The sequence below is a fragment of the Papio anubis genome, chromosome 10 (assembly GCF_008728515.1).
Source record: "Papio anubis isolate 15944 chromosome 10, Panubis1.0, whole genome shotgun sequence".
Taxonomy (NCBI): Eukaryota; Metazoa; Chordata; class Mammalia; order Primates; family Cercopithecidae; genus Papio; species Papio anubis.
In genome coordinates this window covers 59,951,115-60,095,293 of record NC_044985.1, presented here as the reverse complement: position 1 = coordinate 60,095,293, position 144,179 = coordinate 59,951,115, and the positions used below count along the sequence as shown (strand labels likewise).

The 144,179-nt window shown below is 36.8% G+C and overlaps 1 protein-coding gene and 1 pseudogene across 1 annotated transcript; both read right to left on the bottom strand.

Annotated features, from left to right (window-relative positions):
• Positions 1-44,534: 44,534 nt before the first annotated feature.
• MTX2 (metaxin 2) lies at positions 44,535-113,883 on the bottom strand. Its single transcript, XM_003907658.4, has 10 exons — positions 113,629-113,883; positions 88,122-88,169; positions 87,131-87,177; positions 61,599-61,671; positions 58,181-58,257; positions 56,690-56,782; positions 56,158-56,196; positions 55,645-55,770; positions 54,510-54,586; positions 44,535-44,982 (listed from the first exon to the last, which is right to left on the bottom strand). The coding sequence occupies exons 1-10, from the start codon at positions 113,666-113,668 to the stop codon at positions 44,811-44,813; spliced, it is 792 nt and encodes a 263-aa protein (XP_003907707.1). The 5' UTR covers positions 113,669-113,883; the 3' UTR covers positions 44,535-44,810.
• Positions 113,884-139,887: 26,004 nt separating this feature from the next.
• LOC101020382 lies at positions 139,888-140,970 on the bottom strand (annotated as a pseudogene).
• Positions 140,971-144,179: the final 3,209 nt, after the last annotated feature.

The window sequence follows — 144,179 nt, the reverse complement described above, 5'->3', positions numbered from 1 at the left end:
TGGATTTGTTTCAGAAATTCCTGGGCCAGTTGTTTGGAACATGGGAATGTTTTTCCTTCTCCTCTCCCATCCCAGGAGAAAGGTTTTAGATGATTACTCATCACAGAGTTCTAGATGATTACCTCCTCAGGGGGTGGAGCCAGGGTGAAAGAATGAGAGGAACCGTAAATTAGGTGTAGGTTATTTTTTAAATCTGAGCGTTCCTGCTGAATGGTGGGTTCATCACTATATATTACTTCATAAAATTATATTAATAAACAAGTAAACAAAAAAACTATGAGAGTGTGTCATAAACCAAAAATTATCGATCCATTTCTATGTACCTGAAGCCAATGGAGAAAAAAACAGCTCAGAATCCTATTTATCTGATGATACAACAGATGTTACATGTGCCTTTATATTCAGTAATTGCATGCAATAAATGTATATATATTTTTTTGAGACAGAGACTCACTCTGTGGCCCAGGCTCAAGTGCAGTGGCATGATCTCAGTTCACTGCAAGCTCCACCTCCTGGGTCCACGCCATTCTCCTGCCTCAGCCTCCTGAGTAGCTGGTACTACAGGCACGCACCACCACACCCAGCTACTGTTTTTATATTTTTGGTAGAGTCAGGGTTTCGCCGTGTTAGCCAGTATGGTCTCGATCTCCTGACCTCGTGATCTGCCTGCCTTGGCCTCCCAAAGTGTTGGGATTACAAGCGTGAGCCACCACGCCCGGCCTGCAATAAATATTTATTAAGCCTCTCCTAGAGTAAGGCACTGAGCAAGTTCTATAGTTACAGTAATTAAGAGAAACAAGGTCCAAGATCTGTGGCTATTGGAAAATCATCTTGGTCTTTCAGAATTCAGAAATTTTATTTAAGTATATGGGCCATCTCAAAATGTTTTAAAAACATATACACAGTAGTTTTCTCACGCATCCCATAACTAGTCACCAAACAAAAGTGACAGACGACAGTAAGATGGATTAGGAATAGCATACTTATTTGATCTTCATTGTTGGCACTTGTAAAGAACAGATTTAATTAGGAACATGAAGAGTTCCAAGAAGAGTCTGAGCAGGCTCTGTAAGGGATTCTGGGACACTGCAGAGCCCTGTAGGAGCTCGTGGTGCTGGCCCTTCTGTCTCATTGACACACACATCTTTAAGGACTGCTTTAAGCTTATTAGTCAAGATAGGGAAATGTTTGGGTCACAAATATAGTAAGTATGTGTTGCTAATACTGAGAAGGTTAACTAAGGTCTCTAAATTTCCTTCAAAACCAATTTTCCCTTTATTTATTGAGTGTTCCTGTCTTTCACAGATCTTGTTTTCCAGTTTCTCTCTAGTTCCCTTGAGTTGCTCTCTCTCATTCTAAAAATATCTCTGTCTTGAATACAAAATGTTTTATCCCAGAGAGATTCCAGTTTACCACCATACCCCACACCTCACAGACCATGCACAGGCACTCAGCCCCCACACACCTCATAGCTCCCATAGTCAGCAGGGCCCTATGCTCGGTAGACCTAGACCCAAAGTTCACAGTGAGACTTCAGGGCCAAGGCTTTACAGGGGCTCATGGAGGGAAAATGTACTAATCCTGCAGTCACACCTTTGCCAGGGGCTGGGAACTGCAGGCAGCTGATGCTTATTTCCTGGCAAGGCATTTGAAGGGGAGAGATTTCTCATTATTTCAGTAACATTTACAGGGCAGTTACTCTACCTGGCCTGTTCTAAGTGCTTTATAACTATTAAGAGACTGAACCCTCACTGCAAACCTGTGAGGTAGACACCATATTCCCATTGAAAGATGAAAAAGTGGAGGCCATAGAGGTCAAGTAACTTATCTAACATCACACAGCTAAAAGCAATGGAGTTGGGATTTGACCTAAGTAGTCTTGTCCCAGGGTCTGTGGTTTTAATTATGACTCAGACAACCTCCTTAAAGCCTGAGATAAGAAGGCTCCTCTCCAGCCTTCTAACCCCCAAAATTAGTAAGCTGTTGTTCCTATCAGAAAGTATGGAGAGTGTGGGTGGGAAAGTGCTGGGGATAAACCCAGACGTTACCTTTCCAGTGAAGCAGAGGGGCTGAAGCTGGAACACAGGAGTCAGGGAAGGCGGGTCCCCGGGAAGAATGACTTCAGACAGTGAAAATCAGGTACTTCCTGACCAGGACACAGATGGGGACAGAAAATGCTGGTGTCCATAGAAGGGACGCCAGGTCCAGAGGCCACTCAAAAATAGGAAATAAGCCAGAAATGTAGGTTGCAGGCTGCCTGGACTGGTAGGAGCACACGCTGGTTATCTGTGGATATAGCACTTTGGAAAATGAAGCCAAATAGCTTGTCAGGGAAGCATATAAATAGCATTTGCAGACCTTGGCTGCCTTTCCTATTCCCCTCAGTTACTGTTCACCAAAGATACGCTATGAGAAAAGAGTAGCATGCCACTGAGTGAAGTCAGGAAACAAGATGGACTTTTCTCATCCCTACAAAGTCATTCCATTTAACTTGGTTGTAGGCTTGGTACACTTGAGACGTTTGGTGGCGACCTCAGCACCAAGGGCCCCTTGAGGGCATCTGATGGCACTGTCTGCAAGACCGAAAGCAGCAGGGCCTCTCGGAGGCACCACCAGTGGGAGCATAAATAAATAAATGAGGAGAAAACAGAAGAGTTTAGCCAAGATAAAAGAAATCCACAGGAGGAAGTTCAGCCACTCTAAGAATAACTGTCCTGCAAAACAAAACCAGGCCAAATATAACATCTCCTACCTCAACCAAAATCATCCTCCTTTTGAAGTCAGTGTTATGTTCCAGTCTTTTTTTCTCTTCTTTATTCCCTATAGGTTCCTCTAAGGTAGGCCATTTTCTGTGAGAGGATATATGTGAGCAAGGTTTCATTTGACATCTGTTTTGGAACTATTACTTTTGAGATGGTTATTTTTAGAACACATGATAGTTTAAGAAATAATTAGGTGTCTGTGATGCAGGCTAGATGGTAGCCAATGTTCTAATGATTATGTCTAAAAAATTCAAACTGACTAAAAAGTAGGGAAAAATCACATAGATTTAAAGTTCATTAAAAGGATCTTTTTTTTTTTTTTTTTTTTTTTGAGACGGAGTCTCGCTCTGTCGCCCAGGCTGGAGTGCAGTGGCGGGATCTCGGCTCACTGCAAGCTCCGCCTCCCGGGTTTACGCCATTCTCCTGCCTCAGCCTCCCGAGTAGCTGGGACTACAGGCGCCCGCCACCTCGCCCGGCTAGTTTTTTGTATTTTTTAGTAGAGACGGGGTTCCACCGGGTTAGCCACATTAAAAGGATCTTTAAAACAAAAATCCAGGAATATAATGTACCCGTACCTCAGTTTCCTCATTTGCATACCATGCTGTTGTTTGCAAATATTACTCCCTGGACCCCTCCCAGCCCTCAGTCTGTGAGGCTGGCATAATCGTTGGGTTTCCAGTAGTGGTGATGGATTTCCTCTAATCCACCCTCACCCTTTCACCCGTTTCCGCTTGTGATGAATGGACACCATTACAAAATGGTGACAGGGTGAGGAGTGCAGCCTGGGGGAGCTCACCCCCACAAAGGGATCCAACGCCGGACTGTGGCCTCTTCTGTGTGATGCTTTAACCTGCTGAACTAATAAGCCACAGTGAAATAAGGATGCTTGTCACCGATTTGCCAAATAGAAGTGCTGTGAGAATATGTTGGGTTTTTTTTAAGAAAAAAAAAAGGAAGAGAAAGATTTTAGAAGCTTTGCTTCCACAGTAAGACAGCTATTTAAATACCAACTAATATTATTATAAGTCAGGAACAGAAGCAGTAGCAATAAAACTGTTTCTCTAAGTCAACAACTGACTAGAGACTACATGTGATTATAAAATGAGTTTCATAAGACTGTGCTTATTTTAGAAACATCAATACTAAAACAGCAGTAACAGAAAGTGTTTTTCTCCTTAGTTTAAGCACTGCTTAGATATGCATTATATTCAGCCAAGTAATAACTGAACAAATTCCTCTCTTAAATTTCCCCAAGTTCAAGTATATGGCTTTGAGCATGCCACAGCTTTATGAAACAGCCTAGCTGTAAGTATGCAATAATCGCTCATTTCCTGGCCATTAATTCAGACATCACGCAATCACCCAAAGGCATCCATTTTCCTTTGCTGCTATTTTGGGGACTGCTGTCCTATTGTCATCCCTGCCTCAGACCTCTGACTTAGGCGTCTTTTAATTAGAGCCAGTGAGAACGACAGGCAGTCAGCCCGCTGAGGGTGATCCATCACACAGCTCTCTTTGCTCCCTGGCCTCTTAGATGACTGTTTATAAGCAGGACATCTTGGATATCAAGATAGCTGCTTAATGAAACAGAAGAATAAATGGTGACCATCTTGTAAGCTACTTTCCTGAGATTATAAACTCTAGTCTAGGGCTGTATTTACTAACACGGTATGTAGGTTAAATACCCAAATAAACTTTTCCAGTGATAATTCTTTGGAAGATGTTTCATATCTGAGCTTGCCCTCAAATGAACTGATGCCATAATCTAAGAGTTGCCCAAGGTATTAACTGATACACTTACAATTTAACAGTCGGGACTATTTTTAATAGACCAGCATATTTTAGCTAAATCCTTTCCCAGTTCTGGAAAAGACAAAAAAATCAACTCAACCTTGGTAGGCTTGTTTCATTGTCATTACTGAAAGCACTGCAGAGTATTTACTATTTGCTATTATTTTTCTGGTCAAACTAAAGGACTGATTTATGTCTGCTGAGATCTAAACCTATTATCTCAGGGAGAAGATGTATAAGATCCAAAGTTCTATTAGACTGTAACTCAAATCTAAAACTACATGGTAAGCTGGCACATGTGCAGGTGCAGGAGTTACAGACACTAGCCCCTGCCCTGAGATGTGTAGGAGATGGAGGGAGTGGTGCTGGTGAGACTGATGGGCACAGCACCGTGCAAGCAGGGGCAGTAGGCACAGTTTGGACAATGCTAAGGCAGAGCAGTTGGCTGAGATTTGACCCTCAGCTCCTTCACCACCAGCAGTGTGGCCTTGGGCAGTTCGCTCTGCATCTCTGTTTCATTTTTATTTCAGCTTGTTTCTTTCCATTTCTTTCCAATCCTCCACAATAAAGTTGAAATCATTTTTTTGCATATTTATATCGTATTTATACACTTCGTACCTCAGAAGCATTTTCTCATAGTAAGATTATTTTTTCATGACGGTATAAGGCTATAATGTATGGATATATATTAGCTTATTAAATCTTAATCGTTGGACACCTGTATTATTTCCACTTTTCACCATAATAAATTGTGATGAATATTTTCCTTATCTCATAAAAGATCTTAATAACACTGAAATGAAATAGTCCATGAAAAACTTTGAAATCTCAATAGCAAAATTGCCTGGAACTCAATAGTTTAGGAGGTAATTATTCTGTAACTTTTTACTTTTCCTTAAGTACAATTTCATTTTTGTAATAATACAGATTTTACAAATACTATATGATAGAAATTAAATTCAATATTGAATGACAAATATTCATTGATCTCGTAGTCTGTTGCCAGGTACTGGACTAAGTCTTGAAGATACAGAGTGAACAAGACAGACAAGCCTCAGCCTTTCTGGAGTTTACCTTCAAGTAGGGGAGACAGACAAAACAATCACAAATACATGGAACGTACCTCAGAAGGTGATGACTGCTTTAGAGAAAAATAAAGCCCGAGAGGGAGCTAGTGCCAGACAGGATGGGGGAAGGGGGTTTTATATAGCGTATCCAAAGGAAAACCCACTGAGAAGGTGATATTTCAGCAGAGATTGAAGGAAAACAGGTGGGAAAATTATTCAGGCTGAGTGAACAAGAAAGCACAGAGGCTCTTTTGGCTGGAGCCAAGTGGGCAAGAGGAATTTGGTGGGAGATGGGTTCAGAGAAGTAGCAAGGGTCAGACCACATAGGACCTAATAGGCCTTTAGAAGGACTTTGAGGCCGGGTGCGGTGGCTCAAGCCTGTAATCCCAGCACTTTGGGAGGCCGAGACGGGCGGATCACGAGGTCAGGAGATCGAGACCATCCTGGCTAACACAGTGAAACCCCGTCTCTACTAAAAAAAATACAAAAAACTAGCCGGGCGAGGTGGCGGGCGCCTGTAGTCCCAGCTACTCGGGAGGCTGAGGCAGGAGAATGGTGTGAACCCGGGAGGCGGAGCTTGCAGTGAGCTGAGATCCGGCCACTGCACTCCCGCCTGGGCGACAGAGCGAGACTCCGTCTCAAAAAAAAAAAAAAAAAAAAAAAAAAGGACTTTGAGTTGAGTTGGCTGACATGTATTCTTAATAGACATTTTCATGCACATTGTGAAAGTATCCATTTCTTTTTAAAATATGGTTCTCGGCTGGGTGCAGTGACTCATGCCTGTAATCCCAGCACTGTGGGAGGCTGAGGCAGGTGGATCACTTGAGGCCAGGAGTTAGAAACCAACCTGGCCAACATGGTGAAACCCTGTCTCTACTAAGAAATACAAAAATTAGCGGGGCATCGTGGTACATGCCTGTAATTCCAGCTACTCAGGAGGCTGAGGCATGAGAATCACTTGAACCTCGGAGGCAGACGTTGCAGGGAGCCAAAATCATGCCACTGCACTCCAGCCTGGGCGACAGAGCGAGACTCTGTCTCAATAAATACATTTAATTAATTAATGTAATTAAAATAAAATAAAATATGGTTCCCAAAATAATGTTATTTGGTATGAGTCCCAGTCCGTATATTTTTATAGACTTTTCTCCCATTCCAATCCGACAAAATATGTCCTATTTGTAACCATTCATATCCAAATGGCTCTTAATGAATTTCAGGGTTCTATTCTTAAAAGCCTGTTGTTTTATCAAAGAAAGAGAAGTATAAGAGCTAAAAACAAAAAGAAAATAGAAATAAACATCTTTCTTGGTTAAAAAAAAAAAAAAAAAAAAGTGAGTTTCCATAGAGATCAGAATTGGGGCCATCTGATGTTTCGTAAGTATTCTACAAGAGAACAGAGAGAAAGCTCCCAGAATACATGATGCCAAGACACCAACTATGTGAAGCACTGAAAGGGACAGAACAGGGGAAAGGTATCTCACAACTGTGATTTGATATAAGTTGGAAGATGAGTGTCAACATTTAGGAGAGGCCATACAAAATGTTCTTGTGAAACTGCAGGATCTGGGCTTTCAGCTGTGCTGGACTTCAAGGACTTTTTTTGAAGACATTACCCCTGCCATGTTCCTGCAAACAAAGAAGCACATGAATGTTGGATGACATCAGAAAATGTAACAAATAAACATTCATTCTTTCAACAAATGTGTACTGAGCACACATGTGCCATGCACTATGCTTGCTGTTGGAAATACAAAGCTTATAGTTTAACAAGGTGACAAATAAATTGATGGAATGCGACAAATTCTCTTCTAGACATAACCACATGATGCCATATGGAAAAAGAACACATATCCAGATGATTGGGCTCAAGTAAGCTAAAAGAAGTGGTGGGATGGCCAAGTGCAATGACTCACACCTGTAGTCCCAGAAATTTAGGAGGCCGAGGTGGGCAGATCACTTGAAGTCAGGAGTTCAAGACCAGCCTGGCCAACATGGTGAAACCCCATCTCTACTAAAAATACAAAAATTAGCTGGATGTGGTGATGTGTGCCTGTAGTTGCAGCTAGTCAGGAAACTGAGGTAGGAGAATCGCTTGAACCCAGGAGGCCAAGGTTGAAGTGAGCAAAGATCACACCACTGCACCCCAGCCTGGGAGAAAAAGCAAGACTCCATCTCAAAAACAAAAACATACAACAAAAAAAGTGGTGGGAGTTTGGTAGATGTAGATAGGTTGAAAGGATTTGATGTTGCACAAAGGAAGAAAAAAAGACCTGTGGGCAGCCCATGGAGTGCTAAGGAGGCTGTTCCATGTGCTTGGAATGCAGAGATGAAGAGATGCAGTCTGGAAGTGGTGAAGGGAGAGAGGTGAAAACTTGTTCTTACCCTCCTGAACACAATGGTAAGTAATACATCAACATCTGAAAAACTGCATGCAATTCTGGTCCTCACACTCAATATCCAGATATGGCTGGAGACATGTGGGTGAAGCAGTTTTCACAGGAAGAAAGACTTAAAAGATTTGGACTCCCACCTAATAAGGGCTAAAAGGGAAATGTACCAAAGTCTATCACATTAAGAAAAACAATAAACAAAGTAACGTAATGTACTTATTCTTTGAATCCTAGACATCAAATTCTGGGCAAAATCCAGCCAACCAGGGCATTTTATACATTAATCCCATCTAAAGTAATTGTCTCCTAAATTTGATGATCATAAAGATCTCCGGGTGAGGTGCTTGTTAAAAATACAGATCCTCAGACCTCATCCCACCACTCGCCACCCTGCCTCACTCTCCTACCAACCTTCTGAATCAGAATCTCCAAGAGACAGGCCTGCGAATTTATATGTTAACAAATGACTCAGATGGTTCTTATGCTTTGGAAAAAATTTTGGAAACATTGTTCTAAAAGGATAGGTTGAAACTCCTGTAGTCGATGGTATTCTTACAAAAAGGTGCACCTAGCCAACAGTGGGTCTTGCACATACCTATTATCAGTTCCCCAGATAGCTTGGATCCCTTTTAAGGGTGATGTGGATAAAAACTACAGAAGATGTTCAATCAATTGGGATGTCCCATGATGGCCAGGGCTATTTGTAAGTTACATTACTCATCTCAGACCACTGGTGTCACCAGCCTGTGGAGAGTTTAAAAGAGTTTAAGTAACATTATGTATACGTATATATATACACACACACACACACACGTATATATGTGTGTGTGTATATATGTGGCCAGCTCAGTATTCCAAGGGCTTATGCAAAACTGCAGCCTCCTTCAAATTGTCCCCTGCTGTATATATGTGTATATACATATGTGTGTATACACACACACACACACACACACACAGAGTCTTGCTCCATTGCCCAGGCTGGAGTGCAGTGGTACAATCACGGTTCACTGTAACCTCCACCTCCCGGGCTCAAGCGATTTTCCCACTTCAGCCTCCCGGGTAGCTGGGATCACAGCCACATGCCATCACGCCTGGCTAATGTTTGTATTTTTTGTAGAGATGGGGCTTTGCCGTGCTGCCCAGGCTGGTCTCAAATGCCTGGGCTCAAGTGATCCTCCCACCTCGCCCTCCCAAATTGCTGGGATTACAGGTGTGAGCCACCATGTCCAGCCAGCATTACTATTTGATTGTGGCCAGCTCAGTATTCCAAGGGCCTATGCAAAACTGCAGCCTCCTTCAAATTGTCCCCTGCTGTCTCCTCAGTTTCTGCCACTAGAAACAAGTTTGTTCAAGGTCTTTCACTCAAGAATCATGCCAGAAGCTGGCAACTAGCAGCCATTCAAGAGAGTCACCACATGGTGGCTGCAGCTCCTGCTGTCCCCCTGCGTCCTCTTCCTGTCTCCCTCCAAATCCCCTTCTCTAAAGCCTCTTCCTTCCTTCAGCCCTCACGACCATAAATAGCTAGAGGAAGGGATGGAAACTTGCACTGCATTCCCATTCCTGTCTTTAACTTACCCAGGACTTTGCTGATACAAGACAACCCCCCTAAAAAGGCATGGTCTTCGCCTGCTTGCCTCAGAAATTGATTCTCACATTCCTGACTCTCATTTTAGATAGCATCCCAAGCACATCAAACAGAGAGTTTTAAAAAATTTGTCTAGAATAGAAATTGTTTTGCCAAAATTCAACTTGATGGCATTTGAAATACTTAACATCAGAATCAATAAAATTATGGGACTTCAGCATCCTAGGAACCACTACAAGTTCTGGGAAGGAGAATGCCTTCCCTGGATTTGCATAAGTCACTGGCATGTGGAAGACACATGCAGCTTAATAAATATAGTACACAGATGCTTCTAAAATGCGCTTGCATTTCAATAGTGTGTAATAAGTGAAACCATTCCAAGTAAGAGCTCAATTAACTAGATTCATAAATACAACTGTTTCACAACCCCAATCCAAACTCCAGAGGCTTAGGACAAGGGTAAGATTTTTATTAGTCTGAGTCAAATTTGATCCCGTGCTTTTTGGTCATTTTGCTGCTTGCTAAAACCTTCAACAAAAGGCAGAGAAAAGATCACAAATCAATCAATAACAGATGTTGATTCCCTATGTAGTCCACTGTCTGAAACATCTGGATGTGGAAGGACCTCTTTCTGGATGATATAGAAGACTAAGAGAATGTTCTTCTGGACAAAAATTTTTCATATGCTAAACAAGGGCGACAATTGTAGAAATTATGTTTGCAATTCAGTAAAGGTGACCAGCAGTTTGGTCAAGACCAAAATCAGCCTACTATAGCCAAGTGACCTCTTAGAATAATTATATGAATTTCACAGACCGGTATGAAGCCGCCACTAAGCAGAGGCACTCCTGTGCACAACTCGCCACTTTAAAAACACATATTGCCTTCATGTGATAAGTGTGTAGGCCTTTGACAATGGTAATTCTCCTACTCAGATGCTGGCCCAAGAATGGGATATGTTCACTCTATCATTTCTGTTTCCTCATGTTATTAAGGACTGACCACTTGTAGATGTGGACCCTTATTTGGAAAAAGGGATCGTGCTCTAGAGGACATGTCAGACTTATTTATAGATATCAACCTCTTTACGTTATTTAACATTTTGTATTCCAAGCCTCTTTTCTTTTTTTCTTTTTTTCAAGCCTCTTTTCAAAATAAATTATAAGCTAACATACTTGTTCATTGGGCATGTTTGTAGACCCTAGACACACATCAGTATTAGTTTCTTACTTCCCCTTCAATTCACTGGATAATAGATCTTAGTGCTGAAATGCTTCTTTCAATTAAACTTGCAGTAGATCTAAAGATTCGGATTGTAAGCTCATTACAATGGGAGCAACATAGGAGAACAATACCATTGCTGGTGGCCCTGGATGCCCAGACTTAAGGGGGAGAATTCCTCACAAGTTTCAGATTGAATCTTTGTGTGAGTGGATTTAACTCTTATGGAAGAGACAGAATCAGACATCAATATTCAATAAAAGGAAACTCTGGGCGTGAAAAATCAGTAGTTATAAAATGTTTAACAAAAGCCAAATATTGAACTTGGACTTACAACTTTGTTCCTATTGTGACCTGTTGGAGGTGAAATGGAAACACCCAGTCTCATGCTGCGCCAGACAACAGAAAGTGGCCCTGTAATCCAGCTCAGAGTGACTGACTCCCTATGGACTGGGGGCGACAGAAAGGAAAGCAGCCTGGGGGTGTTTTCATTCCCAGAATAGTTTCTCTTATTTCATTATTCCAAAGGTTCTAATGCTGAACAGGTACGATGTACCAAGGCCTCTAGTCAGGGTTTACCTATTGATGTCCTAAAACACTTGTCCTAAAACAAACACACAGGTTAGTACAGATTAGACATACTTCTGTACTAAACATCATAGGTATGTACAAACGTTGTGACAATGTTCTCTTTCCAAGAAGTCAAACAACTAGGGTTGCTAGATTTAGGAAATAAAATTATAGAACATCTTCAGTTAGACAGGAGAAATGAGGGTTTTTTTTTTTTGAGGTCTATTTCACAGCATGACTACAGTTATTAATTGTTTGTTGTATATCTCAAAATTAATAAGAAAGTAAATGTCAAATGTTCTCACCACAAAAAATGATAAGTATTTAAGGCAATGGGTATGTTAATTAGCTTGATTTAATTATTCCACTTTTTATGCGTATATCGTAATATCACTTTTACCCCATAAATATATATGGTCATAACTTGTCAATTTATAATACAGTTTTTAATTTATAATTTACAATACAATTTAATTACAAAATAATTAAATTGTAATATAATTTACAATATAATTTTACAATATAATTTACAATATAATTTTTTATAATTATATTTTAGCTTACAATTTACAATATAATTTTTTTAGTTAGTTACAATAAAAAATACAGAACATCAGTTACATTTGAATTTCAGATAAAGAGTGAAGTTTTTTAGTATAAGTATGCCTCATGCAATACTTGGGATATACTTATACTAAAAATATATTCATCCTTTATCTAAAATTCAAATTTAACTGCGCATCTTATATTTTATCTGTTAACTCTACCAGCTCACATCATAAAAGGAGACCACAACTGAATCTACAGATGTAAAAACTAAATTTGAAATAATTCATCTGTTCAATGTCACGGAGACCACTAGTGCTTAGGTAGACAGCAGTAGATCTGATACAGTGGGAAAAGCACAATGATAATCTTGCTCTTGCCTAAAGTAGAAAGACATTGCATGTGAATTGATGTTTTTATTTTTGTTAAATTCCCGAGTCAATATAATGCAAAACGATGATACTTCACATTTTGTAGTAACTTGTGTGAACCAGGAAGGAAGTCACCTTTATGGGAATCTAGATGCATTTCTAACAAGACTACAATGACCAGGGGCTAAGTACACACCTTACTTATATTTAACATAGGGAAAGAAGAGATTGTCAATAAGGCTCTTATGCTTAGAGATGGAAAATTTTGAGTGGATTTATTTGCTGTGTGGTGTTTGGTGTTAGGTGTTTCTGTTAACATGTATGTTTGAGGGTTTTACTCCTCACAATAGAGTAAATCTCAGAAAGGCACGGAATATTGCACTGATCTGAACAAATTATTTTTAAAGCCATCAATTAAAATAATAAAATTATAAATAATTGGGGGAATGCAGAATATGTATATATCTTTTTATACATCGTTACCTCTGAAGGGCACAGAACACCTCTGGTTAAGCATTTCTTTAAATTAAGAAATTAATTTATAGTAAAAATGCCAAGAGGAATTAATAAAAAATTATCATGTATAATTCATTTCCAAATCATGGAATATCTTTACAGATAAGGAAATTATTTGGTTATCTACTATATTTCTTGGACATTCTGAGGGTTTTTAGTATACCTTGAATCCTATTATTTCCCATTATGCATCAGGAAATCAGAAACTGATTTCAAAATAAAATTGAGATTTAACTTCTAGTCTCCCCCTAATTATCTAGAAATCACATAACCACAAGAACTTCACTGGAATTGGTTTTTATATCCCTACAGTCTGGCAGTGCCTGACTCACACAATAGGTACTCAGAAAGCTGTGTTAAATTTGCCGGGCATGGTGGCGGGTGCCTGTAGTCCCAGTTACTTCGGAGGCTGAGGCAGAAGAATTGCTTGAACCCAGGAGGCGGAGGTTGCAGTGAGCTGAGATTGTGCCACTGCACTCCAGCCTGGGCAACAGAGTGAGACTGCATCTCAAAAAAAAAAAAAGACACTCCAAGACCACATCTGTGATTCCTGGATGTGTCAATTGGCATTAAAGACCAAAGAAAAATAGATAACAATGAGAGAAGAGAGAATACTACTGTTTATGTTACACTTAACCAGCTCAGCACCTCTGAGATAAACATTAGTATGTTCTTTATACAAACGAGGAAATTGACTTCCCCAAGTCATATGAGTAGGAAGTAGTGGTGCTGAGATTTGAGCCCAGAACTGATTAATTTCAAAGGCTGAGCTTTTGCTAAGGCATTGTGATCCACCTCCATCCCCTGCCCCACCCACTACACCAAAGGCAGATGGCTTACAGCAGGCCATCACTGCCAGTGGCTACTCAGTCCAGTGCACATATCTGACTAAGACTGGATCAAGTGGGTCTTTTCCTGTATGAAAGGGCATCAGACAATCCTGTCCTTTTATGTGATAGGAAATGCCAAAGTTAGGAAAAATCAACTCTAAAAATTGCAATGGGGCACATAAAATCAGGTTAACACAAAAAGAATAAGATATATTATTATTTCTTTCCTTGTTATTTTTGGATTTCTGTTCTCCGTGTTTTTTCTAAGTAGTTTCCTAAAACATCAATGTCTCTGTCTGGTTCCAACTTCCCAAATGACTTTATCCCAATGACTCCTCCCTGCCACACCTGCTTCAGAAAACTTAATCTTCAAAATGCTCCTGAAATGGAACTTTCTCTATAGACTTTTACCCTCTGAATAATGAGTATCTCCCACTCATCCTCCACTCCTTTCTGGAGTTAAGCAAGTTGATTATAAAGTTCATTTTGAGAGAACAAATAAACCAAAATACCCAGGAAATCAAAGAGCAACAGTGAGGAGTCTAGTCCTGCCTGGTATAACACATACCATAGAGCCTCAGCTACCACAACAGTGCTTAATACACAGAACAATCAAACAAAATGTAAAACCCTGGAGCAGACCCAATTGCATATGGAAACCTAGTATATGATAAAGGCAGCATGTCAAGTCTGTGAAGAAAAAGATGGACTTTTTAGCAAGTAGCATTGGAATAACTAGGGAGTTATATATAAAAAGATAAATGTGGGTGAAGTGGATGGATGTATTCCTCATGCTACGCATCAGAACAGTTTCCAGGTAAATAGATTGTACATGTAAGAATTGAAGCTACCCAAGTACTAGAGGAAAACATGGATGAATTCCTCCATAATGTGGATGGGTTTGATTGGTAAAATTTTATTTTATATAAATGTATATATATTTGAACAAATATTTTCATGTTTGTTCACATGGCAAGCAATACCATACAAAAATAAAGATACAAATGACAAAGTGGAAAAAAGTAGAGAGACAGAAATGTTCAAAAACATAATTTTAAATGGGCTAGTTAAAAAAAACACCAAAAAGCAAATTACCCTTAACCATATGAAAAAGTATCAAATCTCACTAATAATAAAAGAAATAAAAATTAAAAGTACAATAAGGGAAGGACTTCTTGCTCCTGATCATAAGAGATGAATTGGTACCAGATGTGTCTTCCCACTATAAACAACTAGAAAACTGAATAAAATATATGAAACTACTGTTTTCAGACATCAGCCAACAAGCAGCACATGAATGTGATCATAGATAGAAGGGAGATAATAAGATAAGCCCTACAATCACAGTGTTTTGCCTGAGGGCACCTAGTGGACCATATTATAGGGAGGGGGAAGCCAAGCAAAGCAGATTGGTCTCACCAGGTTAAAACAAAAACTGAAGATCAGAAAGGATAAGGTGGCAAAAATTTGTGGTGTATAGTGCTACGAAGGAGAGAACTCTGCAGAGAAGGTTTCAAAATTTGCACAAGGGTTCCCTTGAATCTTTGGCTATATGCTAAGTACACATGAGGAGGGTAAAATATCCAAGCAAAAAACTAATAGAAAACTGTAAGCTAGATACGTGCTAGAATTTCAAAAGGGCTAAGAGATTCAAAATCTGACCAACAGAATTTAAAACCTTGTTGAAATTTCAGGTTGTTCAGTAAAAACTCCAAAGGATCACGCTTTAAGAGTAAGTCTAAACTAGCCATAGAGTAAAGACTATCTCTAGAACTACCCTAAGAAAGTTTAAAAACAAGACTCAAAGGATCAAGCTGATCTTGAAGTAACTTAGCTAACTGCAAAATCAAATTTTAATACTCCTTAAAGGTAGACAACAAAATCCAGACACTTAGTAATGTAATATTCAAAACATTCAACATTTTATCAAAATTTTAAGGAGGTGGAAAGAATCAGGAAAATCTGACCCATAACCAAAAGAAAAGTCAGCCACTAGAAATAGATCATTAAATAACAGAAATGGTGGAATTAGTAAAAAAAAAAAAAAAAACTTTAAAGCACCTCTTATAAATATCACAAAAATTTAAAGAAAGCCATTAAAATAATGAGGAAGAAAATAAAAAACTTTTTTTTAAAAAAGAGCCAGGTAAATGTCTAAAGCTTAAAAATATAATACCTGAAGTGAAAAATTAATTCGTAAGATGGGATAATTAGGAAATTAAACACTGAAAACATCAATGAACTTAAAGACGTGGCAATAGAAGCTATCCAAATTGAAGTATGGAAAGAAAAAAATGATTAAATAAAAGTTTAACACAGGGTCTTGCTGACATCTGGGACAATAACAAGCAATCCAGCATACATGTATTTGTATTTCCAGGGATAAAAGAGGGGAAAAACAGAAAATAGTATTTGAAGAAAAACAATGCCTACAAATTTTCCAAACTTGAAAAAAACTATAACTCCAGAGATTCCAGAAGTTTAACAAACCTAGCAAGAATAAGAACACATACACATGTGCACACATGCACACACATGCACACACACACACACACACAAAACACAATCCACAACAAGGCACATTATGAGCAAATTGCTGAAAACTAGGAAAAAAATAGAAAATCTTATACAACCAGAGAAAAAAAAGACATTACAAAAATAGAAACAACAACAACAAAAGAATGAGCACAGATTTCACATCCAAAACCATATAACACGATGGTAAAACAGTATCCTTAAAATGTTTAAAGAAAGAATTGCCAAGTTAAAATTCTATACCTAAGAAAATATTGTTTAAAATGATAGCATACAGATACTTTTAGGGACAAATAAAAGCTAACATAATTTGTCATCAATACACCTGCCCTCCAAGAAGGGTTTAATGGAAGTTCCTCAGACTGAAATCATGAAAAACCTGAAATAAAAAATATGTGGATATATATGAAAGATTTTTTTGCTCATTTATTAATTTTATTAAAAGATAAATGACTCTTCAATGCAAAAATAATAACAGCATATTGTGAGGTTTATAATATATGTATCAATAAAATGAATGACAATAAGAGCCAAAAGACTGGATGGGGAAAGGGAAAATATACCATTGTAAGGTCCTTACATTAATCAGGAAGTGGTATATTATTATTTAAAGTTAGATTGTGACAAGATAAAGATGCTTATTGCAAAGCCTATATCAACCACTAAAAATATAACAATAATAAGAGACACTTAACTAAAAAGCCAATAGTAATATTCAATTGAAATACGAAAAAAATTCACTTAATCCCAAATGAGGAAGGGATAAAGGAAAAAGGAGCAAAGAACAGATATGATTAATATAAAACAAAAAGGAATATGGTAGACTTAAACCCAAACACATCAATGATTACATTAAATGTAAATGGAATAAAGACTCCAATTAAAAGTTAGAGACTTTCACATTGAATTATTTAAAAAGTAATATCCAACTATATGCTATTTAAATAAATATGCATTAAGTTAAAAAGTAAAAGGATGAGGACAATATACCATGCAAACTGTAATTATAAGAAAACTGTAATGGCTACATTAATATCAGACATCAGAACAAGGAGTATAACCAAGAGTCAAGAGAAACTTTCTTTTTTTCTTTTTTCTTTTTTTTTTTTAGACAGAGTCTTACTCTGTCACCCAGGCTGGAGTACAGTGGCACGATCTCAGCTCACTGCAACCTCCGCCCCCTGGGTTCAAGCAATTCTTCTGCCTCAGCCTCCCAAGTATTTTTAGTAGAGACAGCATTTCACCATCTTGGCCAGGCTGGTCTTGAACTCCTGACCTCATGATCCACCCGCCTCAGCCTCCCAAAGTGCTGGGATTACAGGTGTGAGCCACCATGCCTGGCCTAAGAGAAACATTTTATAATGACAAAATGAAAAAGGTGAATGTATCAAGAAAATTTAACAATTTTAAATGTGCATTCACTTACTAATAAAGCTTCAAAATACAGAAAGCAAGAATTAGCAGATGTGAAAGGTGAATACGCAATCTATAATTATGGTTGGAGATTTTTGGAGATTTTAACGCTCATCTCCTAGTAATCGATAGAATGATTAGATAGAAAATCATTAAGAATATTAAAGACTTGAACAACATTGTAACCAACTTGACCTGACACTTACAGAACACTCCAGACAGGAACAGTAGAATGCACATTTTTTCAAGGGCACACTCAACATTCACCAAGATAGACCTCATGCTAGACAATAAACAAGTCCTGATAAATGTAAAAGTAATAAAATAACACGGAGCATGTTCTCCGACTGTAATGGACTTAAATTAGAACCAGTAACAAAAACATATGTAGAAAATCCTCAAGTATTTTAAAATAATACACTTCTAAATAACACATTGATAAGAAGAAATTGCAGAGGAAATTATAAGATATTTTGAACTGAAGGCTACAGAAAAGATAACATAAAGATAAAAGCAGTGTCACAAAAGAAATTCAGTGCTTAGTATTTTTATATTGGCAAAAAGATGCCTAAAAGTATCTGTGCTTGCACCTTAAGGAGGTAAAAAAAATAAGAATAAATTAAACCGGCCGGGCGCGGTGGCTCAAGCCTGTAATCCCAGCACTTTGGGAGGCCGAGACGGGCGGATCACAAGGTCAGGAGATCGAGACCATCCTGGCTAACACGGTGAAACCCCGTCTCTACTAAAAAAATACAAAAAAACTAGCCGGGCGCAGTGGCGGGCGCCTGTAGTCCCAGCTACTCGGGAGGCTGAGGCAGGAGAATGGCGTGAACCCGGGAGGCGGAGCTTGCAGTGAGCTGAGATCCGGCCACAGCACTCCAGCCTGGGCGGCAGAGCGAGACTCCGTCTCAAAAAAAAAAAAAAAAAAAAAAAAAAAAAAAAAAAAAAAATTAAACCTGAAGCGAGTAAAGGGAAGGAAATAATAAAGATGACTATGGAGACTATCTTGGAATAATGTATAAAAGAGCTACTGGTACTTATAAATGAACTTAGCAAAGTTGTAATAAACAAACACAACATATAAAACAATTAAATTTCTGTACACTAATAATGAATAATTGGAAAATAAAATTTTAAAACAATACCAATTACAATAGTATCAAAAACATGGAATACTTAGGGATTAAATTTAACAAATTACGTGAAAGAACTGTATTGCCAACAAAAGCCTTACTGAGGTTAGCAATAAGATAATATTTGATAAGACCTGTTTGGTAAGAAATAAATGAATAAATAAATAATAGGAATATAAGAAGACCAGGAGGTCCCTGGAGCAGGAAGAAGAAAGCAGCTCATGGGCCATGAGGAAACATGTACCCAGCTAGAGCAGAGGGCAAAAACAGGAGGCCTCAGTCTGGAGGGAACAATAAGCAAGATGTAAGAGAAGAATGTTGACAGTCTGAAACTAGGGAAATAGCAACAGAATGAAGATGAGGAGATGAATTCTAGAGATGACTTGAGAACTTGAGAACAATTGACAGTACATGATGAAATGCGGATGAAGAGGAAAAGAGAGCCAAAGATGATTCAATTTAATTCACCAGAAATTTACTGAGCATCTGTGTGCCTACAAAGTCTCAAAGACTCAACAGTTTCTTTGCAGAGATAAATAATTAAAACAATTAACTACAATGTATGCAAGTTTTTTATTACAGAAATTAGCATGAAAGTTGTAGGGGAATACAAAGGAGCAACTGATTAGATGGTGATTTTAACAGAGTTGGGGAAACTACTGGAGGAGAAGTAGTTTAGAAAAGACTGGTAGAGTTTGAGGTACTTCTGAGACATCCAGTTAAACAGATTCCATAGGAGGTTAGACATAGAGGTATAGAGCTCATATCGGCAAGTAGGCAACAACTCCCAAAATAAAATGACTAGTTAAGTTTGTTGGAAGACAGTAAAGAATGATTGCCTTTTTTTTTTTTTTTTTTTTTTTGAGATGGAGTCTCGCTCTGTCGCCCAGGCTGGAGTGCAGTGGCCGGATCTCAGCTCACTGCAAGCCCCGCCTCCCGGGTTTACGCCATTCTCCTGCCTCAGCCTCCCGAGTAGCTGGGACTACAGGCGCCCGCCACCTCGCCCGGCTAGTTTTTTGTATTTTTTAGTAGAGACGGGATTTCACCGTATTAGCCAGGATGGTCTCGATCTCCTGACCTCGTGATCCACCCGTCTCGGCCTCCCAAAGTGCTGGGATTACAGGCTTGAGCCACCGCGCCCAGCCAGAATGATTGCCATTTTTACACGTTAGTCCTATAAATACAATATTTGATTTTATCAGTATCTTCATCAAATTTAAATTTTTATTTATTTAATTTTTTCCTTGGTGCTAAGTAAAGAATATCTTTATTTAATGCTACTATAAGGATTTTCTTGAAATCCTCTGCACCTAATATGCACCTAATGTGAAATCATCTGCAATGCCAAATCTCTGATGTACCATTTAAGTGCATCACGTAAGATTAAAACAATCTATTTGTAAATGCTTGCCTCACTGCACTTATCAGTATAGATATAAAATAGCATAGTGATAATGGTCACCTTCAGTGAGAAAAGATGTTATTTCAAAGATGGAAATGTAATAAATCTTTGTTTTAAGGACTACATAATGATAGAAGGCAGATGCAGCTCTATTAATAGAACTCAATGGAAGTAACTTTTTCAAATGAAAACAGATCATATTTCTCTTTTGAAATTTTTGTACTCAATTTCTAAATGCCCTATTTTAGAATTTATTGTTTTCTTAGAAACTGGGAAATTGAGAAACTGTCTCTAAAGTCCATTTATCAATTGGTCCAAATATACGTGATATAGCAATGACTCAGAAGCATTTACAGCATTTGCTATGTATGGTTAAACTGTAAAACACAGCTTTCAACATCATTTGGCATCAAGAGCTCAATAAGTAAAATATGCCATATGGCATTAAGTTCATACACTAGAAGCAGGGACAACACCATCTGCTATTTAATCACCATTTACAGTCATTTTCTGGGGGAATTGAGAAAGAAATCCAATAATACCATATATAAATTTTAAAAGTGTCTATATCATTGAACATTGCACATTAACTTCTTAAATTAGAAAATATACTTAAGAAAAATCCTTATCATAGATCATTTTCATCTTCTACACATTCTATATGGCTTTATAATGAGAAAGCAAACTTAAGATTCTCAGAAATGACCTCACTAACTTGAAAAGGGAACTGAGTTGAGTGATGGTATAGATGGGGAATTTTGTTTATCACCTCACAAAGATATGTAATGGAAGACTGCCTCAAGATCTTCCACCCCATGGAATGTACTTTTTTATTTTTATCTAAGCAATGTGCATGATAGAGTATATGACTAAACATAATCCAATTTGTGTTGCAGCAGTTCTCCAATGAACAAATCTGTAAAATTACAACATGTGAAAGCTTAACACAGTGATATAAAATGGCAGTGGCACGGTTCATATCTTAAACTGACAGACTGATGGTGATTATTGCAAGGACAATGCCCTGCGTATGTCAAACGATTTGCAAATAATTTATGTCACCTTCTCCTCCATTATTGTTTTTGCAGAGGACATAAACTGTGTCACCAATATTAAACTATCTGCAAAAAGAGCCGAGCTCAGCTTTCTCCTCTCTGAGAACGCAGAGCCATCTGCAGCCAGACAAACATGCATATGGCCATCATTTGTCCAACATCTTACACAGTGTGAAGGTTTTTTACTTGAAATGCCAACCTGTGTGGCAGATGATGTATGTGTTTCCTCAGCCCCGTGATTACCAGGCCGGCGCCACTGTGCTGCGCTCTCACCTCATCAGTTCCACAAGCCGCACTCCAAGGTGTGTGAAGCATTTGCAGCAATATGGCTTCTGACACGCAGGGAGGTGGAGGCGTTCCGGTGTGAATATCTGACTCCAGATTTTGTTCCAATCAGGGTCAAAGTCTGACCCACAGAAATTAGTGTGGGTAGAGATTTAGGACTCAAAAACAGCAATTTGAAAACTGGAATGAATATATTTTGATAAAGGGGAAAGCAAAGGGCACCCTTGCTGTCCCTGGTTGACTGCTGTGCCAAATGCCTTAGAAATGACCTGCATTTTATTCCTTTGGAAGAGAATGTAGTGTAAGGCATATTTGTCGTCACCAGTTGCAAACAGAAAAGGTTACACCTGCAACTAGGTATAATTAGTTTTAGGGATTTGCCATTAATACAGACCAGGGAACTGTGATCCCTGCAAAATCACATTATGAGGCAGCTCTTCTCTAGATCTGAAGTTTTAGGAATACTTAAATTGGATTTTTCTTATATATATCTATGCACACATAGATATATACATATATAGAGATATATGCGTGCACACACATGCATACACACTCATAGGAGAGAAGAGGGAGATTCTAAAACATCATTTCTAAACTATTGAGATACCATTTGTTTGTTGGTTGTTTTTAAGAGCTCTACAAAATCTAGACATTTGGTTCAAGCAGAGTACATTATAATGCACTCTTATTATTAAAGGAGAGGGAGCAATTGAGGATGATAACTACATTTAAAGATTTTCCCAAAGGGATCTTTTTAGACATCAAATAGCTTCTATAAAGCCCTACATTTTGATGAGTTAAGTGTAAATTCATCAGAAACATATGGGTTTGTTTTCCTATAAAATCCACATGGACATAAAAATATCTCCCCAATCTCCCTTTTTAAACTATGAGTGGGTTGGAGGCCTCAAAGAAAACATGTGATGTTGAGTTCTTGTCCTCTACCATTTGCCGTCTTCAGACAGAAACAAAACCTCTTCCAAACACAGACTTTGAAAATCTGACCAAAGCTACCTATTTTGAATAAAAAGCAATGTGTGAATTTTGAATAATTCCTCAAAATTACTTTAGAAAACTAAAGTGTATGAACTTACCAAAATGAAAATGTGTTCCATTTAGGCCCAGTTAATGCTTACGGGAATAAGCAAAACTGAACCTATCAAGCCCATCTTCGTAGTGACTCAACATGATTTCCAGAAATGGAATACCCTCAATTGAAAATAATAGGTAGTTAACAGAATTTCCATAAATATTCACCACTTCTGATTACCTGTAATTCTTTCTATTAATGAAAAGAGGAAAGAAAATGGAAATATACATATGTTAATAATAAAATTACAGAAAAACAAACATGATGGATTTTGTGAATTTATAGTTGGAGAGTTTTTAAGATGTGGCCAGCAGCCCCATAGGGGTTTATCCTGACAAGTTTAATTTACATGTTTTTAAATGAGCATTGTCAAAGTTGGTAGAGCTAAATTACACTCAGTTTATCCCTCCCCAATTTCCAGGCTTTTTGTTCTCTTATACCCTAAAAATACAACAACATGGTTATTAAAGATCTCTCTTATGTCACAGAAGATTATTTGGGAGATTTATTAAATTAGATTGTGAAAATTCATGCCTTTTAAAGCTGTCTACGGCAGAGGTCCCCAACCTTTTTGGCACCAGAGACTGGTTTCATGGAAGACAATTTTTCCATAGAGGGGGATGTGGGGGTGGTTAGAGAGGGATGGTTTGGGATGATTGAAGTGCATTACATTTATTGTGCACTTTATTTCTACTATTATTACATTAAAGATATAATGAAATAATTATACAACTTACCATAACGTAGAATCAGTAAGAGCCCTGAGCTTGTTTTCCTACAACTAGATGGTCCCTTCTGGGAGTGATGGGAGACAGTGACAGATCATCAGGCATTAGATTTTCATAAGAAGTACACAACCTAGATTCCTTGCATGTGCAGTTCACAATAGGGTTCATGCTCCTATGAGAATCTAATGCCACTGCTGATCTGACAGGAGGTGGAGATCAGATGGTAATATGAGCAATGGGGAGTGGCTGTAAATACAAATGAAGCTTCCATCACTTGTGTGCTGCTAACTTCCTGCTGTGCAGCCTGGTTCCGAATAGGCCACAGACCAGTACTGGATCTGTTGGGGACCCGTGGTCTAATGGACACTTCCATTTGGATGTCCAACTCAATATGTCCAAAACTGGCCTCCACACTGTCAACCCCTCATCAATTTCCTTTTCTTCCAACTATACCTTTCAGCTGTTGAGGCTCAAGATCTTGGACCCTACCTTTTCATTCACCACACCCAATCTGCTCTCATTCATTAGCTTTTCCTTACAAATTTTCTCAGATCTGCCCCTCTGTTTCCTCTTTGTGACCTTCCTAATCCAGATACTCATTACATAAACTTAAATTAATGAAATGACCTTCCATTTTTTACTCCTAGCTACAGGAGGCATACTACACATCACTTCCTGATCAATTGCTCAACGGCCAATTTAATCATATCACACTCTTCTCTCCAGTGAAAATAACACGTGGGGTTTGTGGAATGCTTCATAATCTACAAAGCACTTTCACATTAATTAACTTGTTTGATCTTCACAGCAAGCCTGTGAGGTGGGCAGAACAGGTACTAACATTTCCATTTTGTAAGTGAGGAAGCTCAGATTTGGAGAGGAGGTGACTTGCCTGAGACCATGTACACAGCCACAAACTGCAGTCAGGAGTCCAAGCCCAGAGCAGTTTTCATTGCACATTCCATCTATGATAACTGCATGTTGCCTAAATGTCCAAATTACTGATAAGCCCTCAAGGCCCCTTGTAATCTAGTTCAGATTTGTATTTAAAACTTTATCTTTCATGGCCATTCTACAGAAACCTTCTGATCCAATCACATTGATTTACCTACTGTCCATTAACTTGCTAGGCAATTTTAACTCATAGAGTGACCTCTAAAAGCCTTTCCCTGTTCAGACTACCTATCTACCTTTTAAATGCAGTTGTTTACCTTCTCCATGAAGATTTCTACAACCATTTCATTAAATGTCAGTAATTTTTCACATGTTTAAACTCAGCATCATTTTTTATATGGCGTATGTTCCTTCTTGAATTGTTTTATTGAACTCTAATTTAAATATTTACATATTTTTGGGTATCTACCCATTATATATTGTGACTTCTTGAGAGTAGAGGCTTTATCTATCTTTGCATGCCTTTCAGAATCTAAGAAATGCAGTATAAAAGATATTCAGTAAATATTTGTTTGCAATGAATTCATTTTGATTGAGTTTTGTTAGTGGATGGCTTTTATATTTGAAATTGTCATTCTGGCCTTATAATAGAAGACCATATACAAATATCCTGACTACCCTCAATTGGGTGCTCTCAATATAATTTGATATGTATTATTTAACAAATTTATAACTCTCTTTAAATACTATATATTATTAATTATTGTAAAGGATGAGTTTAAGTAACCTTTTCTCTTGGACTGTTTTAGAAGTCAAGTTTTCATTTGGCACATTATTTTCTGATTAGGTGTATACAGAGATGATGTTCACTAACTCCTGTTAGAAAACCACTTGAAGCAGAAATGTCTCATTAATCAATAGTAATTATTAAAGATATTATGAAGCTTTGACAGCATACTAAATGAAAAGAATATAGACCTACGCTTTGTTTTTTCCTTTATATATATACATATATAAATATAAATTACCTTAAGGTAATTTCTAACACAGCATAAATATAATATTCAGCATTTTTAATTCAGGATAATTCCCTTTTCCTATTTTTTGAAAATACAATGACAAATTTTTTCCCAAGCCTTTGTATACTTACTGAAATGCATCTTCTGAAAAGTTAATCATACTAATCCTGGCTTTTTTGCATTTATTCAGTCCTTAGCACACTTTCAAAGTTCCAGTAATATCAATATACCTAGAATAATTCTTTAGATAGCATTCCCTTGTCTACCTTCTTGAACATATGAAATATATTATATAATAGCTGTTTTAACATCTTTGTCTACTAATCTGTGTCATCTGTGTCATTTCTGGGTCTATTTCTACTGACTGATTTTTCTCTTCCTGCTTCTTTGCACACCTGATAATGTTGTCTTGGGTCCCAGACATTGTGAATTTTACATTAATGGGTGCTGGAGATTTTTGTGTTCCTTAACTATTTTAAGGTTTTTTTCTGGAAAGCAGTCTTGGAACTAATTCTATTGATTGATTGATTGATTGAGACAGAGTCTCACTCTGTTGCCCAGGCTGGAGTGCAGTGGCACCAGCCATCTTGGCTCACTGCAACCTCTCCCTCTGGTTTCAAGCGATTCTCCTGTCTCATCCTCCAGAGTAGCTGGGACTACATGCATGCACCACCATGCCGGGCTAATTTTTGTATTTTTAGTAGAGACAAGGTTTCACCATGTTGATTTTGATGCTTGCTTTTAAGCTTTGTTAGGTAGTTCTAGACAACCATTAGTCTAGGTCTAATTGGGCCCCAATACTGAGGGCATACCCTTCTGAGAACTTCCATACCACATGTGTTAGATGGTCTTCTCACTCTAAGGAGAATACAAACTATTTTCAGCCCTCTCTGAACTCTGCTTGCTCTTTTCCAATAGTTCTTTCCCAGCCTTAGTCAAGTTTCTTCATAAGCATGTGATGATCAACACTCAGTTGAAGACTAGAACCTTCTACAGATCTCCAGAGTTCTGTCTCTCTGTGCAGTTATCTTCTCTTCAGTAGTCTGCTTTGTGAATTCTACCTACTGTGGCCTTCTTGGCCTGGAACTCTTGTATTCTCAACTCAGGGAGACTGCCGGGCTCTGCTTGGGTTCTCCTCTTTCCTGTGAGGCAGCCTAGAAATGCCTTCTAAGCAGAAGCTGGGCAATTGAAGGGCTTATTTTGTTTCTTTTCATGCAGGCATCACTGTCCTAAACTAACTGTTGTTTCATGTTTTAAACCATTGTTTTATATATTTGGTCTGATTTCTATAATTATTGAAAGTAGGAGGATACATCCAGTCCTTGTTCCTCTCCATCATGACTAGAAGTAGAAGTTCTTGGATAGCATTATGAAAGACAAAAATTGCTCTAAGGGTCGGAGTGAAAATGAGTTTTTCTTATTCAGAATTGCCAAAGAAAAAAAAAATAGAAATGAAAATTTACCCTTTCTAAAACAAGCCCTTTGGCAATAGTATCCAATTCAAAATAGAAAAAGAAAAATACATTGACTCTTTAGAGTAAAAATTTTAATTTATATACATATGAGAAGGTAATTCAACAAATTAAAGGTAACCTACTTGTCCTATTTCAAAATTACTTTAAATTCTTAGAAGTCACTAAAAACATTGTTTCGATAGCCAGAAATATTTTCTGATGTAAAATATAAGGTATTTCTTCATTTCTATTTGGTAACAAAACAAAAAATTGTGTGACTGCAACACAAATCTGTGCAGTCAAAAAGAGAAAGAAAGAAAGAAAGGAATGAAATAAACAGAAAAATTGGCCTGAGCAAGCTGGGACTTTTCTTCTTACATGTCCCACTTTGTATCGGTAAGACCAGATAATGAGTAGCACTTTTTCTTTGTAATAATTCATTAATCAGAGAAATGATCCTTGCTAGTGTTTAGATGTTTTACTTAATTTGGTACCTCTGGCCTGCTGTCCCACTCATGCCAAAATTATTATTTCTCACCCAGCATGTGATAAATAACAACTTCAGTTGTGATTAATACCATGAATCCTTCAACCTGACGAATGCAAAAAAACTTGAGACCTACAGGACAAGTGGGTGATAATTGTTGTGAGAACTGTTGAAGCTCTGCTCAGCTTGTGAGGGAAGAAATCCACAGGAAATGAAGCATTTGCTAGCAGTCCAACTGATCCTAAGAGGCTTCATTAAGCCCATCTCAGCAACATTCACCATCTGAATACCAGTCCTAGCTTTTCTCCCTCCCAATACTAAGTTTCAAGTATCTTCAGAGAAAAGAAATCATGAACTCATTTTTGCATGCATTTAAATATTTATTGAATGTATGAATAAATGAATAATAAACGAGAAAACAGAATTTTCACCCAAGTACTAGACATTATAATGTGGGCCATTTGAGAGCTACATATGGTTATCTCTTGTCATTTCTCTAATAACGCAATTGTGCACAAGTGTAGTTTTGCTAAAATCCATAGCAAAATTAACATTCTCTGCTGGCAAAAAGAAAACTCTTAGCAATGGCCAGTAACTAAAGCCACATGGTGCCATCAGCTTGATCATTATTATTTAGCTCTAGATACCAACATAGTATACCAGTGGTCCTCAACTGGGCAAGGGACTGCGTGTTATTTGAAAAAGCTTCCCAAGATATTCCTTGCCTCCTCATTGAGAAAGTGCTTTAAATGGTGGTATATATTTTAAGTCACAAGTCAATGAATGCATAATGATGGTCAACAAGTTGAATACTGCCTACAGACATTTTGGTTTGGCAGGCAAGTTGTTTTAATTATTTTCCTTTAATGCCTTAAGGTAGAGGGATGCATTATACACTCTGGCACAGCCCCTACTATGCCTTTTGTCTAATACCTAGTCTGTCTCATTCTTTTCATTACATATCTGGCTTCTGAACTGAGTTTGTGATCCCTGGCTGAATGGAGAGGTACTAAACAATAACAACCAAAAAAAACAAAAAAGTAAAAAAAAACTTGGCTTACAATGTTTATCTTATATAAATTTCAGGGAACAGAAGAAAGTGTCACCCAATTCATTTCTCTAAATCAACTTTATTATAATTATATACAATAAAATGCAGTTTGGTGAGTTTTGACAAATATGTACATCTTATAAACATCAAAACCAATATATAGAATTCTTCCATTACCTCCCAAAGTGCCTTATACATTCAATACAAAAGGAAAAACAAAAACAAAAATCTGACCTCAGATAACCCTTGATCTGCTGTCATTATAGATTAACTTTGTGTATTGTAAAATTTATATATGCATAGAGTATGTACTTCCATGTCTGCCCTCTTACCCGCAGCATATGTAATGGTTTAGGGATTCACCCAGATTGTTACAAGTAATAGTTGTTCGTTACTTTTTTTATTGAGTAGTATTCTATTGTTTAAAGGTACCATAATTTATCTGTTCACCTACAAATGGACTTTTGGACTTTCTTCTAATTGTGGGATACTATGAATTAAGCTACTGTGAACACCCAGGCATTAATCCGTGTATGGACATGGCTTCATTCCTCTGGGGTACTTAGCTGTAGAATTACTGAATCATATAGTAAATATATGTTTAAGAAACAGGGAGTTTCCTAAAGTGCTTGCACCAATTTGCACTCCCACTAGCAGTGAATGAGAATTTCAATTGTTTCATGTCCTTCTCAACACATATTATCAAACTTTTCGATTTTAGTCATTTCAATAGGTGTGTGATGACATTTCATTGTGATTTAATTTACATTTCCCTGATGACTAATATCATTAAGCTTTTTAAAATGTATTTATTGGTCATTCATGCTTTTTTTTTTTTTTTGGTAAAATGCGTAAGTCTTTTGCTTATCTTTTAACCTTGTATTTTTAGTTGGCTTTTTATTAATTTCTGAGTTCTTTGTTGTTCTGGATACAAGACCTTTATCAGCTATATTATTGCAAAACTTTTCCCCTATGGTAAGCCTTTTTAAATTTATTGTCTTTGGAAGAGCAAAAGTTTTAAATTTTGATTAAGTCCAATTTTCAAAGTTTTTCATAAATATTTCTGTATCCTACATAGAAAACCTTTTCCTACTCCAAGGTCATAAAAAGTTTCTTCCCAATATTTTACTTTCTTCCTTTTCTTCCTTTCTTTTCCTCTTCTTTCTTTCTTTCCTTTCCTTTCCTTCCTTTTTTCTTTTCTTTTTCTTTTTTTTTTGAGATGGAGTTTCACTCTTGCCCAGTGCAATGGCACATTCTCAACTCACCGCAACCTCCGCCTCCCAGGTTCAAACAATTCTCCTGCCTCAGCCTCAGGAGTAGCTGGGATTACAGGCAGGTACCACCACACCCAGCTAATTTTGTATTTTTAGTAGAGATGGGGTTTCTCTATGTTGGTCAGGCTGGTCTCAAACTCCCAACCTCAGGTGATCCGCCTGCCTCAGCCTCCCAAAGTACTCGGATTACAGGGGTGAGCCACTGTGCCCAGCTCCAATGTTTTCTTTTAGAAGCTTTAGAGTTTTAACTTTTGCATTTAGATCTATAATACATTTTAATTTTTGTGTATAGCTAAGAGTTTTTTCCACAATGATGTTGTTCCATAACCACCTGCCTAAAAGCCTATTTATCTCCCACCATCCACTATCTTGGAATTATCTAGAGTTTTATGAATTTTCTCTATTGTGTCCCTCTTTTCTATGCCATTTGGGGTTTTATTTTCTCTCTTGCTTATCCACTTCCCGTTTTATTGATTTCCACTTTTTAATTATTTCCTTCATAGTACTTAGAGTTTAATTGCTCTTCTTTTTCCAGATTATAAAAGTAGAAGCTGAGATCATTGACTATAGACTGTTCTTTTCTAATATAAGCATTTAACACTGTAATTTTCTCTGTAGGTTTTGCTTTAGTTGAATCCCATAAATTTGGATATACAGTTGACCCTTGAACAACATGGGTTTGAACATCACAGGCCCACTTACTTATGGATTTTCTTCTGCCTCTGCCACCCTTGAGACACCAAAACCAAACCCTCATTTCCTTCCTCCTCAGCCTACTCAACATGAAGACAAGAATGAAGATCATTACGATGATCCACTTCCTCATAATGAATAGTAAATATATTTTTTCTTCCTTATGATTTTCTTAATACCATTTTCTTTTTCTTACTTTACTGTAAGAATAAAGTATGTAATACACATAACATGCAGGATACATGTTAATCTACTGTTTACATTATTGGCAAGGCCTCTAGTCAACAGCAGCCTATTAGTAGTTAAGTTTTGGGGGATTACAAAGTTATGTGTAGATTTTTGACTATACACTGAACAATCCCACACTGTTCAAGGTCAACTGTATGGTATTTTCACGACTTCTAAATTCAAAATATTTTCTAATTTATTTTGTGATTTTTGTCTTTGACCCTGGACTATTTTGAAGTGTGTTGTTTAATTTCACAATATTTGGGGATTTTTCCATGGCCTAAGTTCACTCATTAACTATTTGTCAAGCACTTACCATATGCTCAACAAGTAGGCTCCTGCAGCTACAGGGCAGTGAACTAGTCAGCAGTTGTTTATCCAGAGTACTTACCTGGCACAGTCCCTGGAAAATAAATGGTGTTTATTGAATGAATGAAAATAAGCACTTTGGAGAATGTAAACATGAAACCTGATTAGAACTTAACTGTCAAGTGTATTATTCTAGTGATGAAATAAGAATATGATACTGCGAAATAAAGACTATATGGGTATTGAACAACTTGCTAAAATAATGCTTCCTATGCTGTCCAATGAAAATGCAGCACTTCTAAATTCTCCAAGGGAACAAATAATGGAAACCTACTCAGTTAGAAAAAACTATTAACATCATGTCAAATGAATGATTCAGTGGACTTACATTATATGAATATGCGTTAGTGTTTACACAATGATGGCCTTTTATTCTAGAATATATCATAGGCTGTTAACTAATTTTCCAGTCTATTGAAAACATCAACTATTTATCATGATAAACATCTAGACAGAGTAATTTTTTCCATTTAAAAGCCTATATGTTTAAAAAATGCATTAATTGCCTAAATTTCACTAACTTTCACTTTGAGATTACATGTGTGGTCAATAAAGAGATTCTCTCATATGTTTTTTCTAGATGGCATTTCCATCTTGTCTTTCAGATTCTCTGTTTGTTGTACAAGATCCCAATAGCATCCTTAAGTACATCATTTACTTGTTCAATAGAAACAAGTAAATAGGACCAGGAGTTCAAACTAAATGTGTATAACAAAAAGTAAGAAACAAAAACAAAACAACAACAAAAAACACCTCAATGTCTTATGTTTAATTATCTCTAGTTTTATAGGAGTGAAACATTGCACTGATGAAAGTGTATTACATTAAACTTGGTAAGCCAACATTTCTGAATTAAAGAAAAAAATCAAAATTAGTTTTCTGGTTTAACTTATATTGAGGTGTTTTTTTTAACATATTATTTTTAAAACAACTTTTGTTAAGTTTAGTTTTAAACCTTAGGTAATGAGAAAACAATAAGGAGTTAATCCTCCAGAAACAACTGTGAATGGTATTTTCTTTGAATGTATGATTAAACCAAAATAAAATTACATGTTCAACATTAACAAACTACACACGTTATTTGGGAGCAGAGAGATGTAAGTATGCTCTCCCCTCTGGAACCCACACATTTCTACTCAATAATCATTGAAATTTCACACATTAAATATGTGGGTGTGAAAACCAGAAAAGCACTGAATAATGTACTCAGGATATTACACCAGAGCAACTTAGGATATTGCTCTAAATATTTGTTATAAATTAATCCATCACCTAAATTAATATCTTAGTAATTTGACATATTTGGTAAAGTTTTCAAATTACTTAGTATATTCGAAGGTTTTGTTGGTTTCTTTTTGTTGTTGTTGTTTTTTTTTTTTAAGGTATTGTCTTTGACTATTCTTCACTAATGGGGAGTGAAGGTAGGACTCAGGGGGAAGAAACACTGTTTTTCAAAATGAAATCAATAATACTTTTTCCTCCAATACACTCTCATCAGTATGTATGTGAGAATAAAGTGAATATTATATATCTTTAGTGTTTAAATGGAATGTAAACAAATCAAATAAACTGTTTCAGAGCTTTACACATTAACATTTACATAATTATTTAAAGATATATATTCAAGAATGTTCATTATACCTTATACACACTGTACACCACTTAAATATTTTATTAATAATGGCTGGTTAATGAGTTAGAGTGTATCATCATATAATGAAACATTATATAATTGAACATGTGTCTACATCTCCTTATACCTATGTCAGAAAAGATAAACATGTTTGAAAGAGTATGTCCATAGTCACAATGGAAAACAAACCAAAAAAATTGCTAACAGAGGGGCAGAAATTGTGACAAACTCGATTTTAAAAAAGCACACAGATCTATATAGAAATAAGTTTGGAGGAAATCAAGTAGTAGCAGAAACTTATCATAAAAATGGCAATAGAGGCTGGGTGCGGTGGCTCACGACTATAATCCCAGTCCAGCACTTTGGGAGGCCAAGGCAGGCGGATCACGAGGTCAGGAGATAGAGACCACCCTGGCTAACACGGTGAAACCCCGTCTCTACTAAACATACAAAAAATTAGCCGGGCGTGGTGGCGGGCGCCTGTAGCCCCCACTACTCGGGAGGCTGAGACAGGAGAATGGCGTGAACCTGGGAGGCAGAGTTTGCAGTGAGCCGAGATGACACCACTGCACTCCAGCCTGGGCGACAGTGTGAGATTCTGTCTCAAAAAGGCAATAGAGTCCAACTCCAGAAGTCAGTGACATCGTATACAAAGTACATGAGGAGATCCCAGGCATTCAGGTGAAAATTAATTCAGAGCAGCCGGGCTGATGGGACATTTCCTCAATTCCCAGCTTTTGCTTAGGAGCAAGGGGCCAACATCAGTATTCGCTCTCAGGATGCTGTGGGGAGTGCCCAAGTAACAACTAACCTCAAGAAGGATGAGGAACATCACACCCAGAAGACAAACCGCCACCAAACTCTACTTAGATTCTCATCATAGACAATGAGAAGAAGCAGGGTAAGTAATGTAACTAGTATCCCCAGAGAAATGTATACTAATTCTCAAATGCAAAGAAACATAAGCAGACAACTAAGAACTGTCCAACATGTAAAGAAAACCCCACGCCCATGAGAGAAAGACCCCAAACTCAACAAATTATCATCAAAAAAAAGAGTCAATTATACAACCAAAAATAAATTTAAATAATATCTTCAGAGATTCCTGGGTATCCTGTACACATGAAACAGAAAATAAATAGAAATCTTAGAAACTTAAAATGTTATTGGAATTTCAGTTTCAGCTAAGATGGAGTCATAGAGACTGAGTATTTTTAGGTATTTCGGGTGACTAGATATTAGTATTCCATTAGTATTTAATTCTAGCCTACCTGAAATACCTAAAAATCCAGACAAAATACATGGAACAATGGTTTCAAGAAATGGAGGCTGAAAAGTCCCACTGCAGATATACTATCTGCAAACTAGATAACCAGGAAAGTCAGTATTGCAACTCAGCCTGAGTCTGAAGGCCTAGAGGGTTGAGATTGTCTCTGAGTTCGTCGACACTGAAGATTTGTTGTTGGTGGTGGTGTTCTCCCTTTCTTCTAGTCTTTCTTTCCTTTCATGCATATAGTTTGGATAGTTTTGGATAGGGACTAGTTAAGTGTCAGAGTCCAAAGGCCTGAGAACCTGGAACACTGATGTCTGAGGGCAGGAGAAAATAGATGCATCAGCTCCAGAAGGGAGACCTAATTTACCTTGTCCCTACCTTTTTGTTCTATCCAGGCCCTAGGTAGGTTGGATGATGCCCACCTACATGGGTGAGGGTGGATCTTCTTTGTTACTGAATCCAATACTAATATCTTCTGGCCATGCTGTCACAGACACACCCAGAAATAATGTCTTATCACCTATGTAGTATCCCTTAACTCAGTCAAATTGACACAAAAAGTTAACTAACATCACACCAGGAGAGGGCATAGGGGAAGGGAACCCAAGTAGGGCCTGGTAGACTCCCTCTAAGTTGAAGAAGTAGAGGGGAAAGTCCAGGGAGACAAAGGCAGCTAGAGTTTGCAGGGCAGAGTAGTGAGGATGAACTCCACAAATCGGCAGTTGGTGCCCCCTGGGAATCAGGACTATCAGTGCATGAATATGAGAAAACTATCTGAGGCCAGGAAAACGACACCTAAAAGGATTAAAGGGAGTAATACTGAGAGATCACACAAGGGCAAGAATGGTACTTGTTTGCACCAGTGAGATTGAGAAATTTCTTAATTCACAAGGTGTTAAATAGAATACAGAAGGTCCCATTTTACTATGGTTCAATTTAAGATTTTTCAACTTTAGGATGGTATGAAAGTGATACTCATTTGCTATACTCCTCAATTTAGGACAGGGTTACATGCCAATAACTACATCAAGAAGCATCTGTGTTTAAAAGGGTCTTGTCTCAAAAGAGAAATAAATTAGCTCTAGACTAAATATTATTCTGCTTCTAACACATTTTAAAAGACCCAAAAGGATTAAAGTGTTTTCTAGAAACTTAACTGCATTTCAACACAAAGTTAAATAATATTTGTAGGAATAGAAAAATATACAGCCCCCACAAGAAGAAAAAAAATCACAATATCTGGCATAAAATAAAAAATTATCAGGCATGCAAATAAGCAGGAAAAACTTGTAATAAGGAGAAAAATCAATCAACAGAAACCAATCCAGAACCAACACAAATGTTAGAATAAGCACACAAGGACAATAAAACTGTTGTTATAACTACATCCAAATGTTTAAAACGTGAGAGGAAAGAACATGTTAAATAGAGACACAAAAGTTCTTGACAAATTTCTAGATACAAAACTATAATGTCTGAGATGAAGAATATACAAAATGAGGTTAATGACAGATAAGACACTGCAGAAAAAAAGATAGGTGAACTTAATGACATAGCAATAGAAATTATCCAAACTAAACACAAAAGGGAAAAAGGACTAGAAGGAGGAGGAGGAAAACAGTAACAACAACAATACATTATCAATGAACTGTGAGGCAATTCCAAATGGTTTAATATATGTGTAATGTGAGTCTCTGAAGGAGGGAAGAGGAGATCAGAAAAAAATATTTAAAGAAATACTGGCTGAAATTTTTCCAAAATTAGTGAATAGTGTAAATCGAGAAATCCAAGATCAACAAACCCTAATCACAAGAGAAAAAATTCACTAAACAACATCACAATCATATTGCTCAAATCCGGGGATACAGAAAAAATTGTAAAAGCATCTAGAGGGGGAAAAATGTTACATACAGAGAAACCAAGATAAGGATGATGTTTTCTCATCACAAATAATGGAAGAGAAAAGGCAGTAGGGCAGATGGCTTAAACTGCTGAAAGGGGAAAAAGAAACTGTCAACCTAGAATTTGATACTTAAATATCTTTCAAAAGTGAAAGTGAAATACTTTTTCAAATATACAAAATACAAAAGTATTCATCACCAGTAAAGCCATACTACAAAAAAATGATTAAGAAAGTCCTTTCGACCGAAGAAAAATTTTACCAGATGGAAATATATATCTATACAAAGAAACAAAGGATATCTTTACAAAATAATTGACCATTTAAACAAAAATAGTAATGTATTGTGGAGGATATAACATAAGTAGGAGTAAAATAATAGCACAAAAACCGAAAGGAGAGAAATAAAAATAAACTTCTGTAAACCTCTTATATGTGAGATGGTATAATATCACTTGACGGTAGGACATTATAAGTCATAGATATATACTAGAAACGCTAAAACAGGGGTGTGCGATCTTTTGGCTTTCCTATGCCACACTGGAAGAGGAATTGTCGTGGGCCACACATAAAATACACTAACTATAGCTAATGAGCTAAACAAACAAAAAAAAAGTTGCAAAAAAAAATCATAATGTTTTAAGAAAGTTTACAAATTTATGTTGGGCCACATTCAAAGCCATCCTGGGCAATATGCGGTCCACGGGCAATGGGTTAGACAAGCTTGTCCTAAAACAATCACTAAATAACAAAATGAAGAGTTATAGTTAGTGAACCAACAAAAAATGCTGAGATAAAAAATAAACATTTAAAACAAAAGCAGGCAGAAAAACAGAAAAGGAAACAGAAACAGATGGGGCAAACAGAAAACATAGCAAGAGAGTATATTCAAATATCATTATATCAATAATCGCATTAGGTGTAAATGGTCTAAACACTCCAATAAAAAGGTAGATATTGTCAGATTATGACATAAGGAACTACTTGCTGCTTCCAAGAAACTCACTGTGAAATATAAAGACACAAATAGGTTACATGTAAAAAAATGGACAAAGATATATCATACTACTACTGATTCAAAGAAAGCTAGAGGATTTATGCTATCAAAGTACATTTCAGAACAAAGACTTTTATGGAAAAAAAAGTCATTTCATAATAATAAAGAGGTCAGCTAATCAAGAGGAAAGAACAATCCTAGATATCTATGCTCCTAATATGAGAGCTTTAAAATACATGAAGCAAAAACTGATAGAACAGCAAGGAGAAATAGACGAACCCACCAGTACAGCCAGATATTTTAATATCCCCGTGTCAATACTTGACAGAACATGTAGGCAGAAAAATCAGCTACATTATCAATCAACTTGATATCATCCAACACTTTCACTAATTGATACTGATAGAATACTCCATGCAACAACAGCAAAATAAACTTCCTTTTCTATTGCACATGGAACATTTAATAAGACTGACCATATTCTGGGCCACAAAAAAGTCTCAAATATAAAACTATTCATGTTATACTAAGACAATTCTTTGACAATGAAATTACATTACGAATCAGTAACAATCAGTTTACTTTCCCTTCAGCAAAAGAAACAATCAAGAGAATGAAGAGACAACCTGTAGATTGGAAAAAAATAATTTGCAAACTGTTCATCCAACAAGAGACTAATATCCAGAATATACAAGGAAATCAAAGCAAGTTAAAAAAAAAAAAAAAAAAAAAAAAAGAGAGAGAGAGAGAAATCTCCAAATATGTGGAAACTAAAGCATACACTTCTGAATAACATGGGGTTCAAAGAAGAAATCAAAAGGGAAATTAGAAAGCATTTTGAACTTAATGAAATATACCTGAAACACAATATACCAAACTGAAACACAATATACAAAAATGTGTGGGATATTGCTAAAGCTGTACTTACAGAAAATTACTTACAGCACTAAATGTCTGTATTACAAAAGTAGAAAGGGTGAACATTTCCCCCATAAGATTAGTAACAAGGGAAGGATGTACTCTCTCACCAGTTCTGTTGATGTTATACTAGAGGTTCTAGGGGAAAAATAAACAAATAAAATCAGTCAAATTGAAAATAAACAAGTAAAATTTTTTGTTTGCAGACATTATCATGTAGGTAGAAAATTTGACTGAATCTACAAAGAAGCTATAGTTATACAGTAACTGGTCTAGTTATACTAGAATAAGTTAGTTTACCAAAATGGCAGGATACAAGAGCTATAATATATAAAAATCATATTTCTATATACTAGCAACAAACAAATGGAAATTGAAATTTGTGACACCACCTATCTAAAATAGCATTAAAAATGTCAAATATTTAGGGATAACTCATCACTATATAGCCTATGTATGAGTTCTCACCCAGGTTTGTGCATTCTGGAGAAGATGCAGAAGAGGTGGTATGATGTTCAATACTTAATTTTTTAAATTTATCTATCTTATTGTGTTGTCTATGTCTTGAAAAGTTGTTGCAGTTATTTTTGATTGGTTCATTTAAAAAATTTTTTTATTTCAGTAGGTTTTTGGGGAACAGGTGGTGTTTGGTAACATGAGTAAGTTTCTTAGCGGTCATTCTGAGATTTTAGTGCACCCATCACCTGAGCAGTGTACACTGTACCCAATGTGTACTCTTTTATCCCTCTCCACTCCCCACTCTTTTCCCCAAGTCCCCAGAGTCAAGAACCCAAAAGTAAATGCAACAAAAACAAAGATAAATACATGGGACTTAATTAAACCACAAAGCTTCTGCACAGCAAAATAAATAATCAGCAGCATTAACAGACAACCCACAGAGTGGAAGAAAATCTTCACAATCTGTACATCCGACAAAGGATTAATAGCCTGAATCTACAAAGAACTCAAACAAATCTGCAAGAAAAAAGTATCCCATCAAAAAGTGGGCTAAGGACATCAACAGACAATTCTCAAAAGAAGATACACAAATGGCCAACAAGCATATGGAAAAATGCTCAACATCACTAATTATCAGGGAAATGCAAATCAAAACCACAATGCGATACCACCTCACTCCTGCAAGAATGGCCATAATCAAAAAATAATAGATGTTGGCGGGGATGCAGTGAAAAGGGAACACTTTTACACTGTGGGTAGGAATGTAAACTAGTACAACCACTATGGAAAACAGTGTTGAGATTCCTTAAAGAACTAAAAGCAGATCTATTGCTTGATCCAGCAATCCCACTACTAGGTATCTAACGAAAGGAAAATAAATCATTATATGAAAAAGATACTTGCACACCCAGGTTTATAGCAGCACAATTTGCAACTGCAAAAAGATGGAACCAGCCAAGTGTCCATCAATCAATGAGTGGATAAATAAAATGTGATATATATAAATACACACACACACACACACAAAACCACACACATACATACCATCAAATACTACTCAGTCATAAAAAGGAAAAAAAAATGGCATTTCCAGTGACCTGGATGGAATTGGAGACTATTATTCTAAGTGAAGTAACTCAGGAATGGAAAACCAAACATCACCTATTCTCACTCATAGCTCAGCTATGAGGATGCAAAGGCAATGCTTAATTTTTTATTGCTGGTGTGACAGGCTAGGTATTTGGGATAACTGGGGAAGGCACTTTTTAAACACGGCTTACACTCAGTTGGCTCAAGATTACATTGTCTTATTAATGCCTTTACACCCCTAATAAACAAGTTCCATCTACTGCTTACGAGTTATGTTTCACATAAGCATATTTAAAATTTTAGAGGTTTACATCTTCAGTACATAGCAGATGCTTATTTTTACAAATGAAGCATTCTTATCTTTAGATAGCCTATACTCACAAACATATGTATCAATTTTAATTAATAGCAACATGTTTATACAAAATATGGTTTAGGAAGCACACACAAACACACAGAAAGTAAACTGGTAGGATGAGGCATCCTCTACAAAGTTTTTCAAATAACACATTATCTTCTAGGAAATTGTGGATTATTCAAATAGATTCAAGAAGTAGAAAGCTTGCATGTACAATACCCAAAGGATGAAAAAGCCAACTAACTGCACCTAGAAAATAGCAAATCAGGCTTTCCAAAAAACTCTAAGAGTGGAAAAATAAGTTTTATGGACAAGTTCTATTGAACGTCAAAGAACAGGACTCTATATTCTGTAAGAACTGTTCCAGAGCATAGAAAAAGATGGACAGTTTCCTACCATTGCAAAACGCTCACAAAACTTGAGAGACAAAACTAGAGCAGACACACACACAAACTCTAAACTAAGCAGTCCATGAACAATATGCAAAAATCCAAAAATAACCAATTAAGAAGCTTCAGCAAAGGAAACAATCAACAGAGTAGAAGAGACAACCTACAGAATGGAAGAAAATATTTGCAAACTATTCATCCAGCAAGAGACTAATATTCAGAATATACAAGGAATTCAAAGCACTCAACAGCACAGGAGCAAAAAAACAAATAATCCAATTTAAGAACAGGTAAAGAACCTGAATAGACACTTCTCAAAAGACATGCAAATGGCCAAGTATATGAAAAAATGCTCAATGTCACTCATCACCAGGGAAATGTCCATCAAAACTACAATGTGGTATTGTCTCACCCCAGTTAGAATGGCTGTTATCAAAAAGACAAAAAATAACAAACGCTAAAGACACCAAGAAAAGAGAACTCTTATACATTGTTAGTGGAAATGTAAATTAGTACAACCATTAGGAAACACAGTATGGAGGTTTCTCAAGAAACTAAAAACAGAACGACCATATGATTCACCAATCGCACTATGAGTATTTATCCAAAGGAAAGGAAATCAGTATACCTATGAAATATCTATACCCCCATCTTTAATGCAACACTATTCACAATAGCCAAGATACAGAATTGACCTAAATGTTCATCAACAGATAAAGGGATGAAGAAAATGTGGTATATATACATAGTGAAATACTATTCAGCCACAAAAAGAATGAAACTCACAGCAACATGGATACAACTGGAGAACATTATGTTAAGTGAAATAAGTCAAACATTTCTATGTAGATAAATACCGCATGTTCTCACTCATAAGTAGGAGCTAAAAAAAAAAAAAACCCAGAGCTCATAGAAGTGAGGAGTAGAATTATAGTTATTAGAGGCTGTGAAGGACTGGGGAAAGGAAAATCAGGAAAGGTTGGTTAATGGATACAAAATTACAGCTAGATAGGAGAAATAAGTTCTATTGTTCTAAAGCACTGCTGGGTGATTATAGCTAACAATATTATATGCTTTTAAATAGCTAGAAGAGAGGGCTATGAATGTTTCCAGCACAAAGAAATGTAAAATGTTTGAGGTGATGGATATGCTAATTACTCTGAATTGATCATCACACACTGCATACATGAAGTATCACTCTGTACCCCATAAATATGTAAAATTATGTGTCAACTAAAAATAAAAACTCCCAATATTAAATTATTAAATAACAACTGACAATAATTAAAATAGTAAATAAAATAGGAGAATCTTTTAATCATCCATAAATACTCTAAAAGTATTTTTAAGTGTTTGATAGAATTTCATTTCCGTTCTTGACTTAAGCACACTGACACATAATATTCCAAAACAAAAACTTTACAATTAGAAGGAAATTTCCTTAATCTGATGAAAGGACGTTTACTCAAAACCTACTGATACACCATACTGAATGGTGAAATACCAGAAGCATTTCCATTATTACTGGGAACAGGATGTCTGCTATCGCTATCTTTCAATAGCGCACCAAGATCTCGCCCCTGCAGTAAAAGAAAAAAAAGAAGGAAAGAAAAAGGAAGAGAAGGAGAAGGGGAAGGAAGAGACATAACTTTGAAAGGAAAAAGACTTATTCCTCATTAGAAAATCCAAAAGTAACAAAAGCAAAATAATGAAAGCGATCAGTTAGGTGGCTTGATTAAAGACCAGCATGTAAAAACCAAAGCTTTCTGATTCACCAGCAATGATTAACTTAAAAATAAATGAAAAAAAAAAAAGATTTAATTGCTAATATTCCCTCAAAACCATAAAACAAGTAGGCAAAAAATTTAAAAAATGTTAAGATCTATATATAAGGCTTCAGTGAAGTACACAAAAAACTTAAACAAATTTACCATGTTTTAAGAGAAAAAAAAATTTTTTTTAATGTTGATTCCTATCTAAGAAAAGGATCTTAGGGAGGCTGAGGCAGGCAGATCACAAGGTCAGGAGTTCGAGACCAGCTTGGCCAATATTGTGAAACTCCATCTCTACTAAAAATACAAAAATTAGCCAGGTGCAGTGGTGTGTGCCTGTAGTCCCAGCTACTCAGGAGGCTGAGGCAGGAAAATCACTTGAACCCGGGTTGCAGTGAGCTGAGATCATGCCAATACACTCCAGCCTAGGTGACAGAGTGAGACACAGGAAAGAGGAGAGGAGAGGAGAGGGGAGGAAAGGGGAGGGGAGGGGAGGAAAGGGGAGAGGAGGGGAGGAGAGGGGAGGAAAGGGGAGCGGAGGGGAGGAGAGGCAAGAGAGGAGAAAAAGAAAGAAAGAGAAAATAAAGAAAAGGATCTTTCGTTTTTATTTAGCATTAACTTAGAAGTCCTACTAACCACAATAAGAAAACAAAAATTTTAAAGATTAAAAAGAAACAAAACTGCCATTATCTAGGGTTTATACCTTTTATCCATGGAAAACTACAAAGGATCCTTAGAAAGATCATTAGAATAAGAGAGCTCAAAAAGATTTTACTAGATGGATTCCACACATGAGAACATTTTTTACAGCAAAAATCTTAAATTTCAATTAAATATCATTTATAATAAATAGAAATGGAGAGAACAGGCACGCAGGAACATAATCAACAAAAGATGGTCAAGAGCTCCATGGAGATAATTATGAAACTTTAATGAAGGACATTAGAAAAAGCCTAAACATGGTAGCATGACACATTTATGGACATAAAGACTTAATTTTGTAAAAATAATGATTCTTTCTAAAACAACCCTGAAATTCAATGTAAATCCAGTATTAGCTCAGGAAAGCTACTAAGAGCACTACTGTCCAAAGACAGTACTCAAAGTTTACATGCGATTTAGACTAAGGCAAACTTAATAAATCCTTTACATGGTATAACTCTCTATCTTAAAATAAAAAAAAAAGCATGGTGATGAGAGGTCAAACTCAGCCAGGCACCATGGCTCATGCCTGTAATCCCAACATAGGCATGAGCCTTGGGAGGTCAAGGTGGGTGGATCACTTGAGCCCAGGAGTTCCACATGGTGCAATCCTGTTTCTACAAAAAAATACAAAAATTAGGCAAGGTGGCACACCTTGACTCCCAGCTACATGGAGGCTGAGGCAGGAGATCAACTGAGCCCAGGGGAAGCTCAAGGCTGCAATTAGTCATGAGCATGCCACTGCACACCAGCCTGGGTGACACACTGAGACCTTGTCTCAAAAAAAAAAAAAACCTTTTTTAAAAAAAAGCCAAACTGATGCCATGACTCATGGGTGTGAATTCCAACTCTACCATTTATTACTAACTTTATGACCCTGGACAAGGTATTTTTTGTGTCTCCATTTCCTCATCTGTAAACTGGGAATAATAACCTTCATGGTGTTTTGTCTTTGTTGTTAGGTTTTTATTTTATAATCATAAACTTAACCATTCAATCTAGCTACATGTAGAAGGGAATAAGGAAAATATGGAACCCAAAGTACTACAGTGAGAGCGAAAAGATTATGGGATACTACAAACAAGTGGAGTGGAAGGTTGCTCTCCTGAGCTACAGAAGGAATAGTCTAGTAGTTAACACAAAATTCAAATTTATTAGAGTTGTCCACAGTTGGCAATGGTGATCTTCTTGCTGATCTTGCCATTCTTGGACCCAAAGCACTCCATGGCTTCCATGACAGTCATACCCTCTCTCTCACCTTTCCTAAGACCACATGCCTACTATCTAAGCCTTCAGTCTTCGCACTACAGATAAAAAATTGGAAACCATTTGTGTTGGGTCCACCATTTGCCATAGGCAAGATGCCAGGACCTGCATGCTTCAGGATGAAGTTCTTATCAGATTTTTCCCCATAGATGGTCATGCCACCAGTGCCATTGTGGCATGAAGTCACCACTCTGCCATATAAACCCTGAAGTAATTCTGTGAAAGCTAGAACTCTTAAACCAAATCCTTTCTCTCCAGTGCTCAGGACACAAAAGTTTTCTGCTGTCTTTAGAACTTTGCCTGCAAACAGCCCAAAGGAGATGCGGAGCTCCTACTTGACAGCTATGTGGGAGAACATGGAGCTGATAATGGCTGACGGCAGGCGCCTCCAGATAGTAGCAGTGTCTGCAAAGCCATACTATTTTTATAAAGATTAAATGAGATAAAATTTCCTGGTACATAAAAATAAAGTATAAAAGTACTATTATTCTAGCCATTTTTAAGAAATCATTTTTTACATCTGTCTCTAGAGCATCCCTGGTTTTATACAACATAAACTATGAGAAAATTGGAAAAGGAAACAACATACAATCCTTAATGTTTATATAAAAATTCCTGTTAATACTTATGTGAAAACTATCTTCCCTTCCCCACAAAGGAATAAAAGAGCATTATTAAAATGTTCTTGTCTCAAAAAAATTAGGTTCCTCAACCTTTTTCTTTATCAAATGTAAATCACAGCTGCTCTGATGAAATGTTTTTAAATTAAGTCTCTATATAAAGAACGTTCTTAAATGTCAAATCTGCACCAAGATTTAATTACCTTAAAACCATCCATATCTTCTAAGTGCACGCTTGTTAAGAACGTTTATTCCCATTATCTGCTTCACCATGTATCTAGCAAGGGAATCTTGGGAGTATGTAACACAAATTACTTGCCTTAGAAAAGACACTGTTTATTCCACATGTGTAAACTTCAGTGAATGACTTTCAGAAAAATCAAAAGAAAGTAAATGTAATATCCATACAGTTGTTTAAGCTTTATTTTTATATGCATGCATGTTTCAAGGAAACAAAAATTTCAAGATACAGAATATGACATATCAGATGAAATAATTCAGATTTTAATGTATACACAAATAACAATATAAAGCACATATATAAGATACATTATATAATTTGTTTTGAGGTTTCAAAAAGCAGTAATTTGGTTTTAAAATTCTGACATCAATATCTAACATTCAAGTAAAACATCTTTCAAAAGTTAAGACTTCTGAGACTAACACATAACTCTATGACAGCCTGCCTTTACCACGATCTTCAAAATAGTGCTGTTCAATTCTCCTACAGAAAGCAAGGAGGTTGCTATAGTTTTTCACCTTCTCAGAAAGTTCATCATTTGTCAACTGTGTAGTAAGAATGGTGTACAGATGGCCAAATACCAGTGCATCAAGTTCAGTAGGCCTAAAAGTAGAAACAGGAGTAATGTGAGTAAGTAGCATTTAACTTTTACAATAGAAAACACAGTTGGCCCTCTTCACCCACAGGTCCCATATTCGCAGGTTCAACCAACCTCAGATCCAAAATATTTTAAACGATTAGAAATAACAACACAGGCCAAGCATGGTGGCTCATGCCTGTAATCCCAGCACTTTGGGAGGCTGAGGTGGGTGGACTGTTTGAACTCAGGAATTCACAACCAGCCTGAACAACATGGCAAAAACCTCATCTCTACAAAAAATACAAAACTTAGCCAGGCATGGTGGTGCTTGGCTATAGTCCTAGCTACTCAGGAGGCTGGGGTGGTAGGATGGCTTACGCCCAGGAGGTGGAGGTTGCAGTAAGCTGAGATCACACTACTGCATATCATTTAGATTGTGTGTATTGGGTACTATAAGTAATCTAGAGATGATTTAAAATATACGGGAGGATGTACATAGATTACAAGCAGACACTGTACCATTTTTTCTTTCTTTCTCAATACATTAAATTTACATAAGCAATTATGCCATTTTATATAAGAGACTTGAACTCTGCAGATTTTAGTATCTGTGGGGGTCCTGGAACAAATGTCCTGTAGATACACGAAAGACCCCCGTGGATATGTTTTTAAAAATCATTTTATTCATCAATTTAAAAGAAAAAAGCCACATAAGAAACAAATCCTACCACAACTTGACATAACTTTACTTGGAGTTTCTGCTATATGAAAAAAAATATGATTTGCTAGTTGTGTGACTTGCTTTCTTTAGTAACAACATTTAAGTGTGTTAAAATAATATAGATGTAATGATCATATTCATTTAATTCATTACTTTTGTCACTAAATAAATACAGCAGATCTCCAATGTGCCAGAAACTATACCAAATGTGAGGCATAAAAATAAGAAAAATACTCTACGACATGTACATGAAACATAAATTATAAAGTTGTTTTAATAAATACAATTTAAGTATTTTAATAGATGCATAAACAAAGTGCTGTCAAAGCACAAAGGATTTCGCTGTGATGACAGGACCAAAAAAATGATACCCAATCACAAATCAGTAACAAGATACAACTTTAATTTTACCACTTTTAATGTAACTTAGATTTCTGAAGGAGATAAAATCGTAAGGATGGCTTCAACATAAAAATTTCTAGGGTTTTTTTTCTCATTAATTATATATTACTAACAACAAAATGAAATCTATCCCACTACTAATGATCTATAAATGAGGCATCACCAATTTACATTATATTAAAATAATTACTAATGCAATATTACTAAAACAAGAAAATGTCATAATTATGAGCTAATTATTACTCTTGAGTCCCATAGTGATAAAGGTTTTGAGAAAACATGTGCTAGCCTACATAAACGTGTGTTGCGGGAAGTCAGGGACCCCAAACAGAGGGACTGGCTGAAGCCGCGGCAGAAGAACATAAATTGTGAAGATTTCATGGACATTTATGGGTTCCCTAAATTAATACTTCTATAATATCTTACGCCTGTGTTTACTGCAATCTCTGAACATAAATTGTGAAGACTCCATGGACACTTATCACTTCCCCAATCAATACCCTTGTGATTTCCTATGCCTGTCTTTACTTTAATCTCTTAATCCCATCATCTTCGTAAGCTGAGGAAGATGTATGTTGCCTCAGGACCCTGTGACGATTGCATTAACTGCACAAATTGTTTGCAGAGCATGTATGTTTGAACAATATGAAATCTAGGCACCTTGAAAAAAGAAGAAGATAACAGCAATGTTCAGGGAACAAGGGAGATAAAACTTTGGCCTCTGACTGCCAGTGAGCTAGATGGAACACAGCCACATTTCTCTTTTTTCAAAGGCAAATAGGAGAAATAATCGCTGAATTCTTTTTCTCAGCAAGGAACATCCCTGAGAAAGAGAATGCGCCCTGAGGGTAGGCCTATAAACGGCCCCCTGGGGGCGGCTGTCTTTTATGGTGGAAGCCGCAGGGATGAAATAAGCCCTGGTCTCCTGTAGCACTCCCAGGCTTATTAGGAAGAGGAAATTCGCGCCTAATAAATTTTGGTCAGACAGGTTGTCTGCTCTCAAACTCCTGATAAGATGTTATCAATGACAATGCATGCCGAAACTTCATTAGCAATTTTAATTTTGCCCCTTCCTGTGGTCCTGTGATCTGGCCCTGCCTCCATTTGCTTTATGGTATTTTATTACCTTGTGAAGCATGAGATCTCTGTGACCCACACCCTATTCGTGCACTCCCTCCCCTTTTGAAAATCACTAATAAAAACTTGCTGGTTTTACGGCTCAGGGAGCATCACGGAACCTGCCGACATGTGATATCTCCCCCGGACACTCAGCTTTAAAATTTCTCTCTCATACTCTTTCTGTTTATTTCTTAGACCAGCCGAGACACAGGGAAATAGAAAAGAACCCACGTTAAATATCAAGGGTGGGCTTTCCCCTGATAAATGTGAAAATATGTTGCAGTAATCTGGTTTGGCAGAATAAATTTGGGGGTTGGTAAAAATCTAAATTTGAACCCCAATACTGTCACTAGCTATGTGGCCTTGATTGCTATTGATAAGTAATATCCTAGAGATGCACAGCTTTAAATACCATCTTGATGCCACTGACTCCTAAATATTTATTTCTGGTCTTAATGTCTCCCCTGAGCTCTGGATTCATACATTCAAATGCCTACATAACGTCTCCACTTCAATGTGGAGTATCTGTGGAGCAGGATGTGGAGCCTCTTGACTAAGATGTGTGGGATATTTTATTTTCTCAATAGCAGTAATTTACAGTATCTCAAACCTGCTTGTCCCCCAAACTTCCCAAAATAAAGGCACCACTATCCAACCAGCTGTTCAGGCCAAAAATCTAGGGGCTACTCTTGAGTCCTTTCTTTCACCCTCCTATATCCATTAGCAAGTCTGGTGAGACACTACCTCCAAAATATGCCCTGAATACCACCACTTACTTATTCATTATGATCTCACAGTGTAACCTACCATCATCTGTCACCTAGGCCACTGAGATAGCCTCCTAAAGTGTCTTACTGCTTCTACTCATTCTCCATACCATAGTCAGAATGACTAATGTCAGCAGATCATACAAACTCCAAGCACAAAATATTCAAATGGATTTCTGTTCTACTTATATTAAAATGCCAAACTCCTTACACTAAGCACACAGAGCCTTGATAATCTGGCCTCTGCCTACCTCTTTAGCCTCATATCCTACCATTCATAGCACACAACCCAAACTGGCCCTGCTTCTTGCTTTTGAACGTAACAAACTCAAGCCAGTTAGGGAGCCTTGACTACAACTATTCCTGCTGCCTAAAATACTCTTCCTCTGACTTCACACTGGCTCCTTATTTTTTAGAATAAGGTTTAAATGGCACATCTTAAAGTCTCCTCAGACCACCCAAACTGAAGTAGACATATAGTCACTCCTTATTATGTGGTCCTTTTTTAATGCTACATTTGGTAATTAATACCATATAATTTTTTTTTTTTTTTCTTATTGTGCATCTCCTCTACCAGAAAGTCCTATAGAGAAAGGACCTCACCTACTTGGTTCCTGCTGTATCCCCAATACCTAGAACAATTCCTTGCACAAAGCAAGTTCTCAATAAATTTGTGTTGAATGAACCAATAAAAAGGTGACACACTTCTCATACCATATTATAACTGTGTTCCCTTAACTGTTTCCCTCACTACACTCCAAGCTATTTAAAGGCAATGATGCATGTATGTTTATATTCCCAGTTCTTAGCACAGTGTCTAAGGAACTGAAATAGCACTTGCTGAATAAATACATGGATTAAAAAAGAAAGCATCTTAAGATGTGTGGAATATTTTATTTTCTCAATAGCAGTGACTTGCATTCTTTGAAAGCCTTCCACTCTTTTGACACATTCATGAAGTGTTAATCAAAGTCAAATGTACAATCTGTGGCCATGTTTAAATGGGTAGCCAACAGTACAGTTTTTTAAAAAAAGTATCTCAAGGTCCTTAGACTCAACAGCACCATAATCTTACCAGCACAGGGATGAATCAATAATGAATAGATCCCTGCAAAAAACCAAGGATGCAGAGTGGATAAATGTGGAGCTGAGCTGAGGTACCTGGTGAGAATAATACAAACACCAACTCTTCCACATCCCTAAACATATTTCTTAGGAGGTACATCTTATCTTACCAATTTAGAACTTATTTTCCTAATCCTTGTTTACTGCCAGCTACCCTATGCTTCTTGTACTAGAGCCTAAAAAAGGTGAATATATTCCCTGATGCAACTTCCAGTAATATAGATGGGCACCCTTTATCAATAAATGAACGCTCTGAAAGAGTTCAACTATCAATGTATGCTCAAATGACAGTGCTCCAGAAGTACCCCTGAAGTGGCCAAAATGTTATTTGCTGCAAATATATATCCACGTAACTCCAGAGGTACTGAATTATATATGGGCATGAGCATATAAAAATTGATGTGATTTTACATAAAGATAGCAACTTTTTGGCAAGTTACTTTAGAAAATGGCCATACTGCCCAAGGTAATTTATAGATTCAATGCCATCCCCATCAAGCTACCAATGACTTTCTTCACAGAATTGGAAAAAACGGCTTTAAAGTTCATATGGAACCAAAAAAGATCCCACATTGCCAAGACAATCCTAAGCAAAAAGAACAAAGCTGGAGGCATCACGCTACCTGACTTCAAACTATACTACAAGACTACAGTAACCAAAACAGCATGGTACTGGTATCAAACAGAGATATAGACCAATGGAACAGAACAGAGGCCTCAGAAATAATACCACACATCTACAGCCATCTGATCTTTGACAAACCTGACAAAAACAAGAAATAGGGAAAGGATTCCCTATTTAATAAATGGTGCTGGGAAAATTGGCTAGCCATAAGTAGAAAGCTGAAACTGGATCCTTGCCTTACTCCTTATACGAAAATTAATTCAAGATGGATTAGAGACTTAAATGTTAGACCTAATACCATAAAAACCCTAGAAGAAAACCTAGGTAATACCATTCAGGACATAGGCATGGGCAAGGACTTCATGTCTAAAACACCAAAAGCAATGGCAACAAAAGTCAAAATTGACAAATGGGATCTAATTAAACTAAAGAGCTTCTGCACAGCAAAAGAAACTACCATCAACAGGCAACCTACAGAATGGGAGAAAATTTTTGCAATCTACTCATCTGACAAAGGGATAATAACTAGAACCTACAAAGAACTCAAACAAATTTACAAGAAAAAAACAAACAACCCCATCAAAAAGTGGGCAAAGGATATGAACAGATACTTCTCAAAAGAAGACATTCATACAGCCAACAGACACATGAAAAAATGCTCATCATCACTCGCCATCACAGAAATGCAAATCAACACCACAATGAGATACCATCTCACACCAGTTAGAATGGCAATCATTAAAAATCAGGAAATAACAGGTGCTGGAGAGGATGTGGAGAAATAGGAACACTTTTACACTGTTGGTGGGACTGTAAACTAGTTAACCATTGTGGAAAACAGTGTGGCGATTCCTCAAGGATCTAGAACTAGAAATACCATTTGACCCAGCCATCCCATTACTGGGGATATACCCAAAGGATTATAAGTCATGCTGCTATAAAGACATATGCACACATATTGTTTATCGTGGCACTATTCACAATAGCAAAGACTTGGAATCAACCCAAATGTCCATCAGTGACAGACTGGATTAAGAAAATGTGGCACATACACACCATGGAATACTATGCAGCCATAAAAAAGGATGAGTTCATGTCCTTTGTGGAGACATGGATGCAGCTGGAAACCGTCATTCTCAGCAAACTATTGCAAGAACAGAAAACCAAATACCATATGTTCTCACTCATAGGTGGGAAATGAACAATGAGATCACCTGGACAGGAAGGGGAACATCACACACCGGGTCCTATTGTGGGGAGGGGGTAGGGGGGAGAGATAGCATTAGGAGATATACCTAATGTAAATGACGAGCTGATGGGTGCAGCACACCAACATGGCACATGTATACATATGTAACAAACCTGCACATTGTGCACATGTACCCTAGAACTTAAAGTATAATAATAAAAAAAAAAAAAACAAAGAATATCAACAAAAGTATAACTCAATAGATTAAACCAAAGCACATATAATTGTGTGTTACTTAACAGGAATACATTCTGAGAAATGCACTGTTTGGCAATTTTCTTGCTGTGTGAACATCAGAGTCTACTCACACAAACCTAGATGGTGCTATACACCTACACTATATGGTACAGCCTATTGCTCCTAGGCTACAAACCTGTACAGAACATTGCCATACTGAATACTGCAGGCAACTGTAACACAGTGATAACGTGTATTTATGGTACACAAATACTTGTGTATTTAAACATATCTAAACATAGGAAAGGTATAGTAAAATAGAAAAGGTATAGTAAAAATACATTACAATCTTAAGGGACCATCTTCATATATTTGGTCCATCACAGACTGAAAGGTTGCCATACAGGGCATAACTGTATATATCCACAAACACTTAACCTTTAAAGCATATTTTTTGTAATTTTTCCGAATTTGAGCAACTCTTTATACTGACTCTGACATATATAAATTACTGATTCCAACAAGTCTTTCTTTTTAAAAAGTACAATTAATATTTTAGTTGATAGGTGACAGTTATACAACTGTATGCCTTTGTTAAAATTCATAGAACTACACACATAAAAGTGCCAATTTTACTAGATGTAAATTACACATCAATAAACATAACTTAATAAAAAGAGAAGTAACAAATTCAGAAAAATATTTCCAACTCACATGGAAGACAAGAACAAAAAAATATTTTATCCAGTATTTCTACTGAACTGTTTAATCAAGTCAAGATCTTCATATATCTCCAATTTTAATTATCTTGCTATATCATGTGAAAACGTTAACTTTCCACCATTCTGCTTACCAAATAGTTTGTGATTATAATTCAAATACAGATAGCAATTCCCCACCTGTGAGCTCTAAGATGTTTCATATATTATTGGATTTATATAGACTTTTTATTAGAAAAATATTCCAGGGTGACAAATATATTTCTAAGGTCCTAAGAAATCTGATGCCTTCTTATATTATTATTCTTTCCACATTCATGTTGGTTATCTACTGTTTTGTCATTTGAATATCAAAATAAAAACAGTAAAATTCAACATTTTCCTAACATTTTCCATTTAAGATTTTTCTGGCACTCATCTTTTTTGCTTTGCTTATTCATTATTTCACATTTATTTCTGATACCTTCAAAGTACCATCTAGTTTCAAAAGCATTAATTTTGTCTGGGTGTTTCCTAATTGTTCTTTCCCATTATTAACTTTTCATCTCTTTAAAGTACTAGAAATGATCTACATATCTTTTCTTTACATCCCAATCACTTATCTTTAGGGCTGTCACTCAAGTTTTGTAAATCAAGCCCCTTGCATTTTGGCCTCTTTTCCCAATTACTATTCTTTCTGTAAGATCTCTCTTAACTACCCTTTTCCTTTTCTGTCATCAAGTACAGGTATTTGGTTTCTTTCATGAGTCCTCCCAACATCCCCAGTGGTTGAGCTAGAAGGAAAGTTAATTCTAATTTTAGGAGATTAATTCTAATTGTAGGGGGTTAATTCTAATTTTAGGACTGGAGTATACCTAGAGAAATTAGAGTAACTCAGAGATATGTCAGAGCCAAGAATAGAATTCAGACCCTCTGTCTTGCAGTATAATACTATGTATCCTGACTTAAGCCACAGCTCTATTCAGCATAGTATCTCACAAAGTAATGACTCCTGCTACAGATAAAGGAATGAGAAAAATGTTGGCACAGAAAGTGAAATACCAGTTACTTTTTTCTAAATGCACTTTATTTGCATTTTAATATTAATTAAATGATTGAATAAAATTAAAAATTAAATCTCTTCTATCTTTAATCTTATTTTTAGGGAAAATGTTTATCTAAGTATCATGTAAAGGAAAATTATGTCAAAACTGTACATCATAGCATCAGTTAAATAGTTCCGCAAAAGCAAGCCTTTGGTGTTTGAACTGTTGTAAGTTTTCATCACAAGATTAAATGTATAATTGTGCCCTTATGAAGAAAAATGATATCTTGATGTTTCCACTGAGTCACATGCCAAACTCTGGTTACTGACACAATGACAATGAGTTTAACTGAGAAGAAAAGTAAGTTAGATCTATTCTCCTGGCCTCCATAACAAAACTAAAATAGAATAACGTATTTCAATAAAACACACTCCTTCTGAGCTTTTCAATTCCTAAGAATTCCTGTGTCAGAAAGAAAAGAAACCACAAAATACTGACATTTGGATACATTTCTCTTGTGCTAGGGACTAAAAAATAGAATCTGCATAGCAAATATCACTAGAAATAGGAACAGAGTCCTAGAAGCTTTACCTACTAGAATTTCACGGTTTGAATTCTGTGACTTTTCTGCTTCAAAGAGCAACAGACCCTAGATTTTATTTTAATATCAATTATATATAGTATATATTACTTGTGTTATAGATTAATATAACTTAAATTTCCAAACTATCATCATAGTCATTTTTACTACAAATGTTATCTTTACCCAAATATGTTTGATATGGTTATAGAAGAGGAATGCTTATGATGATATAACACATAATAGCAAATAAAGCCTTTTAGAAATTATTAATCTAAAAATCAAATAATTTTTATTAAAATGCCAAGAAAAGGTTAGACTTTCTAGGGAAAGTTTTAAGATTAAAATGCTTTAAGCCCATCTTACACTGGATCACAGGACAGCTGATTTTGATATATTAAAATTATAATTTTTTAACAAAGGAAAATTCATTCTTTGCCTTCATTAGATTCTTTTCAAAACTGCAAAAGTAAATCTGTCAATGAAACATTATTCAACTTACATACATACACATATATTTAACCTACATCCTTTATATTAATTTCTGTGTTTTACAAATATTTTCATTAACATTTAAAAGTTCATAATAGTGCTTGTCCATCAAACAATATTTTTTAATATTTAGTTTTATTGACTCTTCTAGTCCTCCAGGTATCATTCTACATAGAAAACTACAGTTACATTAATAGTAATTTACTTTTCTTCATGTTTAATAGTACTTTACAAGTTTAGAATTTTGTTAAGATTTTGTAGTTCCATATATAGCACCTTGAACTACCTCATTAAAACCTTATCATACAATGATTGATTTACATGACTGCCTTTAAGAGAAATTCTTAATAAGGACCATATTTTAGAAATCTTAAGTCTCCTAGAGCCTAGCACTGTGCCTGAGAGTAAAGAAGTGTCACAAAAATATTTGAGTACAAAAATTATAAAAATAGCTAAATCTCTTCTTGAAAAAGCAATTCTTTTATGAAAAAAAGAAATTTGCAACCTAACAGTACAGAAAATTAATTTTAAAAAAGTAAAATTTCTTACTGCTTATTGAAGAAATATGGTTGTGTTCCCAGTCTTTGAGAGAGAGCTTGACAGCATTGGTCTACATCCTCTAAGACCTAACACAGGCAATGAACCCCAAAGAAAAGTATATCAGTTAGCAAAACAATAAAAAACATAACTTGTATCACAGTTTATAACAAAAATATAAATTTAGGTTAACCTTTTATAATATATTTTAATAAGACTATAGACCACATACATACATAATACTTTCTATATAAGAAATAGGAAGAAAATTTCAGTGAATTTCCTTCAAACTACAAGTACATTTAAGTTATTTATAAGGATTTTGTCAAGAACAAAAGTGTCTTCCTGAATCCATATATTCAAATGGCTTTGCATATACTGAAAAATCTGCTTAATAAAGGTAACACCACTGACCCACCATGAGTAAAAGCATTTGAGTTGTTTTCCCACTAGTGGAGATAGATTTTTATTTATTCTATCCCTATTCATTTACTGAAACCCCCTTGTGGCCAATGGCACACATCAGTGAGATGGTTGGCTAGTATTAAGGGTGGCCTTGGAAAAGACGGGCATTAATTAACTTAATGATGCCTGTGGACAAGATTAAGTATTTTTAAGTTTTGCTACTTAAGTAGCAAAAATACAGACAGATAGATAGACAGATGCAGATAAATATAGATATATTAAGTACTGTGTTTAACAGGACTTTTTTTTTTTTTTTACAGCCCGATGCTGCAGATCTATAGTTACATAAAAGGTATCCACATGTATTGCTCAAAAAAAAAAAAAAAAAAACCCTCAGGTTATACAGTAGCAGGCATAATGATCCCATTTGAGAAAATGTTACTAAGAAACATCTAGAAGAAGGCTCTCCAAATAGTTAAGGGTGGCAATTTCTAGGTGATGAGATTTCAGGCAAGTTTCACTGCTTTTTTACACATATCTGCATTGTATTGTTTGCTTTACATCAAGCATGTACGAATTTTTAGAAATAAAATTACTTCATGTTAGTGAAAATAACAGCAAATGGTTTTCTTGCAAATCTTATATTATAAAAAAAAGTTTTTTTTAAAAGAGTACCAATATAAAGAATGATTCTTTTAATGCACAAAAGTTGAGGGTTTTGTCAACTTCAACCTGAACTGACCTGGTCCAGAGTCTTCTTTCCCCATCCAATAGCTTTCATCTTACGCTTGACTTCCCACTGTTTCTGATAGGCCAAAATATGATTCAGAGGCCAAGGGTAAGGAGATCCATACCTAGCATGAGTGATCTAAAGCAAAAAGATTTTGTAAAAAAGGTGATCCTTCCTAAAAACAATGCCCGTTTTTACAAATAGAATTCTAAAAGAAATATATTTTCAAAGAACATAAATAGAGCAATCTGAAAAAAATACATAGCTTGCAATCTAAAAAATTAAAATTTTAAGCCATTCTCTTTAAAAATATATAAACTTTTATGTACTTTGCAACCCGTTATATCAAACAATGACACACAGCTTCCCTAAAATGTATGTGCAAGCAAAATTAAAGTAAGTGAAAAACTGTATCACTAATGGTATAAACCACAATGTTTCATTTATGAGCAGGGACTTGCGATTCTGAGCAAAAGTGTTTTCTCATTAAATTTTAATTAAGATAAATGTTACAGAACCACTCACCTCCCCTACTGTGGCTTCATCACACCACTGAAGATACAGCTAGGAACAAAAGAACAGTCACTAAACTTTAGGATACCAAAGAGGAAAAGGATAAAGAAAGTAATTTTTTGCCAAGGCAATTTTTTACAAGCTAATTTCATAAGTCACATACGTAGGGGTTTGTTTTCCTTAGCTGCTATCCAGAATTATTAAATGTAATGATGGTACGATATAAAAATATTTTTTATTCACACAGTACGTGTCTAAACACCATTAAAGTGTTTTACAGATATTATTTAAGTAAATTTCAAAAGGCCAAAGTAAAATAATGAGTAGGCAAGAATCACCCCTTTTTATAAACACAAAAACTAGAACTGAAAATGTCAGGTAACTTGTTCAAAGGTAATAATCAAATAATTTAGGTAGCCATCTCAGCTCTAGAATTACTTGACTATTTTCCCATTTCTCAATAACTTTAACCCATTAGAAAGATTATATTTTATGAGAATGAGAGAAAAAGCTTATTTTCAAGCCATATCATCTAGTATTTTACCTCTGCAGTCAACAGCATATTGTTGACTAATTCCATGTAAGCTTTCATTTCTGCTTTTTGGACTTCACCCAGCCCATCACTAAGAGAATGGCCCTAAAGGGAATTTAAAAAAATTTAAAAGACCATCATATTAAATATACAAAAACTTTCAGTTATCTTACTAACAAATAATATAACATGCAACTATACCATGAATTAAACTTCCAAAATGCCCCCTAAAAATTATGTTATATAAAAGCATATTTAACACTCTGCTATCACCACAAAATATTAGTATGTACTTATTTGTCATTATACAAACGTATCTTTCAATAGAGAAAATTACATTATCAGCTACTTCGCAAAAGAAGAAAACAGAATGGTCAGCAAACCTTGTTTAAGAGATTAATTGACCTTATTAGAATTAAAGGAAATACCAAAAGACTGACATGTGCTGTTTATAAAGTGGTCAAAGATGAAAAAAATACTGTTAGTAAAGATATGCGGAAAAAACTTCACTCATTTTAAAATTCTAATACACTATAGTAACTAGGAGATACATAAAATGGTATAATTGTTAGTTCAATCTGGCAATCTATTACAAGATTTAAAAAGTACATAACCTATGACATCCTAATACCACTCTTAGGAATTTATTCTAAGGTAACAATACCATTCTTAGGAATTTATACAAAGATGTACATACAAGAAAATTTATCTTAGTACTCTATAAAAACAAAAAATTGGCCATGACCTAAATGCCCATCAATAAACTTGAGTAAATAAAATTCTAATTTATCTAATATGGGGGGGGTGTGTTAAAGGAAAAAAAAAAAAAATATATATATATATGTATATATATCCAATACAGTAGAATACTATACACCAATGTGAAAGGATGATATATATCTACAGCTATTAATATGGAAGAATTTCCAAACATATTTATGATTTTAAAAGGTATGCTGCAAAATAATACATACTAGTATGATCTAGGTTTTTCTAGATATGCAAAAAGAAAAGTCTGGAATGATTTTTCAGAAACACTAATGGGAGTTGTTCCTTAATAACTATTAAAATCTAAACTGAATAAATGAAAAGCAGCATCATTAAATGGATAAATACATTCAACTTCGAACATCTCCTGTATCTCCCTTTTCAAAGGTCAGCCAGACACTTCAAAACCTAATAGTTTTTCATTTCTGACCACAGTTCTCATAAGCATAAGTTAGAAAATTATCTACCATTTTGTAAAGATCAAACCATCTCTTTTGACTAGATATTAAAATTACATACCTTTAATAAATTTGACATTAATAAAGAAAAATAAAGCTACCTCTTTCGCCATTATATCATGAAAAAATACTAACTTACACTTCAGAAATATTTTCCAGTAGTTTGCATTGGCATTTTATAAAACTAGGCTGAAATCAATGTAAATGTTAAGACACATTAAAGAATGATGAATGACTTAGTAACTGTGATCAAATACATTTAATATCTTTTTATTACCTTGGCTTTAACAAATTGGACTATTGGACCAAGTTCTGATACTACTTGATTTCCCACATGAATAAAAGGTACTTTACCTGTTGAGAGAAAAAAAAGTATTTATAAAAACACTTCCAGTATGTTAAAGTTTGTGATAATTAAAGAAAAATTAACACAAAACTCAGATATTTATAAACAGGGATTTCATAAAACTGTAACTTCTGAAAATTTTTGTCAGATGTGTATATTAAATTCTGTAAGTTTTTAAACTGATTACTAACCAACTTTAGAAAAAAGAACAGGTAAATTCATTTCTAGAGTTCTCACTTAGATATAATAACAGATCACATAACATTCTCTTTTCAGAGCCAACACGAACATACTACCATACAGCAGCAAACACTAATTATCCAAATTACATGAACCAAGCCAGGACATTGGTACATGACCACTAATATATTTCAAAGAAATTTAGCTAAGCTTTCTTTTGAGAGTACAGTGAATCAATCTATATTGTAAACTACATTTAAAAAATCTTTTTACATCTTTTATGTCTTTGATACTGAGATCAACATTTTAAGCAAGTAATTGTACAGTAATCTCTTTGACTCAAAATAGCAAGAATTAAAAGAATTAACAATCTTTGAAGGCATGCTAGTTGGTGGGTTGTAATACAGAGTAATGTTCCCAACATGTGGGAAAAATAATAGTATGTTTATAAAAACTAGCTTCTACAGACAAATGTCACATTAAAAAAGAAATATTTCACTTTAACAAATACTAATACTTGATGGAATTATTAGAGATGAGAGAACAAAATAATCTCCAAATAGCAAGAAGGGTCTACTCCAAATGCTAAAGAATGAAACCTGCTGTCAGACCTAGTTCAAACAGAGTTCACACTACCAGCAGGCTTCTTCCTGTTCCTTTTCAATAGATTCACTCCTCTCTGGCTCAGTCAGCCTGGGGGTAATGGATGAAGTACACAGGCCTAACAAAAGCTTCAACTGCATCCATAGGACAACATGCATTACAAAGAGAAGGCAGGCCTTTTGGAACACAACTCAATAGATGTATTGAGAAGATATTTCTCTGTTGCCAATTCTGCATTCCTTCCTTCTACTGCTTTATAAATCTTGCAAAAAAAAAAAAAAAAAAAATTATCTGGTTAAGCATTAGGCCATATTGTTTTCTTAACTTGGGATAAAATCTTTGTAACTACTATACTACGAGAATTATTACAGGTCCCCTGAGATCAAATGATCTGAGAATGAAAACTATTTAGTACCTAGACTAAAGAGTATTTGGGGGTATAATATTTTTAGAGCAAAGCATATTCCTCATTTTTAATGACCAGTTTCAGGTTCTTGGAAAACAGGGTATGTATTTTATTTTTCTTAAAAATACACTGAGTACTGTCAATTCTGAAGCAAAAAGAAGTGTGGATAGTCAACTGAGTATTCATCTTATATATCTCTAAATATAGAGATACATAAAAACAAAGACAACAAATTAGAATTGAATAATGTTTTCTGTCACTAGCCTGCTTAATGAAAATGGAGCCAATGTTATATCCTTATTATTGCAGGTATTAGGCAAAAACACAGTAAGACAGTTATTTTCTGGTACCAATCAAAGGTCATATAAGAAAAGTGAGGGCTTTGTTTACCGTCTTAGACAGAATAATCACTTCTAAAATTTCTATTCTAAAAAAAGCAAGAATATGTTGCCAAACAAGTTGGCAGATTCAAAGAATGCAAGAAATAGGACCTTGGATGTCATCTAATCCGACTACCTTATATTACAGATAAAGTCACTGAGGCTCAGAGAAGTGAAATTTCTCAAGGAAATAGTTAATATGTGACAAAGTCACAGAGGGATTAGTTGAAGATTTCCGACCTCTTTAGGAAATAAGAGTTTAAGTCAACTGGTCTTCTGACTATTCCATGCTCTCTGCTTTAAAAATCTGCCACAAGATCAAAGAAGCAAATACAATAAAAAACATTTCCCTGATCACCTCAAATCATTAAATGAAAGAGAATACCAGTCTGAAATATAAAATTTAAACATCTTAGTAGAAAGTGCCATTTTCATCTACCTATAGGCGACTCCTATGAAAGAATGTATATTTTTGTATGTCTCTAAAACATTTATCTGTCTTTCGCACAGTCTAATAAAAAGAAAATACATTATCTACTTAAGTGACAGTAAGTATAGTAATTTTAGGAAACAGGTGGATAAACTATATGACTTCTCACTTGCCAAAGATCTGAACTTTAGTATTAGATTACTAACCTTTTTACATAAATATACAAACTCCTTTTGTATGACTACATAGAGGAAAAGGATGCACAGAACACAATATAACTTATTTCACCAGAATTCTGTAGTTCCTAAAATCTGTGTATAAAACCAACACAAAATGAGTCAATGAATGCCCTCCAAGAATCTAAAATATGTTTACATTTACAAGCCTAGAAATTATTTTATGGAAGTGTTTTCTAAATGTATATTCATAAACCTCTAAAACCAGGTATTTATATAAAAGAATATTCAGTATGTACAGAAGGGGTGTCTTCATACCTTTTAACAATTTCTGCCACCCTTAAAAACTTAAGGTGGAAAAAAAAAAGTTTAACACAAGTCACTCCTAAATTATCATACCAAAATGAAAAATGTTTCCCTAAAAAGCAATGTTACACACTTATACCAATCAGTTATCCTTAATAATTTATTCAAAAAGGAATAATTCTACTTATTGCTCCAACAAAACCATAATTACAATAATCATCCATAATTACATATAACATTTATTTATCAGCTTTGTAGCACATTTTTACATTAAAAATTCTTTTAATCATTTATTTAAAACTACTTTAATCTACTGACATAAAGATAATACTGATTTTTAAAAATAGGAAAGTTAATGCATCTCAAAACCTGTTAAAATTAAGCATTAAAAAAAAACCTAGAAACCAAAAACATTCAGTGATGACTTCAAGATCTAATGACAAATTAATTTGTCTACAATCTCTCTTCTTCCACCTGTATTACGGGAGAATATAATTTAGACGTGTTGAATAATAAATGGATTCATTATGACTAAAATTTGTTTTCTCAACAGGAAAGTCTTATGTACATTAAGACTAGGGAAATCTGAGATCATGTATTTCCTTAACATTTACTATTTAAAATAATTCCCTTACTATTAAAACCATTTCCACAAGTCAGTAACCATCTCTGATCACAGTTGAAATGAATAGATATGCCAACCCTAAGATTGTCAAATTTGCAATTGTTACTTTCTAAAACCATGGAAAGATTCTTCAAAGGGTAAACAAAAAAATCAGACATTTTAACATGTAGATACAAACTGGACTATCACTATAATTTTATCACTCCATAATATTAACAGAGAAGAAAAAAAAAACACACTTACCAGATGGAGACATATATTCTGCATTTGCCCTACAAACTACTTTGATAGGCAAGTTACACATTTGCAAAAAGGCCTGTAAATCAAGATACATACAATAAGCCCAGTAAAAGCATATGCATAATTGAACAGAAATTTGTATGCATTTCTTTTCTAAACTGAATAGTTTCATACTACAAAACTCTATTAGAAAACAATGAACCAATTGAAAGTGAAGGATTTGTTTTCCAAACAAAAAAAAAAAATGTCATTTCACTATTTAAAAATCAGTATGATTTAGACATCAGTAAATATATGAAACTTAAAGTATGTATGTTTACCTAAGGAATAAAATGTAAATTATCCACATTTATGTTACTGTATTAGTTTATGTAAACCAGTGATACTATATATTGCCTTAATTTTCTTAAGTAGATGACTAAAGTCCAAATTTTATAAGCTATTAATTGCTTCATTCCACTATTTTCTATAGGATCATCATCTTCCTCATTTTAGAGTAAAACTCAAAATACTATCTCTGCTACCTCAAAGTTCTCTCCAGTAATACTCTATATTCCAACAGGTAGCTTCTGTGCTCACTAATTCACTTTTTAAAGACTTAAATTGTTTATCTTTGTTCATAGTTACAAAAATGTTATAAGCAATTTAAATGTCTAATAATAAGGGTATGGGGTAAATCATTATAGTAAATCCAAACTATGGAATGCTATACAACCAATTTTAAAACTCATGCTTTAAAAAAATTTTTACCACAAGAAAAAATGTGCTGTAGAAAAATTTTTACAAGAAAAAATGTACACATTATAATATTAAATAAAAAAATGCAAAACTCTATTACTAGATCACACTAATTCATTTTTAAATGTTTTTAAGACACCAGTGAACTCCGCCAAGCCCACTGTTTTTTACAATACTCAACGTTCACTCTCCTTGTTCTCTCTTCTATGACTCCTTGGCTTCTTTTTCTCTATTCACAAAATTTACTATGTTATTTCTATAAAATCATTCAGTTATTCAATTGGGAAGTCATAAGTTGCAATGGTTCTAATTACCACATACAGATTGGAAGACAAACCTTTTATCTATTTTGAAATTGAAAGTACTATAAATAGATGTCAAAAGTAAGATAAATTAATAAATTAACAAGGATATTATTTATCATTTTACTCACAGAGATTTCTCATAGGTTTATTATAATTCCTTCCTCAGCTCTAGATTAGAAATAAGTATTAAGACTCTTGTTAAGTGTTAAGGGTACAATACAGTGACTAATATCTTCTACAAAGAACTCCTTTTACCCAAAAGTATGTCAATTCTCTTCTGTTTTCTCAAAACTCCAGTCCTTTAGAGATGCCTGCCTCCAAAAATAAATCCCACATGAGTCTGATTCCCCCCCCCCAATTACATCCTCTGATTCTTACATTGCTCTGTAACTTACGTATGCATGTCTGATCTCCCCAAGTAAATGGAATCTCTTAGAAAACCAAGCGGGAGATTTTTAATTTTTTTTTTTGCAATTCTGTTCTCCTCCCCCCAGTCTCCCTCATTTTCCCACAATTAACCTTTCATAGTGCACTACTTATAATAAGCAATACTGTTTACTGATTGAGCCATTCAAAGCTCCCAAGAGCTTATCATGGCAGAGGCTGTTATTCCTGCCACATATGTTCTCCCCTTTCCCTACAGTGGTAGAAACTACATCTGCAAACAAGGCTGCCTAAAATAAAAACTTATTTTCCGGGCTGCCTTATAACTGGGTATGGCCAAATGGACTAAAAGTTCTGGACAACTGCTGGGAAGTTTCTTTAAAAGGGGAAAATATCTCCTCTTTTTCCTCCCTGTTGACTAGAATGTAAAAAGGATGGCTATAGCTATAGCAGCCAAACAGAACCAGGAAGTAGCAGTTGAGTGTTGGAAATGGTAGAGCAACGAGAGTAAAGGGGCCTAGGTTCCTGATAATCATAGTCACCAAACCTGGATTACCCATGTTTGTACGAGAAGTGAACTATCTTTTTAAGCTACCACTATATTGGGTTTCTGTCACTCACTGCCAAACCTCATCTTAATTAATTCACCTACAGTCATGATTTCTAAGTTTAAACACCATCCTGCCCCACCAGAAGTTGATTCTTCTGTGTCTAAGTGGAAACTAAGAGTCCTCTAAAACCTATAACCAGTGATTCCAATTCATAGCGATAATAGTGAGCTTCCGGACTGACCCACAAAGATAGGGTAGGGTGGTGATTCTCAAACTTCAGCATGCATCAAAATCATGTCAAAGCATGGCTTGTAAGGAAAGAATTAGAGAAAATGAACATAAACAGTTCTTTCAAAAAGCCTGGATCAGAAAAAAAGGAAGAAGGGAGGAGAAGGGTTCTATTACATATTACATATGAAGAAGAGTGGAGCTTATTAAAACACAAAGAAAAAAAATAATGGAGATAGGCTGAAATTACATAAAACAAGTGAAATAACTGATATACAAGATCCATGTGGCCAGGAGCACTGGCTTACACCTATAATCTCAGCACTTTTGGGGAGGCCAAGGCAAAAGGATCACCTGAGGCTAGGAGTTCAAGACCAGCTTAGAAAACATAGGGAGAATCCATTCCTACAAAAAAGTTTAAAAAATTGGCTGGGCATGGTGGTGTACACCTTTAGTCTCAGTTACTCAAGAGGCTGAGGTAGGAGGATTGCTTGAACCTGGGAGGTCAAGGCTGCAGTAAGCCATGATCACACCACTGCACTCCAGCCTGTGCAATACAATGAGACCCTGTCTCAAAAAAAAAAAAAAAAAAAAAAAAAAGAATAGGTAAAAAGGGAGGAAATAAGACCTTAGCTGGAGAGATCTGTTTTTGTCAGAATAAGAAACTTTTTCCACTGTAATGCAAGAGGTAGTGGGGAATCAGTGATGATGACTGCAAGTTGATACGAAAGAACAAGAATGTGAGTGCTCATATTTTATGAAATGGAAGGAGAAATCATTTGCTGAGAATGAGAAACTAAGAAGGGATTCAGGCCTTCAGTAGAACAAAAAAAGAGTTTGAAATAACTGTTTAATATATCTTCTCAAAGGCCTGAATAATATTCAACTGTTAACAATAATAATACCGTATAAAGTAGTAAATATAGTATATTTTGCTAAACTACATGCATAGTGGTAACTATGCTAATTAATATTCCAAAAATATTGTATTTCACTTAAAATAAAAGCAGAATTGTAATGTTCTGCAATCAAACCTATGCTTCTTTTTTTTGAGACAGAATTTCACTCTGTCGCCCAGGCTGGAGTGTAGTTGCACAATCTCAGCTTAATGCAACCTTCAACTCCCAAAACCCATGCTTCTTGGTCCCATGCTTTTTATTTTTTTATAAAAACTAACTGACAATTTTACCAATTAAATGACACTCAACTTACTACAGACCTCAACTGGTAACATAATTCTAGTTAACCAATTAATCTGCAGTTCACAAAAAAGTTTGATGTCACAAAGCATTTTCATCCAAACTTTAAAAATGCAAAAACAGGCCAGTCCCAGTGCTTCCAGAGGCCGAGGAGGGAGGATTCCTTGAGGCTGAGAGTTCAAGACCAGTCTGGGAAACATAGTAAGAGTTTCTCTCTACAAAAATTTTTTTTAATTAGCAGCACAGGCCGGGCGCAGTGGCTTATGCCTATAACTCCGGGAGGCCGAGGCGGGAGGATCATGAGGTCAGGAGTTTGAGACCAGCCTGGCCAACATGGTGAAACCCTGACTCTACTAACAATACAAAAATTAGCCGGGCGTGCATGCCTATAGTCCCAGCTACTCAGAAGGTTGAGGCAGGAGAATCACTTGAACCCGGGAGGCAGAGGTTGCAGTGACCTGAGGTCGTACCACTGCACTCCAGCCTGGGTGACAGAGCAAGACTCCGTCTCAAAACAAAACAAAGCAAACAAACAAAAAAAATTAGCAGCACTGTGGTGGCAGGCACCTATAGTCCCAGCTACTTGTGGAAGCTATGGTAGGAGGATAGCTTGAGCCCAATAATTCAAGGTGAGCTATGATCATGCAAAAAAAAAAAAAAAAGCAAAACCAAAACATTACCATGACTATTTTCAGTAATATAAAAACTTTAAAACAATAGCAAGGTTTGGTTCAAACAGTATTTCCCCTTTCTCTTGAAAGATGGAATAAAACACTGGAGAGGCTCACTTTCACCTTCCGCTTTGACTTTCAATATCTTATCAGCACACAAAAATACTCCAAATAACTGGCATGGCACACTCACCTAAACATATCCTCTTTTCAATTCAGAAATAGCAATCTGCATATTTTTATTCTTATGGAAGTCAAAGAAAAATGTATTTCAAATTATAATAATGAATAATGAACTTGGAACAACTCAGCTAATTCTTATTCCTCCGTTGAATATTTTATTCCAAACTAATTTAAATGAATAACAGCATAAAATAATTTGAATAAAACACTTAGCACATCCTATTAGAGTAACGTTTTATAACTATGCTGTCCAATATGGCAGCCACTAGTCACATGTGGCGCCTTAATTGTTTGAATAAAATTTTAAATTCAGTTCCCTAGTCACACTAGCCACATTTCCAGTGCTCAACAGGCACATGTGGCTAGTGGCTACTGTATTTATTGAACAGTCCAGATTCAGAACACTTCCATCATCACAGTGTGATGTGATGAGGTCTATCAGATAGCATGGATATATAACAACAGTAATCAGTACATAAAGGAGACCTTAGCAAGAGAAGCTGACATCATCTGAAAGTGATTATACCAAACATATTTTTAAAAAGCTGCATGATAGCACAGAGTCCAAAAATCCTGCAAGTGATACAATCAACTTTTGATGATGGTGACACATTAAATACCGTATTTCCAATTTCTGAGAGAATATAAAGATTACTCATTTGCTGAGCAACTCAAATTGTTAAAATGATGAGGCAAATGTATTAATATGTGAAAACTAAGAACTGAAGAATGCATTAAAACTGCACCCATATTTTATATATAGTGAGTACCTGGTAGGAAATTTCTTAAATGCACACATATGTATATGCACACAGAACATAACTGCCTGTATCCGATTTCTAAGACCCTGAAATTTAATCAGCTTGATGTAGTTTCGACATATTGAATACATTAATTCATAACATCTAAAAATTCACTTGAAAGGGTAGGGTGTCAGGGGCAGGGTTTTTCACTTTAAAAAAATTGAAAGAAAAAAAACTATTACCAGATCATCAATAACTGGTTAAATATGAAGGACTAAACTTACACATTTATCTCTGCAACCTTTAAAAAAACTCTATTAAAATAACAATGAAGAAACAGAAAAGGTATACACCCAGAAAAACATAAAGAATAGCAGAGGAGACAAAAGCAGACCAAAGATGTCAACCCATTTTTCTAAGATGGAAGGCAGACTTAGCAGGGCAGAGGAAGCTGAAACCTAAGAGTTTGCACAGTAGAAAATCAATACATTTGCATCACAGAAACTAGGAAGATTCCAAAATTGGAAGCACCAAGTAACACAGAAGGCAGAGGTGAGATATAGGACAGCAAATAAAGGATTGGATGAAAGTCTAACTAAGCATCAGACAATTAGCCCTCCCCCAGTCTAGCAGAAGAGAAAGATTTATTCTTTGGAGAAACTGAACTAGAGGGACCCAAACAGCAGAGGGCACTGGGTGAGGTGTCACTCTGAAAGAGGCAAAGTTAAAGGTAAGTATACATACTGAACAAGATTCACACAGGATCCCTCTCCCCTCTCAGCTCCCAAACATAGGATATCACTGCAGGATATCTCTCTAGAGAAAAGAAATCTACATATTGATGGTTTTATTGGGGGTGGGGTGGGCTAGGAATAGTGAGTAACAAAAATGACCTTTCAATATGTAATCAACCTACAGTGACAGCCACATGTCAAAAAGTCCCTCATCTCTTTAGCCTTACTCTTAACTATAAATTGTTAGCAGAGATCAACAGATACTTGAGGAAAGCCTCAAACAAAATATACAGCCAAAACAAACCACAGAAAAAGGAACTGGCAAACAAAACTGCAAAGAGCAAGACAACTTCACAGAAAAATTATAATGGCGAATATTTACTGAGCACTTGACTATATGCCAAGTACTTGCACAAGAACTTTACCCTATAAGGTATGTACAAGTATCACTATCTTAAGATGAGAAAAAAGAACAGAGATCAGGGTGTAGAGGGAGGGAGGGAGGGAGAGAAAAAAGGAAGAGGGAAAAAAGGAAGGAAAGAAGTTATGTGCCTCGTACATAACAGGCAGATGATGACTACCAGATGAATAAATAAATGAACATATGAAAATGTAAACAATAACGTCTAGTTTTAGTCATGTGAATTTTTGAAAACAAAGCAACAGAAACTTCTGAAAATAAAAGTTTTTTTGTTTTTTGTTTTTTTTAAAAAAGACACTTAAGTCAAAATCCAAAACACCATTCATAGTCAACCACTGGTTGTAATATACAATCAATGTGACCTTCTGAGAGCACTCTGGTAAGGTCTACCAAAATTCTATATGTACATATCCTTTGAACTAGAAATGTTATTGCTATAAGTATATAATATGAACATATATGTAAAAAATTATACAAGATATGTGTAAGGATATTCACACTTAAGCTCTATTTATAACAGCAAAATAATAACAACAGCTTGATACCTATCAATAAAAGACTGGTTAAAACAAATTGTGATGCATCCATCAACGGAATATTTATAGCCTTCAAAAAAGAATAAGGTTGGCTGGGCAAGGTGGCTCACACCAGTAATCCCAGCACTTTGGGAGGCTAAAGCAGGCTGATCACTTGAGTCCAGGAGTTCAATCAAGACCAGCCTGGGCAACATGGCAAAATCCCATCTCAACTAAAAACACAAAAAAATGGACAAGCATGATGGTGTGTGCCTGTAGTCCCAGCTACTTGGGAGGCTGAGGTGGGAGAATCACCTAAGCCCAGGAGGTTGAGGCTGTAGTAAGCCATGATCACACCACTGCACTCTAGCCTGGGTGATAGGCATAAGACCTCGTCAAAACAAAAATCAAACAAACAAACAAACAAACAAACAAAAACTCAAAAAATAAAGAGTAAGGTTGCTCCTCAACTGGATTTCTTACACTAAATTCCAAAAGACATTTCTCCTCTGGAATCTCTAATAAGGGCTACTGAATTACATAAGATGACATAACGCCAAATGCAAAAATGCTTTTCATGACGCTGTTTCTTCTAACCACCTAGAGCAAAACATTAAAACATAGTTCAAAAAGGCCTACAAAGGCTATCTGGTCCACTATGAAACTTCCTGGTGAGCTAACTTGCCAGAAAGACATAACTTTGAGTACCTACAAAAATAAATTTGACACATATATACTGAGCACCCACTATGTATCAAGGACTGCCCTAGCTACTGGGACAAGCAGGCAACATAAAGTCTCAGTCCTTATGGAGTTTACATCACAATGGAGACAGATAACAAGCAAATAAACCAGAAAATATGCATGGTAATTCCTGCTACTTAGAAATACAAAGCAGTGTAAAGGTATGGCTATTAAATATAGGGTAGTCAGATAAGGGCTAATAAGGAAACATTTGACCATAAACCTAAGAAAGTTAGGGAGCAAGCCATGCAGATATCTAAGGGGAGAATAGTCCAAGTTTAAAGGCCTGAAGCAGGCTTGTGTTTCATCTATGTTTCACCAACAGTTAACAAGACCAGTATGACTATGTGGGAGTAAGGAAGTGAGTACTAAGAGATGGGATCAGAGAGGCAACCAAAAATATCATGTAGGACGTTATAGGTAATTGTGAGATCTTTGGCTTCTACTGAGTGAGACAAGAAATCATTAGAAGGTGTTGAGCTGGGGATTGCCGTAATCTAACTGAACACTTCAAAGGACACAACTATAGAGAGATTAGACTGTTGAGAGCAGAACCACTGAAGCAGGAGAACGAATTAGGAAGCTTTTGTAATGATCCAGGCAAGATATGATGGTGGCCTGGACCAGGGTGGGAGTGATGAAAGTGATACGTCAGATTCTAGCTATATTTTTAAGGGAGGATCAAGAAGTTTTGCTGATAACTCAATGCGGATATAGGAAAAAGATCTCCAAAAATGACTAAAAGTTTCTGGCATAAACAACTAGAAAGATGGAACTGGTATTTACCAAGGAAAAACTTGAGGTGAGCAGGTTTGGTGGAAGGAAGGGGACCTACAAGGCTTTAGAACGTCGTCTCTAATTATCACTTTTTGGATAGACTTCTGACGAGAAATGAATAGCAGACAACTCTACTCTTTTTTCAAAGGCCTAGAATTGCTAAGAGTACAGCCATGTGCTTTGAAAACCAGATAAGCAAGTTCTATTAAAAATTTGAGAAGCCCAGTCCTCAAGGCCACCCAACCTCTTTTGTGCACACAACTGACAGACGTGCCTACAAATGTACATAATACTATCTGTTAGCACTTCCTGCAGGTATGATACTTATCAAGGTGTTAAGAAATAAGAAGAACTACAGATGTCAGGCAGAATAAAAATATAATCTTCATCTCTGGTCTTTTCTGCTTCCTGCATCTATAGCCTACCAAGTTTAAAAACTGAAAAGTCAATTTAACGTCTTGGTTAAATGAGAAGCTTTAAGAAGCTAAGAAGTTGTCCCATAAGAGCAGTATGATCTTCTGAAAATTTACTGAGAAGTTACACATGAAGGAACCACTGTTCGCTTGAATCGTTTAAAATCTCAGTAACTATGGCCCAATCTTTGGGATGTCAAAAGTAAGCATGCAGGTCTTATAATAAAGAAAATCAGGTAAACAGAATAACATTAATGTGCAAATCAACAAAACATCTTAAATATTACACATATCTAATTTCAAGTCTTCAATCCCAAATATACTAATAATATCCCAGAAAGAAATGTTGCAAGAAATCAGTGAAACTAAATGTAAAGCCAAAAAGTAACCCAATTCGTTTACAGAAAAAAGTAAATATATTGGTTTTGGTTTTTTGTTGTTCTTTTTTTTTTGAGACAGAGTCTCGCTCTGTCACCCAGGCTGGAGTGCAGCAGTGCAATCTCGGCTCACCATAACCTCTGCCTCCCAGGCTCAAGCAATTCTCATGCCTCAGCCTCCCAAGTAGGTAGGACTACAGGCATGTACCACTACACCCAGCTAATTTTTTGTATTTTTAGTAGAGACGGGGTTTTGCCATGTTGGCCAGGCTGGTGGTGAACTCTTGGCCTCAAGCGATCTGCCCGTCTTGGCATTCCAAAGGGCTGGGATTAGAGGCGTGAGCCACCACCACATCCAGCCCTAAATATGATGGTTTCTGACAGGAGTAAGGGAACAGACTCTACAACACTTTTTAAAATATCAAATATCCTTTATTTTAACTGCATTAAAATAAAAATTAAAAAAGGCAATACATAGTTCAGAAAATGGTAAAAAGGGTTCAACGTGGTTGAATGGAAACAGTCAGCCTTGGTGGCTATTGTGCACAGAAATGATGCTGCCTCACTGAGATTGCTGTCCTTACCATCCTTTATTCTTACTTTCTGTTGCTGAGTCATAAACCCTACCACTCATGACTGGGCAACTACCAACACATTTTACTGATTAAGTACCCTAGCAGAACCTAATGGATCGTAACAGAGTACAGATTTTAAAAGCAAGTTACCTAAGTGAAAAAAAGACTAGAGTGAACATACATTTAAAAGAAGGAAATCCTCTGCATCAGTCTTAATAATCAGTATAGAACAGTAAGGCCAGGCACAGTGGCTCACGCCTATAATCCCAGCACCTTGGGAGGTCAAGGCGGGTGGATTATTTGAAGTCAGGAGTTCAAGATCAGCTGGCCAAAATGGTGAAACCCCATCTCTACTAAAAATACAAAAATTAGCTGGGTGGTGGTGGTACACACCTGTAATCTCAGCTACTTGGGAGGCTGAGGTGAGAGAATCACTTGAGCCTGGGAGATGGAGGTTGCAGTGAGCCAAGACTGCACCACTGCACTCCAGTCTGGGTAACAGAGTGACCCTATCTCCTTTAAAAAAAAAAAAAAAAAAAAAAAAGAATCAGTCTAGAACAATAAGAAGTTAATGAGCAGAATATCAGAGACAGCTCTCTGGGTAGAATACTGGGAAATGTTAGCTTGAGAAAGTACCTTTACCTCAGAAGTTTTCTCATTTCTAAATTAGACAATCAGGCAGATTAATTGAAGTTCTATATGTAAAACACTTTATACACTATCTGACACAGAGTAATTCAAAAAATATAAGGTACTATTATTAATAGTAGTAACAGCATTCATAATAATAAATATTCATTTGTTCATCTGCAAAGGAAGGAAGACCACTTAACCTCGGTGACTTCAAAAGCAAGCTGGCTTCATTTATTTTATTACCTTTTCCTATGTCTCCTTATGAGAAAAATTAAAATAATTATTACATACTATAATTTAATTGCATTTACTTCTATAAAATCAAAATACCAAGAGTGTGTACTGAGATAAAAATTTCTAGAAAGATGTTAAAAGAATAAAGGAAAATAACCAAAAGTACTTTTCTTTTTTTTTTTTTTTGAGATGGCGTTTCACTACTGTCGCCCGGGCTGGAGTGCAATGGTGCGATCTCAGTTCACTGAAACCGCCGCCTCACAGATTCAAGTGATTCTCTCACCTCAGCCTCACAAGTAGTTGGGATTACGGGCATGCACCACCACCCCCGGCTAATTTTCTGTATTTAGTAGAGATGGGGTTTCACCAGGTTGGACATGCTGGTCTCAAACTCCTGACCTTAGGTGATCCACTTGCCTCAGCCTCCCAAAGTGCTGGGATTACAGGCGTGAGTCACCACGCCTGGCCCAATAGAACTTTTCAAAAGAATAATGAATATATGCTTTATGTTTTCAATATATATAATTATATAATATAATCTTTTCTAACAAAGCAAAAATGAGATATCTTAATATTGATATAAATGTTTATGAATAATTTTTAGAGTCATACACACTGATAAAACTGATAAATGAACTGACAGAAGGACTCCATCCCCCAAGTATATATGGTTCATTAATATACATAGACAATGTCTATCTTCTTTACTACTTTAGTCCTTGGCATACAATAAAGTCTCAATAAACATCTGCTTAATGAACAAGCCATAAATATTCCTAAAAATAAATGCAAACATACCTAAGTTCATAGAAAGCTAGTAAACTATAGCAAAAATTAGCATTTTGTAATTTTATGGGTTCAGAATTCACTGTTTTAAAAAGTTAGATGTAACTCGTTAAGTTCAGAGATATTTTTAAAAATCAATAGTTACAAATATCAGTAAGTTGATATTGCTTTAGAAAACAGTAACAGGAATTCAACTTAAAAACAATAATGATCTGGCCCACAGCCACAAAATGGCCAAACAGGAACAGCTCTAGTCTGCAGCTCCCAGCATGATCAACGCAGAAGACGGCTGATTTCTCCATTTCCAACTGAGGTACCTGGTTCATCTCATTGGGACTGGTTGGACAATGGGCGCAGCTCATGGAGGGCAAGCAGAAGCAGGGCGGGGCGTCACCTCACCCAGGAAGCGCAAGGGGTCGGGGAATTTCCCCTTCCTAGCCAAGGGAAGTCGTGACAGACTACCTGGAAAAACAGGACACTCCTGCCCAAATACTGTGCTCTTCCCAAGGTCTTAGCAACCAGCAGACAAGGTGATTCTCTCCCAGGCCTGGCTCGGTGGCTCCCACACCCACAGAACGTTGCTCACTGCTAGTGCAGCAGTCTGAGATCGATCTGTGTTAGACAGCCCCCTGGCTAGGGGAGGGTCGTCCGCCATTGCTGAGGCTTGAGTAGGTAAACAAAGCCATCTGGAAGCTCGAACTTGCCAGAGCCCACCACAGCTCAAGGAGGCCTACTGCCTCTACGCTCCACCTCTGTGGGCAGGGCATAGCTGAACAAAAGGCAGCAGACAACTTCTGCAGACTTCAACATCCCTGTCTGACAGCTCTAAAGAGAGCAGTGCTTCTCCTAGCACAGTGTCTGAGCTCTGAGAATGGACAGACTGCCTCCTTAAGTGGGTCCCTGACCCCCGTGTAGCCTAACTCAGAGACACCTCCCTGTAGGGGCTGAAAGACACCTTATATACATGGATGCCCCTCTGGGATGAAGATTCCAGAGGAAAGATCAGGCAGTAATATTTGCCGTGCTGCAGCCTCCTCTGGTGATACCCAAGCAAACAGGGTCTGGAGTGGACCTCTAGCAAACTCCAACAGATCTGCAGCTGAGGGACCTGACTGTTAGAAGGAAAACTAACAAACAGAAAGGAATAGCATCAACATCAACGAAAAGGTTATCTATGCCAAAACCCCATCTATAGGTCACCAACATCAAAGACCAAAGGTAGATAAAACCACAAAGATGGGGAGAAATCAGACCAGAAAAGCTGAAAATTCTAAAAATCAGAGCACCTCTCCTCCTGCAAAGGATCACAGCTCCTCGCCAGCAACGGAACAAAGCTGGATGGAGAATGACTTTCACGAGTTGACAGAAGTAGGCTTCAGAAGGTCAGTAATAACAAACTTCTCCGAGCTAAAAGAGGATGTTCGAACCCATCTCAAGGAAGCTAAAAACCTTGAAAAAAGGTTAGACGAATGGCTAACTAGAATAAACAGTGTAGAGAAGACCTTAAATGAACTGATGGAGCTGAAACCCATGGCATGAGAACTTCGTGACGCATGCACAAGCTTCAACAGCCGACTCGATCACGGAGAAGAAAGGGTATCAGTGATTGAAGATTAAATTAATGAAATAAAGCAAGAAGACAAGGTTAGAGAAAAAAGTGTAAAAAGAAATGACCAAAGCCTCCAAGAAATGTGGGTCTATATGAAAAAACCAAATCTATGTTTGACTGGTGTACCTGAAAGTGATGCGGAGAATGGAACCAAGCTGAAAAACACTCTTCAGGATATTACCCAGGAGAACTTCCCCAACCTAGCAAGGCAGGCCAACATTCAAATTCAGGAAATACAGAGAACGCCACAAAGATACTCCTCAAGAAGAGTAACTCCAAGACACATAATTGTCAGATTCGCCAAAGTTGAAATGAAGGAAAAAATGTTAAGAGAAGCCAGAGAGAAAGGCTGGGTTACCCACAAAGGGAAGCCCATCAGACTAACAGCAGATCTCTTGGCAGAAACTCTACAAGCCAGAAGACAGTGGGCACCAATATTCCACATTCTTAAAGAAAAGAATTTTCAACGCAGAATTTCATATCCAGCCAAACGAAGTTTCATAAATGAAGGAGAAATAAAATCCTTTACAGACAAGCAAAGGCTGAGAGATTTTGTCACCACCAGGCCTGCCCTACAAGAGCTCCTGAAGGAAGCACTAAACATGGAAAGGAACAACCGGTACCAGCCATTGCAAAAACATGCCGAAATGTAAAGACCATCGATGCTAGGAACAAACTGCATCAACTAACGAGCAAAATAACCAGCTAACATCATAATGACAGGATCAAGTTCACACATAACAATATTAACCTTAAATGTAAATGGGCTAAATGCTCCAATTAAAAGACAAAGACTGGCAAATTGGATAAGAGTCAAGACCCATCTGTTTGCTGTATTTAGGAGACCCATCTCACATGCAGAGACACACATAGGCTCAAAATAAAGGGATGGAGGAAGATCTACCAAGCAAATGGAAAACAAAAAAAGGCAGGGGTTGCAATCCTAGTCTTTGACAAAACAGACTTTAAACCAACAGTTAAAAGAGACAAAGAAGGCCATTACATAATGGTAAAGGGATTAATTCAACAAGAAGAGCTAGCTATGCTAAATATATATGCGCCCAATACAGAAGTACACAGATTCATAAAGCAAGTCTTCAGAGACCTACAAGGAAACTTAGACTCCCACACAATAATAATGGGAGACTTTAACACCCCACTGTCAATATCAGACAGATCAATGAGACAGAAGGTTAACAAGGGTATCCAAGACCTAAACTCAGCTCTGCAACAAGCAGACCTAATAGACACCTACAGAACTCTCCACTCCAATTCAACAGAATATACATTCTTCTCAGCACCACATTGCACTTATTCTAAAATTGACCACATAATTGGAAGTAAAGCACTCCTCATCAAATGTAAAAGAACTGAAATCACAACAAACTGTCTCTCAGACCACAGTGCAATCAAATTACAACTCAGGATTAAGAAACTCACTCAAAACCGCACAACTACATGGAAACGGAACAACTTGCTCCTGAATGACTACTGGGTAAATAAAAGAATGAAGGCAGAAATAAAGATGTTCTTTGAAACCAATAAGAACAAAGACACAATGTACTAGAATCTCTGGGACACATTAAAAGCAGTGTGTAGAGGGAAATTTACAGCACTAAATGCCCACAAGAGAAAGCAGGAAAGATCTAAAATTGACACCCTAACATCACAATTAAAAGAACTAGAGAAGCAAGAGCAAACAAATTCAAAAGCTAGTACAAGACAAGAAATAACTAAGATCAGAGCAGAAATGAAAGAGATAGAGACACAAAAAACCCTTCAAAACATCAATGAATCTAGGAACTGGTTTTGGGCAAAACTAATAAAGAAGAAAAGAGAGTAGAATCAAACAGACACAATAAAAAAATGATAAAGGGGATATCACCAACGATCTCAAAGAAATACAAACTATCATCAGAGAATACTATAAACACCTCTACGCAAATAAACTAGAAAATCTAGAAGAAACGGATAAATTGCTGGACACATACACCCTTCCAATACTAAACCAGGAAGAAGTTGAATCTCCGAATAGAGCGATAACAGGCTCTGAAATTGAGGCAATAATAAATAGCCTACCAACCAAAAAAAGTCCAGGACCAGACAGATTCACAGCCGAATTCTACCAGAGCTACGAAGAGGAGCTGGTACCATTGCTTCTGAAACTATTCCAAACAGGGAATCCTCCCTAACTGATTTTATGAGGCCAACATCATCCTGATACCAAAGCCTGGCAGAGACACTACAAAAACAGAGAATTTTAGACCAATATTCCTGACGAACATCAATGCGAAAAATCCTCAATAAAATACTGGCAAACTGAATCCAGCAGCAGCACATCAAAAACCTTATCCACCATAATTAAGTCGGCTTCATCCCTGGGATGCAAGGCTGGTTCAATATACGCAAATCAATAAACGTAATCCATCACATAAACAGAACCAACAACAAAAACCACGATTATCTCAATAGATGCAGAAAAGGCCTTTGACAAAATTCAACAGCCCTTCACACTAAAAAGTCTCAATAAACTAGGTATTGATGGAACATATCTCAAAATAATAAGAGTTATTTATGACAAACCCACAGCCAATACCATACCAAATGGGCAAAAACTGAAAGCATTTCCTTTGAAAATTGGCACAAGACAAGGATGCCCTCTCTCACCACTTCTATTCAACATAGTGTCGGAAATTCTAGCCAGGGCAATCAGACAAGAGAAAGAAATTAAGGGTATTCAATTAGAAAATGAGGAAGTCAAATTGTCCCTGTTTGCAGATTACATGATTGTCTATTTAGAAAACCCTATTGTCTCAGCCCAAAATCTCAAGCTGATAAGTAACTTCTGCAAAGTCTCAGGATACAAAATCAATGTGCAAAAATCACAAGCATTCCCATACACCATTAACAGACAAACAGAGAGCCAAATCATGAGTGAACTCCCATTCCCAATTGCTACAAAGAGAATAAAATACCTAGGAATCCAACTTACAAGGGATGTGAAGGACCTCTTCAAAGAGAACTACAAACCACGGCTCAATGAAATAAAAGAGGACACAAATGGAAGAATATTCCATGTTCATGGATAGGAAAAATCATTATCATGAAAATGGCAATACTGCCTAAAGTAATTTATAGATTCAATGCCATCCCCATCAAGCTACCAATGACTTTCTTCACAGAATTGGAAAAAACTAAAGTTCATATGGAACCAAAAGAGTCCACATTGCCAAGACAATCCTAAGCAAAAAGAACAAAGCTGGAGGCATCACGCTACCTGACTTCAAACCATACTACAAGACTACAGTAACCAAAACAGTATGGTACTGGTACCAAAATCAGAGGCCTCAGAAAAAACACCACACATCTACAACCATTTGATCTTTGACAAATCTGACAAAAACAAGAAATGGGGAAAGGACTCCCTTAATAAATGGTGCTGGGAAAACTGGCTAGCCATATGTAGAAAGCTGCAGATGGATCCCTACCTTACACCTATACAAAAATTAATTCAAGATGGATTAAAGACCTAAATGTTAGACCTAAAATCATAAAAAACCTGTAAGAAAACCTAGGCAATACCATTCAGGACATAGGCATGGGCAAGGACTTCATGACTAAAACACCAAAAGCAATGGCAACAAAAGCCAAAATAGACAAATGGGATCTAATTAAACTAAAGAGCTTCTGCACAGCAAAAGAAACTGCCATCAGAGTGAACAGGCAACCTACAGAATGGGAGAAGATTTTTGCAATCTACCCATCTGACAAAGGGCTAATATCAGAAGCTACAAAGAACTCAAACAAATTTACAAAAAAAAAAAAAAACCATCAAAAACTGGGCAAAGGATATGAACAGACACTTCTCAAAAGAAGACATCTATGAAGCCAACAGACACATGAAAAAATGCTCATCATCACTGGTCATCAAAGAAATGCAAATCAAAACCAAAATGAGGTATCATCTCATGCCAGTTAGAATGGCAATCATTAAAAAGTCAGGAAACGACAGATGCTGGAGAGGATGTGGAGAAATAGGAATGCTTTTACACTGTTCGTGGGAGTGAAAATTAGTTCAACCATTGTGAAAGACAGTGTGGCGATTCCTCAAGGATCTAGAACTAGAATTACCATTTGACCCAGCAACCTGATTACTGGGTATATACCCAAAGGATTACGAATCATGCTACTATAAAGACACATGCACACATATGTTTACTGCAGCACTGTTCACATAGCAAAGACCTGGAACCAACCCAAATGTCCATCAATGATAGACTGGATTAAGAAAATGTGGCACATATACACCATGGAATACTATGCAGCCATAAAAAAGGATGAGTTCATGTCCTTTGCAGGGACATGGATGAAGCTGGAAACCATCATTCTCAGCAAACTATCACAAGGACAGAAAACCAAACACCACATGTTCTCACTCTTAGGTGGGAACTGAACAATGAGATCACTTGGACACAGGGCAGGACATCACATACCGGGGCCTGTCAGGGGGTGGGGGCCTGGGGGAGGGATAGCATTAGGAGAAATACCTAATGTAAATGATGAGTTGATGGGTGCAGCAAACCAACATGGCACACGTATACCTATATATCAAATCTGCACATTGTGCACATGTACTCTAGAACTTAAAGTACAAATAATAATAATTATTATTATTATTATCTATGTAGAAAACAGAAACCACAATTCAATAAGCATAAAAAAGCTTTAAAGAGAGTGAATTTGTTACCAAAAAATATGAAATGTTATTTGAGAGCACATTTGAAGACATATCACTTCACAGATTGACCTTCCTTAATAAAACTCTCACCTAGAAACTACTCCTGGAATATCTAAGTCAATTTTAGATACATCAACATCTGACAGCTATAGAAAAAAATCAGGTTATTTCCGAAAGCAACAAAAAAGACAACTAGAATAGAGAAAGACACAAGCTTTCCCTGTGAGAATTACATATAAATAACACACTGATAAAACCGATAAATGAACTGATAAAAGCCCCTCCTCCCAAGAATATAAGCTTCATTAGTACATACAGACCATGTCTATCTTGTTTACTACTTTCATAAAGTTGTAGGGTCAAAATTAAGCAAGAGTTATAAAATAGTCAAAGGTACAGAAAGAACAATTCTTGTAACCCAGGAACCTAACACCATAGCAGTTACATAGTTGCCACTGAATGAACAGTGGGGGAGAAAAGGAAAAAATATATATATTATTTTTCTGAGTTCCTATAATGAATGCTTTAAAATTTTGTTACTTAGAAAAAAATTCCCAACTGAGAAAAATAATAACAAAAAAAATTAAAGTTCTTAGGATGAACTAGCAGATGGCAGGAACATAAAATACACTCATTTCTCTTTAATTAACTAATAGTAACTCAGTATTGAAACACTTGCCAATGACCAGCACCAATGTCTTCTTTCCTCTTCTTTATTCCAAAGACAAAATGAACATTTGTCTTTCAAGTTAGATACACAGCACACTCTCTTTAGTTGCACCTAAGCAATAAAATCAGGATTGCTTGCCAATAAAAATATAAAAGTAAATCAAAATTTTAAAGAATTGCCTTTAATAACCTTTTAAAGATTAGATGCTTTACACTGATTAATACCATGGGATTCGAGGGGTTATAAACACAGCTTCTAAATTTATGTAAGTCACATGAACAAAGTTATTCAAATTCTAGACAGGTAGCAATCCATTTTCAGTCCAACCAGGTAAAGCTATCCTTAGACAGCAGACATCAAGTTTTTCTTCTTTAAGACAAAGCTTCTATTCATTTCCTAATTAAATTTGAAATATTTTATGTAAGAATTCACTAAGGACTATTCTCAAGCATGCAACGCCATTTTCAGGACACAAAATAAAAATGGTTGTGAATTTTAATTCATATCCTTTTTCAACCAGACACAAAGGAAAATTTGTGACAACTGAAGAATTATTTTCTACCTTACTGAAGAGGCATGATTTAAAATTAAAAACCATGAACAAATCTATCTATAAAATAATTCATTTTTATATCAAACAGCTGCAGACCCTGTAATTGAAATAAAGTATCTAAGGTTATAAATGAAAAGTGTTAGGTATCATTCTTGAAGTGACAGATTAAGTTCCTAATCCAGTTACCATAATAGCCATATTTGTAGTTTAACATAAATTAAGACCTTAATTATATTTATGACTATTTTAAACAAAATAACAAATTCCTTTGTACCTGTGAATGTAATTTATAGCAAAGCCAGGTTCATTTTCCAAACCAATCTATTTCACACTGCAGAAGTACTCTGGTATAAAGGTATAATGTAATTCTTGTTGTAGAATGTTGAAAGAATAGATTCACTAAAAGCACAGAAGGGGTTTGAAGATAAATGAAGATGCTATTCATTCAAGGGTAATTTCATCTTAGAACTATATGAAAGATGTTTCACTCACACAGGGTAGTGTATGGTTTCAAATTTAAGTATATTTTCAGCTCAAATATAATGTTGCTAGATTGATTATGTTGATATTGTATATCTAATAATGAAGAATTCTAGCCTTTTTCTGTTTTAAAAAAAAGGCTGTTGTTTTTCCATCTTACTACTGTATCTTTATTGTTCTGTTTAATAGCAACAAATTATAAAGTCCTGCTTGCTATTTACTTTTTAAACAAAAAAGTATACAGTTGTTATTCTAAGTTGCAATCTCTCAGAACTGCAGGAGTGTGAATTTTGTTAAGTTAAATATATATTTATATTAGCAAACCATTACCCTTTATAACCATTTCACATTATTTCACGAATTACTAAAAACAACAACTCCTATAGCCACCTAATTCTATTTGGAATATACTTCATTTCCACAAATTCTACACTGACCAATTTTAATGTTTTATATACACCATGCCATTTAAGTGTTGAGAAACTAATATTGAGATTTGTTTTTTAACCTGCTAAATTCTATTTGCAATTTCAGTTCACAATTATCTTGATAAAGATCACATTTTATATACTGAAATAATCCAAGGTCTTATAAGCATAAATCACCAAAATGCTTTAACATTTCTGGCACACAAACTATAATAATGTAATGTAAGACAATCAGTCTGAAGAATTTAAACTCACTGATATCAAACAAACATCTGCAGACTCCATTTTGCTTGTTTGGAATACTGAAAAGGATTTTACAAGTCTCTGTATCTCATAAATGTACACTAAGTTATATTTATCCCTTAGCTTTCCTTTCCTTCACCTAACCCTGAAAGTGAATTCAGAAGCCTCATCTGACAGAGGACAATCAAATTAAGAGGAATGTACAAATTTTAAAAACCTAAAATTTTATACTTTGAGGCTTTAATAAAGTTTTGTCAATTTGTTAAAGGTTTTTCACAGAATATTATATTATTTATTAAAATACATATACTAATGTCCATCCTACTTCTATTTACATCAGGTTTAAACTGACCCTTTAAAATGGCATAAAACCCTGAACAACTCGTTTAAAACAAAATGTATCCAACCAAACTGAAAATTCAAAATCATTTCCTCTAAAATTCTGCAGGTAGCTGTCTACTATGGCCATTTAAATGACACGACAAATTTACAGTAGCTGTATTTTCACACTCAAAGTTTTGTCTCTAATGCAGTAATCAACCTGCAGCCTCAAAAGACAGACAGATATTCCTCTCTCCTGCTCTTTCTTAAACACTACATTTGGATATTATCATTTAACCAATAATTAATCCATCCTTCTAGAAAGCTTCATTTGCTAAAAGAAGGAAAATGCAAGGGTCAGCTAAGCATTTATCATCAAATCTGAAATGTGAGTGTTTATGTCCCAGCATTAATGGGGCCTATAAAAATGCTGACTTTTGATCAGGTGTGGTGGCTCACATCTGTAATCCCAGCACTTTGGGAGGATGAGGCGGGTGGATCATTTGAGGTCAGCAGTTCAAGACCAGCCTGACCAACAAGGTGAAACCCCATCTCTACTAAAAATACAAAAAAATCAGCTGGGCTTGGTGGTGCATCCCTGCAATCCCAGCTACTCAGAAGGCTGAGGTGGGAGAATCACTTGAACCTGGGAAATGGAGGTTGCAGTGAGTGGAGATCACGCCAGCAGTGAGCTGAGATCACACCACTGCACTCCAGCCTGGGCGACAGAGCTAGACTCCTTTTCAAAAAAGCAAAACAAAACAAAATGCTGACTTTCAAATTATATACTATATTCAACAGAAAGAAAATAGTTTTTTTCTGTTGTCTTCCCTTTCACTTTTAGAGAAAAGCATTTATTAACAAACAATAAGAAAAAGTAAAAATATTAAATGGAACAAGGACACCTGAGCTTAAATGCTATTCTTAACTTGAAGTAAAAAAGTAAGGAAAAAGATTACTTGTTCATGCAATATTCTAATAATGATCATCAGTTTGAGACACTCCAAAAAAAAGGTCAAATTTTTATAATATGTAGATTAAGCCATACAAAAAAAAAACCCCAGATTTTTAAAACTGGCTTCACATACATAAAGCAAAATTCTTTCTAAAACTTACTAGAAAATCTCTGTTGCACAATGGATAGCACATTAGACTTCTAAAACTTATTGGAAAGTAACATTTTATTATATAAAGACACTCACAAAATAAGTACATAAATCTTTACAGTCAAAATAGGCACTAATTCTGTATTCAACATCTTACATTCCTATTCCTTTCACTTTTTTCAAAAGAATTTCCCATTTATTACCTATCTTGAGCTTCATAATATTATAGAGGTAAGATTATCTTTATCCCATTTCAAAGATACAAAAGCTAAGACATGTTCTTTTACTCCTTAATGTAAACGATTAATCATAAGACATAATTTACTAAGAAATGTCAGAAATAATTTGTGATTAAATGATCACTTATTGTTAGGTAAAACCTCAAGATCTGTATCACTGGACTAGACCAATATGCAGCCAAGTATTATGAGTGTGGACTGTCGATCCAGACTTCCTAGGTCTGCATTCCAGCTCTGCCAAGCACTATTTATTTAACTTTGAGCTCACTGTTTAACCTCTCTGCCTTACTTTCCTAATCTGTAGGAAAATAGGAATAATAATAGTACCTACCTCATAGGGTAGCTGTGTGAAAGGATTATTTATGATACCTACCCTATACAGCACTTACCTCATACAGTTGTTATAAGGATTAAATGGGTTAGTATGAATTAAGAGCTCAGCACAGTGACAAGCACAGGTGGCACTCAGCCAATGTTGTTGTTGTTTTCTGTTTATCTCCACAATTTGTGGGTTCTATGAATGTGGGCGAAGCATCTTTGAGCTTCAGTTTCCACATCTTTAAAATGAGGATACTACTACTACTGTGCACTAGGGTCATGGGAAGGACTGAACGCAATGCTGCACATAAAAGCTTTTAATAGAGTGTCTTATGCAATAAAAGTATTCAATAAATAGTTTTAAAACATATTATTCAGTATTAATAAAATTGTTTGCACTAAAGCATTCAATATTAATTTTTAGATAAAGAATGATTACAAAAATTAATGTTCACACAAACACAAGCATGTCCAAACAAGATTCTTCTTACACATAACATTTATTTTCAATTACTCTAGTGTTTTCAGGTACTATCAAGCCTGCAAGCTTCCATTCCTCTTACTGACACTGAATATGTGTATTTCTTTCAAAGAATTAGGAGAGAAAAACGTAACAACTAGCATTCATTGCATATTTACAATATGCCAGGTACTTTTCTAAGTGATTTACATATGTTAACATATTCAATTCTCATATTCAATGTTAACATATTCAATCCTATCCTACCCAACAGGATAGCTTCTATTATATCTCTATTTTATATTTGAGCAAACTTGAAATAAAGAGCTCTATTTAGGGTTTGCTGTTTTTGAAACAGATACCAATTGGAATCTTCTATAAAAGACAGCATATACTCAGTCAATAGACATAAACTTCTTAAACAAAACAATTTTTGCCAAAACCTTGGAGAGTATATTATGTCTTGCTCATATTGTATTCTATTATTAATAACAGTGTCTAACACAAAAGCCACTAGCTACACGAGACCACTGGGCATTTGAAATCTGGCTAGCATAAATTGAGAGGTACCGTAAGTGTAAAACACACTTCAGATTTTGAACTTAATATAAAAAATGTCCCATTAATAAATTATGTGTTGGTTACATATTAAAATAATATTTGGATATACTGGGTAAAATAATGCATATTATTAAAATACATTCTGCCTATTTCTTTTTACTTTTTTAAAATGAGGCTTCTAGAAAATTTCAAATCACAAATGTGACCAATGCTATGTATTTATTAGATGGCTGGTTTGGACTTGGGGGTAAGAGAGAATAGTAACAGAGAATTATTATCAAAGTTATTGTTTCTAATCAGTATAAGCTTAAGTCCTTCAAAGCACAAGTACAGAATGGAAGATAGCTCTCTGTCTCTCTAGCGTGTGCATGTGTGTATAATACTGCATATATACACATTTGGCTCAAGGGACCAGAGAAACATGCTATACTAATACTTCACTATACTCAACATACAAGAGTGAAGGATAGAAAATCTAAGGGGAAATACCTACAGGAAAAAAACATTTATTTTTAAACTGAAATCATAAAAGTTCCTAGAGTCCAAAAAGACCTAACCACTTAGTTTCAGGGGCATAACAAACACCAAGTGTATATGTTAAGTAAAATTTAAATTTCCTAATGGCCTAACTGGCAGACTATTAAAATATCTGATGTTTGATATCTGGTATCTTCTAGAAAATAATCCAGTTTGTGGATACCTGTCACATTGTTTTGATCAATTTTATACATCAAATGTAGGCCTTTAACTGATTCTTCTAAACGAATGCTGGCCCACTATATAGAAGAAAATTACTCCATAAAGTTTACATCAGATATCTGGAAAAGTCACATTTATAGTCATGGCTACTATCAGCTGTCAAGCCAAAGAATATTGAAGAAAACCAAGAAATTTTAATATATGCTGCTTAATTTATCATCGAAGTGACATATGTAGGATAAAAACATTGAAATGGTTAAGGAAAATTCTACATTGTAAAAGGTCCTTTTTTCTGGTTTTATTTTTAATTGCAACTATGATTTGAGAAACCATAAGAAAGCAAATTAATAGAAATCATAAAAATAGAATTAACAAATAAAATACACACTAAGATTTATTTTTTCCTCCCTTCTCTGGATTATTTGAAACGTTATTTTTAAATGGTAATATAATGGTATTTTGGTTTGTACTGAAAACTGGCTAACCCATCTATTCCAGGGTTTGTCAACCTTGACAAATCTATTTACATTTGGGGCTGGATAATTCTTTGTTGTGCAGGGACTACTCTGTACATTTTAGGATTTTTAGCAGCATCTCTGGCATCTAACCAATAGATGAGAATAGCACTCTACCCTTCAACAGTTTTGACAAGCAAAAACACTTAAATATTGTCAAATGTCACAGGATGGCAGTAGGGGAAGTACTAAAGAGCTGCCCAGTTGAAAAACACTGTATATTCCTACCCAAAATACCTTTCTATTTGATGAAAATTATTTCAGCACTTCCTAAACTACTATTATGTAGTTTCAGGGGCTCTTCCTAGGGGATCCAGATAGCTTCAGCAGGAAACTCAGTAAACCTAACGAAACCACATGCAGAATAGCCTGGGTATATTTTCTGGAAAAATGTTCTACAGCTTTTGCCAGATCCTGAAAGGGTTATCTCCAAAATAGCAATTTTAAAAGGGTTAAGAATCAGTGCTTCAACTAAAATATTCACAGTGCCTTGAAACTATCTTTCCAAAGATACAAAGATTGAAAATACTATTTTATACACAGCAAATCATTTACTTTTACATTTGTTATCAAGGCATGACTACTTTCACCACACTTATAAACTATTCATACAACAGACATTTAGTGGATACAGTCTACATGCTCAGTCCTATGTTAAACTACACAAGCTAAGCAAATAGCAGCTAAATATGCAAATTGATTGGATAACTATAATTCCATAACCTACATCATAAACATTGTGTTTTAAGCAAAACATCTGCAAGTATCCTATTTTTCCTATAATGCAGCTTAAAGTTTACAGGGGCACTAATTTTTTTTGGATTATACAAATGGTATATACAACTTGAAGAACTATTACATTTCCTAAATGGTTTTGGGAATAATAAACACTCATGTAATCAATAAATATATCAGGAGTGGCTAGAGAACCAGAACACTACTACAAGATTACCAGATTAAAGTTAGCGGCCAATGAGTGCAATGAGCAAAACAATGCTTAAAAATATGTGATAAATAAATCTTAACAAATTAATTAGGAAATAATTGTGAGTCCACAAATGAACATATCACCCCAAATAATCAACACCATCATATCCAGCCAAAGCAAACCAACTGCTGAGATACAGAATGTGCCTAGCACATCGAAGTGATTTCTAAAAAAAAAATAATTTGTTTATTTTATATACTGACAATTAACTGAATATTACATAATAAAATTATTCTTCACAAACAAGCAATGTTATATAGATAATGGTAAATCACACAGGAAAAAATCTAAACATATAGTATCAGACTTTTTGGAAGGGGAAAAATATAATTGCAATGAAAAATGATGCAAATCACATAGGGGGTGAAAAACATATTATATTATTTACATATTTACCTGCACTGCAAGAGAAGCTGCATTGTCAGAAAGTAAAATTTGCTCCCCTGTGGAAATACAATGAAGCATAACTTAACCAAATAGAATATAATATTTTTATTTTTAAAAAGTATTTATATTTTTTCAAAGGTATTGCCTACCACTAAATTCAAAAGTTTTATATCAATGTTATTATACAATTATAATTTTGATTAAATTATCACAAATAATGATAAACTAGGACAGTTCCCTCTAAAATTATTTGATCACTTATCTCATTTTATCAGCAATGTAATTAAAATTGTTCACTTAAAATCAAACTCATTTTTCGTTTTCAAGAAATGTTTCTCTTCATTAAAATTAAGTAAAATCTGCTGAAACCCTTCTAGTTAAAAGTAAAAGCACTCACAATAATATAAAACCAGCTTGCAGTTAATATTGCACAGTGTATCTAGGTCTGTCACACAAAAGAAAGATGACAAGTTTGCTGCAATAAAAATTCCATGCTTAGAAGACTAGGGCTGCTGCCTATTAGTCTTCATTACTTTGCAGTCTTCTGACAACTGTAGCAGGCTGCTAAGCCCCAAATGGGGTCCATAATGTGATCTGATGATATATGAAGAGCTGCTAAAGGGAGCCTGAACCATCCTAGCCTATACATTTTAACAGTTCCTTTTTACTGAGAGCCCACTTTACCACAGGACTTCAAAAATCTGCTGTCTCAGCTATTGGTGCAGTAAATCTGCCAACTTCTCCTGCAACCACATCATTTTACACCGCCTACAGCAGCCAATATAACAAGTCAATAATAAACTAAGGACCTTATAGGCCATGAATAGTTGGTTTACACTGGCAGATACAACTTTAGGTAAAACCTCCTAGACAAATTATACAAGGGAATCCCTTCTTTTACATGTTATATTCTCTTTGCAGTAAATTGTATTACTGAGGATTTTTTTGTAATACATACAGCTTGATACAAAGCCATTTTTAATTGTGAACAAGAATTTACCTTTCAATTGCTGATATAACGTAGCATTTTCAGGCCAAGGTTCTGCAGCTATGGAAACAAGGCAGTGATAATTAGGCACATAGAGCAAAAACGTATCAATAACAAACCAAATTAATAATCATGTACATCTGCCTAGAGCATTTAAAGTCAATTGCTAAGGTTGACGTATACACGGCAACTAATCACACTATCTTAGATTCTATGGTAACCAGTATAAGTAGGTCAGAAAACTTGTTTTAAAAGCATGTTTGGTTTATCGTTTCCTGAATTTTTTTTAGTGGGGAGGAGGGGAAGATACCTTGCCCAATCCAAAATGAGAATTAAAAAAACAAAATAGCCCATATGCTACAATTCCGTTAGCTTCTTTCAAACACAGACATATTCTAAATATTACTCATATGTATAAAAAGATACTGATGTCTAATTTACTACAAAAAAATGTAGTGAAATAATATTTTTAATATTTTACAGTAAACTTTTAACAAAGTAAACTTTCAAGCGGACATTATACGAAAGAATCAAATATATCTGTATCAAACTGTCCATCTTTCCCCACAATCTGGCAGTATTTAAAAATACAGAGGAATCCTGTTGTATTCCAGAAGATTTCATTGCCTTGACCCTACCAACACCACCCCACAAACACAATTAGAGCAAAGTTGCGTGATGAAGCATTACGTAACTACAATGTGAAATAATGCCAGTAAAGGTAATTTTAGGCCTGAAATGAAACTTGACTTGACCCTTAATCTCTCATCTAGAGAAGACTGCAGCTACAAAGAGAATATTACCAATCTCCCAGTGTTTGGGAAAAGCACTAGATTTGAACTTTGTCTAATCAACTGCACTTAAGAAGCAATGGCTCCACTGACAGAATACATAGGATATCAGGATATCACTTGTTGGATTCTTCTTTGTAAAAGTCACAAAACATCAGAATCACCCATTTTAATAATGTAACTACATTTGCTCTCAGCAACTAAATATATGAGATTTGATAATAATTGTTATATTTCTAATTGTGTTTATACTAATTTAGTCTCTGTGACATAGCAACAAATAACTTTAATATATAATTCTGGCTGATTTTTAAAAATAAATTTGTACATGTGAAGCATTTTTTTTTAAAGACTGATCATTTAAAATGTTCTAAAGCAATCCCTGGAATGGGAAAAAGGAACTCCTTAATTTGCTTTTACTTATACTTTAGAATAAAAAGAAAAACACAGTATTATTACAATAAATAACAAATGTGACTTTTAGGTTTAGTTTGGTTTGGGCTACACAAAATTAAACTCATATTTAGAGATAATGCCATGAAAACATCAAGTAAATAATGAACTACACATAATTTTGTATGCTGTTCCCCACAATATTACACATATATATAAGGGCTACTGAATTTCAACGCATATACCAACACAGCAATGAAACAAAATACTTTGCTGTCACAACTTTAATAAAGTAAAATTTCATTAAGAACCAATTAACTTGTATAACAGTTTTTAAAATAAAAGGAAACAAAAACAAGCTGACATCAGCAAATTACTCAAAAAAATAACCTTTTGGGATAAATTGTATAGTCAGCACACCTATATTGCTTACATCTATACTAAAAACAATACAATGAGATTCGTTTGTTATAAAATTCTAAATCATCAAAGATTCAATTATATGCATCATATTAATCTTACTAGCAATAAAGCATAGGAATAAAATTCACAACATTTCGAAGAATAAATATTGAAATCAAGTTCCTTGGAGACACAGATGTGTCATATGCATCTGTGAACCATACACTGTACTATGCTTTGCATACAGTTGATGTTAATTGTCTGTAAAAAGAAAGAAGATATCTGATTAAACCTACCATTTAATTCCCTAAACATGCTGGCTAACTAAAGTTTTACTCAACTTAATATTACCATCTATGTTAAGGTAACAGGACATTCTAATTTAAAATTGTGGTAATTTTAACTCTTGGTTAGCTATTTTGTGCACATACTAGGCATGCATTACAAATTTTTAAAACAATGAAGTATTAGGTTGCTGCAAAAGTAATGCAGTTTTTGCCCAAAAACTGTATTAAACCTGTATTACTGTGTTAAAATTGGTGATTCTGATATTTTATGGCTTTTACAAAGAAGAATCCAACAAATGATATGCCAAAAACGGCAATTATTTTTGCACCAACCTTTACATACACTAGTATTAAACATATGCTGAATATAATCTAAGTATTCTCTGATAAATCAGAAGCTACTTCACTACTCTGTAACATAACAGAGTTCTTATATGAACAGCAATTTATGTGGTCAGTAATTTCAGTTAAAAGTTAACTCATCAGCCGGGTGTGGTGGCTCACGCCTGTAATCTCAACACTTTGGGAGGCCAAGGCGGGTGGATCACAAGCTTAGGAGTTCAAGACCAGCCTGGCCAAGATGGCCATCTCCACTAAAAATACAAAAATTAGCCAGGAGTGGTGGCTGGCGCCTGTAATCCCAGCTACTCAGGGGGCTGAGGAAGAGAACTGCCTGAACCCCAGAGGCAGAGGTTGCAGTGAGCCAAGATCGCACCACTGCACTCCAGCCTGGGCAACAGAGTGAGACTCTGTCTCAAAAAAAAAAAAAAAAAAAAAAAGTTAATTCATCATCACCCCCATGGATTCTCCAGATCTCATCCAAAAGACAAACATGAAAGTAACAGAAAGTTTGCAACATACTACTTCACTGCAAATAAGATCAAAGAAGCTGCCTACAAATACCAAAAGCTCTGTTATTAAGAATCTAAAGCTGGAAATAGGTGAAAAGGGTGAATATTTTACTCAATCTAAGACATAAACTCTGTTTCAACTCAGAAATCATTATTGAAAATAAATTCTCAGAAGGTAACTCTACCAAAACATCCAGTGTTTTCATCACAAATAGAATTTATGACTTAAAAAGAGAAGGCAAATAGACTGATATAAACCCACATAGCCAGCAGCCAGGAATTGCAGTTTATCATGCAGTGGACAGGAAATGGTAGAGTATACAAAGAATGACCAGCTGCCTATCTTACCCATGAGCAGCTCAGAGGATATAAATATCACTGACTTAAGTGCATCACCTTACATGATTCTGTTAGGCTGTTGGTATTGTTGTAAAGAAATATCTGAGGTTGGGTAATTTATAAAGAAAAGAAGTTTGTTTTGGCTCATAGTTCTGCAGACTGTACAAGAAGCACAGTGCCAGCATCTGCTTCTGGTGAGAGCTGCAGGAAGCTTACATGGACAAAAGGCAAAGGGGGAGCAGGTGTCACACATAGCAAAAGCAGGAGCAAGAGAAGGCGGGGAGATGCCACTCTCTTTTAAACAACCAGATCTCGTGTGAACTGAGAGAGAGAACTCACTATCAAGGATAGCACTGAGCCATTCATGAGGGATCCACCCCCATGATCCAAACACCTCCACCAGGACCCACCTCCAACAATGGGGATTAAATCTCAACAGGAGATTTGCAAGGAACAAACATCCAAACCGTATCAGTGACAGAGCTCATATAATTACATGTAAAGCATGACACAAGAGAAAAAAAATCTCTAGTTTGTTATTCCCTAAGAGTGCCAAAAGTGAAAATCCTAAACTGGGCAATGGATCCACAAATCAATCACACAGGTATCATTCTAGGAAATGAGCTCTATAACTGTCTTCATACGTAAACCTATGAATCATGAAAATTATTATCCACACCTAACAGAAAGCAAGCTTATGTGTTGGTTTGGGAATACCTATTATGTAAAAGACAAAGTCCAAAAAGACAACTTCTTCCCTACGCTTCTCTTTCCCAAGGTCAGACAAAGTCAGTAATCACCCCTTGTTCCTCAGCATGTGTAAAAGAGAGATTAAGGATTTAAAATCATGGCGCTGACAATATACATCTTAAAAATCTGTGGCATTTTAAAAGAAAAATCATTTTAAAACAATAATAAAACATTTTTATATTTTACTAGTTTTTCTTCAGTTGACCTGAAATGTTTTAGACCACAAACTACTTCAATAGTAAATAAAATGTCATGACTCGCCTACTCTTCCTATTTTCAGTTTCTATCACCAAAAGCACCTCTGGTGTGAAGTGCCATTTTAAACACACCTAAATGAAGGGACAGCCTTAGAAAAAACATAGAGGGTGAGACAGAAAGTTTCTAAAAAGGGGGTTGGCAAGAAATGGAGGCTGAGGAAGAAAGTTGTCCAATGCAGTCAAAGTGCAAGTTACTTGTTTTCTTACCACATCAAAAGTAAATCTTACGTTTAAGACACATCAATAGTTACATGTGGTTCTTGGAACAAAGACCAAAATCCTCAACATGGCCTACAGGGCTCTACTTGGTCTCTGAAGTTACCCTCTCTACCAGCCTACCTCATCACACACACATTCCCCACCTTGACTCTGCACTCCAGCCACACTGGCCTTCATCCAGTTTCTGAATGCACCACTTTCCCCCCTGCAGTTTCTTCTGCCTGGAACAATTTTATCCTCCTATGATACTGGCACATCTCAGCTCGAAAATCTCTTCCTCAGGTACAGCCAGGTTCATGAGCGTATAGCCCGTGCAGTTGCATAGGGCCTGCAGTTGGAAGGGCCCCCTGCTTGGTTTAATGTTCTGCTGTCTCAGTCTCGAAAGTGAGTAATTTTTGAACCTTTTCATTTTGCACTAGGCCTTAAAAATTATGTAGCCAGTCCTATCCTCAGGGAAGTCTTCGCTGACCTCCTTTAATAGTTCAAACACTCCTTTTACAAGCTCTTATAGCATGCACTCCCGTCTGTATTTTTACATTTAAGTAGTTGATTGTTTACCTTCTCCATGAGAAAATACGCACCATGAATCCACCATTCACGCCTGATTTTTGCTTACCACTTCATCCCTAGAACCTAGCACATAGCAGGTTATCAGTAAATGCCGGCTGAATAAACATTTGTTTTCATTATTAGCAGTATCATCATTGTTGTTATTACTCTGTACTATGCAGGCTAAGAATGTAGCAGGGAAGATAACAAAAATTCATGGCAAAACATAAAAAATAAAATAAACTTTACTCAAACAACTTCAACACTACAACCAATAACACAACTCAAAAAAATATTACATAGCTGCCTAAAATTCCTGGAATTTGAATTTTTATCTTTTCTAACTCTACTTTCTTTTTTAGTATATGTTTTATAATTTGCATGATATATCAGCTCAGCAATTAACAATTTTATGATTTCTAAATTCAGGCCTGCATGCTCAAATTTTTATTGATAAGGACATGAAATTTTCATAAATGGTGATTCTTGGGTTAGAGTCATAGGAAATGGAAAGGGGAACAGTGAGATTGCCAGGTAAGTTGAACTGAGGAGTGATACAGCAGTAACATCTGATGTAAACTATATATTTAATAAAAAACATTGTATAGAAAGAGATTTCCAGTTTTAGGGTTAGTGCAAAGGTAAGTAATATATAGTTAATTTGTATGTTTTTCTTCCTGTATTTCAAAGGATTGTCTTGCACATACATTACATGTAAAGCATGACATGAAAGGAAAAAAAAAAAAAAAAACTAGTTATTCCCTAGGAGTGCCCAAAGTGGAAATCCTAAACTGGGCAATGAATCTACAAATCAACCACGTAGCTATCATTCTAGGAAACGAGCTCTATAATTGTCTTCATATGTAAATATATGAATCATGAAAATTATTATCCACACCTTATAAAAAGCTGATCTCTTGGTTTGGGAAAAGACAAAATCCAAAAGGACAACTTCTTCTCTACTCTTCTCTTTCCCAAGGTCAGACAAAGTCAGTAATCACCCCTTGCTCCTACATACATCTCATCCAACATTGGAGAACACCGTTCTAATTAAATAACAACTTATTTGAAGTTTTTGCAGGAAACCCAGTCATTCATGTACTCTGGAGCAAGGAAGAGTCTTGCTCTCTTCTGATAAAATCATCCTTTTTGACCAAGGAGAAAGCTTGCGGGGGGAACACACATGAATTAGTGAGGAGAATGGGGATCCCTGCCTACTACCTCCCTAACATGACCCTTGTATCAACCAGAGTACTTCAAATTTCCCCCACAAACTTCATACTTTCTCATCTTTGTGACGTTGCTCAAATTGTTCCCCTTAAGTTCAGAATACTCCTTCACTGCCATATACCCAAATCCTATACCTTTCTCAACCAAGTTTAAATGCCACATCCATCAAAAAGGCTTTTAGGACTAAGCAAATCTAATTTCTCCTTTATCTATACTGTCCACAGCAGTTTGCATTTTTCTTATATATCATTTTCTACTCTATCATACTGTTATGTCAATATCTTTTCTCTCTTTCTAGGAGGTAAATTCCTAGAATGTGAAAAATTCTTGTGGTCCCGAGGTTATTAATTAAAATCTTGGCTTCTCAACTGCTCCAAACTGAAGATGACTTCTACAATAACACATGCCAAAATATGAAATTTAAATTAACAACGATTAAATTTTACATAGGCATCATTTAAGCTAATATCTTTATTATAAGAGTTCTAAATTAAACTACCCACCTTTTAGAAATTAATTATTTCATGATAAAGAAATTCCTGTACCACTTTCATACTAAAGCAGTAACTTACTCTAAGGTACTCCTAGTGACCTACATTAATTCACTCTTTAAAATTAGAATTACTATTCTAATAGTATTCTCTAACAAAAGATCCATTAAATTTTTATCATTTTTATAAAGAAGAAACATATCCCTATATTGCAGACAAAAAGAATACCTAGAAATAAAGCAAATATCAGAGCACCTCATAACTAAGTGCATATCCAATTAGTTATTAAAAGTCCAGTTAGTTCTTTACCTATTTCCCAATTTTGCCCAGGCCCTGATTATGCTACATTTAGTGTCTTCTTTACCAGGAGCAAAAGAGATGCTGCTTAAGGTTTCAGGCTTTAGTGGGAGAGTTTTTTTGCAAATTAATATTTCTTAAAGAAGCTCATGAGTATTTACGTTGGAGAACAAAGTAAAATCAAAAAGAAGTGACACATATTCTTGAACTTTTGAATGCCATAAAATAAATAATGCATAAATGTTAGAAATGCACACATGATAAAACAACACCCACAACCCCCCAAAAAAGTATTTGCTTCTCATTCATTTTAATTACCTTTAAGTTACCTATTTTTAAGCTTTATCAACCAATACAACAAAAAATCAATATTCTTTACTACTAATCCATTATCATTTTTAATGAAATGACTGCTAACCAACAAATTCACATATGTATGGCCATAAGTCTCTTAAAGACTTTATATATTACTTGTAGTATTCTCTTAAATATTAGGTTAGGATTAAATGTCTATTTATTCCATTCAAATCAAGGTATTTCAAAGTATGAAAGTGCTATGACCTAAAAAAAATTAGTCTAATTCTGAAATCCATCTCTCAATGATCTAATGTAAGAGGGTAAGAGAAGGGCCATGAAAGAGATGTCCTCTGTTGTTTGTTTCTTTTTTTTAAAGTTCTGCACTCTTGATGTACATGACTCCTCTGCCATATGACTGTAGGTGAAGACATAATTTGTAGAATAATAGGCACTAATATTACATGCTGCTTCAGTTCTGTCATATTTCTAATCCATCAAATTGATTAATGCTATAATAACTCTACACAAACCTATCATTTGTGCACTAATGAAGTCAAACTCAGTTTATCCTTAGGCAACTAGATTCCGAAACCTCATAGATGTCATCTCTTCAGCACAGCAAGACTATTTAGACAGTGTTATATAAAAGAAGCAAGAAACATGTGTAGCCTATCTCCAAATTTGGATGGCTTCCTGCCAAAGTTGTAAATGCAAATACTGCTAATAAAACAAAATGTTCAAAGAGCATTCGGCAGCTCTTAAACATGGACAAGTTACTGCAAGACACACAGAGAAAAGAAGGAAATTTGTTATTTTGACATAAATATTATACTAATGATATCAGTGATATCAACATAGACACCATGTTCAAAACCCATCAAGTTTTAGGCAATATATGAAGGTTTAATTTAAAATAGATTTTTAAGATGTTTAGACTTAAAATATGATATGGGACTTTATCAAAACTGGAATTTTAAGGGCTATGTATTAAATTCAAAAGAAAATCAAAATGCAAACTATAGTGCAAGTCAAAAATAACACTATATAATGATGATCATGAAATTATTAAATAGTAATGCCCCTTAGATAGTGTTTCATAGGGAATGTTTAATGATATGATACAGGATGTGTAAGCAGAAGTGACTCTTCCCACAAAAGGTGTTTAAAACCATTTTCCCATTATCTCGATAGTCAGAGATTAGTGTTTATGTCAGAAATGGCTTGTGTTGGAGAACAGGAAAGTGCAGCGTCACACTGTCATTTCCATAAACGTTAAAAAAAAAAAAAAAAAAGCAGGCAGTATTGTGTAGCACAGTGGTAAGGCTACTTAAAAAACACACTTGCAAGCAGGTGTAGATACAAAGATATAGACTACCATCAATTAAAATAGAAATCCTGAAGCAGAAAGCAAACATTCTAGGACAAAATACATAAGTATTAGACACAAATACAAAAGTAGTCCTAGATTCCAGAAGATTCCTCCAGAAGAAGATTCAGACCAGAACTATTCCTTTGGCTACATATCATCATAAGTTTTTAGGAAAAAGAAACTTACTGACTGACATAAGAGTCTATTGTATATCCATTATCGCTTGTTGCATACAGGTTGAGTATCCCCTATCCAAAATTCCTGACACTAGAAGTGTTTCAAATTTTGGATTTTTCTCACATTTTGGAATACTTGCATTATATACTTACCAGCTATGCAACCCTAACCCAAAAATCAAAAATCCAAAACACTTCAATAAGCATTTCCTTTGAGCATCATGTTGGCACTCAAAAAAATTTGGATTTTGGAGCATTTTCAGATTTTGGACTTTCAAATTGGGGATACTCAGTGTATATAAATATGTATAGTAAATTATACATATATCTTATTTCAGAAAGTAAATTTAGCCACAGCTACAAATCAGTTTTACCATTCATTCAATAAATACATTGAATGCATATAAAGTGTCAGGCACTATTCTAAGAGCTAAAGGCAAAATTATAAAGAAAACCAAGTAACTGCCCATAAGGCACTTCTATTTTAGAGGCACATGTGGCCTGTCTCCTTATGTGTACCTTTACAATGCCTGAAGTTAAAAACACTAAAAAATACTGAAGTCTACCTCATTATGACAATATTATCTGGTATACATATAACAAGGCTTAATTCTGTTTGGGCTACATATTACACAAAAACCAAGGAAAAAAACATACACGACAGTGTATAATCTCCAAAATACCAAATGAATTCCAATTTACTGAACTACGGCAAATAACTCAAATAATATTCCACAAATAACTCACTATCTCCAGCAACCCATTCATTTGGAACAAGGTAGTAAGCAAAAGATTAAAATGACCCAGAGTGGGCTGGGTGCGGTGGCTCACGCCTGTAATCCCAGCACTTTGGGAGGCTGAGGTGGGTGGATCACCTGAGGTCAGGAGTTCGAGATCAGCCTGGCCAACATGGTGAAACCTCATCTCCACTAAAAATACAAAATACAAAATTAGCCGGGCATGGTGGTGCATACCTGTAATCCCAGCTACTTGGGAAGCTGAGAGGCAGGAGAATCGCTTGAACCTGGGAGACGGAGGTTGCAGTGAGCTAAGATCGCGCCACTGCACTCCAGCCTGGGCAACCAGAGAGAAACTCCATCTCGAGAATAAAAAAAAAAAAAAAGACTCAGAGTGAGTAATAATGAATGAATGAGGACAGTCGAATACCCAAGGCAGATGGGTCTTAACACCCTGCCATTCTCGAAGCACAAGATGAAAAGCAACAAAGATTGAAAACACAGAAAAATGAAGGCAGAACTTCCCTCTCACAACCAAAGTTGGAGCCCAATAAAACCAGAGAATAACTAGAATCTATCTCCTGGCCAGATACAAACTAGACTTCTATTTAGGCAGATGATGATTATGATAATGATAGCAATTAAGATTCCGCAAAACTCACACAGCATATATCCAAAATATGTAAGAAACTCTTACAACCCTATAATAAAAAGACAACATAATCCAATTTTTAAAATTGAGCAAGGAATGTGAATAGCCATTTTTCCAAAGGAGATATACAAACCGCCAAAAAGCACAGGAAAAGATACTCACCATCATTAGTCATTAGGGAAATACAAATAAAAACCACCATGAGATGCCACTTCACACCCAATAAGAAGGTTATAATCAACAAGACAGACAATAACAAATGTTTTGCAAATGTGGAGAAATCGAAAATTCTCACATGTTGCTTGGTGGGACCATGAAAAGTTTGGCAGTTTCTCAAAATGTTAAACACAGAATTTTACCATATGACCCAACAATTACACTCCTATGTATTCACCCAGGGGAAATAAAAATAAATATCCACATAAAGACATATATACAAACGTTCATAGCAGCATTATTCACAATAGTCAAAAAGGAAAGCAACTCAAACGTTCATTAACTGGTGAATCGACAGACAAAATGCAGTATATCCATATGATGGAATACTTTTTGGCAATAAGAAGTACTGATACATGCTACAACATGAATACATGGATGAACCTCAAAAACCATTATGCCCAATGAAAAAAAAAAGCCAGACACAAAAGAAAACATATGATTCCATTTATATGACATGTCCAGAAGAGGCAAATCTACAGAAACAGAGTAGACCAATGGTTGACTCAAGCTGGTGGTGGCAATGAGGAGTGGCTGCAAATGGGCAAGGAGTTTCTTTTGGAGGTGATGGAAACCTACTGTTAGACTGTGGTAACTGGAGAGGTGAGTGGAAAATTAAAAAAAAAAAAAAAAGACTGTGGTAATAGTCACACAATTATGTAAATATACTAAAAATCATTGAATTATAAATTTAAAATGGTATGTAAATTATATCTCAGGAAAGCTGAATAGAAAATCTTAAAAGACTTATTGTACTTACTGTACATGTAAGTGCTTGACATATATTAAACACCCCACAACTTTATGAGGTAGATACTATTACTATTTTCCCAATTTTACAATAAGAAAACTGAGGCACAAGCATAAGTAATTTGTCCAAAGTCACAATGCTAGTAAGTGACAGCAGCCAGGATTTGAACTCAAGTAGTATTACTCTACGGTGAACACACAACTAAATTAGCTAACCTCCTGCAGAGCTCACAAATAAATATTCTTGGGTAATAATTATTAGAATTAAAGCAATTATAATTATCTTACAACAGTAGTTCTCAACTCTTCCTGAACACTTGAGGAACTTGATACAGTTATGTATTTCCTAAACTCAAATTCTGATACTGTAGAGATGAGGACCAAAAATCTGCATCTTTAACAAGCACTCCTGGTAAATCTGATGCAGATGGTCTGTGAACACCACAACAAAGACTATCCTAGAGACACAGATGGCACTTGAGATAAGATTACGTTCTTTTTATCTCTTTCATTCGTTTATCTCAGAGAAAATGGTAGTAAGGATGTGTGTAGATAAATTTTTTTCAAGAAGATTTTTGACTATCTTTTTCTCCTTAAGCATTGTGGCTATGGCTTAAAGCCATGTTTTAAAACATGCCTTAGTAACATGTTGCTATTTTACAATGTTCAAGAAAAAGCCTTTAAGATAAATGAACTCAGGCCACACTTACTTTGGAATCAAAGTGGTAACATGATAGTTTTTCCATTAGAAGTATTAGATAAGGAAATTAAAAATAAGTTAGGAATTATGAACATCAGTTGTGATATCTATCTATTTGTAACTAGAAATCAATTTCAAAATGGTATTCAAGGACCAATTTCATAAACCTGACAAACTTCTAGAGGTTAACAAGGGTCAAGAAAACAAATTCACAACACCAACAAGCCAATAACTCAGGGTAAAGTAAATAAATACAAGTCAAATTTAAAACCTTCCATTCTTTCTTAATAAGTATGTATGTGTCATGTTCTCAAATGGTTATGTTTAGACTTTGATCCATTATAAAAATAATCCATCATAGCTGGACATGGTGGTGTGCACCTGTAATACCAGCTACCTGGGAGGCTGAAGCAGGAGGATCCCTTAAGCCCAGAAGTTTGAGGCACGCCTGGGCAACATAACAAGACTCCATCACAAAAAGAAAAAAAAAAATCCATTATTTTTCATTAATTTCCAATAAAAAGCAGGCCAACTGCATATGATTATGATAAATTAACAGAGAAGAGTCTTGAAGTTGGTACTCAAACTTTTAGTTTTCATTTTCAAAATGGTAATCTGAAATTTAAAATGACTGAGCTTTTCACAGAACTAAAAATGAGTATGAGATCAACAGCAGAACTATAGAAAAACAGCTGGTTAAGAGTAAAGGTCCAATCCATCTGGCCAAAAAACAGATACAAAACAGGCCCACACAACTATCAGACCTCAACAACATTAACCTTCACAGTGCAATAGTTTAATGGTTCTCTAAATCTAACTCTAGAGATAGAAAACAAATATCCTTCAAACTAAGTAGTTCTTCCCATCTAAACCAAATACAATCACTGTAATGACAGCACCTATTTTTTTTAAGTATCTACTACGTGATTACGGTTCCAGGTACTGTACATATACTTTGCTATCTCATATCAAGCTAGTTAACCAAAAAACTATTGCTCTTCCTTCATTACTCCCAGCTAGTTATAGAACAAATTATCCCCCACAGAGAATCTGACTTATTAGTATACTGCCTGAAATGTTAACAAAACTGCAAGATTCTCCAAGAAGAAGAAAATAGGAAATGAGGTAATCTTTCCATCAAAGACTTTCCCTATGAATATGAGAACACAGTAGAAAATGCTCAGAGGATTCCCCCTAAAAAATATTGAAAGCATTTAAATGAACAAACAGGTGATAAACATCCAAAATGTACTCAAAACTATAATACAAAGACAAAGATGAATATAAAACTGTTATTGCCCTCTAGGATCTAATTTTGTTGAGCAAGTGAAGAACAAAGAGGGAGTTGGGATTAGGAGTGACTAAGGTACACATAACCATTTAAAATACATTAAGCAAATACAGGTGGTGTAGGGAAAAAACATACATTTCAGAGTCACACATACCTGGCTTCCCCTCCCAATTCTACAACTTATTGTATGAGTTATCTTGGCCAAACTGGTTAACCTATTCTTGTCTCAATTACCTCACTGTAAAAGAGGGAAATATTAATTATCTTGTTAGGTTATTGGAAGAATAAAACTAGATTGGCCAGGCGTGATGGCTCATGCCTGTAATCCCAGCACTTTGAGAGGCCAAGGTGGCCAGATCAAAAGGTCAGGAGTTTGAGACCAGCCTGACCAACATGGTGAAACCCCTTCTCTACTAAAAATACAAAAATTAGCCAGGCGTGGTGGTGCGCGCCTATAATTCCAGCTACTCAGGGGGCTGAGGCAGGAGAATCGCTTGAACCCAGGAGATGGAGGTTGCAGTGAGCTGAGATCGTGCCACTGCACTCTAGTCTGGGCAAAAGAGCAAGACTCCATCTCAAAAAAAAAAAAAGTAGATAAACTATGTAAGTACCCTATAAAGTCTCCAGCTCACAGTATATTTTCAATCAATAATTCTTAATATCCACATTAGAACAAAAGTGTGTATAAAGCCCTATAGAAATATTCATGAAGAAATAACTAAATCTGCCTGAGGAAAACAGGAAAGAATTCACAAAAGGAGATGAAATCTGAATTGGATCCAAAAAAAGAATCCAAAACATGCCAGATAGAAGGTAGGGGGCATGAAGACGAGTTTAGATATTTACCAAAAACCTAACACCCCCAACGCAGTTTGAGGAAAGGGAGGCAAAATGTTCAGCAAAGGCTTACTAAATTAGATACCTCTGTGCAGATTTCTACTATAGGATATAGCTCTTCATGTTAAAATGATCTACTTCTGCAAAAGAATATAAGTTCAAGAAAGGCAAGAATTGTTACTTATTTTTACACCCCCAACACCTGGCAGAGCACCTAGCTCAAATTAGGTACTCAATGAACATATTCTGCAGAAAATACAAGCAGGTCTTTTGCTATCTAAAGCCTGAAAGGTATCTGACAGCAAAAAAAAAAAAAAAACAAAAACAAAAACAAAAAACACTGCTAAAACTCTAAAAATAAAATCATTGAACCAATTTAAGGAATGATAACATCTCAACAATGGGTACCAAATTCAACAGTGTAAACTCAAGAATTCACTTTCTCTCCAAATCATTCAGTGATTCCTAACCAAAGACACATAGAGTATTTGAAAACTATACTTTTCTTAACTCCATCCTCAATTTTTCCATATAATAGGCCTTTGGTGAGAATAAAGGAGTATTTGTATATGCATGCATGTTTAGGCAGGCATCACTAGCTTCAGAGAGTTCCACAGGTAACTAATTATAATGTACAAGACCACCCACGCTACTCACCCCCAACTCCCCATCTATCCCCATCCTTCTTTAGAACCTCTATTCAGTCATGAGTGTGCTTTGTCAGTTCCCAGATCTAACGAAAACAGGCAGTACCACCTTGGTTACTGTGGCAAAGTATATGTCTTAAATACGTCCACAACAGTAATTCCTGTCCTACAATTCCCCTTCCCTTGAATCTGGGCCGGCTTGTAGCTCCACTGTAACCCACAGAATATTGTGGAAGTGATGCTGCAGGACAATTGAGAGTAGGTTATAAAAGGTGGTGCAACTTCTACCTTGCTAGCTTAGGCACTTGTATGTGGTATACTGAGTCACTACATAAAAAGTCTGACTACTCTCAGGCCACCAAGCTGTGAGGAAGCCAAGCCACATGAAGCCACATGTAAGCATTCCAGAAAACAACCCCAGCAGAAGTCCTAGCCAGAATCAATTGTCAGATATGTAAGTGAAGATGCTTCCAGATGTTTCCAACCCTCAACCACTGGATCATTCCCAGCCTTTGAGTCTTTTCAGCTGAAGACCCAGACATCATGAGTGAGACATAAACCATCTTTCCTGTGCTGTATACAGCACCCTATACATAAGTAACCCTATCTTAGAAAAAGACTCCACCTTACATTTAAAAAGGCATCATGCCAACAGGGACCACATGTTCATCTAATCAACAGAGACTACACGTACTAACCAGATAAAGACATAACCAGACACACTTTTTACTATCAGTCCTCACCAGAAGGTTTGAGGGCCATAAAAAGAGCAGAACTCCACCAACTCAAGATGGCCATCTTAAGACACTGTCTGGCAGTCACTCAAGATCAGCACCCAGCATCTGCTGCCAAATGCTCTGCCCAAATCAAGAACTCTTCCTTGCAAGACACTGACAACTGTCCAGAGCAGCCCAGGACACTATCCTTGTCCACGACGCTCTCCTTAGACTGGTTCATTACATCTTTTCCTGTCCCCTTTTCTCTTGATGTTAAATGTTACCGTTTGATGTGGAAATTTTAATCCATATCATTTATATATTAAGTATACTACTACGTGCGGTTTACAATATTGACTGACTTGTGGATTGGTTTAGTCTACGTGCCACAGCTCTGACTACTGAGTCAACAGGTAGTACTAAGGAGAATTGCCTCCTTAAGCAACTCGATATTTCTTATTGCTTTTATGACTGAATAAGCATCAAAAGTCTGACCTTGTGGAAAGACACAAATGTGTGTGGATATGGTTATGTCTCAACTTGTGCCACTCGCAATATGTGCCCTGTCTGGATTACTGACCCACAGGATCCATGAACATAAGAAAGTGGCTGTTACACACCTCTAAATTTAGGGTGGTTTGTTACACCGCAAAAGTAACTTGACAGTTAAGACTTTTGATAGTTACTACTAATCACACAAAACGTTGACTCATCTGAAGCCTCAGAATTCCGTTTATCTAAAACTATTAATCACACAAAACGTCGACTCATCTGAAGCCTCAGAATTCCCTGTTTATCTAAATCAGTTACCAAGCTGACTCCTGACATTGTTTATAAATTCCACTTTACTGCTTCAGACATAGATTTTGACACTTGCACTTTCCCTCCAGTCAGTTTCACTTTATTAATCCAATATCTTCAATCTTTGCCTTCCTGAAATCTCACTGTATCTCCAATTTGCTGACTGCATCACCATGACTCCCTAACCTCCAGGATTTGGTACCCAGTGACTAGAATGGCTTACATCCATCTTTAAAAACTGACCTGAATGGCAGTTGCTGTATTATTCACAGATTGAGGAAACAAGAGACTCCAAGAGAGAAACAACTCTAGCTAAAGTCAAATCTAACTATATCTTTTCATAAAAGTCAGACCAATAGTCATTTACCTATGATACAAAGATAATCCAAAACAGTAAATAATGAAAGCATACTTTATATTTGCCTTTAATTTGCACTCTGTAATTTCTCACACATTAGCACCTTTTCTAAATATTTATTTTAATATTAAAATTATTTTATATTTTCCAAACAGCCACCAAATGCTAGTATGAGAAAATCAGTGCAAGTAGATGGCAAAAAGGAGAAAACTGCTTAGGGAGAAAATACATCAAAAATAATTCACAATCTCAATGTAAGAACAAATGTCAATTATCACTTAAAAAGTTAACATTATGTAACTAGTTCTCCTGGACTAGCCAAATTAGAATCTTAAATCGATGAACAGTAATAACAGTAATAGTAAAAATAACAATGATAGCATCTAATGAAAACTAGATAGCAACTTTTATTTTCATGTTATTTCTTATAAAGACACATAATCTTTCTTTAAATGTATAAAATAAGAAAGTTAGAAACATTACTTGTAAGTCATGATGCCAAAACCTTTTTCTATAACATAAAAGCTAACAATCAAAAGAAATGGAGATCAAAAAATGGCTAGATCATTGAAGAGTCAGCCGCCAATATTACTTTACAGAAATAAACACTGTTTGAATAATAATGGCCTCTTCATGTTATAAAAATGACACAATTTATTCATATAAAGTTCTAATTAGTGCTCTAAATTGACCAGGTAATAAAATATGACCACGTGCGGGTAAATACCATTGTAATACTCAAAGATACTGTATCCACTGGAAAAAATATACACATCAAAAGTCTATTTTTTTCCATCTACAGACAGATTAAGTTATGAAGAAATTCTTTGGCTTATACAAGTTCTTAGAGATAAAATATATAATCAGCAAAAAAACATAGCTAAGTGCATAAAAACAGTGAAATGCATTTTATGGTTTCTATTTTGCCAACACAGTTACAGTTAATGAGAATTGTCATGACAAAATGATTGTTTTTATGAAAAGAAGCTTCTTTATTACTAACCAATCAAATTTCATTTTTATTACTGATGTAAAAAAGTTCAAAGCCATCATTCATTTATAGAGCATATAAAAATAAGAAAAGTGTTCAAGAATAGAGGAGAGGCTCATTTACAAAGCAACAAAAAATTAAAGCATGCATTTCTCTTACTGGCAAAGCAAATACTTCTCTTCTACATATAAATGTCTATTGCTGGATTTTCTGAATATTATAACTTCTGTCTTTGAACAAAAAAAAGAGAAGCCTGAATTTTCAATATCTCATCTGTATTTGATATCTTCAGTCCATCTGATAACTGCTTATCAAGACATTTCAAAAATGTTTGAAAAATATTAAGAAGTTTGGTGGCATTTTCTTTCAATTTTCACCAAAATATGGCAAGCTTGGGCTAACATTAATAACTCACTGACAAATTTTATGGGGCACCCAGCACCAGTTTTAAGTTAACAACTAAAAATCATGTAATTTCAGAGTATAATATGTTAATAAATCACATTAAGAAAATTAAAACTCAAATTACAGCCTATGAACTATTCCATTAACAGAAAACAAGCCTTTGAAGGGATCTTATTATCCAAGTTTTCAAAAATTTGCATAACATTGCTCTTAAGAATTTAGTTTTGGCCAGGTGGGGTGGCTCACACCTGTAATCCCAGCACTTTGGGAGGCCGACGCAGGCAGATCACATAAGGTCAGCGGTTCGAGACCAGCCTGGTCAACATGGTGAAATCCCGTCTTTACTGAAAATACAAAAATTAGCGAGGTGTGGTGTTGGGTACCTATAATCCCAGCTACTTGGGAGGCTGAGGCAGGAGAACACTTGAACCTGGGAGGCAGAGGTTGCAGTGAGCTGAGATTACCCCACTGTACTTCAGCCTGGGCAACAGGGCAAGACTCCATCTCAAAAAAAAAAAAAAATTAGTTTCAATCAACTCAGGAATACGGTATAATAAAGTACAGGATCCACTGCTGTCAATAAACTATATCTTGCCTCTAGTCTGAAGTATAACCTATTTTATCACTGTTTTGCTTTACCATCTGCACCATTCAATCTCAGCTTCGTATCTCCAAAGTCATAAGCACAACTGTGTAAGATTATTCATATGACTAATATGATTTTTTTTTAAATTCTCTGAAATTTGACGGTCAGTTCAATAACTTTTTAGTAATTCCTCAGTGCCTTCCTCAATACTGGAAAATCCCCAAAATACTACGTAAAAATAACAAAACATCTTTATTTTCAAGAGCAAAAGATTTAAGGCTGGGCACGGTGGCTCACACCTGTAATCACAGCACTTTTGGGAGGCCGAGGTGGGCAGATCACCTGAGGTTGGGAGTTCGAGACCAGCCTGACCAATGTGGAGAAACCAGGCCTCTACTAAAAATACAAAATTAGCTAGGTGTGGTGGCACATCCCTGTAATCCCAGCTACTCAGGAGTATGAGGCAGGGGAATCACCTGAACCCAGAAGGCGGAGGTTGTGGTGAGCCAAGATCATGCCATTGCACTCCAGCCTGGGCAACAAGAGCAAAACTCCATCTCAAAAAAAAGAATTTAATGCATTGTATTTTTTCAATTACCTGTTGCACCTGCCATCACTAAAATATTCTGATACATGGATGTACAAGCCTTTACCATCATTTTCTTCACTGTGAGGAATAGCATCACTTCTATAATACAAAAGCCTTTAAACCTATATTTTGTACTTCCTTTAGCCTCTGGAACTCTTCTGAATGCTTTTACAGTCCAGATTCCCCAGTACTCATGTGAGGAGAAACGGAATGAAAGTACTTTATTACCAACATAAAAACAAATTTTAAAGAACATACCCGTTTTGATCACACTTACTTTCAAGATGCTTACATATGGGTTCCATGGAACCCTGCAAAACTACTTTCCTAGCTCATACTATAAATTAATGCTACTGCTTAAATGAAGTTATTAATAAATTTAAATAATTAAGCACCCAAATGCCCACAATGAGATAAATGGAATATTCCGACCATTCTTTTTTCATTCTTTATATAGTTTACTGAGCTTCTAAATAAAGAACAGAACAGATATCATGCTTATTTCAAAAGATTAATAAATTATAGTATGATGAAACTAACTGATGTGCTTAAAATATGGCAAGGCACCAGTGGAGTAATAAATCAGAAAAGATGGTATATGAGTAAAGAAAAATAAGAATACTTTGGGCATTTTCTTCTGTCCAAAATGGTAATGGGATACCAGATGTTAAGAGTTAATATCCTCAAAGGACCCCTTACTATAAGGTGAAAGGCTTTTGGGCAATAAAAGTAACAATAGAAAGTAACATGTACTGAACATTTATTATCGACCACCCTATACTAGACACTTAATATACATTGTAAAATCTATTATCCCCTTTTACAAATGAGGAAACTGAGGACTAGAAAGGCCTGTCCAAGATCACAGAACAAGAAGCAGGATTGAGCTTAGAACTCAGCTCTTACTCCAATGATCTTACTCCTAACCTTTATACTGAGTTTCAGTATTCATATCCACAAAATACCTATCTAACAAGACCAAATTGTTATTATTAGCAATTACATACATAAATCATTTAACACGGTAGCTCAAAAGCTTACTCTTATTATCAGTAACCAGCTATGGCAATTCTAATTAACAGACCACCAATATGACTTATACCAAGATTCAATTTTATAATGAAGATAAACATGGCTGAAGCATATATCTTGAAATAAATATCCTGGAATAACAAAGTATTCTAGGATACATTCCTAAGTAATTTTAACAATGGCAATAACTATGTAGATGCTTCCTATTATTGAATTATATGTTATTCACAAATAACTTTTTAAAGCTTTACCAAAATTGTATCTTTAAAGTAACATATTATTATTTTCACCATTTTACAAATGAGAAATCTCAGGCTTAAACAGGCAGTTAATTTGCCCAAGTTCACACAGCTAGGAAGTAGCTGAATAAGAACCTAGGTTAGACTTTTCACTTCAAAATCCAAAGAAAGTGTAAAAGCAAGGTGAAGGAAGCAATCCACACTGCACCCAATTTCCGCTGTTTAGTGCTCTACACCTCTCTCCCTTCTTTTGTGTATCTGGTGGCACTATGGAGCCCTAATACCTGGAGCCACTACTGGCACAGGGATGGGCAAGTGAGTTAGGCCTGTCCACCCAAGTACTCTACCCTTTTAGCTGCTCCAAATGTGGTCATGTAGCCCAAATGGGATTACACAATCCTCCCCTATGATATATTCATACCCAACTGACTGTAAGAACGAAATTAAAAAAAAAAAAAAAAGTGAGTAATGTATTGAAAACTCTTGCCATTAAAAAAAATGAAAACTTAAATATACAGGTTATAAAATATTTTTAAACTATTTTTTAATAACATCTAGGTACATTTTTATCCTTCTTTTAAAATTCTAGGCCAGGCGCAGTGGCTCACACCTGTAATCCCAGAACTTTGGGAGGCTAAAGCAGGCGGATCACTTGCGGCCAGCAGTTCAAGACAAGCCTGGCCAACATGGTGAAATCCCATCGCTACTAAAAACATAAAAATTAGCTGGGCATGGTGGCAGACATCTGTAATCCCAGCTACTCAGAAGGCTGAGGCAGGAGAATCACTTGAACCCGGGAGGTAGAGGTTGCAGTGAGCCAAGATTGTGCCACTGCCCTCCAGCCTGGGTGACAAGGGCAAAACGCCATCTCAAAAAAAAAAAAAAAAAAAAATTCTAAATCCAGCACATCATCATGTAGAGAAACAACTATTCATTCAAAAAGATAACTTACCATTTCTTTCCATATTAAGCTAAAGGAAAAATTCAAAATTATCTTCCACTTTAACAAATATATTTATTCAAGGCGAGGTAGTGGCTCAAACCTGTAATCCCAGCACTTTGGGAGGCGAGGCAGGTGGATCCGAGGTCAGGAGGTGAGACCATCCTGGCTAACAGTGAAACCCATCTACTAAAAATACAAAAAAGCCTTGGCGGAGGAGGCGGTGGTGAGCACCAGCGGTCAGTTACTCGGGAGACTGGGAAGGCAGGAGAATGGCGGGAACCCGGGGCCCGAGGCTTGCAGTGAGCGAGATCCGGCCACTGCACTCCAGCCTGGGCGACAGAGTGATGGGAACTCTGTCTCAAAAAAAAAAAAAAACAAATATATTCCAAAACACGACTGAACAGATGCAAAAATATGTTTATGTAAGCACTGCTTACAACAGACCAAAATCACACACACGTGATGGCTTTGGGACACATGAGCTTACCTACACTGAACACACTTCCCAAAATTCCCTTTCTACTACGTCTCCAGTTAAAGTGGGCTACAAGGGATATTCTCCACCAGGTGCCGGGAAGAGAAGCGAGGCAACAGTCATTTTGTAGCAGACACACACTTCCTCCTAGCTTTTCTAACCCTAATCTAGGTGATGCCATAAAGGGATTCTGCTGATATAATTGAAGTCCTTACTTAGTTAGCTTTACATTAATCAAAAGGGAGAGTATCCTAAGTGGCCTGATTTCATCAGTTGAAAGCCCTTTAAAAAAGGGTCTAAGTCCTCCCTGGGATCAGACACTCCAAGCAGTACCTGTTCTTGCCAGTGCTCTCTTAGTCCTGGATCTCCCCATCCTGACTGCCTGCCTTGCATGCTTTGCACTTACTTTGCCAGCCCCCACATTAAGAGCCAATTCTTTGCATGTGTTTGTGTATGCACATGCATGTGTGTGTGTGTGGCTAAAGAGAGAAACAGATATCCTGGTACATCTGCTTCTCTGGTTGAACTGACTGATAACAACTCCCTAAATACCCATCTAAGTAATACTACATTAATAAATTTTGGCTTCTTCATTACAATGAAATACTATATAACCATTTTAAAATGATGATGTGTAATTCCATTCACAGATATGAAAAGAGATCCCAATATATGACAAAACAGGTTACAAAAAATTATGCATATTATATATTACGTCGTTTTTTTAATTCAGGGAAAGAGAATGAAATAGCTTTGTTCATCAAAGTTTTAATGATGAGGATGGAATTCTGAAGTCTTCATCTGGGTGGTATGATTTCAGGTAATTTCTACTTTATCTCTGGATTGTTTTCATTTTCCATAATGGCAACATATCATTATCATTATTGGGAAAAAAAACTCAACGACAAACCTTTCTGATTTGACAGGAAAAAAACGTCAAGTAGACTTACATTAAATGGTTAAAATGGTGCCCAGAGTCTTAAAGGATGAACAGGAGTTATTCAAGCAAAGTGGACATCTCAGGCAAGGGGCAAGGAAAGAAGTGACAAGACATGAGGCTGTTCTACTGACAATGGGAAACCAACAAAATGTTAAAACAAGAGGAGGTTTTGTTTTTTTGTTTTTTTGTTTTTAAGGAAAATTAAAACAAACAAAAAACCCACGAGGCTTGCAGTGTATGGACTCTACTGGAAGGAAGCCAGACTGGAAGCAGAGAAATCATTTCAGACACTACTACAGTTATCTAAGCAAAAAATGACAAAGCTTTGAACTAAGGTAACAGCAGTAGAAATGGATAGAACAAGTACTATTTAGGAATAATAACTGAAAAAAGTTGGCAAGGGAAATACTGGTAGTAAGGAGGCAGAAGCAGTTCACTTAAACTGGGGAGTTCAGAGAAGACTTCTAAAAAGATATCCTTATGAATAAGGATCTCAAAGAAGTCACTTCAAGAATACCACAGAGAGATGCCAGATATCGTTAAACATTTCCAAAAGAAAGTAAATACTAAGTGTTAGCTCATGTCCACAGGAAGGAAGGGTAATAAGCAAAGTGTTAGATACACTATAAATTAGAGCTCTCAATTACAAAAACAGATTCATAATTACTTAAGTTATAATAGGTCTACATAGACACATATCTCTAGCCTGTACTACCAGAAACAGAATATTGAGAACAGTTGCTGGATTTGAGTCACATTTGTAAGTCATTTACAAGTCAAACATAGTGTTTCTGATAAATTATTACTTTAACCACTGCTATAGTCTGAATATCCCCTCCACAACTCATGCTGAAACGGAATTGCCACTCTGACAGTATTAAGAGGTGGGATTGTTCGGAGGTGATTAGGTCATGAGGGCTCCACCCTCATGAATGGATTCATCTCTTTATACCAAGAGTAGGTTGTTATAAAAGCAAGTTCAGCCCCCTCAGTCCCTGGCTCTTGCCCTCCCTGGCATTTTCACCTTCTGCCACAGGATAATGCAGCACAAAGGCTCGCATCAGATACTGGCACCTTGAAGCTGGAGTTCATTGCCTCCAGAAATGTGAGAGTAACAGATCACTACAAATAGCTAAGACGGCAGACAGACAAAATGCCTAGAAATTTTTAAACGTCACTACTTAAAGCAGTATCAAAAGTTTATTAAAAGACATTCATCATTTTCTCATTAAAAGAAATCACACATTAGGACACATGCACCCAGTGAACCACTCTCAACATACACTGTGAAGTTTTTTTTTTTTTTTTTTTACATAGTAGCAAACTAAATTAAATCGCTGATCTAACTATATAAGCCTGATTTTGTTCTCAATATGAATGGTAAAAATGGAAATAATCATTCCTTGAAATCTCAAGATCAGTCATTGATTTGGGTTACAAATACTTACTGAGCACCAACTGACTATGAATACAATGGGGAATAAAATAAGTTTGATCCCTACTTTCAAGAAGCTTGCAATCTAGTAGGAGCTTCTCTCTTCTAGAAAATAATATTTTCAAGTGAAGAAGGAAAAAAAAAGAGAAATGTGAGCCTTGATGGCTCAACCTGTAATTCCAGCACTGGGAGGCGAGGAGCCCAGCGAGGCGGATCATAAGATCCAGGAGATGAGACCATCCTAGCTATGTATGGTGAAACTAAATCTCTACTAAAAAATACAAAAAACTTGAGCAGTGGCGAGCGCCTGTAGTCCCAGCTTCTCGGGAGGCTGAGGCAGGAAAATGGTAAACCTGGGAGGTGGAGCTTGCAGTGAGAGCTGAGATCCGGCCACTGCACTCCAGCCTGGGCGACAGAGCGAGACTCCGTCTCAAAAAAAAAAAAAAAAAAAGAAATGTATGTTTACACAAACGCAAAGCAGTAAAAAACATTCCAGCAAATTTTATGACACATTCTGTACTTCCCATTTCCAAAATACTATCTTATTACTTCAAATGTACCTACTTATTGTGATGACTGTCTTCATTACCGTACTCATGTTGAAAACACTGCTAGGGAGTTATGACTAATTCTATCAGCCTGTATCTCAAAGTACCTATGTCTGGTCTCCTCACTTCCTCAACAATATTTATTCTTTCATGGCAATAAATAAGAACCTCAATAAGAGAAATCAGAAATCTATATACATCAGTCATTTTCAATGCACCGACTCTAAGGTATTTCTTTAAAGTACATGCAGATTTAAAAATATCTCAATGAATCCGCGCAGACGTGGTGGCTGGTGCCCATAATCCCAACTACTCAGGAGGCTAAGGCAGGAGAATTGCTTGAACCCGGGAAGCGGAGGTTGCAGGGAGCCACGTCGTGCCACTGCACTCCAACCTCGGTGACAAAAGAGAAACTCCGTCTCAAAAAATAAATAAATAACTCCTAGAGTCTTAGCAAATGGCACTACTGTGTCGCTGGGAGAGGAAGCAAGAAGTCTGATGTTCCCTCAACAACAATAGGTAACAACTGATCAGTGACAGTCACCTTAAACTTTGGGTACCAAGACCCAGAAACTGCCCCTACTCTTAGACTGAAGCGTTCACATGTTTGCCCCTGTGGTCACGCCCCCCACCTCAATCCCAATCCAAGGCCTCCTCTTCATACTCCAGCACCTCCCAACGGAATGGGGAGGTGGGACAAAGTACCGCCCAAGGGAAGGAGACGGGACTCCAGCTCCTGCGGAGTGACCTTGGCCAAGTGTCTCCTTAGTTTTTCCATACGTGAGATAAGGTTGGTAGCCCGTGCCTGCCTCCACCCTCCGGGCTGGGTTCAGCGTATAATGCCACAACGGTGGAGGAATGCTCCACCCTGTACCCCATGCGACTCCCCGAGACCGCGCCGCCACCTTCTGGGTCTACGGCCACCCACGCTACCTGCAATCTGGGAGACGAAGGCTTCCGCCACTAGAGACATGTCGGCTGGGAGGCCCTGCGCCCGTGTGCCTGCCCCCCACGGGCCTCAGCGTCCTCCACCGCAAACCTGGCAACTCTTGGCAGTTAACTAGCTTAGCCCCGCCGAGGTTCAGACCCGCAAAGCCCACTGCAGCAGCAGCGGCAGCTACAGCGACGCCCCGAAGGTTACCGCCAGGCCCGGCTAGGAACTTCCGGCGCAGCCGAAACGACACTCGAGCGCTTCCGCCGGCCCCGCCCCCGCGCCGTCCTACCGGGCGCAGGCGCTGCGAGCTGCGTCCAGCCAATTCCAGGCTCTGCGTAGGGTCTTCGCAGAGGGAAGCGAAGTACCCGACTAGTCTCCCACCCAGGGGACTGGCAGGGGGATCTGGGAGATTTTTTAGCGTGCTTTCTGTAAGCCAGAGTTTTGTGAGCAAGTAACATTTGTAAACGCCCACTGGATAGTAGGCACTTATATACATATATCTACACAAACTTATATACATATATACACATATATACATATATGCACACATATACATATATACACATGTATACATATATATACATATATTCGATTTGACTTCGTCCTCTCAACAACCCATTAAAGTAATAATATCGCCATTTTACAGATAAGAATATAGGTTTAAGGAGTTTAAACCGCCTGCCCAGGCAGTCCTCTGAGGCCCAGATTCAAGGCTGCGTGAATTCCCTCTTTTCCATTATATTGCTGGGTTGATTAGTCCATGGGTACACATTGGTGTTCATTTTTTTATTTTTTCAAACATGCTTGGCAGAAAGGAGGCTTGAGCAGCACCTAAGCCAGAAGATAATTTGTGCTTCAACTACATACACCCGAAATGATGCTCAGCTTGGAGAATAAGATACTTTAGTTTCACACACTTCTCACCTTCGGGGGTGAACGAGACAGATAGAGGAGAAACTAAATACCCTGAGTGACTTTCTCTTAACCTAATAGCTTCTTAAATTACACAATTAAAGAAAAATCATATGCATTACAGATTGGTGGTATTACAAGTGGGACAGGCTTCAGAGCTGGTAACCCAAAGCCCCCTTCACTGATGAGAAACAGGTTCAGAGAGGTGAGGTAACTCATTTTAAATCACACAGTAAATCAAAATGTCAGACAGCTTACTAGATTTTTGCAGAGGAAACCTGTATTCTAAGAATTACTGTCCATGACATTTAGAAAGCTATATTTCCATTCTTTTTATCCATAGATCTCTATTACTGTTCGTTCTGCCTCCTTAACTAGTGTGTTGGTTTCCCAGAGCTGCCAGATTACCACAAACTGGTTGGCTAAACAACAGAAATTCATTCTCACAATTCTGGAGGCTAGAAGTCTGAAATCAAGGTGTCAGCAGGGCTATCTGATGTCTTGTAAGGCTCCAGAGAAGGGAGTTGCCGGCAATCTTCCATGTACCTTGCCTTGTAGATACATCACTCCAATTTCTGCCACCACATCACATGGCATTCCCCCTGCATGTCAATGTGTTCAGATTTCTCTCTTCTTGAGAAATAACACCAGTCATTATGTTAGGGACCCCCACTCTAATCCAGTAGGACCTTGTCTTAACATGATTTCTTTTTTTTTTTTTTTTTTTTTTTTTGAGACAGAGTCTTGCTCTGTCACCTAGGCTGGAGTGCGGTGGCGTGATCTCGGCCCACTGCAACCTCCACTTTCCAGGTTCAAGCGATTCTCCTGCCTTGGCCGCCCAAATAGCTGAGATTACAGGTGCGTGCCACCATGCCCGGCTAATTTTTGTATTTTTAGTAGAGACCAGGTTTCACTGTGTTGGCCAGGCTGGTTTCGAACTCCTGACCTCATGATCCACCCACCTTGGCTTCCCAAAGTGCTGGAATTACAGGCGTGAGCCACCATGCCCGGCCCCATAATATTTTTTAAGGTTAAGTCATATTTTCATTTCCCTCAGCAAAAGGAAGTTTCTTAAACTGCATTTAAATTTACCCAATAATTTACACTGACATGAACACAGCAGTGTCTTAGGAAGTAGTGTCTTCTCTATAGCTGAAATTCAGAGTTGACAAACAGCTGTGAATAGTAGAAATACAGGGAAGGTAATATTAATAGATTTTTCTTGTTTGTGCAGAGAGAGGTAACACTGATGGTAATGAATACATGAGATTCAATTTCCTCCTCATCCCGTAGGTATTATTGACCAAGAGAAATGAGCTGTTCCAGGTACTTTGTTATCAATCAAAAGAAAAGCTTTCTGGCCCTGTCCGTTCTCCTCACAGTGGAGAATTATGTATAACTGTAATAACAAAGAAGACATATCATCACTTTAAGTTATATTATCAATTTTGGTTTGTCGTTTTTATAAAGCTGAAGACACAAGATTTTGACTACTTTTTGACAGATTTGAAGTTTAAGATTTCTCCATATCATAGGGCCTGTGTGGGAACTTAAGCCAAAGTCCCTGGAGAGTAATGAAGATTCAACTGGGGAAACCAAAATCAAACATATCCAAAGGGTAGAAGTGAGCCCCAAAGTGGAAGAGACTGGAAAGAGCCAGAGACTAGACACAGATGCAAGAGAAACAGAGCAAGATTAGAGGCAAAATAGAATGTGCCCTTAAAATTTAAGTTAAGTACCCATGGCTTGATACATGGTACATGCATGAACTGAGCTGGCTCAAAGGTACTGGTTTGGAACTGACACCAATCTTCTTTATTATGGCAAGTGCCTTAGTCCATTAGGGCTGCTCTAACAAAATATCTTAGTCTGGATAATTTATAAACAGAAATGTACTGCCCTCACTTTTGGAGGTTGGAAAGTCCATGATCAAGGCACCAGTAGATTGAGTGTCTTGGGGGTCCCAGTTCTCATAGATAGCACCTTGGACATGTCCTCACATGGCAGAAGGCAAAAGGGGCAAATAAACTCCCTTGGGCCTCTTTTATAATGACACTAATCCAATACACAAGGGCAGAGCCCTCTTGACCTAATTACCTCCTAAATTCCCATCTCTTCTTAATACTATCACATTGGCAATTAAGTTTCAACATATGAGTTGTCGAGGGACACAAACATTCAAACCATAGCAGCATGCTTTTTAGAAAAAAATAAAACAGAGATGTGCTGGGGGCATTGTCTATACTCAACTCTTTCTTCATTTAAGCCGGGGAAGTAGAATCATGAGCACCATATGGATTCACTTTTTCCCCCTGACTGATGGTTCTTTTGCTTCCCACACAGACACATTTAGGCTGGAAAGAATCTGTAATGTGGGAGGTCTTTATTACCAAAAATTAAGTCCAATAAAATGCAGATGTCTGTATGGTGCCCACAAATAAACTGTCTTTGTAATAAATAGGCAACTGGAGAAAATATATTTACGCATCTGTATTAGAATGAATGGCAGATTTAAAACTCAAGATCTGTTTAAGATCACCACAATTGAGGGAAATACAAGAAAACAAGCCACCAGAATTTTTAAAAATGAGTTATAAAACAAAAGTGCTGGGGAATCCATATGTTACTAAAAAAATAATTACACAATTTTTAAAATAAAATATCAATGCATGACATTAACAGTCTTGTTGCTTGCCCTAAAAAAATCACTTTCTTGCAAAACTATTATAGAATATTTTCATGTCCCTAATCTAGACTTTCATGTTGCTGTATTAAATATAAGAAAATAAGCAGTTATTATGATGAATATACACTTTATTAAGATTTAAAATACTAAGATATTTTATCTACATTTTAATTTTCTCTGACAGAATGTTAATATTTTAAGGTAAATATTTTATTTTTAAAAAGGTGTCAGCAAGATAACATTTTTGTCTATGATTCCTTTAAAATTACTATTTACTTAAGAACAATATATAAATCCAGACCTTTTTATCAAATTACTCCCTCATACCCCATCAACAGAATTAACTATGGTTAAATCAATCAACCCAAATAGAGTGTTAATATACTTAAAAACACTGAAGTAACTGTATTAGTTCATTCTCACACTGCTATAAAGAACTACCTGAGACTGGGTAATTTATAAAGAAAAGAGGTTTCATTGATTCAGTCTGCAGTCTGAACAGGAAGCATGACTGGGAGGCCTCAGGAAACTTACAATCATGGTGGAAGGCAAAGGGGAAGCAAGCATGTCTTACCATGGTGGAGCAGGAGGAAGAGAGAGAGAAGGGAGAAGTGCCCCACACCTTCAAAGGATCAGATCTCATGAAAACTCACTATCACAAGAATAGCAAGGGGGAAATCTGCCCCCATGATCCAATCACCTCCCACCAGGCCTGTCCTCCAATTGTACAGGAGATTTGAGCAGGGATGCAAATCCAAACCATATCAGTAACAATGTTATGCTTCAATGCCTTAAGTTCCTCTGTTAATACTCTTTACTGCTTTAGAAACAAGCTGTAGACAACTATAAGCAATCTAATATATAAGGTTTACAAAGATATTTTTAAAAGGGTAGATAAATGTGACAGTCATTCATCCTTATATCCCTCAACTCCTTTTCTCCATTTATAATTCCTAAGAAATTATAACCAACTCAGGACTGTTACATTATTACCTTTTTATCGCTTTCTGTTCTTACCCCCTGTTTTAGGCTAGCACACTCTCACATAAACTATGGCATATTTGACCATGCTTTGGGAAATATCTACAATATTGATTGTAGTGGACCTAGATTCCTCAAATATTAACTGCTTTTCAAAATATATTAAGATGCTACATTTCCAAAATATTCTTCCACCTTGAGCCTATATGTTGCCTCATTTTCATAGCTTTACCATATTATAGGGAGCTGAATCTTTTTACTCTATTGACTGCTCTTTGCTGGTGGTGGTAATGTCTTATCTACAGTTACAGGAACTGTATTAGTTAGGACTTTTCTGGTTGTAAGTTATAAAAAAAATACACACACAATTAAACTCAGCTTAAGAAAGTTTAATTTTATTGCCTCATAGTGGAAGAAAAGATACAGAAATTATTCACGGAACAGAATGGAGGGTTCTAGGAACCAATAGCTTAGTCCTCCAGCTCTCTATCTCTCATCTCTGTTCAGCTTTATTATTTTTAACTGAAGACATGTCTTCTCTCAGATGGCAGAAAAAATAGCAGCCAGCAGCACCAACTTGACATCTTCCAGGCTTGGCAACCCAAGAGTAAAGAGAGTTACTCTCTTCCAACTTCCTAATGCTGTATTCATTTCAGGGAAGAATTTTAATTGTCCTTGCTTGCGTGGTCTCACTCTGGATTAATTACTTTGTCCAAGTGAACGGGCTGAATGATTTACCAGGCCAGGGGAAATGCGACCTGCGACAAGAAGGAAAGTGGGAGAAAATATGCTTGAGGTTGGGTGAGGTGGCTCACGCCTGTCATCCCTGCACTTTGGGAGGTTGAGGCAGGTTCCAGACCAGCCTGGGCAACATACTGAAACCCCATCTTTATAAAAAATGGCAAAATTAGCCTGGTGTGGTGGTATGCACCTGACGGTAAGATCTGCTTGAGGCTGCAGTGAGCTGTGATTGCCCACTGCATTCCAGCTGGGATGACAAAGTGAGACCCTGTCTCAAAATACACACACACACACACACACACACACGTATATATATGTACATGTATATATACACACGTGTATATATATATGTATATATACAAGAATTATAGTGCTGTACTATGGATACTGTTGTTTTAAAACTTGGACAAGTCATCTAAACCTTTTAATATTTTTCATTTCTATGAAAGAAGTAGTAAAATCTAATGATGCATTAATTACAACCCCTGGGGTGGGCAGGAGGGGGAATTCAGATAATTGGGTTAATCAAGAGGAACAGAACTGAAGATGCCTTCAATAGAAGTATTATATACCTGTGAAAATAACTACCTTCTTTCATAAATATAATTAACCCTAAACAACGCTAACAAAAACAGTCAACACCAAATCACCTTAGCAATACATTTTAACATTTTTAAGATAAAGCAAAAAACACACATACAATTGCCTTATCCTTTGGTGTATATTGTGCTTCCAGACCTGGCTAACAAGGATATACTTTCTTTCTGAAGCTATAATTAATATGTATGAAATCCATGTAATAGCATGAAAAATGTAAATGATGCAATGTTAAGGAAAAACAGCAGAATGCAAAATGTATTTTCTTGTGAATACAAGTATGCAAAAAGCATGTATATAAAGAAACTGGATGGGATTTCTCAAATGTAGTAACACTGTTCTATCAAGGCAACATGGGATTTTTGTTTTTATTTTTGCTGCCTTCTAAACTTCCTGGAATATTTTTATGCCACTTTTACCATTTGGGGAAAAAAGGCGTTTTGTCACACTGGGTAGAACTTCTTTAAAAGTGACTAATATAGCAAGTGCTCTAACCTGTCTGCATCTAGGTCTTGCATAATAGACAGCCTATTAATTATACTGCTGACAGGCTATTTCTAACCAGCTCCATGTTTGATGTTCCATGGCAGAGATTCACTCTTATGGTAATAATGAGAGAACATGTGCAGACAGAACAACCAAATACATTATTGTTTGATTATTCTTATTTGAGACTCTATACCGGCCGGGCGCTGTGGCTCACACCTGTAATCCCAGCACTTTGGGAGGCCGAGGCAGGCGGATCACGAGGTCAGGAGATCAAGACCACCCTGGCTAAGACGATGAAACCCCGTCTCTACTAAAAATACAAAAAATTAGCCAGGCATGGTGGTGGGCGCCTGTAGTCCCAGCTACTTGGGAGGCTGAGACAGGAGAATGGCATGAACCCGGGAGGCAGAGTTTGTGGTGAGCAGAGATCATGCCACTGCACTCCAGCCTGGGCAACAAAAGGACACTCTATCTCAAAAAAAAAAAAAAAAAAAAGACTGTATACAAATTGGCAAGACACATCTGGATATGTGATTTCTATTGCTGAATACTAGATAATGTGTTAAGCAGGGAAAAATTGGCAAACTTCGTAGATCAGTTATAGACCCTTTTGTTAATTTGACATTGGTTTTAAACCGTATTTGAGTCATTACATTTTACCTCATAGCCCCTAAACAAAGCTGAAAGGATGGCAATGAGGCTTAAGGTACCCTGAAGCAAGAGCATTGGCAAATAACTGGTAAAGAGTTTACCCTAAGAAAGCAGAAATTTGAAAGGACTCCTGAATACTTGGAACTACTTTGAGGAAGAGGCTACCATGATGGAGAAATAGGTCCCTCTAACACAAAGCTGGCATCTAGAAGGTAATGCAAAACAGCATGGTCATTACCATTTTCCTTTGCCTTCTGTTCGAATCAGAATCTATAGTAGAGAATGAGATTCATTCACTCATTCATTCTTCAGGTAATTATTGAATCTCATTTTGGAGTGTTGGGTCCTCAACGTCTAGAGATACATGGTGAATGGAAGTCAATGTCTGCTCTCCAGGGATTTACCATCCAATTGAGAAGATGGTCAAGCAAACAGGCCATTTCAACACAGTGTAATACATGCTACTGAAAGAGTATGCAAACACATTCAAAGTTACAGGCAATGTTATCTAAGAGAGGTTTTATGTTACCATGTTGCACAGCTACTACACTCTTCAGGGTGAGTGATATGTCCTTGCCAGGATACCAAATGACTTTCCAAAATTTGAATATCTGAAAAATAACTAACTGGGTTAATAGAAAATGCACCTTCAGTAATTTCAGATATTTGAAACCTCATTAAATATCTCAGCGTTCACAAGAATAATGACCAACCTTGTTCTGGCACATGCTTGAACCTCACAGTTCCTCAGAGGCACAACATGCTTTGTTCATAGCAATTTCTTCCTTTCTACATAAAATGAAAACATCACACCATATAACTCTTCAACATTATTGAAAGCAACCATTTTAAGCTGCTGGTTAGTATGAAATATTTGGTATCTTGCCAACTTCCTTTTTCTTTTTCTTAACAGTATCCCAGAAATAAAGCACAGAAACTCAAAAGGAATAAAAACGACTAATATCAGATAGAAGTTCCTCCTGCCAATCACAGCAATCGTTTCCATTTTTTCTCTGGATTTTTTAAATTGACTGAATATTCTTCTCTTCCCTGTTGAACCCAGTTATTCACATGAATCCACATGAACTTTATCTTCTATTTAGTTTTGTCTGCATTTTACTGCAAGTGAAGAACCTAATTCCAAGTATTAAAAATCCTATCTGCCTCTGCTTTGTTTAAAGTTGTATTTAAAATGCCGGTAGTGCTGTCAGGCTACGCCTCCAGTTCAGGGAAAAAAAGGATATTTTTTGTATGGAGCACTCCAAGCACATTAGTTGCATCTACACTGCAATCTAAGGCTGAAGTATTAAAAACTCAAGAAGGCCTTTCACTAGCTTAGGAAAGGATCAGATAATTCAATTTCTCCACACAACTCCCTCATCCAGTTTTCTCCAGGGGATTTGTAACTAGATCACTACACAGCTGAGAAAAGAGAACTAGCTTATATATCTAGGAGTATAGTTGTACACATACAAAAATGCAAATATGGAAAGCAATTTTAGTGTCTTAAAATGAAATGAAGTCAGGGTAAACAAAGATAATACTTTACTTTTTAAAAATAATAAATTTACTTTGGTCTCTAACAACAATTTAAAGTTCATTTAAGTAACCTATATATTTTTCTTATATCTCTCAACTTTTCCTTAATGCCCATTATCATGTTGAACCATATGTTAACAGCAAGACGCAAGATTTTAGGAAAAAATGGGCATACTAGAAAACATATTAAGCTTACCAGCCCTGCCAAATTATGTTGTCATAAGAAAATACTTTATGGGCCCGGCATGCTTCTACTGTGCTACTCTGCTACATAGAAAATACTTTAAAGAAAATGTAAATTGGATTAAAATATACTGTAACAGGCCAAAAATTAAATTAAATATCATTGCCTTTTCACTAGGTTTCTTTTAATTTCAGTTCTTGAGTATTATTTACTCCTAATAGCTGAAAATCATGTCCTAATTTATCTAATTATCTTTAACTTTTATTTTGAATAATTTTAGACTTATAGAAAAGTGGCAAACATTGTACAGATAATTCTCATATGCCCTTCACTCAGATTTCTCTAATGTTAATATCTAATAGAGAAATAGAATTTTTTATTTTATGTAAATACAAAGTGGTATTTGTAAATGTAGTATACTTGTATTTGTAAAATGTACATGTATTTGTTAAGTATAAAATATAACATAGTAAAATTATTTAAACCAGGAAATTATAATACAATTGACCAATCTACAAAGTTTATTCTAATTTCTTCCATTTTCCCACTAACTTCCTTCTTCTGGTCCAGGATCTCACATTGCATTTAGTTATCATGTCCCTAGTTTCCAATCAGCGACAGTTCCTCAGTTTTTCTTTTATCTTTGTCTTCCATGACATTGACACTTTTGATAAATACTAGTCAGTTCTTTTGTGCAATGTCTCTTAATTTGAGTTTGCCTGATATTTCTCATGATAAATTGAGGTTATATGTTTTTGGTAAGCATACCATTGAAGCGACATTGTGCCTTTGCCAGTACATCATGTTATGGGGTACACGTCAATATATTTTATTACTGGTAATGTTAAATGTGATCATTTAGTTAAGGTAGTATCTGCCAGGCTTCTCCATTATAAAGTAACTTTCTTTTCTTTGTAATTAATAAGCACATTGTGGGAGCTACATTGAAACTATGAAAAATCCTGTTTGTAATAATACTTTTGTCCAGCAACTTTAGTATTGGTGGATGGTTCTTGCTTGCAACAATGATTGCTTTGGTGTTTGCCTAATGGTGACTTTCTGTAATATTTTCAACATTTTTTCCACATTTATTCATTTAAATTCTACTTGTAAAGAAGAGTTGTGCCTTCTCCCCCTTTATTTATTTATTTGATTATTTATATCAGTATAAGTGTATGGTTATTTATTTCAGGAATTCTATTGGTTATAATCAACAAGTAACTTTTTTTTTTTTGCTCAAATTTTCCCAGATTGGTCAATTGGCTATCTTTCAAGTTGATTTCTGTGTCCTTCCAAAAATGCCTGTGTTGTCTTTTGAGCAATTCTTTATTTCCTTATTTGCTGGTGCTAGAAGATATTCTAGACTAATTTTCTACTTTCCCTGCCCCAGACACAGAAGCAATCATTTTCCAAGGAGCCTTGGTTTCTCTTAATGGAGAATGATATTTAGAAACCAAGATCTGGGAGAGGCGTAGTGGCTTAGACCTGTAATCCCAGCACTTTGGGAGGCCAAGGCAGGCAGATCACATGAAGTCAGGAGTTCTAGGCCATCCTGGCCAACATAGCGAAACCCCATCTCTATTAAAAATACAAAAAAATTAGCCAGGTGTGGTGGTGCGCACCTGTAATCCCAGCTACTCAGGAGGCTGAGGCAAGAGACTCGCCTGAACTTGGGATGCAGAGGTTGCAGTGAGCCAAGATTGTGTCACCGTACTCCAGCCTGGGCCACAGAGTGAGACTCCATCTCACAAAAAAAAATAAAAATAAAATAAAAAAATAAAAGAAAGGAAAAGAAAAGAAACCAATATCTGTTTGTTAGGTATGCCCAATATTCCTGGGTCATCATTTCTTTCAGGTCTTCTCAGCCCAGAAAGACAGGATTTATGTGTGTATTTTAACACACTCTCACACGTCTGCATTTATTTCTAAAAATATCTGTGCATGTATGTGTATATAAAACCATGAGTTTATACGGATACCTTCCATTTTAATCCAACACAAAGTTCATTCTTAGCCTTCCTCTGTTTCCTTATTTGTAACTTTTTTCTCTGACAGTGGGAAACCTGGCTCTCATTATCCACAATGTATTTTTTTATTTGTTCAGTCATAATAATGTGTACACATAAAGCACTTTAAGAATTGCAAACCAATCTCCCCAAGAAACAAATTTACTAATTAGAGTACAATATTTCTATTCAGGTTTTTGGTCTTTCATCTTACAGTTTATAGTCAAAATACTATTTTCCAAGGATATTCAAGTTAGTTCTTTCCTTCCCCACCTACTTCAGTGTGATTATGTTATTCATTTAATACACTTAGTTTCATCCACCACTCTTCATATTCCATTTGGGGTTCCCCCACATCCTGGGTGATTTTAATTATTTATTTGGGGAGGTGCATATGTGGGCTGTTACCATGTTTATGACAGTCAGAGCTATACAGAAAGATGTACAGTCCTGGCATGGTGGCTCAGGCCTGTAATCCCAGCGCTTTGGGAGGCCTGGGCAGAAGGATCACTTAAGCCCATGAGTTCAAGACCAGCCTGAACAACATAGTAACACCCCCACCTGTACAAAAAATCTTTTAAATTAGCCAGGCGGGCCAGGCGTGATGGCTCACGCCTGTAATCCCAGCACTTTTGGAGGCCAAGGGAGGTGGATCACCTGAGGTCAGGAGCCCAGCCTGGCCAACTTGGTGAAGCTCCATCTCTACTAAGAATACAAAAATTAGCTGGGCATTGTGGCACGCACCTGTAGTCCCAGCTACTCAGGAGGCTGAGGCAGGAGAATTGCTTGAACGTGGGAGGCGGGTGTTGCAGTGAGCCGCAATTGCACCACTGCACTTCAGCCTGGCAACGGAGCAAGACTCTGTCTCAAAAAAAAAAAAATTTAAAAAAAATTAGCCAGGTGTGGTGGTGCGTACCTGTAGTCCCAGCTACTCCAAAGGCTGAAGTGGAAGGATTGCTTGAGCCTTGGGGTTCGAGGCTGTAGTGAGCCATCATCATACCACTGCAATCCAGCCCAGGTGACGGAGCCAGACCCTGTCTGAAAAACAAAGCAAAGCAAAAACAAAAGGTCTACACAGAGAAGTGGCACTCTCCCCTCATTCTTCCTACACATTCTTTCCACCCCATCTTTGTCCACTGCCTGTAGGTAACCAATCTCATTGTTTCTGGTTTATCCCTCCTGCATTCCTTCTGCAAAAGCAGGCAGATAAATGTTTATTTTCTTAAAACCCCCTTTTTACATGAAGTACTTTATCTTCTTCAGTGTTTTTCTTTTCTTGTAGTTTTTGTTTTTCAGTGTTATCCTAACTATTCTTGCATGTTTGTTTTTCCACATGAACTTTGTGTCAACTTGTATAAGTCAATAAAAAAGCTTCTTGGTAATTTTTTTGAGATTGCATTAAATCTGTAAATTGATTTAAGGATAACTGATATGTCTATAATATTGACTCATCTTACCCAAGAATAGAGATTGTCTTTCCATTTGCACATGTCTACTTTTCTGGCTTTCAGGAGTGTTTTAAATTGTTCACATCTAGGTTTTTCATATTTCATATTATGTTTATTCCTGAGTTTTTCATCTTCTTTATTGCTATTAAAATGGGATTTTTCTGTAACTTTATGGACTGTAATTGGTTATTGGTTATGCATATGAAGGCTATTCATTTTTGACATTTTGCCTTATATTTTAAATGTTATATAGTTAACTTTGGTGACTAAATAGAGGTTATCCTTTGTGATTTTAAAAAAGGACATTAAGAGTGATATCATAGCCAGGCGCGGTGGCTCAAGCCTGTAATCCCAGCACTTTGGGAGGCTGAGACAGGCGGATCACGAGGTCAGGAGATCGAGACCTTCCTGGCTAACACGGTGAAACCCCGTCTCTACTAAAAAATACAGAAAAAGTAGCCGGGCGAGGTGGTGGGCGCCTGTAGTCCCAGCTACTCGGGAGGCTGAGGCTGGAGAATGGCATGAACCCGGGAGGTGGAGCTTGCAGTGAGCTGAGATACGGCCACTGCACTCCAGCCTGGGCGACAGAGCGAGACTCCGTCTCAAAAAAAAAAAAAAAAAAAAGAGTGATATCATTTCTTACCACCATAGTTTCTCTTAATCTAGTATCCATAGTACATAATGCAGGGCTGAAAGTGCTAGATTTTGAGGAGCTTTTCCCCCCACCAATGTCTATGTCAGCAAAAAATAATGCCAAATGACAGGGTTCTATTCAAATGAAGCCCTTATTTAATATTTCTAAAAAATATTGTCCACAAAAATCATAGCCAAAGTGACCAGTCCTTGGGGGAAGGCAAAAAAACCCTGCATTTTATGGAAAGTGAGATATAAATCTGTTGAATTTGAGGTGCCAGCAAAATATACAAGTGAAAACGTTCTGGGGCATTTTGAGACGCAGCACTAGAGCTTGGAGAGATAGTAGGGATTCATTTTTTTAAGTTCAAATACGAGTGATGATTGAAGACAATATATAGAATGTGACCCCTAAGGAAGAAAAGAAAAAACTGAGCTGAGGCCTGCACCTTGGAGAACACCCAGGTTTAGGACACCATGAGGAGGTAGGAGGAGCACTAGAATAAGGAACATCACAGAGACCAAGAAAGAAGAAAGGTCCAGAAGGGGAAAATGGGCCTCTCTGGCAAGACAACAGTAGCTGCAAAGGAAATGAGGCCTGAGTCAATGCCGTTAGATGCAAGTGGTTCTAGCGTTTTCCAAAGTGTGGTCCCCATCACTCTAGCTGCTTCTGGATGATAATATGTATTATTCCAGAAAAAGTTGCAGAGGTCAAAAAGTTTGGAAAACGTTGTATTAATCAAAGTCAAACAGGTTGCCTTACTACAGAGCTTCTCAGGGCTGTTAGCATGCTGCTGTGGATTGCAAATTTCTATGAGCAAGGATAGTATGCAGATTTCTATAAATTTATTTAACCAATTTCACCTGAAGTACTTTGATCTAGCTTGTTTTTCTCCTAGGCATTTCTCAAGATGAGATGTATCATGGAATACACTGGAAATTTTAGAGCACACTGTAAACTAATCTTCCTTAACTTTCTCTCTGCCTTCAAAGTCAAACATAGAAGCTCAGAATCCTATTTTTATTTATGGAAAACAGCACTTTCTAACTCTGGAAGATTGCTGGTACTCCTAGCATTTTGCACAGCCCCAGCTGAACAGAATGCTGAAACTCCTCTAAAGCAGGAACTGTGCGCTGGAGACTGATGGAGACAGCAAGAGAATGGGCTGAGGAGGAGGAGGGCTCTGTGGAGGGCAGCGGGGAAGAACAAGGAGCCATTTGAGTCAAGGGTCCAGGAGAATTTGGAATCTCAAATGCAATTCGGCAGCATCAGTTCCCAAGAGATCTGACCCAAAAGGGCCAGAACGACCTTGTGGTTCTCAGAAGCAAACCCTCAACCCTAGGAGTAGGGAAGCTGCAGGCTATTCCCAGAAAGAAGAGAGCAGCTCATCTGGACTGAACCTGCAGCTGGACAGCAATACAGCAGGCCATTAGGGTGGAGAGATGAGGGCCAAGTGGGATTCCATCTCTAAAACAGAAAACATTCTAAACTTGGGGGGGAAATCTTGGAAATTTCAAAGTAAAATTTTCTAAAATGAAAAATTACTCCTGTAAAGATTACTCCTGAAAAAAGTGCTTTTTTTCATAAACACCTTAAAAGAAATTTTAGTGATAGTGGAAGCCAGATAGCAGAATTGGATGGACTTATCATAAATGTGTTCACTGAGATTCAATATTCATTCAAATAGAAGTCATGTCTGCAAAAAGAAGTATTTTGCATGACGTTTTGAAGAAAGTTAAAGGGATGACAGTTGTTTTATTAACCAATACTAATGCAAGAGTCTTCATTTTTTAAGTCCTAAGGGTATTGCACAATCTAGAGATAAGTGGATATATAAATATAGTTGGTTGTATCAGTTCCTGCATCATGAAACTCCAACCAGCATTAGGCCCTAAATTTGCTCAAGATCTGAGCAAGAAAGCCTGGCAGCACATTGGAAACTCCATTCCCATCAGCATGTAGGGTCTGGAACTAGCCATGTTAACCTAAGTCTGGTATCCAGGGTACTCCTGTTTCCAACCCTGAACTATGTCATTCCTGCTTTCTATCTTCCTCATGCCTGCCTAATCTGTATTACAGGACTTCTTTCCCAATTTATCTTGTAACTCATTTCTCTGCTGGTATATATATCTTCCCTACATTCAAGCCCTCTTGACCAGGGTCTTGACAGTCACCCAAGTCCTTGTCAGCTGCTATCTTCCACCCCTACTCTGACCCCTCCACCCCTGCTACCTGGTGGCTAGAGTCTTGCTTTCAACTGAACAGAATTTCACAGCCACTATTCTTCCACCATTTTACTCAAATTATCACCACTTAATGAAGATCCGTGTCACGAGGCTTCACTAAGAAAAGCTGACATTTTAAATATGAGCATTAATTGAATAGAATGGAAGTTCACACTAGCCCCTTGGACACGAGGTCTGAAGTGTTGACAATTCCCAGACATTCATCTTAGCCCTGCTTTGTGCCCAACTCTCTCCCCTTTCCCAATAACCTGCCCAGAATGAGGTCTCAAAATATCTTTTTTTAAAGTTAATGACTTGTTCTTTTCTAATGTTTTTAATTTCTTTTTTGAAGTCTACAAGTATATAAAGATTTTGTAGGCTGGGCGCGGTGGCCCACGCCTGTAATCCCAGAACTTTGGGAGGCCAAGGCAGGTGGATCACCTGAGGTCAGGAGTTTGAGACCAGCCTGGCCAACATGGTGAAACCTCCTCTCTACTAAAAATTAGTGGCTGGCACCTGTAATCCCAGCTACTTGGGAGGCTGAGGCAGGAGAATCGCTTGAACTTGGGAGGTGGAGGTTGCACTCCAGCCTGGGCAACAAGAGTGAGACTCCATATAAAAAAAAAAAAAGATTTTGTAATAGCTAATCAATACTTCTATTAATTGAAGTTCTTGAAATATGATCATGCTATTTGATATATCTGCTAACTTTCACTCATGGTAGATTATTTCCTTGTGTCTTTGGTAAGTTTTTTTCTGCTCTGCTTGCTGTATGGAATTTATGTGCAACTAGGGTGTAAGAGGTACCCTCCAGAAAGATACTGCGTTTGCCTCCACCAAGCACCCTGGAGGTTTACCAGCCTGGCCTTGATTACTTTTTTTAGGTTAATTTCTCAGTGTGGGAGCGTTCCTGGGTTCTACAGGTGGTGTGAGTTCAAATGACAAATGAGGGCTTATGGTTACGAATTTTAAGAGGATACTATTTTGGTCCATATGGAGCATACATGAAAATCAAGCTTTCTTTTGCCTTCCTGTGTTGGTAGGCATATTTTTGTTAGCTAGCCCTTTTTTTTTGAGGTCACAACTTTTTGAGAAGTCTAGCATTATGTGGGAATTTAACCTGTCACTGGCCCAAGGTCTCTCCTGCTCTTACATGGAAGAGTAAACCCGAGGCTCTAGGTTAACAAGACCAACAAACTCTTTAGGCACCCATAACATCATCTTCCCCGGCACCACTTTGGTTTTCAATTCCTTCTTCATTTTTGGTGCATGGATATGTTTTCTTTTACCCTGAATTTCAAAATGATTTTTTAATGCTTTTTGTTTTGTTTTGTTATTGAGAGAGAGTCTTGCTCTATCACCCAGGCTGGAGTGTAGCGGTGCGAACTCAGCTCACTGCAACCTCCGCCTCCTGGGTTCAAGCGATTCTCTTGCCTCAACCTCCCAAGTAGTTGGGACTACAGACACCCGCCACCACACCCAGCTAATTTTTGTATTTTTAGTAGAGATGAGAGTTTGTCATGTTGGCCAGGCTGGTCTCGAACTCCTGACCTCAGGTGATCCACCTGCCTCGGCCTCCCAAAGTGCTGGGATTACAGGTGTGAGCCACTGCTCCGGGCCTTCCAAATTATTTACAACGGGAGAGTTTTTCAGGTTTTTAATCCACAGTTTTTCTATAAATAGAAATGCCAGTATGTCTTTTTAATAATGAAAAGGTCAACTGTCAGTATAATTATATATTATTCAATATGTCTTTTACATAAACAAAAGTACCTTCAACAGAAATAATGCAAGGCCTTACTAATGAATATTTCAGAGAACATGCCACTGTAGTTTATACATTTGCTATAAAACAAAAGACCTGGATATATCTTCTGCTCTGTGAAGTATTAATAATAAAATATAATTCATTTCCTATTGTCTTTTTCCATTTTCTTTGCATATTCACTACCACTCTTGTTTGGGCCATTAACTCATGTCAGGACTTATGAAACAGACTCTTAATTGATTTTCCTGTTTCCAATCTTGCCCAACTCCAAATCATGCCACAGATAACCCTGAGGTTAATCTTGCTAAAATGCTACTCTTGTGGTAACATGTTTTCTACATATCAAATACTTCTGTGCACAACTTAAACATTTACTCATTATCCCCTTGTTCCCTTTGTTAATTCTTGCATTTGCTCATAATTTTCCTATCATCTAGTTTGCCCTTCTACCTTCTCTCTGCCTTTCCAACTCCTACCTATTCTTAAAGGCTCTGCATAAATCCTCCATCTTGAAAAGTTCTCTCACCTACCCCACTGGAAGCAATCTTGCCCTCTTCAGTACACCTTTAGTGTCTAGTATCTGACACATCCATTTAATATTTGTCATAATGAATACAGAGAACCCCCAATTTTATACACAAGATGTGTTCCAAAAGCATGCTTGTAAATTGGCTGCTTGAAATGCTACATACCATTTTCCTCAGAAGTCCTATTATAAACGCAGCTTAAATTTCAGAGCTAGCTCACAAAAGTCTATTCAGCCTTTGATGAAACAGAACCAAAGTACTAATCATACCAGTTCAAGAATCTGTGGATCAAACTTTATGCTGTCAAGGAAAGAACAAAAGGATATAGTAATGTATTCCCCCCTTTTGATAAGGCAATGATTTCTATGTTTGAGCAAATTTCTGCTTAACCTGACAAATACTTACTAACCAATTACTCAGTGCCAATTACTGTTATAGGTCCTGTAGAAATACAATGAACAGGAGGAACACATCCCTCGGCCTCATGGAAATCCTTTGTCCCTACCCTTTCAGGTACACAATCTTCCCCCATCCCACTGTGCCTTTCTCCCAGTACCCAAATCTTCTGACCTGGGGACTGGGTTGTTGGAAGTAGTACCATTCACCAAGGGTAGGAATTGTCAGAGAAAGAATGGTTTGGTGGGGTTTTGTTGTTTTGTGGGGGATGGAGATATCAATTGAAGTGGTTTCTGTTTTTCTTATATTTGCTTGTTGTGGGGTGCAGGGGAGATGATGTGTCAGGGAGAAAAAATATGTATTCTATTTGGAACTTAAACTTTGGAATGGAAAACATCAGAGTGAGGCAGGTGTCAGGAGGAAAGTGACTGCGGAGGAGTGCAGTGCCCAGGGGAACCCTGCAGAGGGCGGAGGAGAGCAAGCATCCTTATCATTGTCATCATCATCAGAAGCCACATCCAATACACAAAAGTGGGGTGTGACCTGAAGGAAGTGGATTCCTCCTGCAAGACCCAGAAGACACCCCAAATACTGTGCTGGTATCCACCACTGAGAGACCCACAGACAGTTCACATCACAGGACTCTGTGCAGACAACCCCCAGTACCAGCCTGGAGCCTGGTAGACTTACTAGGTGGCTAGATCCAGAAGAGAGATAACAATCACTACAGCTTGGCTCTCAGGAAGCCACTCCCACAGGAAAAGGGCGAGAGTACTACATCAAGGGAACACCCTGTGAGATAAAACAATCTGAACAACAGCCTTCAGCCCTAGACCCTCCCTCTGACAGAGCCTACCCAAATGAGAAGGAACCAGAAAACCAACTCTGGTAATATGACAAAATAAAGTTATTTAACACCCCCCAAAAATCACATTAGCTCACCAGCAATGGACCCAAACCAAGAAGGAATCCCTGATTTACCTAAAAAAGAATTCGGGAAGTTAGTTATTAAGCTAATCAGGGAGACAATAGAGAAAGGTGAAGCCCAGTGCAAGGAAATCTAAAAAATGACACAAGAAATGAAGGGAGAAATAGTCAAGGAAATAGATAACATAAAAAACAATGCAAACTTCAGGAAACAATAGACACGCTTATAGAAATGCAAAATGCTGGCTGGTAGTGGTGGCTCACGCCTGTAATCTTAGCACTTTGTGAGGTGGGCGGATCACCTGAGGTCAGGAGATTGAGACCAGCCTGACCAACATGGTGAAACCCCGTCTCTACTTAAAAAAATACAAAAACTAGCCAGACATGGTGGTGCGCACCTGTAATCCCAGCTACTCAGCGGGTCTGAGGCAGGAGAATCATTTGAACCCGGGAGGTGGAGGTTGCCGTGAGCTGAGATTGTACCACTCTATTCCAGCCTGGGTGATGGAGCAAGATTCCGTCTTTAAAAACAAAAAAAGAAAGAAAGAAAGAAAAGAAAAGAAAAAAAGAAATGCAAAATACTTTGGAAAGTCTCAGGAATAGAATTGAACAAGTAGAAGAAAGAAATTCAGAGCTCGAAGACAAGGTCTTCGAATTAACCCAACCTAACAAAGGCAAAGAAAAAAGAATAAGAAAATATGAACAAAGCCTCCAAGAAGTCTGGGATTATGTTAAGCAACAAAACCTAAGGATAATCAGTGTTCTTGAAGAAGAAGAGAAATCTAAAAGTTTGGAAAACATATTTGAAGGAATAATGGAGGAAAACTTCCCCAGCCTTGCTAGAGACCTAAACACCCAAATACAAGGAAGCACAACGAACATCTGAGAAATTAATCGCAAAGAGATCATCACCTAAGTACTTTGTCATCAGGTTACATAAAGTTAAGATGAAGGAAAGAATCTTAAGAGCTGTGAGACAAAAGCACCAGGTACCCTATCAGATTAACAGTAGTTTCTCAGCAGAAACCTACAAGCTAGAAGGGAATGGGGCCCTATCTTTAGCCTCCTCAAACAAAACAATTATCAGCCAAGAGTTTTGTATCCAGCGAAACTAAGCTTCATGCATGAAGGAAAGATACAGTCTTTTTCAGACAAATGCTAAGAGAATTCACTAATACCAAGCCACCACTACAAGAACTGCTAAAAGGAGCTCTAAATCTTGAAACAAATCCTGGAAACACATCAGAACAGAATCTCTTTAAAGCATAAATCTCACAGGACCTATAAAACAAAAATACAATTTTAAAAACTTTGGAATGTTTGGAAGTCACTAGGTAGAGAATATGTAGTGTGAACGAATGTAAAGGAATCCTGTCCTAGAGTTGGTGGGGTGAAGTAACCTGGACCAGAGCTACAAGCTTAGGGGTGATCAGTGTACCAAGGTAATCTTTCTCATCGTGGGTATGAAGAAGATCACTTTTGTAACTGTGGGATGCTTGAAGGTTTACATTTTGAAAAGTGCTAAATTCACTATATAGTCTTGTATCTTATTTTGTTTTTTTTCCTTGCAGCCATTTTATAACTGCAACTGGTTTGTTCCCTTAGGGCAAGAAAGTTTCCAATCCAGTTTTATACCCCATAAAGACTTGCACACTATATGGATTCAATAAATATTCGTCGATTATTCCGCTGTGTCAATGTTACATTCTGAGACACATCAATAATTTCCCTAGGGTTAATAAAAGTAATTGTAAACAGTTGGATAGTCTGATGTACCATAGGTTGGCTAAATATAGCTATAGCAATAATAGCTACCACATTTGCTAAAATAACAGCTAAGCTGCTGTACACAATTTGGGATTAAAGGCTCATTAACTAATAACACAATTCTTTCCAGCCAAACTACCTTACTCTTTATTCCAAGCCAGGCATTGAATATTCCAGCTCTCATATTTCTGGTGACTCCATTTATCTTGTCTGTTAAGACCTTATCGCCACATTCTACCTTAACCTTTCTAAAGTCCCCTCTGTGAAGGTCTTCCCAAATGCCCTGGGCCTAGGTTGTCATTTCTATCCTGTACACATTACTCTGTTTCCTTAATTTTATCTATCTAACCCATCTTCCCAACCAGATCGAGCAGGAATCTTTTAAACCTTTTAGTATCCCCTTGACTAGCACAATGTGGTAAAATAATAGGTATTCCATAACTCATTATTGTTGATGATGATTGAAGGATAGGCACCAAATAAGTCCCAATAAGGACTGTTAGTGTTGGAAGGAAACTTCAGGACTTCAATGATCTGAGCCTAACACCTGATAGCCATTGTATGTTTGATGTCAAATTAACCACATAGACTAATCAAAGTTTCCCAATCAGGATTCCCAAGACAGCTGCTGAAACGAGGTCCTCCAGTGATGAAGCTGGTCAGAAAAACTAGTCCAATCCAATGTTATTTTGAAAATGAAGAAACATAGTTCCAAAGAGCTGCAATTATTTTTCCTAGGTCACCTGACTGGTTAGTGATAGCGTCTAGAAACCTAGTTTACTGACCTGTACCTTGAAGATCCTTAGACAAAACCAAAGTATTTGGAGACTGATACTTCAGCCATATTACCTGTATAAAGGGCATACATACTTGACAACTTTTCCTTTCTGCTTTCAATAATGATATTTTGAGTTAAAAATCCTTTTAATAATTAAACTAGACAGTGACTGGATAAACACTGTTCTTTGGGTTAACCAAAATAACTTTGTACTTAAAAATACTTTTTATGGTTATCACCACTGAGGCTTAACTACAAATGAAGTGAAGTAAAAGAAAACTTCCATAATCAAATTGCTTCCACAATTCCATCCTTGCTATGACCTCCCACAAGGACAAAGATGCTGTAAACTACTAAATCCTCCAAAATAGTTCTTTAATGTAGGTATGGCTTCTTTGATGTTGTAAAATTATCATGCTTCATTTTGTTTTGAACACTCTAGAAAGAATTCAGTCAATAGTCTTAATATATAAGATGCTTTTTAAATGGAGTATGCTATGATATCCTCTCAAAAAGAGAGTTGATTAAGTAATTTAGCATACTTAGCTTTCATTGTGTCCTTACGAAGTTCTGGTAATGAGAATAATCACTGCCAAAATAAAAAGCTATTTATTTCAGATCTATTCACGCTTTTAAGATTTTGGGGGTACTATCTCAATTTTTTAAATGCCATTTAATATATGAATTAGCTTTACTGCTCTCTCTTTTCCCCGTCTTTTAAACTAACAAAAAAATATGAATTTTACGTTTTAGACAATTTATTCAGCCTTGTATTGTTATATCTCCAGGGACTAAATTTACATTTTGAAAAAATAGCATGTTGTGAAAATGTGCATACCCTGTTCAGCCAACATATCATAGATACTGTATAGTAACATCTGGGAATATTAAACTTTGTCTTTGCTGGCAACCCAATTGGCATCTTGAATTTACAGTGCAGATGTTTTATCCTGATGTGTTTTGGAAATCTTTGAAGTATTCTCAAGACAGTATTCTGAGGTTTCTGCAGTGGTCCACTTGAGGCTTTTGAAGTTCCCTATACAATAGGATACATACATAGATTTTCCAAAACATGTTTTAGTGGGAAAAGAAGAAAGGTTCAAGTTGGCAGTATAATAAGCTTCCCTGAGTTGTCTGAACCGAATTCCTTTTCGACACTATTGTTTTGGCAGTCAATAAGCTTTATGAGACCAGTCTGACAAAACCGTTCCTCTTCCCAGACTGCTTTGTAGATGCTGAATCATTTTAATGCCTCGTATTTATGAAGCACTCATATGCTTCATATGAGTGACAGATATAAAATATTAAATTTACCTCTGAGCATCTGATATTTCAGCTGTGCCTTATCCGAGGGTGATGCCCCACAATGGTGGTCACTGCCTGTGTGTGAGGAAATGCTAATGAGCCCAGTGTGAAATGATGAGTCCTTCCACAGAGCACTGTGCTTTCATTCACAGCCTCAGCCACTTCTGATGGTGCTTTCTCCTGTTTGCACCACTAGCTCCTCCACTGGAGCACAGTGTGGCTTTTGTTTAAAAAGACCTGCCTCAGCCATCTGTTGCTGGTGGTTGCCAGTGGCCCACTACTGTGCTGCAGGCTTACGACATGGATTTCAGAACATTTCTAAAGCACAGTTTACATCTCCTCTATTTCAGTGTGGTATAGTTAGCACATAGAAAACACATAGTTCTGGAGACAACACACGTTCCTGGATGTAACTCCCAGCTCCATCACTTACTAGCTGTAAGTCTTTGGACAAAATCTGTTTGAGTCTCAGTTTTCCTTCTCCTCTGGTGGAGTGGCGATACCTTCCTAATCAGACCGTGGTGAGGATGAAATACAACGATGGGTGCAGAACACTTTTCACGTGTCAGACCTCTGTTACGGTGTGCAGTTGCCACTCTCTGAGCGCCCTTGGATTAGCCAAATGTTAAAATGCACACTGCTTCAATTCTTTTTAAATGTAAAATACACATAACATAAAATTTGTCATTTTAATCATTTTTAAGTGTTCAGTGTCATTAAACACATTCACATTGTTGTGTTACCATCACCACCATCCATCTCTTTTTCATCATCCCAAACTGAAACCCAGGGCCAATTAAACACTGATTCCCCATTCCTCCCTTGTCCCAGCCCCTGGTAACTACCACTCTACTTTCTGTCTTTATGAATGTGACTATTCTATGTACGTCGTATAAGTGGAATCATATTATTTGTCCTTTCTCTTCAATTCAGGAATTATTAATTACCTTGCTTTGGCATTAAATTATTAACATTGCCATATATACAATGTATTCAAGATCTTAGTGTCTGTGTGTGTATGTACTTACTATCCTTCTAATGTGATATTAGATGGCAGGATGATGATGGTGGTGCTGGTGATGTATCCTTCCACTGTTATCTCCCCAGCATTCTCCTTTCCATCCTCTGGAGCAATAATTTCACTGTTAGCAAAATCTTCTCATCCTTTGTCTCTTCACAAAGTCTGCCTCACCTCTTGCCTATGGAGAACTTAAGAACATTCTACACCCCCACCAAACTACTGCAGCCCTCTGGAGTGGAGACTATTCATTTTGCATCTCCCATATTCAGTGGGCTCAGAGTCAATATTGGCATTCTCTTAGTATTTCCGTTTTAAAATGCATTACTTTTATCTTTATGCAAAAACCCTTCATCCTTTAGGTCTCTTGTAAACTGAGATTAGTTAATAAAAGTTGCTAAGGCATTGGATGTGGAGTATGAGAAAAAGAGAGATGTGAATGATAATACCCAGGTTTTAGGCTTTGGAAGGATGGAGTTACTACTGACTAAAATAGAACTGAAAAGGTGGTTTGAAGTAGAAGGGAATACCTGGAGCTATGTTTGGACATGTTAAATTTGAAATACTCAGATGCTCATCAGATAGTCAATGGGAGATGGCAAGTAGGCAGCCTGGGGGTCAAGAAAGAGGTAAAGGAATTTGAAATTCATCAGCCTCTGGATGGTAAAGTCATGAAGTTGAATGAGATCATGTAGGGAATAAGTGTAGACAGGAAAGAGGAGAGGGCCAAGAATGGACACGCCAACATTTCCAGGTCAGCCAAAGGAAACTGAAAAGAAAAGGCCAGAAAAGTGGGAGGAAATGCAAGCTAGAATGGTATCCTGGAAGACAGGAAAAGAAAGTTTTTGAAGGAAGAAGGTCATCAATTTTCAAATGTTGCTGACAGGTCAAGAAAGATGAGGACTGAAAAATGTCCATTGGGTTTGGAAATCTGGATGCCACTGATGACCTTAAAAAGAGCAGTTTTAGTGCAGTGGTGGGAGTGAAAACCTGCCGTAAGTGGGTCCGCCAGAGACTTTTGGAGATAAATTGGAGACAGCTAGTATAAACACCTAATTTAAAGAGTTTTGCAGGAAAGGGACAGAGAAAAAAAGTGTGCTTCTTGGAGTAGGAGGGAGGGCCATGAGAGGTTTTCTCAGATGGGAGGAATAGCAGCAGCATGACTGTATGCTGACGGGAATGGGGTCATAGAGAGAAGGAAGAGCTACCCCAGCAGCATCCTTGCATTGAAGGGCATGACATTAGCACTCAGGCAAAGGGATTGGCCTTTGCTAGGAGCATGGCAGTTTGTCCATAAGTAATGTAAGAAAAGGTAGTGCATGTGGGCACAGATACTGGTAGATAAGAAGAAATGCCAGGGAGAGCTTATGAAAGGTCTCTCGTAATTCCTCCAAGTGTCTTAGTGAAGCAAAATCATCAGCTGACAGTGATGAAGGCTAAAAAAGTGACGGAAGTTTGAGAAGAGAGAAGTTACAAAATATTCTAGTCACTAAAGCAGTAGAACTCAAGAGGTATTCTGCAGACCAGTGTTTTTTGGTTTATTTGTTTGTTTGTTTGTTTTGCAAATTATTTGTTATCTGTCCTTGAAAAGATGACTTCAGAAATTAAGAATATGCATTTAGAAGATTCTGTAGCAACTGGACAGAGTAATTTTATGACTGTTAAGTGTAATAATAGAAATTAGAGACTCATATTTTTATGTCTTTCTTTATTTCATTTTTCTAGCAGCTCATTTTCGTTGTAATTTACCGAAGTATTATACCAAGATAGATTTAAAATTATAAGAAGCTGGTCTCTCTCACTGTGGATAATTTGAAAAACGCTGGTTTAAAGATGGAGCTAAGCAAATATAGGATAATTTCTGGGAAGCATTAAAGGCCCACTAGATGTTAGTAATCTTAAATTTGAAATAGTCAACATAGCCATTTTTGTCTTGTCTTATTCAATGGCACAGATCAATTTTTATCAGGAGAGTGGGATTTAAGCAAGGTTTTAGTTTCTCCAGGTGAGTGTGATAAAAGGAGAAAGGACACGGGTGTCAGAGTGTAGCAAGGATTCAGTTATGACAGTGGTTTCCAACCCTTTTGGCATTAGGGACCGGTTTCTTGAGAGACAATTTTTCCAGGAACAGGGCATGGGGGTGGGTGGGGAGACAATTTTTCCAGCAGGGAGAGCTGGGGAGGGGGAAGGAAGGTAGGGAGGATGGGCGTGGTGGTTTTGGGATGAAGCTGTTCCACCTCAGATCATCAGGCATTAGTTAGATTCTAATAAGAAGCACCATAACCTAGATTCCTTGCACATGCAGTTCAAAATAGGGTTCCAGCTCCTATGAGAATCTAATGCTGCTGCAGATTTGACAGGAGGCAGAGCTCAGGCAGTAGTGCCAGCTCACCTCCTGCTGTGTGGCCTGGTACCAGTCTGTGGCCCAAGGGCTGGGGACCCCTGAGTTATAAAGAATGATATTATTTGCCAAAACTCAACAAATATAAACTTAAGATTTGTGCATTCCTTCATAAGTAAATTTTACATCAAAAGAAGAAAACTATAAACAAATACTGAACTTGATATGTATGCTGAAATATTTAGGGGGAATATAGGGAATCTGTGATTTACTTTGAAATATATTTATTTATTTTTACCTTTTATTTAGAAACTGATGCTTATTTTCCATCAACATTATTTCCATGTTGCTTAAGTGCCTGTGCAAAGAACAGCTTAAGAGCTTAAGGCTGTTCAGTGGTTGCTCCTACCCATTCAGTGTCCGGAGCAGTGGGAGCTGCACACCAGTCTCCCGTGGCAGGCTGAGCACTCCAGGCTTCAGTAGGGAACTGCTGAATAGGGCACCTGCATGGGTTCAGACCAGTCTGCACCCTCAGGCTGAGTAGCGGAGAACTCAGGAGCTGGCACATCTGTTCACCCTGAAATTCCTCCTTGGTCATAGCCTTTTCAGCAGCAGCCTGGTCTTTTTCCATCTCTTCAGGATCTCTGTAGAAGTCGAGATGAGGCATGACATTCCATGGATGTTTGTGGGAAATGGTGCGAGGCATGTGCAGGACTTTCCAGGCCAGCATCCACCACGTCAAACCCCCTGAGTGAGCTCCCTTGTTGTTGCATGGGATGACAATGTCCACATAGCACAGAGGAGAATCTGTGTGACACAAAGCAATGGTAAGTAGGTTAACATAAAATGCCTTTGTGAGGGGCTAGTGATCAGCCCTGGGATCAGAAATCACCAGAAGTTGTGGCTCCTGGAAGGCCGCCTGGATCTGGTTAGCGAATGTTCTAGGAGTGAAGCGGCCAGCAACAAGACTGGCTCCAGTGACAGCAGCAAATATCAGCATGGCTTTCTGGCCAGTTTTTCTGGAGGATATGACACTGACATCAGCAGGGTTTTCAATGGCAACAATGGCACGAGCTGCCAGCAGAAACCTCTCCCAGGTCTTCTTCTGATTTAGGATGTAGATGCCATCACTTTTCATTTTATAGATGTACTGTTCCATTTGGAAGTCAAGGTTGGTGCCACCAAAGCGGGTTCCTGCTGAAAGGAACTTGAGGACGTCCTCCTTCTTCATTGGCAGGACATCAAGGGCTCTGGACATTGTGAACGTTTTCCTTTAAGTTACAAAGGGAATCCAGAACAACACAGTATGGATCCTTCTGTGGGTAGCGCAGAAAGGCAAAATATATTCATAAAAGGATGAATTGGGCCAGGTGCAGTGACTCACACCTGTAATCCCAGCACTTCCGGAGACCTAGGCAGGCAGATTGCTTGAGCTCAGGAGTTTGAGACCAACCTGGGGAACCTGGTGAAACTCTGTCTCCACAAAAAAAAATAATTAGCTTGGTGTGGTGGTGTGCACCTGTAGTCCTAGCTATTCGGGAGGCTGAGGTGGGAGGATTGCTCGAGCCTGAGAGGCGGAGGTTGCAGTGAGCCGAGATCGCACCGAGCACTGTACTTCAGGATAGAGAAATGGCTACATGAATAAATATATAATAAAGCTTAATGGCAGAATTTAAGTGATGGATATATGGGTGGTCACTATAAAATCTTTCCATTTTGCTGTTTGAAAATTTTTATAATAAATATCAGGAGAAAAAATTGCCTTGAATATTTTTGTGACCATTTTATCTTCTCAGCCAGCTTATTAGCTCCAAAGAGCAAAGGCAGTTATATCTGGAAGGTTATCTAGCTATATTTCTTATTTCACAGATGACGAACTGTGTCCTAAAGATACCAAATGACTTTATCAAGATCAGGTGGCAGCCAGGTACAGTGGATCACACCTGTAATCGTAGCACTTTGGGAGGCCAAGGCAGGTGGATTGCTTGAGTCCAGGAGTTCGAGACCAGCCTGGACAACAAGGCAAAATCCCGTCTCTACAAAAAATACAAAAATTAGGCGGGCATGGTGGCACTCACCTATAGTCCCAGCTACTTGGGAGGCTGAAGTGGGAAGATCACTTGACCTGGGGGAGTGGAGGTTGTAGTGAGCAAGATCACGCCATTGCACTCCAGCCTGGGCAACAGAGCAAGACCCTGTCTCAAACAAACAAAGAAACAAGATCAGATGACAAGTTAGGGGCATATTGGATTCCATACTTAGTTTCTTCTCATTACACTAGAGACAAATGAAGCCCGTAACTCAGGCCTAGAGGATCCATGGAAGGGCTCTGGAATGCCCATAAAACCCCAAATTCTGAATGTAAAGTATATGTTCAAAGATACATTTTATTTGCTTTCCTTCTTTCTTTCTTTCTTTCTTTCTTTCTTTCTTTCTTTCTTTCTTTCTTTCTTTCTTTCTTTTTTACAGCAGTACTTTTATTTTTTTGCTGGGGTCTAAAGATGCATTTTCTAAGGAGATAAGTCATAGCTTTCAAAAGATCCTTAAGTGGTCTATGACTCAAAAGGGATTCCTGTCTCTAAAAAGTTACTAGGACAAACTTTATTTCCATCAAATTGCTCCTTGAAAATAGTGAACAGTGTTAAGACATTCAAGAAATATTTTTAATATTTTACTGATAATCTGTGTGAAGCTAATATTTTTAACTGACTAGTGATAATGGTATTCAAAAAACCTTTTTGGAGTTCCAAGACAGATTGTAAGAACGTGTAACGTGAGACACTTAAGCCTTTAGAGTTTTTAATTATTTTTTATCTTGTCTCACACAAGGCTGTGGTGACCCACATGAAGCTGGCTAAGTTCTGAAAACATATTTATCTTTTTATTTTCTACTTCCTTGACATTTGGAGATCACTGTGTTGCTTAGCAAAATCCATCCAGTGCTTTCCCTTATTAATTTCCAAGCAAAATAGTTTGTTATGTAACATCCTTCAGGTTCGGGCCAGAAGATATTCTGCCTTGGGTATGCACTTAGCAAGGGGTTGCCTCCAAGTATAGAGTTAGGCCTGTGAGCTCTAGCCTCATCCTCTGCTCTACCATTAGTTAAAGGAAAGTCAATTTCCTGAGCATTAGCTTTTTTTAACCTATAGACTAAGTTTAATATCTCCTGAGGTATCCCACAAGGTTTTGTTAGCACAAGTAAATTGATATTTTTAAAATAGCTTGTAGAATATGATACAGAACTTTAAAATATGGTGTTACATTTGGTCAAGAAAAACTATATATGTCTTGTTTGTATACTTTAAGAGACCAAACACTAAGTTATGGAAGAAATAAATAAGGTGGCAGAATTTCTTCCAACATTCAGGGAAAATATTCCATATCTCATAGAAGGGTCACTTTCTCGAGTGACCCTTCCATCTACATGTGCCTGGGTTTGCCATCCCTCTATTTTTGTTTCTCAACTCTGTCAGTGCCTAACATTTGTTAATTTAATATCATAAAAGCATATAAACATGAACTTCAACAGGTTTCTCCTGAATTTCCCAGAGATAAACTGAATAGATACATCAGCACAGATAAAACAAGACTGTCTGTAAATCTGCTTGGGCTGTCAAAAGAAAAGAAGAAGAATTGTGCAGGAAGTAAAAGAGTCAATGAGACAAATTAAAGGAAATAAAGAATTCTGGTGTAGATTGAACTGACAAGCTCAAGAACAAAATGATAAAGACCTTTAATCATGTCAGAAAGTCTATAAAGCTATGTAAGTACAAGAACTAGCAAATGTTAATAATAAACCTTATCCTATTACATAAGAGACAAAATGAACTGCCAAAATTCCAGAAAGGTCAGATCTATCACATATTGTATATGTATTGAATGTTCATATTGAAAACTAATTGGAAGTCTAATGAATAACTTGCTTTGCTAAGAAAGAATGATCTGTTAATGTATCGGATGATTTAAAATTTAGAAGACTCTTGGAACCCTATGATTGCCACAAGATCATGCCTGAATTAGCCTGCTGTGGGATGACATACAAGGAGCAAATGAGCTGTCCCAGTGGAGGCCACGCTAGATTAGACAAACAGCTGGTCAACTAGTGAGAGAGCCCTAGCTGAGATCAGAAAAACCATACAGTCAAGCCCTACCAAAATTAGCAAAGCTGCCCAGCCAACACAAAGTTCAGTCCCTCCATAAAGAATATCCTTGATGAGGTGAGATGAGGTGGGAGCAAGGAAAAAATGGGAAGTCCAGTGAGGAAGCTACTGCAATATGCTACGCTAATAGCTCCTAAACTATGGGATCAGTGTTAACATCACTAAAAGAGAGATAAAAGGCCAGGACCAGTGGCTTTTGCCTGTAATCCTAGCCCTTTGGAAAGCTGAAGCAGGTGGATCACTTGAGGTCAGGAGTTCAAAACTAGTCTCGCCAACATGGTGAAACCCCATCTCTAGTGAAAATACAAAAAAATTAGCCAGGCGTGGTGGCAGGCACCTGTAATCCCAGCTACTTGGGAGACTGAGACAAAAGAATTGCTTGAACCCAGGAGGTGGAGGTTGCAGTGAACTGAGATCACGCTACTGCACTCCAGCCTGGGCAACAGAGCGAGACTCCATCTCAAAAAAAA

Bases quoted from the DNA above. Each gene is read 5' to 3' on its own strand.
- MTX2 (XM_003907658.4), bottom strand. From the start codon at position 113,668: ATGTCTCTAGTGGCGGAAGCCTTCGTCTCCCAGATTGCAG. The intron at 56,783-58,180 runs GTAATAAAAAGA...AATTCCCTTTAG, and splicing joins TCCAATTTGTTAAAGCCAAG to GGCCATTCTCTTAGTGATGG. The intron at 56,197-56,689 runs GTAAAATACTAG...TTTTGTTCCTAG, and splicing joins ATATGCTGTTGACTGCAGAG to CTGTATCTTCAGTGGTGTGA.